The sequence below is a fragment of the Telmatherina bonti genome, assembly GCF_933228915.1.
Source record: "Telmatherina bonti genome assembly, chromosome: 1".
Lineage (NCBI taxonomy): Eukaryota > Metazoa > Chordata > Actinopteri > Atheriniformes > Telmatherinidae > Telmatherina > Telmatherina bonti.
This window is the reverse complement of record NC_136619.1, coordinates 24,698,667-24,823,666: the sequence shown is the minus strand read 5'-3', so window position 1 is coordinate 24,823,666 and position 125,000 is coordinate 24,698,667. Positions and strand designations below refer to the sequence as shown.

Sequence of the window (125,000 nt, the reverse complement as noted above, 5' to 3'; positions counted from 1 at the left end):
GATGGACACCACATGGGCACCGCGGCTGAAGTGGTAATATACTTCTTCTAAGGGATCAAATTGTCCCCAACACCCCTCCTCTGTTTATTACCCAGACTACTCCACTGGTGGCGATGAGTGGTTTCATTGCGCAGCTGATAGTCCATCTCTCATTAGCTGCCTTATGTGTTGAGCAGAATGGAACCAAGACAGGATTTTTATGGCTAATCTGATATATGATGCTGAAAACAAAGCAGTGTGACCCCAGACCGGGATACAAACAGGTCACTCGGGTCCAGGTCAAAGAAATGACACACTCATGCACACATATGAATGCTCACAGCACAAGCAGTGATTGAATAAAGTGATATTCTGTATAACAGAACAAATCATGATTTGCCTAATATTGACAAAAAATGTAATGTTTTTAAATATCTACGACATTGATATAATCTATATTTATAATTTAAACTTAACTTTAAAAATTGTGTTCACCATCTGATAAAATATGACTAGAGGCTATAAAAAGGTGCAGAGGTCTCCTAATGAACCATAGAGGTGTGATGCTTTTATTTGCACCTCCACACATGAAATCTCCAATTATTCCTCTGAAACTGTACACACTTATATACCTTCACAAATTACAAGGACAGTTCATAGTGGCGACTGACACTCAGCACAGAGGCTCATTATCACCTTCTACTAGCTGTGAATGGTTTGGTGTCCTGGGCACCATGTAGGACCTTGGCTGTGGGCTACTGCAGCTATAGTCTCAGAGCAAAGGGGAAGTGTTAGGCACCTCCTCTGGTTTATCTGGCTGTTGGCTCTGGGCCTCAGCACTAGCCACCACTACACTATTGCATCATTGCATGAAGACATGATCCGAGGCAAGGGCAAGTCTACCAGTCAAAGCTGGCAGGTATAATTGCACTGAAAATCACTCCAAATATGCTCCTAAAGGATTCCAGGGCATGGGAGATGTCAGCTCCAGTCCCATGCAGTGAAATATGTTAAGGCTGTAGTCAAGCTCTCTTTTGGTCTGCCACAAATACATACTACTCAAACTCTCCCACATCCGATTACACACTCACTCACACATTCACAGAGAGTGTACATTGTGCTTAGATAGATTTTTACACAGACACACACATATGCACGCGCGCACGCACACACATTTATGAGAGAGAGGACAGATGAAGCTGTAGGGCTGATTCTGCAGGTTTTCCTCCTGGCATCAAGTCCACTCAACTGCAAAGACATGTCCTCATTAGCCAACCTCAGCTTTAGACAGCTGTGGGGCTCAGAGAATGTTCATAACTGGATATACGGAGGTGTGCACAGCGCATTTGTGTGTGTGAGACCGCAAGGATCAGAGCATAGTGTAAATGTTAGTGAGTGTGAAAAGAATGAAAGCTATGAAAGACAGACAAGGCTCATTGTTTCACGAAAAGTTGAAAACAAAAATAATTTAATCGCAGTATAACAGATTTGTGGCAGGAGCACTTTAGAGTTGGTGAGAACTTTGTCAGCTTGGCCTACATTTATGACACATCATCTATGTGTGTCCTAAACTTCTCAGGACAGGTTAGACCACACTCCTGAGCCGGTCAGAGTCCAGGCCAGGACCAGAGCTCCAAGTGAGGTGCTACATGTTTTAGCCCTACCCTGGACCACCACAAAGCCAGAAAGATGAGGGGATGTGCGAGAGATAAATCACTGAATGCCTCACCTTGGGTCACCGATCACACCAAAGGCCACTTGCAATCTCTATTTGAAGCACAGTATTTGCTGCTTCAGGGTTTTACTCTTTGGCCTCGCTATAAATCAGCGTGCACCATCTAACCCCATCTCTCCCTTTTTACTGTTATTCCCACACCCCCCACGTCTGACCCCCTTCAAATATTCAATGAGTAAAATCACATTAAGACTGAAAAGTTCAGGAAACCAAAATGTTATTTGAAATTTACAAAATCCCAGAATCTTATATCTGAAAACTTAATATATTGCAATTATGGCTAAGATTTTCATTGTCATATAATAAAATAAGACCAAAACAGGAAGATCTAGGTTTAGTATTCTCTCAGTGTTTATACTGTAACATATATTTGAATTATATCACTGAAGCTTGTAGTAAAATACAGTAGAATAACAAGATACAGTAGGATTTTTTTTCTTTCTGTTTGTTTGATTGATTTTTCAAAAACAAAGTCTGCTTCACATTTAGCCAGCTCTACTTGGATGAGGTCAACAGGAATCTAGCAATCAGTGCACTCGTGAACTCGGAGCTTCACAGAATTTAACATGCAGACAAATAAAACACATCCTGAGTAACTGAACTGTCAAGATAATGGAACAAACACAACAACTCATTGTGACACAACATGCATAATGTTTTTGCTAACATCTTTATGCCTTGTTGCTACAAAGCTGGAACCTCAAAACTGCAGAGAAGCGGGTTTCGTTTGGTAGTTGTTTCTGCCTCCTTTCTTTGAGTCTCTGTGTGTGTTTCTGTGTGTGCTTGACAAAAACTATTGTAGCATGCTAATGAATTACAGGTACTTTTTTCTTGCATAACCAATTACATTATTTTCATTCTACATGTAAGTGATAAATGTTTAACAGGAATTTAATCATCATTAACCACAGTAGGATACAGGAGTGAATTCACAGTTAATTTTCAACAATTTAAGGGGTGACTTTCTGTTAAGATTGAAAAAAGTTTTTATTTTGTGGTGATACTCCTGTTACATGTGATGAAAGCCAAACGTGTTGAAGCTGACACTTGAATTATATTGTCACTTCATCACTCCTGACACACTGAGAGTGAAGATTACAAAAAATCTTCACTATAATAACTTGTCTCAGAGAAGATTAAAAGGAAAAAAGTTGCAGTTGAAAACACATGCACAGAAACAGTTTGCTATAAGCTGTTTGTGGCTATATAGAAGAGTAAAAGACATGCACACTCGAATCGGTTGAAAACCAACCGTTTTTGGTGAAAGTGTGTGTAAAGAATTGCTTCCCTTTTTTGTCTCCATTTCACTTTTGACAAGATACGGATTTAGGGGAAAAAAACATGATGCCAGGAACGCTGTAAAGGGTCCCTTTTGCCTTTCTTTCCACTCTAGCCTATAATTTTCTTCTTAATACAAGAGACTCACTTTGAAAAGTCATTTAGAGACACAAGCTTGTCTCAAGGCTGGACACAGTGAATTTTGGTATTTCTAAATACTTGTCAGATTTTCGTCATGCTGACCTTGACCAACTTCCCTGCAAATTTACAAAACATTGAGAATGAACGAATAAATAAATAAATAAATAAATATTTTTTTTACAATCTCATGTCAGCCTATTGATTGTTGCAATTTGCTGTCAAAATTTCAGTAAATTCAAAGGTCTGTTTTTTTACAATGTTGACAGATGATAAGTCATTTTAAAATATATGATGTCCTTTTACATTTGCTTAAGAAATAAACCTTCAACAAATGCTAGTTGCTCAGCATTGCTCAACATTATACCCATAATAACATGTGCTTGTAATTCACTCATCTTCGTGCCTTTCCTTCAGCGTTGCATGATAAAATAAACCAGCAAACTCTAGATCGCAGATAGGGAACAAACATTTCAAATCTGAAACTGAGACTGAAACTAAAATGAGGGAAATCCTTCTTAGAGAGCAGGCTGCCATGAAAATCTCTTTGTCCTCAGCCTGTCCGAAAGATGGTCTGTCAGATTGTACTGCCCTAAGTGTGACTGTTCTCCTTCTTTTCCGTTCTCTCCCTCTCTCCTCAGGTGTCATAATGGCAGCAGACCAGGCCTTGATGGAGGTGAGATGGGAGTAATAAAGAGACTTCTGGGAGCAATGCGGGGGTGTCACGTGTATGCCATTGCTGTATCACTATAGAACAGCAGGCCACGGTGCTGCAGGAAAATGCTTTTACAATGAGGGAATGCTGCAGGTGATACATACAATTACATGACATCTGGAAGCCTGACAGGCTGACACCCACAGACTGTGGCCATGTTGTAATGCATCCATATGAGTGTTTGGCCATGTGTGTATATAAGTGAGGGTTAGTAAAAAATAAAAAAAAAACAATGGTATATTTAAAAACAGAAATACAAAGTCTTGATTATATCTCACTCTCAAAGAGAGTTGCGTCAGTATAAACTCTAACAATAATCAGAACACTTAAGATAAAATAATAATTATGATAATAATTATAATAATAATATTAATGATGATGATGATGATGACGATGATAATAATAATAAAAATAAATAAATACTGGAGCAGTTTGGTGTCAAATATGTTCATAGTCAAGGAAAAAATAGTACGGCGGAGAAAGTGTCAAAAAGAGCAAGAAGGAAGCAAGAAAGAGTAATTTTACTTCTTTTATTAACCAGATGTGATTACAGCAGCCTGATGGGCTGCCTTATTTCATGGAATATTAAATTCAAATATGGCTCAAAGGAAGGACAGTGCAGAAAAGGGGGAAGGGAAACAATATTGTCTCAGCAAAGCCTTCACAAGCTTTTACTGACCAGCATCCGTGCACTGCAGGAGCATACAAACAAACATTCCTCAGTTGCATCTGTTTTGTATATGGATGCACAGTTAAAGCATTGTTTAATTCAATGAATGTACACTACATAAATTATATTTAAAAAATTTACTGCAAGGAGGTTGACAACTGATTGTCAAATTATATTTCCATATCGAGAGTCCAAATGAAAAAAAAGTGATATTTATATTTGCAGTGTTTGGCTTTTGCTTATTTTTTAGTTTTCCTCTTGCATAGCTTTTGACCATATATTTTTTTTTATTTTTGTTCATGTTAAAAGAAAAGTAATCGGAGTTTAAACATATCAAAGCTGAATAAAAGCTATATATATGGATATTTGTTATTTTACGTCATTAAATCAATCAATCAGTTTATTTATAAAGTGCTTGTCCTGCCAGTGGCAGCACAGTGTTTTACAGGATTTTAAAAAACAAGCAATTTATACTAAAAACAGGTCTCCAGACAACAAAGTAAACAACAGGAAAAAGAAAACTAATTTATCACTCATCATCAATGTCCCTCACATGCAGTCACTGTATCCATATACATATATCATGAATTGCCAGAGATGTTGGATTACTAACTATCATAGCCCCACCAAAGTATCTTTAGCTATTTGCAAAGTGAAGCATCAATTTCAAGTCACATTCTATAAAAAAAAAAAAAAAAACAGCCTCTATTCTAAATATTCCAGTGCTTTTATTCAAGCATTAATATGATAATTAAACAAGAAAGATTTGATGTTAACATAGCATCAAGACACAGGTGGACACCACAGACAAGTCCATGTCTAATAAACTCAACAGCTCACTCAAAAGAGTTCATTGTGGAAAAGCTGGACTTGTAATGTTTCATTTCACCAATGTACCTCCAACAACTTCTCAGACTTTATCACTGAGAAAAACACTCTGCAAAACTGGGAGGAAATGGAATTACAAGGCGAAATCGTCATTAGTTTTTAGATGAAATCAGATAAGAGCAAGTGTTCAAGCATCGCTCTCCAGACTGGGTTTTTATGAGCAAATACTGTGCGTTCATATGGGATGCATAATAAGCACCTCTACCCTCTGGGAGCGTACAGCCATCATTGTAGCCGTGCTCTGTTGTGATAAACCTCCTCTATCAGCATGTATCTACATTAGCTATCAGCTCCCTAGGTGTAATAACAGAAAAGGACACCACTTCACCACCGTCAAAGGAAAACCCTCAAGAGCAATATTTAAAAAAAAATATAGTAGTGTTTCAGCCTGGCAATTACCTGCATTCTATATTACGGCAATCTTTTTAAGAGATGTCAGCACAATCACTTTCAATGCGGTGGTAAATAAATGTGGAGCATTACACCTTACCACAGACACATGAAGACAAACCAAAGACATCAGAAAAAGTGCATATTACCAACTCGCAAAAACCCTTCATGTGGTGGAGGAAGGAACATTTAGTTAAAAGGCCACCCAGTATCTCAGCTGCAAGGATTCAATATCATTAAGTACCTGAAGGTACATAAGGTACTTCTGATGGTCACTAAATGATTACCAGTGTTGTTCTTGAACTGATCGCAGTCGGATTCCCACAACCCCACAAAATAATTTAGTTGGCTAGCAAAGTATTCAAGCAAACGCCTGTTTGATGGCCCAAGACCACTATTGACACAAGGAAATAAAGACTCACTCAGGTCCTCCGGTAAAATAAGAGCTGATGATGAAGGTGTGCCTTTATAATCAGATTTACTAGAAAACCAGCTCTCAGTTTGAACACAGATCTAGTTAGATTATTTAGGTCAAAACACAGTGAGAATGCACACATATTCTGCATTTTCCATTAAAACTAATATTGTCAACTGTTGTATCCTCGACACTGATCTGAACTCCAACTTCAGCTCTCCGGTGACTGGCTCCAGAGCCTCAGAGAGGAAGGTGCATAGACTTAGTGAGTATAAAGGAGTGGAGGTGAGAAGAAAACTGACTGACCTGAACCCAAACAGCTTTCACCTTTTGTGGCCATTTTCTCTCATACTGTGGCTTGAAAATTGCTACTTAATTTCTTTTGTTTTTTCCAAATTTCATTCAGGATTGATAAAGTTTTTAGCTATCTTTCGCAAGGACAACATCAAAGAGGAAGTAAACCGAGTAGAGGTTGCAGAGTAACGCCACATATGAGGTGTTTACAGATTTCTCCAGGCTCACCACAACATGTAACTTAATTGTAATGTTTAACAGACCAATTAAGAGTTTTATGGAACATGGAGCTTTTGCTGCAGGAACGGTGGTACAACCTTACTCTAATCTCACATTGTTTGTGGATTTGGCAGCGAGATTCTGCAAAGGTGTAGAATAATTTTGGTATTAGGGAGAAGACATTCAACTGAAGACAGACATAGAGGACGAGGTCATGGAAGTGTAAATGCAATCTTTATATTAAGTGACTGACAGACTTCTGAGGGATTTTTTGTGGTGCTATAAAAGTGAGAATAAAAGCTAGAAGTACTTAGAAACTGCAAGAGATTTCCTTGTGAGGCATGGGTAGTTAAGGCTGATGCTTCAGAAGGGGGAAACGCCCACCCACAACAGTCCCCAGCAGAGAGGATCACTCCTGTGTTAAGAACACAGGCCTCCACTCTGCTTCTCTCCACTGGCAGGCCTAATCCCCTTGGTAGAGGCCTGGAACATGCCGGTTGTTACCACACAGAACCACAGGAGGAGCAGAGCTGGCTCAGCCTGTGGTTCCAGCAGGAAACATGGAGGATGCCTCTGTAGACTTGACGTCACGCTGTCAGCACAAAGGAGGCAGACACAGTCTGTTCAAGCCATTCTAATTCCACTATCTGGTCTAAATAGAATGAAATCATAAATGAGAATTATAATGAAGCTACAAAAATCATTTGAAAGTTTTGACATATGTATTAATGTCGACTTGATGGATGGTGCTTCCAAACATTTAAATGGTACAGTGCATGGTTACACAACATGAAGGCTGGTTACCTTTTTGTGTATTTTTATGTGCTTTTAATAAGAGCAGATAAAATATTGTAAAAGAAAAAAAATCTGTGTTTGTCAACAAAAAATACTTAAAAAAAATACTTAAAGATATATTATGTAACTTTCCAATATAAAAACTCTGTGTTCCAAACTGGTTTGGTTGCACAGTGACATCTATGATGTGCATTTTTGGAGCCACCACTGCCCAGCTGGCTGAGGCAGAGAAACAGCACTAAACAACTACTTCATCTGGGACACCAAGTGATCTTGCGGTCAATGAGATTGGGTTGAAAAAGCAATACCTGAAATACAGTTTTATATACATAATGTGAAATTACATTCAATGGAAATCAAGACTTCAAATCTAATTCTTTTTTTTTTTTTTTTTTTTTTAATTGCCAGCCTGTTGGCTAGTAGATTCCCAAATGTATGAACCATTTAGAAATTCCCACAGTCTTTGTTTTTTTGTTAATCCCCTCAACAGGACCCCTTTTCCAACAAGGAACAAACCAACTCTTTATTTTAGTATTTATATAAGTGTGCAGACCCTTGGATATTGTGCCACAAACTGATTTAGGATCCAGTCATACCATAAACATTTGGATGTATAAAGTTTTACTGGAGATCCTACACTTAACACAGAAGTATTGCTTTGACTTTGAGAGTTAAGTATTAGAGTGGGTGCACATTACTACTTTTCTAGCATGCACTGACTAAGCACAGTTTGCAGATCATTCAAGCAGGGCATCAGTGGTCCCTACTTTTGGATATAAATGCAACCTACATGGAAGACACAGCATGTCTGACAACCAACACTAACACAGTTTACAATGTAACATGAGTTCTAAATTTTGAAAACCATTTTTATAAAAAGGATGGAGCAAAAGTCTGTAGAACATTACATAATTGTAGCATGACACATCTGACCCTTCATCTGGTGACACGACAGGGTTTACAAAGCTGGTACAAGTCACAACAAAACAAGAAAAAGACATGGACATTAAAAAGGTTTTCCAAAGAGTTTCACTTCAACCTCAGCTCAGTGAGATTGAAGCACATATTTCCTGATTTATAGTTTAAGATTTACAAACACTTACATTTACTGTTTTGTTGACATGATACTGAACATGCATTAAAGCTGTTGTAACAGATAGCAACTGTGTTTTAAATGGAGAAATGTCAGCCTTGTTTAGCAAAGTGAACAATGAAGTGAAGCAAAGACTTTGAAATGTAATTTTTTTTTGTGCAACAAATTCTGTTCTTTAATTTAAAATCTCTAGTTCAATAACTTGTACTTTTATCACAGCAGAACACAACTTTTTGTGTATTTTTTACTCCTCTCTAATGTATTTGTTGAATCTAACCTAATTATTCATTATAAAATGGTGTCATTTATTCTTCATATCATTCCCATGTTTCTAGATGCACATCAGATCATTTTATAATGAAGCAATGCATTCTCCAAATAGTGCCTATTAAGCCAAAGGTACCCACTTTACTTGTTTAAAACTATTTGTTGAAGACTCATGATCATTCAATTCAAGGCTTTGTAAATAATGTAGGTTTTGACCACTTTATAACAATATTGAAAATTATCTTTGAGGTGAGGCGGACTGGGACGTTCATAATGGAAAAGTGAAAAGTGACCAGTTAATATTTTCCACAAAGCTGTATAAGTTTGTGATGTTGTAGTTTTTCTCTTCTATGGTAAGAACTGGTCTATACTTTTGTATTCTACATTTTTTGAAGTTCTGTATATTTGCAAAATGATTTGCACCTGCAAAGAGAAAACAAGTGTTTTCACATCATAATCCAAATGAACCAAAAGATTTATGATGTAAAACAAATATCAATAAATACATACAAGGGAGAGATTTGTCATCTAATGTATTTAAAGTGTAAGGGAAAATAAAAAGAAACCAGATTAATGCTAAATTAATTATACAAAAAGAAATAGAGCAGATGGAAGTCTGAGACACAGCTTTGACCCTAATCCTAAAACATCCAAGAAAAAGGCCAAACAAATGTAATTTTACTGCAATGCTGGTACCCCGCCATGCTGTATAAATACCACCATAGGTGTGATAAAGAAAGATTTATGATTTAAAGATGCTGCGCTGAGGAGTATTCTTTCTGACATTAATAAAAGACAGCATTTATATGGTCTAAGCCCAAACATGAGGCTTTGAAGACTATAAATGAATGCATCTATGCTTTGTGTAGTTTTTCCCCATAGTTTGTGTAGTTTTTCCCCATAATGATAAAGCAGTAGGGCAGAATGTTTGCACAGGGGGCAGATGCAGGTGAGGCTGTTTAGTGGACCCAGTTTCTTTCTCTGTGTCTGCACTTACAAAGAGAAATGAGTGGTTACGTTCCCTCTGCACTTTGGTCTGTGATCAAGAGATCATGTAAGGGGATACATCTGTGTGAGTCTGTGTGTCTGCTGTTTTTGGTTTAGCCCATCTGGATCTGTACAAAGTAAATCACAGATTTTCCTCTTTCAGACTCTGAACCCTCATTCCAAAGTCCATTGTCAAAAGCATATATTCATAGATTAAACATCTTCTAAAACATGACAGAAAAAGTTGCTGATGTGGCAAAGATTTGCATTTGTTGACAAAAGATGGTGGACATGGAGACGATCTGGAGGCAAAGGGCTGTTTTCCTTCTCTGATCAGTGTTTTATTCCCACTTAAATTTCATGCTGTGTGTTTGATTGTGTACATGTGATGACTGTATCTAGTGTTTCAAAGCATACACCTGAATATCATATGTTTCCATGGCGTTCTGTTCCCTGGATCTTATACTGTCTTGACTAACAACTGTCTATCTGTCTGTATTTTGTAATTAAAAAAATGGTTCTCCAAATCTCAGTAGTACAGGACAACACAAAATGAGTGCTGCTGACTGAGGTTACTGGCTGGTGAGTCTTTATACTGTTCATACAGAGAGCTGGTTTAGTTCTTTGTTGAAGGACCACAGAGCTACTCAGCTATCATTCAACTGGTTTTATTCTCTGTTTAAATGGGCTATTTTAACTATGTTGTGTGTGCCCTAGAGTGCCAGCAATATTATTGTGACTTTCATTTCAATCTGTCTCATCTTGCACTTAGTGGGATTAGTTTTTAGGTTTTAAATTGTTGCAAACCAAAACTGGTAAGCAGAAAAAAAATGTATGACACTCAAAAAAGTATGAAGAAAGTACAGCTATTATGGCATAAGGACAGATGACTTCGTCATAGCGTGCTAATCAGCAAGTATACACTGTATAAAGCTGTGTAGAAATATCCCCCATGACATAGCCCTTTTGGTTTGTAAACTATAATTTTAAAACTTTGAGTTTGATATTTGTTCTTTGTCATGTTGGTCTTTCCAAAGCCAGGGGTAAAAAATATTTCAGTAGAGTGCAAAGAGGGAAAAGGTGGCAAAAGATCCTTGAAAGCTAATTTCAAATTAGTGTGTATTTGTTTGAGGGGGAGGTAAATAAATTATCAAATCATTTTGAGGAGGATGACCAGTACACTAATTATAAGGAAAATCGATCTAATGTCAATTATGCTAACTAAGCCACGATGACTCACTGAAAGATTTACCAACAATTTCCCGCAACCAACCTTTTTTTTTAAAATCTTTTGATGAGCACCTATGAGTTTTAGTGGTATTGCACTGTAAAGTATTTATGCATTGGCTTCATAACTTTAGAAAAAACACAACTTCATCCATCAGTTATGTGATCTATACCAGCTGGCAACAGTCTAATTTGTTTGGGTAACATTACTTGGTTAATTAAGACTAGATAGTGTGTAAATACAGGTTCATGTATGAGAGAAGGAAGTATTAGTACTTCCAATGGATCCGTTTTGTCTTTTACAAAGTCTATGATTCCATACTCCTGTCAAATATGTTTATGGAGAAGTTGTTGTTAAGTGGAAAGTAAATATAATTATGGCTAAAGCTTAGCAACAATTAAAAATCAAGCTGGCCACAAGACAACTAGTCCTTTTCACAGTCATCCTTTCCTAACACAAACGTAACTTTCCAACTCTCCATTTCAACTTACACGTTACTTAATTAAGATCAGAGGTTAATCAGAGGTTTTGGTCCATGCAGCAAGGAAGAATCATTTAGCTCACCCAGCAAACCATCTAGTAGCATGGCTGTGTTCCTCTGCGTTAATTCAAGCAAGATTTGAACCCGACTTAAACCATTATTCCAGGAATATTTAAGAGCAAAGGCTTCTTTTCAATTGTGTCCTAAACCATTTTGAGCCATTTCCATCTTAAATAGAAAAGACCATTATAATCTAACTAGCAATAAACTCATACCTCATGCTTTGTCAAGATTGTTAGTCCATGTAAAAGTAATAATAACAATATAATAATATTCAGACAGACAGATAGATGCTTTAAACCAAACCTAGCTGCATGTGTACTGTACTAGGACTGCAGGTCTGCGGGGATGTGACCACCAATAACAAAGACACTCACTAGATGATGCATTCACCTATTTCTAAACATGGACAGCAGTTTTACCAAATATTTAGCATTTTCTTACCAAGTACATCCATTTAATCCAACCTTAACCTGTTTCCAAGATTCAATAAAGCCTAGGCATGGATGTGCAGCAGAGCCTCTTGCTCTACTGGATATGACAATAGTCTGGCCTGCCAGGATGCAATACACAACAACCTCTGCTACCAAATTAGACCTACCACTGAGCCAACTGATAAAAGGATGCTGAGATGCAATTACCATAAAAGCTGCCCTTCTCCACCCCCCCCCCCCCCCCCCCCCCCCCCTCCAACCCCTCACAACTACCACCTCTCCATGTACACCCCATAGCACCCCTGACCTCTGTCTGTCTCTTAAAAAAAACAAAAAAAAACAATTCGGCTCGACAATTTCCCTCAAATAGTTCCATTGTGCACCGCACACTTGTGTCTCCATTGGAAGCTGGGAACGCTGAAGTTAAATTCATTTGATGAGTGAGTGAGGCTCCACAGCATGTCCATCATTGCTTTCACCTTGCGGAGGCCACTGTGAGACATTGTCCCAGCAAAGTTAAGACACCCAAGTCCCTTCAAGTCACATTTTGCTGGGCTGTGCCCTCTGTGATTTAGCACTTCCTTCTCCCACAGCAGCTGCTGTCTATTTCCTTTCTCTCATTATTGTTTTTGTTCTAGTCTGATTCTGTCATCCCTTGATCTGCTGAACGCTGCAGTTACACTCAAGGTTGTGATGAAAATGGGGACGATAATAGGAAGCAAAAAGAAAATGTTGCTGGGAGCATAAAGGTGTTGACGTAACGGAGAAAGAAAACACCACTCAAAGGTAACCTTTAAGCAACATGGTCATTAACACCTCCATTATAAACTCTGCAGAATGAGCAGCTCTATTAGTCATTCACAGCCCACACTTTTCTCCATGTCGGCCATACATTTTTTCGAACAAGACAGCAGTATAGTAGAAAAGACCTCTTTGTTTTCTTTAAAACAAGAATCAGTCATCATCATCAATACTACCAGCTATTTGTGCATTTCTGAAATAAGCTGATCTGCCAGCATATATTTAGAGTGTACACTGTAAACTGATATGGCAGGTCTGAGCTTAACAGGTAAACCAAGAACTAAAGGAACAAAATGCTTAGCATTTTATGGTGTAGTATAGAAAGAGAGAAAAAGCACAAAAAATCTTGTTGCTGAAGCGTTGCAATTAAGGAAATATGTTCAAAAGTATTTCAGTTTCACTATTTCTAAATTGCTATCAGCTTATTTACTGACCAGCTGACCTCCTAAACTCCATTTTTCTTTTAATTACAGCTTTAGCTAAATGTTTTAGTGTATCCCTTTGTATCAAGCTTTTACTTTTAGTTTTACATAGTCTTTGTATTAAAAACTACAGTATTTAAATTGAGACGCATGTTCCCTCTATTCATTCCTACTTTAAATTCACCTCTCAGCTGTACTTCAATTGATACTGCCGTTTCATAATTCAAAGTGAGAAATCAAAAAGACAAGGAGTCATTAATACCTTTACCAGATGTAATGGAAAAAGTGATTCGTTAGAGATCTGAAAATAGGTCTTCTTTCCCTGCTAATAATTATAGCTTTGAAACATATTATCTTACAGGTAGTGTCTCCACCGCTGCGCTAACAAGGCCTCCTGAAACTCCAAAAGAGCCGTCAGAAGCCTTAATTACATAGGCACATATATTACTACCCATCAACTTCAGCTGCTCCAATATTAATTATACTGTACAACATTCATTTTCTTCCACTCATTTTCTTCAGGCTTTGCCTTTTATTAAGTTAACTTTCTTCCACTTTTATTCTGAGCCATATATAGCATATTTCTAATTCATCCAATTATAGCTAATGCCAGGCGATTCAGGGAAGAAATAATTCAGGATACAAAAGTTTCTGCAAAAAAGATTCTACAAATGTGTTTGACATATGGTTACCATTTGTTAATGGATAACTCATGTATGATAATGCTAGCATTTTTTTAAAATGGTTATGTTGGGGACTTTAATGAGAGTTGGTAAAAGATACTCCCAAACATGGGATCAATAAATGTTATCAGAATATTTGCCTTATTCAGCAAGTGATGAAACCTGTGTTTAATGTTGTATTAAATGAGTTAAACACAGTGACATCAACATGCACAACATTTTTATCACATTCACCAATTTTTAAATAACAACATTAAGTCAAGTTTTTGTGGTTAAATCATAATGCACATTATTTCTGTTTCACATATTTCATCTTAGTGTAATAAATCCCAAACATTTCTATAATGCATAATAAAACACATATCTTTGACACAAACAAGCACTACGCAAATCTGTGTATTATACCTAAACATCTCGTGCAAATTTGAGCAAAGTCAATTTAAGATGGGGTTGTGCATGGTGATGCGTTCTCTGATATTGTAGTGGTCATGGTCTGTTTGTATGTGGCATGGATGTGAGCAGATCCAGCCAGGGGAGTTAAAACAGGGGTGGAGCTGGGATGGGGGGGCTCTTGGATGGGCCGAGGGTTTCTTTGAAGTCTGGATTCCAATTAAACCCCTGACTGAGTTCTAAGCGCAAAAGAAAAATGACTGAGGTACATGACATGGCCAGGTCCCCTAGTCCAGCCAAGCCTTTCCATTTTAGCCTCTTTGTCTCCCTGCAGCTCCTAATATTTATGATCACTCCTCCTGACAAAACCCCCACATATGGTCTACCAGCCCCCACCATACAATCAGAAAAAAAATGGAAAGGACTTAAAAACAAGGCTGACAGAGAGAAGAACCAATGTCAGATACAGAGGGTTACTTGAGAAACATGCTCACTGGAAAAAGAAATAAAAATAGGAAAGTCAACAAGGAAGACCAATTACTGAACGTAAAATAGAAAGACAAAAAGAAGGAAAAAAACATTTTAGAATTCAATGATTGTGGGGAAAAAATACAAAACTAAAAGAAAAAAACTTATATTCTGAGTTACTTTTGTTCAAATGAAACTAAAAAACAAATATTGCATTTTTGTCTTTGTTTCTGTCATTTAAAACAACCCTATGTGTCACTTAAAAAAATAAAGAAAAGGGAAAAGTCAAGCAGAATTTAAAATATTCAAACACAGCTAAGTAGTAGCAAGTCGATTTTAAGGTATATTCATATTAATAAAAAATACATTTTCTATCAAAACAGTGTCCACTATGTTTAATCCCATCTAGAAAGGCAAATTGTGCAAATGAAGCTCATTTTAAGTAGTACATTAAATCAAATTGACTCAGAAGTAGTCCACATAAATTCCTGGGACCATCATTTAGTTCCTCATAGTCGAAGGAAAATGTATGGAATTGGATCCTAGCACAATAGCAATTTACCTCAGAAAGCACAGCGATACATCTTTACAAAACCCCGAATCAGGCTGCTGCTACTCACAGTTTTGTTTTCTCTTGAAAAAGTGATGGTAAAACAGTGAAGGTGCACCCTAGCTGGGGGACATGTTTTTGTTGAAAGTGAATGGAAAGAAATGTTGGATTTCAGAGGTATCACTCCTGCAAGGCAACCGCAGGCAATTCATACAGTACCAGCTACTGTGTCTACAACACACTGCAGATCTTCTGTTTTTATTGTTACGGCTTTCGCACATGAATTCTATTCACTCAAACACTCTGAACAACTCACAGTAGGTAACGATACATACTCCATAATTCATTCAGCATTGAATTTCATTTCCTTTGCTCTTTCAAAAAAAAAAAAAAAAAAAAAAACACTGCACACGCCCTCACCTCACACCACACAGACAAGATGCAAAAAGTACCAAAATGTATTGTTTCTCTTCTAACTGAGTAGTCAAACATGGAACGATTCAAATGAACTAAGTATACAAACATGCTCTGGAATAACATATTGAAAAGAGGCACAGACACCTGGTCAAATGTTCATGTAATTCCCGAAGGAAACACTCTGAATAAACTATATCCTGTGGGAGAGTTGGGGGGGGGGGGGGGGGGGGGGGGGGGGGGGGGGGGGGATGGAGACAGCAGATTTGAGCAGAAAGGTTTATAAGATGTTGGTCCCAAGCAGAGATGGATCTAGATGAAGCAAGAAGGGGTTAAAGCTGGGAGCCGGCAACCTTTTATCACACAGCAGGGAGACAGGGAGCTGAGAGGCACAGAATGGTACATTTTTCAAGATGATGGGTGACATAAACAAAAGGTTTATTCTCATTCCTACTTTTTAAGTTGCAAATTTTGAAGCTGGTAATTCATAACACAAGTCCTTGCTGACACACTGATGCGACACTGAAGAATAGGCCCCAGCAACTTGCAAAATTGTAAGCATCCCCCTCACAAATGGATTAGTTTCTTTCAAAGTTCAAAAATAATAATCTCAATATCATTAATTTAACCTCAGTAAAATTTTAAATGATTGTCAAACTGCAAATTGACTTTTTGTATAAATACAAGAATAAAAAACAAACACACACTCAAGATAAGATCCAAACCTGAGGAAACAGAATCATGAATCTTCAGGGACTTAATTATTCAAATTTTCTTTAACATTTTTTTTTAATAGTTTGGGTTCTTCCTCTTGATGTTTAAACTTTTTAAAAAGTTTTTTTTTTTTTTTTTTCTTTTTAGTTTGTATAAATAAATCACTTTCACGTCTGCAAAGCAAGACCTCCTCCCTTCAAAGACACGGCACTTGGCCTCAGCTTCGTGTCAGGGAGCAGTCCGTCAGTACGCCTGTGAAAGCCAGATAACCCTTTGATGGAGAGTACCGGTGGTTACTGTTGTCTGTACCCTCCACCTTCCCTCCCAACACATATGAAGATTTATTGAAGGAGAGGGCTGAGCAGCGGGAGCCTGCACTAACATGGCAGGCCACGATGGCAACAGGAAAGGAGGCAGGAAGAACAGAGGCAGGAGGTGGACACACCAGGGGGTGATGGGAGCTCCTCTAACCTGCCTGTAGAGGACACATTGCTCAGGTAGAACAGCCATGATTATCTGACTGTTGTGAAGAACAAATAATCAAAGGACCACGCTGCCTCCTCTCAAACAAAGGACCAACAACAAAGCAAATATGTAAGTGTCTTGAAAACAGTATAAAAAGTTGCAGAAAACATTGGTAAAGATGGTATGTATTGTAGACAATTATATACATATTATATATACAAACTAATAAATGTATATATATATATATATATATATATATATATATATATATATATATATATATATATATATATATATATATATATAAAATACATGTAATACATATACATATATATATATATATAATACATATAATACATATATACTGGACTGTCGAGCTGCCTTTTGCCCTAAGATAGCTGGGATAGCTTCCCCGCGACCCTGAATTGGATTAAGCGGTTTGGAAAATGACTCAATGAACTGAATGAATGAATGTATATATGTAAAGGGTGAAAATGAAAATTTTCACCCTCTTAATTCATATGACCTCATACATCATCTCCCATTGCTGACATCAGTTTATGTTGTTTGTGACTTTTATGTATATTACAAATTCTCCCAAAGTTAGAGGAAACCAAAGCAAAGAGTGACTTTATATGAAAGAAGCAGAAAGAACAAGAGAGACAGAGACAGAACACACAGCAGCAACTCATAGTGCCCTCTTCTGTTTGCTGGCTGTGTCTTGCAGGTTTCGTTCATTTTGAACATCAAAAAAGGCCAAATGCAAAGCACCTGGTTTTGTGCAAAACTTCTTCTTCTTCTTTTACAGTCCCAATGATGATTTTTAACCTTATTGCCTTGTTTGTTTGTTTGTTTTTTTTTAGGAATAATATACAAAATAGGAGTTTCCCATTGCGTTTGGCACAAATCTTAAAACATCCCTATCAAAAGCCAGAGCAAAAAAGGTATTTTATAAGCTATGGGCCTGCAACCATTTGATCAAAAATGGTTGCTCTGACATAGGACTGATGAATGCTTGACACACAGGTCATCAACAAAGCAGTCGGCCTGACAGCTGGCTTATCTTTCAGTCAGAAGATCACGACATTTGCACTGCAAAACAGATATAAAGGATCTATAGTATGCCTCTGTAAAGGAAAAAAAAAAAAGAAAAGAAAAGAAAAGAAAGCAAATAAATAAATACATTAATGTGAAGTACAAAAAAAAAAGAAAATGCAAAGTGATTTAATTGTTGCACTAAACAAAATGTACTGTTTGGTGAATCTTTATTACATGTGCATACAAAGGACATATTGGTACATTTGCAGAGACTCTTGACAGTATGCTGCTGTACGAGCGTAAATGTGTTCTACTCTTCAAAATGCTGAATGTCTAAATAAAAAAACTGAGACCGCCCAGATTTCTTTGGGACTGTGAAATGATGACCCAATTTTAAACCTATTTGATTACCTGGTTTTATTAAAATTGGATCCAAAGAGAACAGTCCCCCATTTGAATTTAATGAAGGCTGTGTGGCTGACAGGAGGCTTTTGATTTATACACTGTTATTAAATCCGACAAGAGAGCCAACCAGGTAAGGAAGCAGGACAATGTAGGAAAAGGGAGAGAGAGAGCAGGACCCAGTCGTGGCCCTGCACCAGGCACAGCCAGACTCTGAATCCAACAACACTTCTCTTTTTTCAGCCCCCACCTGCTCCTGTCTGAGGGAGTGCAGAAGTGGAGAAGAGCCAAGGACACATGCTGTGTGGCACCCCTCTCTCACATCCCTCTTCCTCCTCTGATACCTATTCCATTATTCATATTAAAATACAGACTGATGTAAAGATGAATAATAAATGCAGTCAACACAAAACAAAAGCTGGCAGACAAGCTCTGTCAAGGTGGTCACTTGATAGAAAGGAAAATTTATTGTGTCCATTCATCTTAATGATAAAGGATTTTTTTTTAGGGATAAGACAAATTAAGTTATTGAAGTGTTTTTTTTTTTTTAACTCTTCCTATAGCTTCTTTCTCGTTCAGTTTAATCAATAATAAACAATAAATTACAAATAAAGAAAAAAGCAGTTAACCTTACCCATCAACATTTTTTGTTGAGGGAATTTGATCCCTCTTTGAAACTTCAAAGCCTCAATATCTTTGTAAAGAACATCAACACACTTACTGTAGGAGATCCTACAGTTTCTAGCAGCTACGACTGATCTTTCACCTTAGCTGTGTCATTGGCCAAACCTTATGACAAAGACAGCTCTTTTCTGTATATTACTAGGATGGTTGTTAGATGCTCATGTGGAAGCATGCAGAAAACTGTTCTGCTTCCAGTTTCTGGACAGAAGCAGCAGGGTCTTTGCCCTCAACATTTCCCTGAAGGTTAGCAAACCAGTATGAGCAATAGACAACAGTCAAAAACTATAGATGGGTATTTTCTCACCATAGAAGATGATACAGTGTCTTTCCTCCTAAAAAAAATAAAAATAAAAATGAAAAAATAAAATCAAAATCAAAATCATATCCATGCAATCAGATTTGAGCTCAGTATGCCTCTTATGAAATTATTGGATAAGTGTCTTTGTCTTTAAGTGTGTTTTACATAAATATTGTAATTTATTTGTAGCACTTAAAACAGCACGACTCAAATGTCCTTGATATTTGCTTAGTGATCAATATTGTGAAAATGTTTCAAACGGTATTTTACAACTAATGACCTCAACACGCCGAGTGTCTGCCTGAATATCTAATATAAAAGCAAAATGGGTGAGGATTGCATTTTGTTTTCAATGTTTTGCTCAAGCAGAGCAGTGCTGTCATGCCGGCTTTTTTCAGGATGTCAGACAAAAAGATAGGAGAGATGGAGAGGGAGGGATTCTGGAGGATGGGGGGAGGCAAGGAGGAGAGATGGAGGAGCCGCTGACATGCACTTGTCTCCAATCTCTTCGAATCTATTGCACAATTCATCTGCTTTGTCTCTACTGCCACGGCTGAGGACAATCAGACCAGACGCCCATTAGACTCCTCATACTGCCCCCCTATGTATCCCCACCCTCCCCACTCAACCACCCCCAGCACCTTTTTTTTTGTTTTGTTTTGTTTTTTTCTATGTGACATGCTGACTGAAGGAGAAGCAAGCCAATTCATGAGTCTTCCCAAACAGGGAAATGTCAGGAAGAGAAACCACATCAAAACCATGTTGTCATGGTAATACAGTACAGTCCAGAAATGAAAGACGAAATCATACACTCATGATTCAGTACGCACATGCAAGCTTTTATGAACATTCTAATAAATATGTTTCCCTTGTAGATTTTTTTGTAGGACAAACAATTAAAAAACAGGAGGAGAAAAAATGCTTGTGCTTTATGAGACTACATACTATTTCCCCACCACAGTTAAATATATACTGAAGTAAATAAATTGTAATAAATCATCAAATTGACCAAGGAACATCATAAAAATGTACATTTTTATTTTTATATTTTAATTTAGAAACAAATAATTCTTTTAACTGCTCTACAATAATATATACTGTATATTCAAATTGATTATAATCTGAATAAGAACGTTTAGACCTTCACTACTGTAATTCTTCAGTTTTAAGATTTCTTTTTAACATAACTGAGTGTAAAGCATCTTTTCTTTTACAAGCAATGAGAAACAAATGTCCCAATTTGAAAATATAGCACTCAATAGAAATAACATAAGATAGCCAGCCAGCCAGACAGACAGACAGACAGACAGGCGGATAGATAGATAGATAGATAGATAGATAGATAGATAGATAGATAGATAGATAGATAGATAGACAAGTGAGATTCAGTAAGAGGCATCTTATCTGTATAGTTATCGACAGTGAAATATTTGGTTCTTGCGTGGATTTGTAAACGCTTTCACTTCAAGGATGTACAACAACATGATCATGTGACTGCCCGTACACAGAAGCCATTCCTCAGTCAACAGTGTTATCAGACAGAGTTCCTGGAACACTTGGCATTTCAATGATCTCTCACTACACACAAAAAAAGAGTGATGGGGGAAAAAAAGATTTTAAAAAATGTGCTCCTTCACCCCACTTGTTTAGGAGGCTGCCAGCACTTAGCTTCAGCTTTTGAGCAAAACCAAACCAGATCTGCCCTTGTGCAAAAGGATTCTCCATCCCTACACCCATATTCATACACCACCAGGCTTCACTGGGGTCACTTTATTGAGGTTACACAGCTCTGCACTACATAAAAAGAGGAGATTGAGGGATATTAATGGTAAATGTGGCATAGTTACTGCTGTAAAACACCTTCTTTGCCCTCCCTTTTTTCTTTGTTTGGCCTGAGGAGCTGAAGGCTTAGGGATAAAGGTACAGCTCAAATCATGAGAAAGGGATAAAGCCAGGAAGAGATAGTGAGCTCTGACCCAACGACAGAGGAGTGGATAATTAAAACACCCAGAGCCCCCAAACTACTCTCATCCATCTGTCCTCTCATTTTTTCTCCTTTTTCTTCCATTGCTAAACACACTAAGTGTCTTCCTCCTCTCAACAAAATTCATACACATCCCTGGATATAAGGCAGTGCAAAAGCATATTGAGATGATTTGGAATTTTAACCAGTGAGCTCCACCAATGGCTGTCCCTGTAAAAAATTATAGAAAGGGAAGTATGCATCACTCCCACTGGCTCTGTGCAATCTATTTATTTTTCATTTGTGCATTTTTAAGGATCATGAAGGATTTCTGTTTTTATCTGATTACTCCCAGACAGTCTGCCTCCACTGCCTTATAAAAACATAAAGGATAGGAACAAAAATGGCACTGAACCATGTAATCTGTGTAATTTAACAAATGACCCTCCTCTTTGGCTTCTATTATTCTAAAGGATACGTTTATTCATAAGATGTAGTAAATAAATGGATTGGCTTTTCAGCTGCATGGTGGCATTCTATATTTCATGTATGGAATAAAACTGATTTGAGATTAACTGAGGGGAAACTAACTATAACCTTTAAGAAAGGCTTGCAAACCGCAGAAGATCAGAGTTTTTCCACAGCATCATAAGAAAAACACAAAGAAATAGCCATGACCACATATCATCTATGTACATAACAACCAAGCAAAAGATAGAGCATGTGTAAGTGTGCCTGTCTGCTATGTCAGGTGATCACAGTGTTCTAATCTTAATTTGCAACTGCAAGCCATGCTCTGAGGCAGGCCACACTGCCCTCTCTTGGTGGTGCCACAATAATGCTGCTGAGACAGTGAGCAATCAGATCGCCAATTTCATTCCTCTTTTCTTTCTTTTTGAACCCTTTATGCGATTCAAGACTCAAAGTTGATGTCATCGACACCAGTTCCTGCTACTTCCGGATAATTTACTCTAACAAATATTCCCTTTGTTTTTATATTTGATGAAGTGCGACTGACCAAATGGGCTGGTTACCAGAGAGCTGACTCCATATGTTATTTGTGTGGTCGCTGACCTAGCACGGCAGAGCTGCACAGTGCCCTGTGAATGAGGATGTGTGAAAGCAGTGCTGTAGCTGGGGAATAGCAGCTCAAAAGGACCCCCACACACTTCCCAGACTGAAGTCATTACCAGCAAGCCTTTGATTTCCACATGCAAAAGCTCAGGTTGAAGACCAGAGTGTTGCTCCCCTGGAGCACAGTTTCTACTGAGCACACTCGTGTGGTTTGACTGTCTGACCACGCAAAGCCATTTCAGAAAGACAGAGGGCAAAGTACTAGCACTGATGAATTTTGAATGTGTTGAAGAAGATTTATTAGAGCACTTAAAAGGTCTGTAGGATGTCCTTCACACCCAGCTCACCCTCTAATAGACCACAGTGTGAAATGACACTGTTCTCACTTACTATGCTACATTTGGCAAAGTCAGGTTTGGCTTTCACATATATATTTTATATCACAAAATATATGATAAACAGTATGTCTACATTGCATTTGTTTACAATATGGGTGCATTTACGATACCAGGTGACTGTTTTCTGCATGTCTGTGATTTTTGCTTGGCTGCAGTTAAAGAGGTCAAGAAAGGAGTCAAGGGGCGTGAGAAAAAAATCACCTGCTGTTCACTGGCCTGCTTGGTCAGCTGCAAGGTTTGTCTGGCTCCCTCCTTGTGTGGCAGGATGTCTTTGAGTGGTTAACGTTTTGGAAGGAAGTTTAGCACATGTATTTTGTGTAACGTAATGAAAAGATGCACATTTCACCAAGTTTCTTTACTTCCTCGGTTTTAAAACTAGTTAACACATCCACATTTTTTTGCATTTCAATCTAGTTAAGACAGCTGTGCTTTTGAGATTTATCCGAATAATGTTCAGTCAGTAAACAGTGTGTCTGGTTTATCTGTGTCAGGTAAGTTTTTCTTTCGATATAAAAAGCAAGCAAATGTGTTTCATACCTAAGACATTAAGCTATTAAGCTGGTTTAAATATTAATAGATATATATGTGAGTGTGTGTGCATGTGTGTGAGAAAGCGAGAGAGACAGAGAGAGAGAGATGTGCACACATCCATGCTATGTGTATTTTTTTTCTAAAATTTATGATCCTCAGCGACACCAGTGAAATACAGGTACATCTGAAGTGGAACAGCTACTTGTTGGAATCTACCACCCATGCAATAGCTCTCAGTTGCACAGTTTCCTGCACACCTGACTCCAGCAGAGGGTTAAAGTCAGTGACAACGGATCTAGCAGCTTTAGTCTCCAGAACAGCCAGCTTACACAGATAAGTGGGCCAGGCTGGATAAGCCTCAATGAAGTATTCTATTACAGCGCCAATTACTCTTCTGTAAATAATATGGGGATGTAAAGAAAGCTACTGGCAGGAAGTGGAAAATGTGAAGTCTAAAAAAAAATTGTATTTATTTATTTAGCCGAGGTATTTTAAGCAGTAGACATTTTCATGCAAAAACACAGGAAAGAAAGAGGAAAGTCCTGTTTACTACATATTCAGTTCAATATAGCTCTGGACATCAAGCAGTTGATCACAGCCGGCAAGGGGTCAGGCCCAAACCAGGCTGTGGACAGCTGCTCTATAGTGCGACCTGAGCAGCGTCTCACCGCAGACGCCCAGAAACTGGGTTCTCTAATAGGGACAAATTGGCAATGTCTATGCGGGCTGGTGCTGTGCGCTAGGAGCTGTGAATTGATAGTGATGCCTAATGATCCCCCTGGGTAGATCAATACCAATAATCCTCTTTCCCGCCTATCGTCCTCGTTGACTATAGAAAACCTGGAAAAGCAGGAGAAAATTCCAGCCCCAGAAAGATGGGACAAGGAGTTCAAGCCTAGAGCTCCTACTCTTACACGTGCATTGCAATCAAACTTTCACTTTACACACACTCATACAAAAGTCTTTTCAAAAGCCATAACTGAGTGTTTAATCTCCTTTCCTGGACCCTAAGATAATATTTAAAAACCATAGAGCCGATGCTTCCAGCTACACATATCCAGACAAACACAAGCGCTCAGATGGTCAAATAAATACACACGCACCGATGCTCGCACGAAACAACCCACAAACTGTGAGAATTAAATCAAAGAAATGGTATTCTCATGTACTGAATGATCAATATTTATTTTCCCTTTATGCATTTATTAGTGTGCACAATTTTACTGGCCAGGGGAGCCTAGTTTATATCAATTATTTGTAGAGCACTGTAGCCACAGGATCCAAAAACTTCAATTGAGTTGTTGTTGGGAACACAGCAAATCTGTTTAGTAATGCAATTACACAGCGCTTCAAAAAGAAATTTGACATTAACTATTATTCATTTTCTTCTGCAATATTGAAATAATATTTGCATAAAAAAACTTAAATATTTAATATTTTCCTGGTGTGTTGTTTAACAAATATTTTAAAATGAAGCTTCATTCATTTGCATCTCAATTCAATGCCGATTAAAATAGTGATAATTCACTCGTTATATTAGTTTTGCTATTAATTTAGCTATTTGTGATTTTTAAAATTTAAAAAAAAAAAAAAAAAAAGGTAAATAGGGCAATGGAAATGTTGAAAGTATTTTTTCCTGAAGGCAGAAAAGGAGAAGCTAGCTGGGAAGCCCTGGAAATGTTCAGCTGTACAAGAGTGAGGTGAAGCATACAATCCCAATGAACCTTTGTATGTATGTGTGTGTGTGTGTGTGTGTGTGTGTGTGTGTGTGTGTGTGTGTGTGTGTGTGTGTGTGCAAGCTCTGCAGTCATAAAGCTTCACATCATCCTCTTGCACCCCATGGTCGGTAGCTGATTACTCCTACCAAACACATCCATACACTTTATCCCAGCTGTCACAGTGCATACTCATTACCCCCTGCACCAGCCAGCTGACTCCACACAGCCACACCAGCCTGGACATCGCTCCGAGGCCACACGGGGGTCAGCGATAATACAAAAACCAGAAAAATACAAATGTCTTTATTGTTCAATGATCAGCTCTGTTACAATGTTTACGGTCATGTTTCATGTTTTAAGAGAAATTATTAAAGCCATTGTCTAAAAGAATTTTTAAAAACTGTTTTGTTACCAAATGTTATTTTTATACATGCTATTTTATTTTTTTTCTGCAGCTGTATCTATAAATTCATTGAATATTCCACACATCCGGATGTCTTCTTTATTAGATATTGATTATAATCTTAACTGAATCAGTTCTTTCCCTGGTGGAAGAGCAAAAACACGCAAAAATAGAAAAGTCGAGCAAAACTGAATCTGTGTAGCACATCTCAAATCAATAAAAGTGTAAGAAGTAAGGTAGTGTAAATAATAAAAAAAAGTTTAGAGGGATGAGGGACATATCTTTCTCTTCTACAAGCCCCCATACTGCCCTCATCCTCAATGAGGCAAATATTCTGACTGTTACAGGTGACTGAGGTGTGTGTATGCAGGGCTCTATCATTTCTGTTGCAGGAGATGACAACAGTGGCACACTTCAGTTTCTGTCACACAGTAGGTGTTTCTCCTTAGAGACACAGGTGTTGTGTTTCAGATCTTTTTGGCTTCATAAAAACAGATTCAGCCAGTGCATCAATCGATGAAATACTCCATATGCCTACACTGTTGCTTCACACAATCATTTTAATGCTATGCATTGACAGTTTTGACAGTTTTTGCAAGAAGAGATAGAAAAATATACATATCACACTTTGTTAAACTTTCAAGCAGAAGCCTAAAAAACAAGTGAAGAAGATCTTAAAATAAGGAGAAGAAAGAAATATTAGAGGAAACAAGCATGCCGCTCTCAGCCTTGAGAGGCTTTAACCACTCTCAGGCAAAAAATGTGTTTCTTTTTTCTCCACACAGCTTGATCCTCAGAGACCTTCAAAATTACAGGGATGCAGCTGACAAAGGACAGCTAAGATGTTTTTAAAAATGTCCATTTTCAATTAATAAGAAAATTTAAATTCTTTTTTTGAAAATCCTTAAATTACAAAAATTAAGTTGAACATTTTCATAAATTTGCTAAAACAGAAACCCAAAACCGGTCATAGTTAGAGTCACAATTGCTTCATGTTTGTGGGAAAAATATAAAAAAATCCTAACTTTTGGTGTTAACTGGAAGCTTTGGGTTCTGGAAAGTACCCTGTTTCTCTGCTATATTTCTTTGCCTCCCACTACGGCAAAGTGCAGGGCTTAAACAGGAGCATTTAATTCATTACATCATTATGTCATCTCATACTAATCTGCGCAGTGGCCTCCACTCGTTTGACATGCAAATGGATTAGAAAAACGTCTGGGGAGGTAAAGGGGGAGGAGGGATGGGGCAAAACAGCAATCATCACATCTTGTCAATGGGGTGAGAATATGCCCTGAAGCTGCCCCCCAACCCCACCCGCCCTCCTCACCCACCCCATTTTTCTCACTGTATTTTTCTGTCTGGTTTTTTCCTCCTTTTCACCCTTCCACAGCTTTCCTCTTTCTTTCTATATCTTTGTCAGTGAATGCCCTAAACAAAGCTACCGCAAGCATCACACCAAACACTAGCAATCTGTTGAGGATCAGGCTCCCTATGGAGAACACATAAACAGTAAAGCGTGTGGCACACGCTCATGTCGAGCCTCCTCCCATTTGCACATGCCCCTCATCTGCATATTCACCAAAAAGGCCCCTCTGGCTTTCCCTTTATCAGCAAACCCCTCCCCACGGCCTCATCAGCACACGCCGGTTTGACTAAGGAAAAGCAAGCAGGCTGGCAACGCGTGCTGGCTGGGACCACACATGCACATTGATACACACAAGATACACAAATACACACAAAATGCACAAAATCAATTTTTGCACATGCCGTATACAAATGTGCAACGGCAGAGTAAACAGGAATCAGAAAGAGAGTTAGTGAGATTTGGTGATGTGAGCGCTGGCCATGCTCATCTAATTTCCACCCCTCCTTCCCTCCCTCCCTCCCTTCCTCCCCCCCTCCCCTCCTCCTCTCCTCTCGTCTCTCTCTCCTCTCATCATCAGGTACCTGGTGACGAGCGGCCCGTGATAATCCACAGCCTCAACCAATCAATCAGCAGCATCATAATCAGCAGCGTAGAGAGGGAGAGAAAGAAAGAAACCCATAACTTACCCTGGGTCGCCTCCAGTCTGCTCAGCACAAGTAGAAGTCTGGTCAGAGCTTTGGCTGCAGCTATGTAGACTAGTTCAGCAGGAATGGAGGAAATATTCTGATTCTACCCTTTTGGCTCACTTAAAAAGAAAATCAAAATTGTTACATTTTTCTGCATCATAAACATGAAACCAACATATAAAGCTCTCCCCCTCCCTTTTCCTATTTCAGTCTGATTCTGTCTACCTCTCTTCCTCCCTCACTCTCTTCCTGTCACTCTCTCTCCCTATTTCCCTCTCTCCTCCCTCAGTGTCTGCCTGTTGCAAAAGTGTGGACATATATACACACACTATACAGTGAAAATATATATCACAAAGCATGCATCTCTGTGCAGAAGACAGAAAAGGCTCACTGGTGTGGTATCCTGCAGATCTGCTGGACCCCTTGTGTCTGTGTACGTATGAGTTGGGGGGGGGGGGGGGGGGGGTTGATGGTGGGAGGGAGTAGAGAAGGAGGGTCAAAGATAAATGTTCTACAAAGAACAGGGGGACAGAATTCCCCCTTTTTTTTTTACCTTCAATCAAACACACATTCTTTCCCTTCTCTTTCTCTTTTATTCACCCAACCCAAACCCATCTTACCCCCACCCCATGCCAGATTTCCGCTCATAGGCATCCCCTCTCTAGACATCAGCATCCTTTGAGGGGGTTAGCTGTCTCCAGGAAAAGGAAGAGTTAACGCCGCCTAGCAGCGTTGTACATTTTGCCTTGAGGGTGAGATAGCTGAAAAGCCATGTGCTATCATCATTTTTTAGGTGTGCAGGAAAAGTAAAGACAAGAAAAACATACTGGTTTTACACAGCTTCCCAAAAGATCTGATGCCGAATTTAGCATAGGATTACACAAAACCTCTCCTCTGAACCTCTGAGCAGAACCCCCATTTCTACCCACTTGTAATTCCTCTCCTCCCCCACACCCAAAGAACAAGGTGTTGAAACTCCATACAACCTGCAGCTATTGCATGGTGGCTAAGTTTAGTTCTACAATACAGCTCAACAAAACAGGCTCAGACAGAATGCTGCAACGCTGTAGCAGTTCCTGCATTCTCTGCGGAGATATTCCCGGAAGAGCCCACATGAGCCCAAATATTTCTGAATCCTTGTTTGTGCAAAGAGTTGTGTCTGACTGTCCTGTTGAATATGGGTGTCAGGAGAAAAAAATGCACGGGGCCAGTGGTCAGGAGGAAACTTGTACACATGGACAGCACTATTGGCCTCAAGCACACAGGAGCAGGGTACAGGCTAAGTACTGTAGTCCTGCGCTCAGAAGGAAAACAAAGCCCAGAAGAAATATAATGATGCCCCCCATCCCACTCCCAAGGACTCATGGGGATCCATGTCTTGGTTATATTACGGTAGCAGTGGAAGAGTGAGGAGAAGGTTAAAGTAAAGAGGGAGGGGAGAGAGTGTCTGTTGGTACCCTCAGAGGCCATTTCTGTGTTCAGTGTTGTTTTATTAATCTGTGCATTTCTGCAGCTGCAGCCCACAAACCCCTTAACTGTGAGTCTCCTCTGCCCTCCTGACCCACAGGCCACACCCCTCCACCATGTCTCTTCTCCGGATGCCAATAAATAAACAAAAAAATGAAAATAAAAAAACAGCTGCACCAACATCCCTACAGTCTTTGTCCAAGAGGGGTTCTTGTTGTTTTTTTTTTTTCCCTTAAAGCAAATAAAAGTGGACACAGGTGACTTCAATGCAACGCTGCACTGCCACTCAGCCCAGATAAGGAAATTTCGCACACGGTGAAGACAAAAGAAAACACCACAGTATCATCAAAATAGATGGCTGGCCTACACCGAGTGAATGTTCTCATGAAACTCCAGAGATGAAACAATAGAGGAGTAGAGAAGCTAAAGTGCACCGGTGTACCTTGCTAGATGAGAAGCCTCCATGTTTTCAATGAGAAGAGACAGAGAATTTACGCAACATGGCAACACTGTGTTGTAATGCATCAACCCTACTGAGAGCAGCACTGTCACTACCACTCTTCATCATCAGCAGGAGCAAAACACCAGCCATGCATTGTCTTTGGGGCAAAAAATGTGTGTGTTTGTGAGCGTGCAAGCTTGCAGGAGTAAAATATTGGCTGTGTGTTTGCGTGCACATATGTATAGCGTGTGCGTGCATGTGAATGCGTGTATATGTGTCCGCCTTCACGGCATCCATATTAAACAGTCTTGGAGGTGACTGTGCTTCCCTGGATGTCATGAATATAAGAGAAAGCATCCATCTTCGTGGAATACAATTTCACAGGTAGTGATGGTAAAACTGAGTCTACCCTCTGAGTGCCAACACAAAGACAGAAAGAAGCATCGGGTGGAGAAAGGGAAGATACTCAAACTCGCATACAGACAGACAAGACATCTCATGGTTTTCAGCACACTGCTAGATTTTCCAGCTGCATCCCATTTTGAACTTAGGCTGGTATGTTCTCGACGGTAAAATTCCACTAAAGGCTAACCATGCTGATTGATTCAGCTTTATTCAACGCATGCTGACTCTATTCTAGACAAAGTTTCTGTAAAACCAGCCTGATATCTATTCCAAACCCATCAGAGAAACAGATATTAGGTCACTTTTCAAACTCGGTCCCACACTTATCAAGTAATTACAATTTATAAGATATAATGTCAGAGCAAAGACATCTGAAAATGTAGGAAGAAAATTTATTAAAGAAAAAATTTTGCTTCATATAAAATCTTTAAGCAAAGAAACATTACGACTAACTGACCCCTCTGTGAAAGAACATTTCTAAAAGAAGTTTTCTACATGACACATGGCACATTTTTCTAATTAAATCATTACTGAGACTATAAAGAACATAAATTATCTACATTTCACATTTCAACTGTGTGAGAGGCATCATCTGTAATTAATTACTTGATGAAAACACATGCACGTCTTCATTTACATTGATTTTTCATTAATGATGTGAAAGTGGAATTGCAGGTGGGAATTTGCACAAATTATACCTGGTGTATCACCAAGTATAATTAATCTCATTAACTAATCAAAGGGAATTGTTCCTGTCTTGCAGGAAAAAAGTCACAGTATTTAACACTCAGCTAATTATCTTGATCATGTATGAGGTAATTAAGTAATTAGGCAAATTAAATCACAATTAACACCTAAGAAATAGTGATAATGGCATTCAAGGAGACATTTATGAGACAAGAAGGAAGGACATAAAATATGGTTTATATTGCCGATGAGGGGGAAAAAAAGGCCAAAGAAAAACATTCTCCAAAAAGCAAAAAAAAAAAAAAAAAAAAAAAAAAAAAAAAAGACAAGAAATAGAATTAGCTGAGGAGAACAATGTATGACTAATGGTAAATGACAGCTGTCTTAGAGGCCATCACTCTTTTTTTGAGGACGGAGGGTGATACCCTTTTTGTCACAGCCAATCACTCCAGTCTTGAACATCAGCAGGGAAAACAATGTCAAGTTCAGGTTGAAAGAACAAAGAATTGAGAAAAAAAAAAAATTTGCACCAAAAGAAACATGGCTCACATATGAAAACAACCACTGCTGAACTGACAAGCAGCAGAGCCCAGATGCAGAGAGGAAAACCCGTGATATGGCTCCTGCCATCTGAGAATCGAACCAGAAGGAAACATTACAGTACACACTCCACTCTCTTGTTTTCTGCTCCCTTTACCAGCATTTACAAGAAAACACGGCTTTCCAGCTACCAAACTCTTGCATATCCTACAAAATATTGTGCAGGGAAAAAAAAAACTAAAGTCCGTGCAAAGACGTGTTTTTGTCATGTGTGCACAGTGTTCTAGTTTCTGTCTGCTCATTCAAATCACCTCAAATAGATGTACATTTTATTCACAAACATGTTGACATGTTACTGCTGCGTTTTGTTTCAGACCTCTGTTTCTGTTATTGCTTATGTGTCTTATGCATGTCTGAATCTTGATATTGCTCATGTGAATGTTTGTGTTATTCTCGAGCTGGCTTCGTGACTGTTTTTTCTGACCATTGCATTCGCTTCAGCAGCCATCACGAGGAGTCACCACACGCTCCATGGACATAAGTTGATGAAAAACATGGGTGACAAGATTCATGGCTATCAAAGCAGCTGATGGAAATGGTAAGGCGGGAGAAGGATTAAAAAAAAAAAAAACAGAAAAGAACCCCCCTCTCTTATTTTTTATTTCTATCCAAGGATGAGAAATACAGATATGTCAGGAGACGGAGAGAGCATAAAAGATAAATAAACACACCACCTCCTCCTCCTCCTGTCCCTAAAACCTAAATAACCCAGCCATGTCAGGGTGTGTGTTGAAATTTGAATTTATCTTTGACACACACACACACACACACACACACACACACACACACACACACACACACACACACACAAAATATATAGAGAGATATAAATTTGAATTGTATAACATTGTGATCAAACATTTTTTCATAAAAAATATTCAATTATCATTTTATTTAATTATACTCTATTTCCCAATTTCTTTCGTTTTGTGAATTTTAATAAAAACAATAAAGTGAATAAAATGTAATAAAACAATGCTGCAAAAATTGTTTGATTTTTGTCATAAATGCCATTCAATACACTGAAAATGTTGGTAAAAACCTAAAAGAATTAGGAACTATTTGCATAATGTTTAAGATTATTCAAATTTCACTAAAAGAGTGAATACCACAATTATTTACTCTCTTTTTTGTATTATATCTGAGGTGTCTTTCACCATTTACTGCATCACAGCAATGATTCCATTATGCCGGATTTTGCAGACACAACACGGATTTAGTCTCTTCGGGCTGTGACTTCTGCAGTTCGGCCAGTGCTAAAGCATAACAGCCTCTTTCACTTTCAGCTCCCTCAGCAGGGTCAACTGATACCTTCCAGATGTATCTGTACATAAAACACACTGCACTCAGCTCGGGAGAAGAGCTCCAGTTATGTTTGAATTAACAGAAAAAGCATGAATAAAGGATATAAAACAGACCAAAAATCTTACAATTTCATGCAAATTTTTATTTATTTACATAGCAGCTACATATTTCAGTTGAAAGATTTTTTTGTCTAAGAAAATTTGTTTTATAAATCTCACTATATAAAAGCCGTGTTTTAGTATTTTATATTTTAGTCATAATTAAAAATAAATAAAGAAATAATTTTCACCAAATATGTAAATTTACTGTTCACATTTTATTATGAAAAATTAATCAGCCCAGAAAAATCATTAAAAAAAAATATTAATAATAAAATTAAAGGTTTTACTTGGACAATATACATACAGAGGAGCCATGAGATAACATGCGGTTTGACCACAGTGTAAAGGAAGGTAAAAATGGCAGACATCACAACACCTGTGCCGCAGCTGGACGAATTGGTTCTTTAGCACAGGGCCAGGGGCTCCTGGGACAGAGCGAGGAAATGGCTGCTGTGTTTGTTTGAGCGGAGGTTAGCGGAGGGGCAGGCTGGTTTCTGCTGTGGCCCAGATTTTCTCCAGTCCCTTTTGTACTATCACTCCATGTTTGAGTGGCTTCATAGAGAAATTGCTTTTATTGTGTCCACTCAGGAAAACCAAAAGCAAAAACACCTCCAGCATCCAGTCTGGAGACAATGCTCACAAAAGCACCAAGGAAATGACTTACCAATGGGAATTAGAGTCAACCCTGTGTTGGATTTTTACTTTGGTGTTCTGATAAATATCTTGCTGTTAATGACAGAATATGGCACCACATGTTGCTCCTTTTTAAGGAAACTTTTTTAAAAACATAATGGAGATGTATCAAGCTGACCATTATGGTGCTGAAATAAAGAAAGCAGAAGTAAATCCAGCAGCTTTGAGATTAAGGAAAAATAAACATATGTTTCTATAGAACACATAGATAGCAGTGTTGCTTTGTGTTCTCATGTGAGGGGAAATGTATGCAGAGCAGAGCAAAGGCTGAAGTTACTGCAGTCACAGTGAGAGAACTCATCATCTACTGTGGGCAGGGGTCATAGGCAAAGTCAGGAGGATTTCAGTAATATTCCTAAAACCAGAAATATTAGGAATACCAGTCTAAATAACAAGCCATTTTTATCTGTAAATAAGTAAATAAACTTTTTTTTTATGCAGCTTTGAGATATTTTAATTTTTGAGAATAAGTGTGTTATTATAAAATGTGACTTACAAGTAGAGATACACAAGCATCTTCTATTACTTTTAGATAATTAGGAGTCTCTCGGATTGGAATTTAGCACGAGAATATCCTGCAGCATTAAAAAAAAAAAAAATCCTGAGTATAGCTGGTAAAAGCACATTCAATGTGTGATTCTTTGCACTCTCAGAAAACATGAAACACCAACAATGAGGACATTAAAGAGGGGAAACATTTTGTGATATTATTTCTGTATTCAGGTTTTTAAATAGTGAAATCACAGGGAAATCTATACTCAGAGAACAGGCTGCTCACATACAGGCAAAACAGGGGCATAAAACTGAGGCATTACTATTCACATTATGATACACAATGTTTCCTATTCCCTTCTCTTGGATGAGCAATTTCAATGGTTCCTCTTCCAAGCCAAGAGCATTTGTGAACATAAATGATAACAGAGGCTTTTACAATTTCTGTGCACTTCCTTGTCTTCTGGCTTCAACAAAACCATAAAGCCCTGCATCTGTATGTGTTAAATGAAGTGTGCAGCTACCACATGAGGGTATGCGCACATGCACCTACATGCATATGTGCGTGCATGTGTATGGTCACTCACACATGTTTAAATATGTGCTGAGGAAGTGACAGACTAAAGCTGCAGAATGGGGGAGGACACAATATGGTATTTGTTTTTCATGATGCTGTATTTTCTCTTTTTTTCCCCCATCCTCCTCCTTTTTTGGTGGAGTGAGCTGACGCCATTTTATCATGGACATCACAAACCCCGAGAAGACAGCCCAAGAGAGATGCAAGATGCAGAGGAATAGCAACTGCACCTCAAAATGAAACGAGAAATCAGGGAGGTGTAGAGAGAAAGAAGAGTGAAAACAAGAGAAGAGAGGATCAAACTTGACAGAAAGACAGAAAATGATATAGGAGTGCTCTCCCATTAATGCCAATCCACCAGTCAATGAATCTCAGAAAACTCTGTGGTGTTGTAGTGCCTAAACCAACCACCTGTCCTGTGTCATTTTCAGAAAGGACACAAACACACAAGAAAAGATTAAATGCACACTTTAACTGCAATAAAACAGACTGTGCATCCTGTTAATGTGCAGACTCAAGTATTAAACGTTAGATCAAAAAGGATTCAACTCTGGTTGGTCAGTACAACAATAATATTCTGTCTATGTTTTCTTGTGCTTTTTTAAAAATTTCTGAGAGATGTCAGCGTAAAGATCTTGACTGAATACAGGGTTATCCTTGGGCTTATCATGTCAAGCAATACAAATTCATTTCATATTCATCAGAGTGGTTATTCTCTGCAGGGGGTTCATGGCGCTACCTATCCCACTCCCCCTTTTCTCTTTGATTTGGCTCATTTGAGCAGTGCGGTCCCTGGCAGCTTGTTAGAACTGCCACCTCGGTGACTCTGCCCCCTGGATGGAGAGGGAGGGGGAGATAGGGGTGATGGCAGAGATGGAAGGGGTGCTCAGATGGGTGTTGCAGAAGGGGTAGAGGGGGTTGCAGAATGATAGGTTAGGGAGGCCTACCCCAAAGCACTTTCACAAGTCACGGGTGAGCAAGCAAGGTTCAGTGAGTGGAAACCAGGAAAACCTGAACGAGGCACACCATCTACTGGCTACTGTCTGTACTTCTGCCCAGCTGCTGCAAAGGAAGAGGCTATGAAGAGAAAACTCTCATCATTCAGACTGCTCTAAAAAAAAAAAAAAAAAAGATGGAAATCATCCTTTTTCCTATGGCTCTTTCCAAATTTGCTAGAAATCAAAAAATCTTTTTTTTTTTGCACTCACATAGCAGTTTGCTACGAACAGACACAGAAATGTGGAGGCAAATTTATTGAAAGGCATGTATGTCTTGTAATTAGAATGGACAAGGTGCAAAAATAATCATTTTAAGAGACTCAGCATATGATGGCCCATATATGTAGACCATATCTTAGTTTTACTTTACATGTAGTTGGAAATATAAAACACTCTCACAACACTCTTGAGAACTGCTTGAATGAATGTGCAACACACACCGAGAAAACATAAAGGCCTGAATGCTCACCCCATATGTTGAGGAGAACCAGTGACTGTGCTATGCATGTTGCCTTTAGAGAGGAAAGTCATTGTAAATCAATAAAAACTTTTTTCTAAGCATGCTAACATTTTTTTAATTTATTTCTGAAGTGGAAAAAATCTATCCTAAGAGTGGTGTCTCACAGAAAGATAAAGGCCTCATTTACAGGACGAGTTGTGACCGTTAAACTTTGTTTCATTCATCAGCGACCTTTAACACCCACCTGGATTTGACCCAAATGAACAACTATTAAACATTTCTTTTGTTCATGATTTCACTATCTAAAGATCACTAAGCTAAGTTTCACATGATAAGCTCATTTTTTTTATTTGAGTTTAACCCCTTTGTTTTGTTTTTTTTTTAAATAACTACCTACTGTAACAAGTTATTACTTGATAAGGTGCTTCGATTTTTTTTTTCAATAACAATTGTCGCAGTTGGTCAGAATCAATAATAGTGGGTTAGGGTTTGCTTGAGTTATTCTGTCCTCTACTTGGCAATGGCTTCGCTAAACCCCACCAAAAATTCATTCATTCATCCATTCATTCTCCGAACCACTTAGTACAATTAAGGGTCGCGGGGGAAGCGGAGCCTATCCCAGCAAACTTTGATTCGGTGAGATGCAGGGTAAACCTCAGACAGGTCGCCAGTCCATCACAGCAATTGATTCTAAATCAATTTCTGTTTTTAGATTATGAAATATTTCCATTATTGAGAAAATAATTCTTGTTTTCCTAAAATGGCAAGAAAAAAAGAAAAGAATGAAGAAAATAAAGAAAAGTTTTCCAAGAAATACTCTTTTTAGCTTCTGTACAGACACAAGAGGACTTAGAATTTATCTTAGGGGGCATGCTTTTGACTTAATGTGTTTTTTTTTGTATATGTAAATTCACCAAATACAAACCTTTTTTATCCATAGACATCAGACACCCACTACTTCTGTACCTGCTGAACACGTGCTACACAGGAGCAAATGAATTCATAAAAAGTGGGAGCCTTGTTCTTCAGCCTCTTTATTTTCCAAGGTCATGTTCATTTATCACAATGGGACGTTCAGCAGAAACTGGACAAAGACTTGAATATGTAATGGCTGGTCTAAAATAAACAGTATAGGGTTTGAGCATGAGGGGACAACATATTCAGCATCAAGACTTGGCCTGATTAGATGTCCAGACATGATCTAACCTTGGGATCTGCAGCAAAAAAGAAAAAAAAAAGCACAGGGATGGTTTACGTGCAAAAAGAGAGGAGTAGACACAAGTATAGAAATGCAGATATAGAAACAAAATTTTTTCAAGAAAAATTTTATTTTCTTTCACATTTACTTGTAGGAAATATGCTGAGGTGTCATTATTGCCCTCCATCCCTGCCATCCATTCTACCTCTTCATCCGACAGAGGAAACAAATTTTTACAGTCCTGCCACAAATCTCTCCGCCCCACCACACCTGCACGCGTACACACACACAAAAAACACAGTGAACCCACCCACATTAAGTCCTTTACAGCCCCTCCTATTTCACATATTTAGTGATATTTAGATTTTTCTCTAAGCGCGGCACCATTTTGCCATAAGTTTTAATCACTGTTCAAGTAATTTGCATTTAATCCTGAGAAAATGGTGGAAGTGTCTTTGAGAAGCAGAATAGAATTGATGTGCAACCCCCAGTGCAACTGCTTCATTTGTGTGTGTATGCATGTGTATGCATGCGATTGCTATGTTATCTGTTTGGCTGTGTGAAAGCTTGTTTTATTTTAATATGTATGAATTGACTTTATCATGTAAAGCACTTTGAGTTGCCTTTGGCATGAAACAAGCTTAATAAATAAAGTTTGATTTGATTTGATTTAATTTAATTTAATTTGATTTTATTTGAAGAGGGAAATAAACACCCATTAGATCTAATTGTATCAGAACTATTGCCAATAAGGATTGGTACAACAAAGAAATTAATTAACCAAACACAAATTCCCTTCATTAGAAACCCTATTCTAAGTATCTTCCAAGTGTTTCATCCTATTCCCAAAAGAGTGCACTGACACCATTTGAAAGATGTTCTTGACTGCTTGAGTCTGCAATCCAATTCTACTCAAAGCTCACACCCAAATAGGAAGGCTGAAACAGAGATCAACTTATAAATCTTTATCTTTGCCTTTTTTGTCAGCTCTCTTTTTACAATGGCAGATAGTCACAATTTTCCACATCACTGCGGATGCTTTGCCAATATGTAGGTCAATCTTTTGCAAAACTTTGGTACATTCAACCCCTTAATATACTGAAACTCCTCCAGGTGGGACAGCAAGTTATTCCCAAACTGTAGAGGAAAATCCACCCATTTCTAAGTGAGGACAATGATCTCAGGACTTGGTGGTGCTAATATTCATCCTGGCTGTTTAACACGGAGCTGCAACCCATCCCACTGTCCAATGAAGCTCTTCATCCAATGAAGTCAAGAGATGCACAATATTTTCCAGAATTCAAAAATGGCATGCCTGTCTTACCTAACTGGAAACCCTCCCTTTTACAGAATGAGATAAATGGTAGCTCTAGTGGAGTTCACTGCCTTCTACTAAAAAAACTTAACTTACTGTAAAGCACTGTGAACTCCCCCAAAATTGCATCACACAAGTCCACAAAACATGTAGACAGGGAGGCAAACTCCAAGGGACCCTCCAATAATGTTGCAAAAGTAAAACAATAATCATATTTACAGAATATTTTTACACTGCCTTAGCAAAAAGTGAATAATACTCTCTAATGTTACAATGAGATTACATTATTCAGTATTCTACCACAGATGCACTCTGTGGTAGATAAGGAATGAATTATATCCAATCTGGATAAAGGGGGGGAAAGTGGCCATTGTGAATGGATGCAAATGTGTGGTTTTTGACAAGTGACTGGCCAGGAATCTGGATCTCCATTGGAAATTATTGGTTGGGCCATTACCTATGTGTGCTTTGTTGATGTGCAATCACCTATCCACAATTAGCTGAATCATCCACTGTTCACCTGCATCTCATGGACATCTCCCCCTTATTCAAGAACACTTCTCATAGACAATCAGAGCAGCTGTAGTTGTCGGGAATTACCTGCCATTTGTGACTATTGGGTTTGATTGTGTGTTTTCTGAGGCATTTTGGTGAAGGCTGTGAAAGATTTATACCGGCATTTTTTGAATGGCTAATGCTGGTAAAATGTGCTCTCACACTCTACTTAGGGTTATAGTGTTGATTGTAGTTTCTTTTTTGCAGATTACTACACAAATTCAGTGAGAAGCTACAGAAATCCAGATATGTGTGAAAAAACCAAGTTGCAAGCAATGCTGCCCCCTTGACAACTTTGTCACTATATTTAGCAAGTTTTCAAACCCCTTTAGCAACTTTTGGAAACAGACATGAAAGCAGGTGTCTATTACTTCTTCTCAATGGGCCGCAGTATGCCCCTGCCTCATCCAAATCCCAGAAGAGGCTTGGTCCTCATGCAGTTGCAGTGCCAGCTCCCAGCTGTACTCAGACCAGGAGATGGGCACCTCTGCTCCATGACCTCACTGAAAATGAAACATGCAAAACTGCCACTGAGCTTAAAGTAATTATTAGTAGTGTCTATTAAAGAAGACTGTGAACAAAAACATTAAAACATTTTTCTAAAAGTTAGATGTGCTGTAACATGTTGTAGATTCCTAATTTAAAAACAAACAAATCAAAAATCAAACTACAGTAACAAAGAAAAGTAGAAGATGGGTTTTTTTTGTTCCAAATTTATTTAGGGTATCATTTCATCAACTTTGCCTCTCCACGGCATCATCCATTACAACTAGATGTACCATGTTGATCATGCAAATTAGAAGAATGCACCATTTAGAGACTCCTCGTGATTTTGAGAAAAGCCAGTTACTACCTTTCTTACTGAGGAGAAGCAATACTGGCTGCAAATTAGGCTGCATTTCTGGAAGAAGTAAGCATGCATCTAACTACATGGAACACACAGTGCTTACGCCATAATCGATTGTATAAAACCAGCTATGGTGGCCAGTGAGCTTTAAGCATTGTCATTTGGTTTTATGAATGACCTCTGGCCTCAAGTGTGATCGCTGCACCAGCACTAGCTATTAGTAACTACCAGTAGATTGTTTCGCTGTCTTAAATACGACACTGAAGTATAACCAAACAGAATATGCTATGCAGAATATACTTAAAGTAACATCCACTAAAGTTTTAGATGCCAGATACAATCAAGAAAAGCAAGACTGAACTTGGAGTTGATGGCAAGAATGATACAGCAAACCACTTCACAAAGCTTATCCAACTGTGCTTACCCCACTCCAGGAGACCGGACATGTGAACAGGAAGTAGACTGGAGGGCAGCACTTCCGAAGGGTCGATTTTAGCCCTGACCTAAGTGTTAACGGCCAGCTTTTGGGAGAGTGTTAATGGGTGGTTCAAATAACATTAAGGGATGTAGAGATAGCCAAGTTAATTACATCGCGGCAGACTCCCCCTCCCTTGAATCTGAACAAGTTTTTCATTAATGGTGTCACTGAGATCAGCAGTTATCAGTACCTCCGGAGGAATAGCGGGGGGGAAAAAAACAATCACTGATTCTTTCACACAATTTCACCATCTAATTTCCGACCATGCATTTTGGAACAAAATTAATTTCCTTGGCTATCTAATAAATCAGAAACAAGTGATTGCTGTTGGTGCCAATCCCAGCAGGCACAATGAGATCTCTCTGTACCCTTCTGACTGAATGAATTACATGTCCCTATTGAAGCTAAGATGCCTCATGCAGACTGGGTTTCAAGTCTGTGAGGGGATCTCCCTCTTCAACCATTTCCTCATCATATTATTCTGGCTCTCATTCACACAAAAACTTCTACTCCTGTCTTCATTGTTGGCTAAGGTGGCATATTCTGAATGATACTTGGCTTCATGTTCCATCATCCCATTGTTTCCCTATTAACCCACATCCTCTCGGACACTTGTCAGTCACACTGCCTCAGAGTAAGATCACCAGTTCTGTGTACTCAAAGGTGCAATGAATTAGGGTTACATTATTCAGTGGTTTACATGATCTGCACTGTTCTACATTATACATGCGGCATCTTGTAAAATTCAACGCGTGTTTTCCACATGGCTTCCTTCTGAAACAACTAGGGGGTTGAAGATTGCCTGAGGCATTTTAGCATATAGTCCATCTTTACAAGGTTATGGTGTATTAAGGGTTTGAATGCTCACCCAGGGAAGAGAGGAGGTAAACCATGCTTGCATAATTGTATACAATAAACTACTACCACCATCATCCCAGTCTGGACCTTAGCTGTACAGACAGTCAATGGGAGCGCCTCCACAGAAGTTGAGGGCTGAGAATAGTGTGCAAGAAGGGTTAAACGATGGTGTTGTAAAACATTTATCTGCTTTAGATAGAGCATTAGATAGGTTGAACCTCATCCCTTACCATTACAGAATTACCCAAACAGCTGCCTCAGTGTAGCTGAGTAAGACACCATACCCAATCCCTCTCCGCCATCCCATTGATTTTCACACCCAGAGACAGTGAACTCCCAAAGGGAAGTAAATTATAGGGAGTTTTACAGGGAATTACACTTGCATCGGAAACTTTACAGGGATACAGGTGTCATAGCCCACTCTTCAACAGAATACTGTGAGAAAGTGGCCATGGAGGGTTCTGTACTGTTATTACAGTCACACACATTAAAGCATGTTCTCACACAGCCACAGAGATAAATGTTCTCCCTGTACATATCTGCTGCAATGACATTCAAAGGAAAGAGGGCCTATGAGAAACATTTTTCTAAGCTCACTTCTTTGCCATTTCACCTTTATAGCAAGCTGTGAAGCAACTAAAAACACTAACTGTAATAGAGAGAGAAGAATGACATAATTCCATAATTCCATCTGAAACACTGACATTTTAGTAACACTGCTCCAGACTGTTTGGCCTCCAAAACTGTTTCAGTTTTTTTCTTTTTAACTTCTGCAGACTTGATGCAACATATGGGCTCTTTTATGTTTTCAAATCTGAACAAGCCTCAGCATTTCTAAGATACATCCTTTAAAGTTAAAAACAGTAAAGTCAACCATGTCTGTCTATTTTATGGTTCTAGTTCTTTTCAGGCTGGAAAAAAATGATGTACAATTCAAAGTTTCCACAAATTGTTCAGGTTCATAGAGGTTTTTCAAAAAGAAAGATTTAGATGTGACTGAGTTCAACTTAAGGTTGATTTAACAAAAAAATAAATATACTTACTAACTGGGCCAGAAATTATGCATTGTGTTGGCAGGATCAGATTAAACATAAAAAAAAGGCTTTTTTTTGTGCATTATTGTCTGACTTCATTCAAACCCTTATCAAATAAAACAAATATATTATTAATATTATTATTATTAGTAGTAGTAGTAGTAGTAGTAGTAGTAGTAGTAATATTATTATTATTATCAAAACACAATAGTTAGATGCTTAGATGTCAGCTGCATCAGATTTCTTTGGAACTGTTGGTTCTGCTTTCCAAAAATGAAAGATTTTGTATACATGTACACTGCTCTGTATTGTACTTGTGTTTTGTTGTTTTTGTTGTTGTTAGTTTGTTTTGCCTTAAAAGTTCATTTGAAGCACAAAACATAACTTATCTCCATCTCTGATGTTAAAATCAACAGCCTAGCTGAAACCTTGGTGTATAGTGGACTTTGCAGTTGGTGAACTACTCAACAAATAGCATGCATTCTAAAATGAAAACCTCAAACAAGAATGAAATGGTAGCTTGAAAAGTATTATGGCTTTTATTTATGTACCATGCTATCGATAATTCAAAATGCACCATGCAGACTTTCATTAATCTTCTCATACAAAAGACTATGCACTAGATGGGTGCGCTAAAGGGGTATCTCTATAGGGGTTGAAAAAAAGAATCAGGGAAAGAATTGGAACTAATAAAAGTTCCTTAACTCCACAACACCTGGATATATATGGTTTCTTCTCCAGCTTCACTCACTCATTGTAAAACAAGCTCTCAACACCAGCACTCAGTGACCTCAGGATAGCCCTGCAAACATGAAAGACCCTTTATCTGTTCCAGGTGTGGGTTGACTCATGCTGAGAGCGTGTGTAACTGAGAGAAAGCCAGTGAGAGAGTTGCAGATGTTTATGTACATGAACAGATTCAAGATCCACAGCAATTTACCAAACTAAAACAGGAGAACGCAAACTTTTCATTAAGTTCCAAGCATGTGAAAGCAATAAGAAGCCCATGCACATGCCCAGTTTAGACCTGATACTATGCATCCAGATAGAACAAATTTACACACAGTCAAGTTCACACGTGGCATCAAAGAGCTTCTTGAAAATATCTCAGTCAGCCAGCGTGATTAGACTTAGCTGCCTAAATACCTTTTAGATTTCATGTAAACAAAAACACATCATAGAGCTAAAGAGAAGGAGCAACCATATTTAAAGACTTAATCAGAATAAATTAGGATTGGTAACTAATACAAAGATACATGGAACAGCAAGGTATTGTGCAGATGGACCGCTCTACATTAGAAAAAAATACCTAGACAACAATACATAAGAACATTGTGTATAACAGATAAAACTGAAAAATAAAAACATGTAGAGTGGTGCAGCTGAGCAATAAACTGCACAGGAGTGACCTCAGTCCTTCAATGCTCCCACTCACTATGTCTGGTTTCAGGTTAAACTTGACCCCTCACACTTGACCTCCAGGGTATGGCTCAGTGCTGGCTGAACGGAAAGAGGCAAGGGCACAGCTGTGAGGGAGGGTCCGTAGCAGGACAGACTCCCCTCTGACAAAGGGAGAAATTCAATTGAAGCATATTAGTGTCCAAGTAGTTGAATATCACTCATTCCAGCTAACTGGAAACATCTTTTCTCCTGTGCTCAAGGCAGCTTCCATTAACCTCTAAACCAGTGGGAGGGCTGGGGTTTGGTGGGTCACAAAGAAAAGCTCCCTACTTCAACTTTGCAAGCACTTTTCTGCAGCATGCTATTTTTAACCTCTGATACATATTGCTCTGGTCATTATTTTCAATGTTTTTGTCCTGCGCTGTCAAACGCCTTGCAGGTTTGATGTATGAATGGCGGTCCATCACTTACATCATTCCCCTGGACAACCAGCGAGTGTGTGGTTCCCTGCAGTGGGTCAGACAAGACAGATAGATGGGCCAGGCTCAGGCCTTTGGTACCAAGGGACACCTCTCAGGACAGCTTACAAATAGGACTGAGAGGGAAGGGATGAAGCTGTATAAAAGCTGATACTCCGCAGAGCTGCTCAACCCATAACTGTCACCTCTTCAGATTGAATAGCCATTCTAAATGAAGACAAACTATCGATCCACTGAGTAATATCTAATGTTTGGTAAGTCAACAATGAAAAAAAGAGTTGCAAGTGAAAATTCTCTGGGTGTTTGAATACCAGTGTCAATAATAACACAGACTTTTATAAATATCGGAGGAAATGCATTTTGGAACTCTATACAACTTCACTACTTCATAACAAATTAAAAATGAGGGGGAAAAAATCATACTGAAACTGGGTCTCATCTAACTGCAACAACCGTCCACCCCATGTCTTTCCCCCCTGCCATCCCCAATGTCTCTTTTCTCCACAATCAGTGTCAGAAGAAACAGTGAGGAACGGTTTGTGAGAAACACTTATCTAGCACAGCGGCAGAGCCCTGTTCCTACACCCTTTATCTCACCAGGAGATGGAATTCAATATACAAAAACCCCATCATGCAGCAGCACCACGCCTGTGCTGGGGATAAGGGCAGGGTTGCCAGGTAATTGGTTGGTGGTGGACGAACACAAGGTTTGAGACTACCCGTGGAGGAGTGGAGATTACAGGAAGGGGTGGAGGGACTGGGTAGCAGGGAGTCAGTAGGGGGGAGCATTTCTTGACAATCTTTCCCCATATCCCCCTTCTTTCTCATCTGCCCATCCCTACCCCGCCTGCTCATGTAATCTACAGCCCCACAAATGTACATATGTGTTTGTTGCTTGGTGTGTGCTTTGTGGGTGTGCAGCACAACAAAGCATCCAACTTTATTTGTGTATCCACCTTGTCACAATGCAAGCCCCAAACCCCCTTTCAAAAAGGAGAAAAAGGACAATGCATTGTTTGTATTATGCAAGTTTGTATTTGCATCTACTGTGCACACATTAATTAAGAAAACCTCTCACATCCATGACATTTAATTTAAAATTAAAGCAGATAATGTCATGGCAAGAACTGAATATCATTATGGGAAAAAAAATAATTTCATTCCTGTGAGATAATGTAAAAGGGGGATTGGAGGTTGATGATCCTGCACATGCAGTAAGAGCAGTGAAAGAGGGAAGGGACACAGGAAACACACCAAGACACCATTTCTAGTTTTCCAGCATCTCTTCATGATAACAGTCATTGTAGAGTGAGAGATAAAGGAACATGTGAGAGAAAGAGAGAGAAAAAGTCATTTCTCTGATTTATTTATGATGCAATGAAGGTATGCTGAACGCATCAGAACATGCAGCAGTGGTCATGCTGTCAGGGAAGATGAAGTGTCTTCATAGTCGACTGAGCGAAGAGCAAGGAAAAGAAAGAGGGGGAAAATTAGAGGGAGAGAAAGGAAGGTGGCTATACTGCAGAAGGGTGTTAACCATCTCATCTCTACCGCACCACCGCACTCGCCACAAAATGGCTACTTCGTTCTTTCTGACGGCCGGCACCAGGAGGGGGGCCATCTGAAGCACCGCTATCTCATCTCCCACCTTCATAGCCTATTCTTCAACCTCAACTATTTCTCATATTTATGGACTGTTTCCACAAAACAGTCTGCTGAGCGGCTTTTCACCTGTACCGTTTCATACCAAATGGAATTTGTTAAATCCCTCTTACTTTTTAAATCTCAGTTTAATGTTCTGGTAAATTGCAAAACTACTTTCAGTTTCAGTGCATAATTTGCCTTTGTAGCTTTTTTACATATTGTATAAAGAACAATACATAAGGGAGCACAGAGAGAATTGGGGGAATCACTGAATGTAAGAATGTTGTTGCAAATGTGACCTCAAAGAAAGAGCACTTTATGTTGAAATCAGAATTAAATTAACAAGAAATGCAGGTTTTTATGATATAATAAAATAACCGCATACAAAAGCATTTTGCGGATATGCAAGAAAAACAGTGCAGTTAGTACTGCTGTCTAAAATGCAGAACATCAGCTGATATCCAGGACAATATCACCCTCTGCAGGCAAGAGGAACACAATCACTCTCAACAAAAGGCTGTTTTGTAAACCAAGAAGGATTATTTAAGACAATTCTTCTTTACTTTCCATCACTTTTATGCTATTCTGTTCCTACTTAAAAACCATTGGTCACCTTTAAGACAAAAACCAAATTAAACACCACCTCCCAAAAATGAGAAGTTATTATACACCATTGCAAGTGATACAAGAAATATTGCAAGAAATACACAAATTTCTAAAAGTCAGCCCATTCATTGTTCAGTGGTTCAGTTTTTTTTCATTCCATCTTTTATGTAAACATGGAAAAGTAAAGCAATTACCAGTACTTGATTAAAAATGCAACAAGTACCCATCTTCTACTCCAACGTTAGCATGTCTGCAACTTTAACTAAAGTCATTTAGAGTAAGCAACATGCAGCATCTGATGGGTACAAAATAGATGAAAGCTGAAGAGGAGTGGAGAGGGATGTCAGTATGACCATAACAAGTCTTACAGAACTGCATTCAGAAGCCGTCTTCAGAGAACTGGTGCTTCTGCTCAGTTCTATATCGTAATCATTCAGAAAATTATTTCCCAAGAGAGGTTTTACAGTGAAATGTAAATGCTTTTGGTCAGTCTTAGAATCCTTGAGTCCATCCAAGTCCGCTAAGCTTCATTTACAAAGAACAGTTTTTTCCTAAACATTTGTTCCTACTTGCATCTAAAGTTTAAGACCATGATAAACTCCTAAACCTCCATCCACATTAATAGTACTTGCTGTCGTACATGTAAGATTTCATTAAATTAGAGAAGAAATTTTTTTATTTATTTATTTTATCATTTTATTTTTATTTTATAGGGACAAGTATCCTCCATGAATGATGGAGCATACTGCAGCAAATATGTAAAATGATTTTTTTTTTAACTCCCATATAATTAAACTAAAATTCGTTCTCACACCTTCTTACATTATAATACATTAATATTTGCTCTTGACAGAAGTATCAGAATTCTTTATTACGATCAAAAGACATCTTAGTCACTGTATGGCATCAAGTAATTTTTAAAGGCAGCTCAATACCCCAGTCAGATTTTTTACCTTACCATATTGCACAGAAAATTAAAAAGATATAAGTCTCATTTAAAATTAAAAAAAAAGAAGAAGAAATCTTCTGTGCTTATGTAGTACCATTTTTGTTACAATTTATCCAGCGATTGGCCTGAAACTTTTCCCTCTGTGTTATGGATGACTTTGCAGCTGAGCCTTTGAATCAACTGATGCTTTAGCACAAGCCCTCAACGCCAAGGTTATTTCTTCAGGATTTCCTTCAAGTTCTTTTAAAGAAGAGCTGGTATTTGGAATACATATTATACATTAAAACTCAGTCAAATAAACTAACAAAAGTTAGGAGATCAGCAGCATCAAAGCATTCCTGGGCTGGCTCAAACCACATGATGAGCCTCATGTCTTTGTGAGCAGAAGCTCGTAGATGTTCAGCATATTTCTGAGCCTGGCTTTAGATTTTTTCACAAGATTATCGTTTGGTCTTTGAAGCCCAGAACCCACCTGCTTCAATTCCAGCAGCACAACCCCAGTGGTTTCCAAGCTGTGGTTCCATTGGTCAAAATAAACGGCACCTATGAGCCTTGCCCTCAGGGAAATTCCTATTTATTACTGACCAAAGTCTGAGCAGAAGCCCAGCAGAGCTCTTCAAAAGCATGAGCCAAATATGCCCCCTATGAAATATGAATTATTTGGCAGCATCGCTACAAGTCTAATATAATTTAGAGTTTCAACTAAACCAACAAGTATCCTTTACACACTGTTCTGGATTGAAACTTTAAATTAATCCAAGATCAAGAAATACAAACGACAAGTCAAACTGCGTTCATGCAGACACCATTTTTACAAGAAATGAAAAATCACATCTCTCCAAAAAGAAACCAAGTTTATGACTATATCAGCTGAATAAAGCATATGTTGTGACGATCTATTGTACATATTGCCATCATAATCATTGTTCACAGTAGTGTTAAATTGAGATGAATTTAAAAAATGTTTGCTTTACAAAGTTGTCTGAACTTGCAAAGAAAAAAACTATGATTTGATCTGGCAGTACTCAAACACATGTTTTAGGGAAAAGTCATATAAATGAAATATAAACATAACACAAAAATACAACTTTTGATTTACAAATTTTGTTACAGAGACAAATATTTATAGTATATTTTGATTATGTAAAAGGTGAATTATTACAAAACTAGTTAATGTATAAAAGAAAACCTAAAGATAACTAAACCATGATTGAGGGAAAAGTATTTGAGTAACACAAAACTCATGAGAACAGGAGTTAGCAGGCATAGGCTTGAGTAAAAAGGAGATTATTTTATAATGTACCTTTTAGGAAAAATTATTAACGGTAAAGACACAAAAAGAAGCTATCAGATTTCATTAGCTTGTTCTTGTAGTTCACCACCAATATCTCAATTCATAATTAACCCAAAGCTGTCACATAGCAAGCCAAACTAAAATCACAATATTTAGAGCGAGAGGTAACCTAAAATGCCAAGAAAAGAATAATCCCCTATTGAAATAAACTAAAATTCTTACCCAAAAAAAGAGAAAAAATGCCAAGAAAGTGGCGGTTATGCAATTACAGTTCCCTATACTGCAAAGAAAATGAAAAACAGTAATAGGACACAAATAAATGCAAACTATCAGACTCAACTTAATGTACTCAGACATAATTCCTTTGAACTTAAGTGCTTATGTGCTCAAGTTCAAACTCTGGAAGCAAATGAGATTCATTCCACTGTCAGCCTTCATGTGTAAATCCTTTTGTCGTCTTCTCTCTCATAAAGTGTTGCTGTCCTGATTACACTGCAGTGCGGTGGAGAAGTAAATGGGTGAGCAGCACTGGGAGGGAGCAGGGTTGAGGTATGCGAATTAGATGCTCACTGACCCTGCCACCATCACAAACCACCAGTCTGATCTAATATCCTGACTGGCTGAATGAGCGGGTGGCTCGATGCACATCAGACCAGTTTCACCCAGCTGCAGCCCTTGTTTAAATATCAACCACTCAAAATAAAACCTAATCATTGGGCATCACCATAAAATTGCAGTAACTACTATTGTAGTTGCTTTTGGGAGACATCTCTACTCAGACCACATCTGAAATCGCATTAAATGCAGTCAAGTATCACAAAGAACAACTGAGAAATGACCGTTACTTCAGCATACAGACTCCTCATGTTATTAGTTTTTACTCTACATGTGGCACAGAGTCTGCAAAAGTATTCTTATCAATATTATACACTTATTTATACACAGTGGATCTGGTTAGATAATGGTCATACCAGGGGTCCAATGATAATTCTGTCAAATCTGGCTGTTGAGAACAGCAGAGATTACAAAAGCACCGTAAATGGGTTTTAATTGATCGTATGTAACTATACTTCATGTCTGTAGTATAGTCACCTCAAACATCACAAAACTCCTTTCCACAGCAAAGCATGTCAGTCAGATCTGTGCAAGTGTCGTTGTCTAAACCGTTCTGAAGCTAGATGCTCAATTTCAATAAATCAACAATTGACATAAACTTTTCTATTTTTTTTTTTTTTTTTTTTTTTTTTTTTTTATTCATTGCACTTCTAGAAAGTTTGTTTAATCCCCTCCCCTACATCTCAACTCTACATGTCAAAACTTACTTGTGTGTACTGAGAAGTGGATTTGTTCTGCCAAGTTGCAACGATTCCAACTCCATGGCAAACAGACAGGCCCATGCACTGTCACTCAGATATCAGCAGAACGGACAGTAGCACCAGAGACCGACTGCATCACACGTCTGTTCAGATTAAATGAGAGTCTGACGATGTTAATTAGGCAGAGTAAATTTACATCAACAAATTATGTAAGTAGCTACAAGAGTAACTAAGCGTGTTACCAGTTAAGTCACAGTTTGGCAAGCACTGCTCTGCCACTTCATGCTGATGTGGCCATGGTCGATCAAGCAGAGAAGCCTCAAACACCAATTAGACATGAGTGGGTAATTGTGTCGGGGGGGCTGGTGGCACAAGGGAGTTTGTTACAATGTCCTAAGGCACTCTGTGTTTCAATCCTTTCCCGGCATAGTAAGTGACAGATCTGCATTCACTGGAAGGGAAGTGTCTCTAGCAAACATGTACACTCACATGCACATGCATACACGAACATACACAGACACACAGATGGGAACATGAAATACTGCATGGCTGTTAAGAGCAAGAAGAAGTCCAACAACCACTTTTCAAAAAATCTTTTTTTACTAGCATTAGGGCAATATTCTTTTAAAAACTAATGTCATAGAGGGACACTCTTGTTTTACAAACACACCCAGTGGACTGTATGTGTTGCTTTCTCAATGGATGATTTATAGGACTTCATGAAGACATCCAGCACATGCCCAGAAAAAAAAAAAAAAAAGCTCCAACCTTTATGGTTTTCCTGTGGAAATCTATTAAGAATTTTGGAATACACTGGCACCAACATTTCATAAGATAATATAAAAAATTACAGGAAAATAATAGATTACCACCAAATATGAACCCTGATAACATCAGCCTCCTTTGATATATGGGCAAAGACCCTATGTTCTTACCCACCTGTTTAAATATGTGTCCAAAGACAAGCATGTTAGGTAAAAGAGGTCCCTCTTGCAAATGAGATTGTGTGTCTCCATAGGATTACCTGCATAAATTAAGATTAGTGAATAAATAATATCACTCATAAATGTAGACCTCAAAATGATCTGTACAGCTTTCTCTAAATTTTTTTTTTTTTTTAAAGGTAGCCTTTCTATCATCCATCTTGACCAAAGGGGTTTCCCAAAAAGGGTAGACAATTTGTTATTAACACATAGATTAATTGCTATTATAGGCAACTGTTCCATTAAGAAATTGGAAACAATTATTTTTTTAGACATGGAAAAGCATTAGACAAAGGTTAATTAGAAAATTTTTATAAGCAACTTTACATTTATCTGACATATCTTTTTAACATGGACTGAGGGCCAAAGCATGAAGAGTAAAGTTTGTCCCACTGTGCCTTACTTTGCCTCAGGACCAATAGCAAGTACTTCAATTTTGTCCTGGTTTTGCTATGAAAAAAAAATCTGCCATTCATAACTTAATATCTCAAATACAATTTAAAAGGACTTTGACGGGTCACGCCCAATCGGGAATCAGGAATATAAAGCTGTGTCTCATCAGCATCACAATGAGAAGGTGTCTCCCTATGACATGACCCAGTGGCAGCATATGAAGAAGAATAGGGCCTAAAATCGAACCTTGAGAAACACCAAAGGTGAGATCATGGCTCCCAGATTAACATTCACTTATATTTACCAAAAACATTTTATTGTTGAGTTTTGTAAATTGATCCAAGTCATTTCACACTTCTGCTTGCAATGAATACTTGCATGAACAGACACGCAGAGAACTCCTATCAGTTTCCAATACATTACAGGTTACTGACCACACACACACACTACTTCTGCAAACCAGTCTTTTAGCAGCACAAACAGCGTGGCCAAAGTTCCATATCTACAACTGAACACAATTCAGCCAGGAACGTCCTCAGTACAAGATTTATTCTTACACAGCAATCTTAACCATTGGTTTTCTTTTTTGAATGGTTCTCACATTTTTTTATCACATGAATTTACAAGTATGTTGCCATGGATTTAAATTCCACTAATTCCTTTTCATTACAAAAAGTTCTGTACTCACTCATTAGAAGCTCATTTTACAGGCCTTACACTCAGCAAAGTCAATTATGATGCTCCTCAGGTCCAAGATGCCACTTCATTGGTGGAGAGAGCATCCGACAGCTAGCCAGAGGGATGCTAGCTTCAGCCTGGTTGTCTGGCTTTCTATAAAAAAAAAAAGAAAAAAGAAAGAAAACTAATTTGATCATTTTAGCTTTACTTTCATTCTGATCTGGTCTGCACGCCATGAGGTCGGCTGTGTGTCTGGCCTGGGTGTGGGGCTTTGGTGGGTCAGTGATTGGTGCTGCCTTGCAGCAGGTGGAGGGTCGGTTAGCACTGGTTCTGATCCAGGCAGACTCCTCCAGGGTGATCTGGTTGAAGTGGAGAGTGGGAATGGAGGGGAAGGGTTGGGATGGGAAAAATGGTGGGGATTGGGTTTGGTGGTGAAATGAGTGGTACTGGGGTGTATAAGATGTGATCTTTTAATGCATGAGGGAGATACCTTTGTTAGGGATGGACTGAGTTGGAGTGGAAGCCAGCGGGCCTTTTGGGGTATGGAGTAGTAAGAGTCTCATATAATAATTAATATATAATAAAAAATATTCTAAAATGTGTCATTGATTATTTTATATTGTGGTGTTGAGGTGCATCATGAATAGATTATGTCTGTCAGTCAAGCCCATCAAAGTCAGTGGGCAGGACAAATCCTAATCTAGTCCAGTCCATCACTTTGGTAGCCTCAGATAACAAGCTAATAATCATCACTGGTGTTAAAAATACAATTATTGAGTCCTGGTTATCTTTCCAAACTCTGGCCTTTCACAGTGCAGCTATCATTGCCACATGCCTGCAGCACGACCCTAAGCTAAGAGGGACAAAAACTATTTTTATTCATTTTGAGTAATACAATAGTTAGACTCATTGGTTTGATGCTGAAACAAATTAGATATGTACCTCTGTAAAATTTCAGCAAATGAGTGGTGAAATGTTTACAACAACAAGAGGGACTGAAGATGAGGTCACGTGGCCAGCTTCTAGCATGGCTGGAGCAAATAGGGGTTTTCCAGGATGCAGATGGGTGGGTGAAGGTAGTAACTGGGATTTGGGGATGGGATAGTAAAGAGGGAACACATTATCTTTAAAACAGTAAAACTATACTTCATTTAAGCCTAAAAGCCTGTTTTCTTCACAGAGTCAATGATTATCAAGCCTTGCTGAATTAAGTTTAAGAAAGGAGCATTTGGAGATCAAACTGTTTTTTTCTTGCAGCATGATGTTGACTCGTGCTGATTTAGATTTCAAAAGACTGCCTGAGAACAAACCAGATATTATGGTTCATCTGTACATTCGTGTCCCTCCAGATAATCATCTATTCTATACAAGGCTGCATGAACTAGTGTACGGACTAGTGTTCAGTGTAGATAATAAAAAGTTGTCAGTCATCTTTCTCTTACCTTGATGTTTCTTGATGCATTTTTTGCTTATAACACTTTTTCTCACCTTGTCTTGGGTTTATTGCTCCCTGTTTAGATTAATTATTTGCATTCAACTGTTTTTATCCATTGTTACATTTTCTATACTAGCTTTATGCCCTCCATCACTGTAGTTGGCTGAAACTATATGCAGTTTCACAATGTCTTGCTGAGGTCTTCCCTGAAAAAGATGTCTGAATGGGAGCATGTTGCTATAAAACCTGTATCTCTCTTTTGGTTGTTGATGTGGTTTAAGAGTTGCTATACTTACATATACACTAATGCACCCCCATACCATCAGAGATGTTGACTTTTTAAATCAGATCAAATAAGTCAGGTCACCCCTTTCTTCTTTAGTCCAGACACAGTGGAGATGATTTAAAAAAGAATTAAAACTATTTTCTGCACAAAAAACAGGGTTTTTTTTGTCTCATCCTATTGTAAAGTCTGCATTCTGGATCATGTTCACATGTGGTTGCTTTACATGACAGTTCAACCTTCACTTGGTTGGTAAAAAGAACTATGTTCACACACATTGATTTCTGGAAGTGTTACGTTGCTTGTGCAATAACATTCCTTGGCAGAAATACCTATTTTTAATGCAGTGGCACTGATGGGCTGAAGGTCATGAACATATAACACTTCAGCAGTGTCCTTTGTGCATAGAGATGGCACCAGACTTAAGCTTGTTACATACTCCACAATAAGCAAGAACTGAGTTCTTGTTCTCGAGGCTGCAAGAAAAAAAAATAAAAAATAACAAACTTCTTTTCCGTCAGGTCCATACAGTAGAAAACAATGCAATCCAACAAATGACTTTAAACAATCTGCTACAACTGCACAGAAACACAACAAAGGACATCCCACACCCCTGTAGGAATACAAAGTCAACCACTTTCAGAAGCACATGAGATGATTAATCTAATAGGAAACTATATATTTCAACTGAAACCAGAATCACACAGAAAGAAATTAACTGAAAATGGATGTTATTGAATAAATCTCCAGGACAACACTGTCTGTCAGAATGCAGAATAAGTGACAAGTTTTCATGGAAAAACTTTTTACTTGTCAGCCGCCTACACAAAAAGTCGGAGGCAGGTCAGTGGGACCTATTGGGGGCAGAAGACTAGTAAGATTGTGCTCAAAGCTTTTACCATCAACTGATACAAAATGTCTCAGACATTGCATGCATCATCAGACCTCTGATGAAGATGGAAGACCTTCATCCAAACATGTCAGGCAGGCTAAAATTACGTGTTTAATAAGAACTAAATTAATCATAAAATTGAATCAGCTAATATTTTTCATGAAACTTTAAAATAATTTAGGTGATTTTTATGTCTTATTGTCCATTAAATATGAGATTTTAAAATCATTGCTTCATTTTTAAGTAGATTTTACCCATACTATAAACCAGATGAGTTAAGCTAAGGCATTTCTGCAGATGAATCCTCTGAAGATCTGTAAATTACATGTAATCAGACTAAATGGTTAAGTTTAAAAAGCAAATTAAGAACAGAAGTGATTGCATTTACAATTTTTGTTTATCTTTCTTGACACTGTGTTGATAATGCCATATCTGTTTTTGATAAACATTTATTATTGAGTCAGACAACATCTCACACTTCAAACTGCCAGATTGTTGTACACCCATTGTCAAATTCATACTTTCAAAGAAATATCACTGATAATGAGAAAAACATTCCTGACATCTAAGCCTGTTGTTAGAATGGCTGTGTACAGTGACGGTGCTGGTTAAATGTGGTTCATTAGGTTCAAGCATGACTGGTTTCCATCAAACCCAGAAGTCTTGTGCTTCCCTCTCACCCTTATAGCAGGTCTCAATAACCCAGGATGCCCACCCACATCTCTTATGTATTTTTCCCTTGATTCTAATTTTTTCAGACCAGTCTTATGCCTTTGTAATCCCTGTATGTTAAAACTCCCATGGTAACATTTTTTCACCTAATGGCGGCACAGTGAGAAGCATTTTCAACCACATTATCACTTATTGAGTTATGGCGTCCCATTGTTCCAAGTAAGATAAATTGAATCAATCCTGTCTATAAAAATCTCTGTTCCACTGTGAAAGCCACATTTCCTGGGTTTATCTATTTATTTATTCAGTGTGCTTTACCACTTTGGAGACTAAAGGCCTGCATGGGGCACGAGGAAATTAGTTTTATTCCACTCCTTACAAAAAAGGAAAGATGGCAGAGAGGAAATTCAGAGGTCTCAAAATTAGATCAGTGGTCTCAACAATCAATCAAAGGTAGGTTTCCTCAGGTATCAGCATTGGGCACAAGTAAAAAAAAAAAAAAAAAAAAAAACAACCATTAAAACAGCAAGTGCAGAGTTTACTCCGAAATGATAGATATGGGAGTGGGAGTTGAGCTGTGTAAAATACTACATAAAATGTAACAGTTAAGAGAAAAACTGACATGTATATTAAATTTAAATGTTTCCATGCCGTTTCATTCATATACCATCATTAAACAATAAGATATTTTTAATACATTAAAAAGGTGGGAAAATGCACTTGAACCTCATGGTCAGAGAACAAAAGATTGTTTCCATTTTTACTAGATATACCTGGTAAAACCAACAGACTGCAACCATCAACCAAGGTTGCTTTAAAGTGCAAATTTAAAAAAAGAAACTTTTTCATGCAGTAGAACAGAAAAGTATGTTTGTGACCTGACTTTCAACCATCACACTCATAATCCTTTTACCAACCACTGAGGATTTTGAGCTCAGTGTGATACTTAAGTGATTAACCAATATAAATATTATATCCTGTGTAAAAGCTAGGGATTGGGTAGAGCTGAACATTAAAACACTGGCCTTAAACTCAGCTGTTGAGAAGAAAATTTTATAATAAGGAGTGAAACGGTGGGCGAATACTGAGGTAATCCTACCAACAGAGTGCTTGCGCCGTGAAGGATTTAACTATTCCCAGCAACTAGATAAATCCAATATTATATTGCAGAGCAGAATGTGTTGGTGTTTAAAGTTGGCAGAGCAGATAAGGTTGGAGGGGTAGAACTTCTGCTGTGTTAAAAAATGTTGTCATTCACACAGAGAGGTCTGTGTGTTGCTAGTTACATACCTCTCCATGTCGTGCCTTTTGCTGAAGGGAGCAGAATTAGCTTTGCATTCATTCAGTTCTATTTCAGACGATATAATTCCTATTTCAATCCTTCCCTCAGCCTTTGAAAAATCGTTATATCTGTTTCATTTAACATGTGATTACTGTTTTAATGAGCAATGAGCATTACAGATGTGGTTAATGTCAGATATCTTTTGTTAAATGCTGGTAACAAGGTTAAACACAGCATATAATCCTCAAGGCCTGTGACAGAGAAGGAACCACAAGAAAAGCAATCTGCTTTCTCTTCAAGGCATTATTACGTAATCCCATCATATGGTTCAGGAAATGTAACAATTAATTGCCTATTACACACTTTGATTTATCAAAGGCTCAAATCAACCCTCCTCCCCCCCAACCAATGGATTTCATTTACTGTTGAATGAATCCATAAATTATCACAAAATTCTTTTTAAGCCACTTATTCAAAACAACCGGTTGAAACAGGCAGTGTTGGACTGGCATCTCAGTTTGTGAACACATCTGTATCTCTGTTTTTTTTTTTTACCTATTTAAATCAGAATGCTAGTAGGGAAAGTCTGTGCTAAAAAAAAATATTCATTTAAGTAACTCCAAATCCTTCAGACAATTTTGAAAAAGATAGAAAAGCTTTGAAAGGGAACATATGGTGACCTTGTCACCATATTTTCACAGGTCTTTCAGCCTCTCTGGTTCTGAAATTCACTTTTTTTTCACCAAATTTCCATGTCTTATTCTCTCTTGTTACTCTCCAATACATGTGCTTGAAGCGTTTTAATGAATTGAGAAGTAATCCGCCCAGTCAATTGCTGATCTTATCCCGTAAACTTAAGTGGTTTCATATGTAATGTCTGGAATGGGAGGAGGAATGTTGAAAGGAAACCATTATAAATGCATGTCATTGTACACAAGTTAGGAAAAGAATGTTAAGTACAGTAAAGTAAAATATCCTTGAAATCTACATTCAAATGCTTTTGCAAAATGAATACTAATGAACTTTAGAGAGGGGCCTGCTGAAAGAAATTGTGAATTGGGCAATTAAAGAATGCCTGAAGCAACTTAACAGAGGACAAAGCATCCAGTCTTTATAATTAAATGCTGCAGAAGAACCATGGCCTTTCACCTCCTCCTCCATTTCACTGTGTTCCCAAGTGGCAGTCCAGAAGAGGGGTATCTCACAAGCTTCATGCTCCTGTTTTTCATTTGGGCTGAAAGAAAAGCCCAACATATTCATGGACAAATGCTCCCCGCAGATCAAATCAGTGTGGTGGTCTGGGGTCATGAAGAAGATAGACATCACAGTTGCTATTTACCACACTTCCCTGGCTCCCACAGGATTATCCCAGTACAATATATTTGACTTAAAACTCAGCAGCTATTGTGACACTTCGAACAATGCATGGCCTGTTTTGAACTTCAGGAGGACCTTACAGATGCTACAGGAATTTCTTACAGCTGATCAAAAATACACAAAGGATTAAGTTATTTTAATTGGACTGTGTCAGTCTGGATGGAGGTTTGTGTAAGAGCCCTCACATCTTATAACTCTGATATACACCTCACACTTTTGGCACAAGACTAGATAGGGTTGATTCAACTTCCCTGCTGATTAAAGAGAACAAGACAAGGGAGGGTTTAAAATCCTGCTCCCGCAGGGATCTCTTACAAGAAACGCAAGACAGAGAGGACGAACAACTGTCAAAGGGAAGCTGTCTGGTAATGGTACGGAAGTTAATAAAATGAAGCCAGGTAATAGAAATTGCTTTTAAACTACTGGCCACATTCCTCCTGAGATAGAGATTGCCTCGACTAATCAAGTCTGACATCCTATTCCTCACTAACTCCACACTTACAGGACATTCACCTCTACCACTGTCTCCATCCAGCATCAGAACAAGCCGAGGTAAAGAGAATAAAGTTACAACATCACACCTTATCACTACTCCCTGTTATCCAGTTATCTAACATCCAATCAAACTTGAAAGTGTGAAAATGCAGAATGGTGCCTTGTTATACCCCCTTTCTGCACAATTAACTGACTTTAGTTCAACGCATTGGACACTGAGTGGTTCATGGATTAAGTATAGGAATACAAGGTAGGTAACAGTGGTTGAGCTAACTGTAGCCATCCACAGTAACCTGTGGTTGCCACTTAAGAATATCTATACAAAAAAGAGGCTAATGTTCAAAAGTGACTGTATAGTTAGAGAAAGAACTAACTACAATGTTCTTGGCCAAATAAGTTGGCAATTCTGATTCTTTTTTTTTTTTTTTTTTTTTTTTTTTGATAATTTACTTTCTTGTATTTAATTGACAATAAACTTTCACATTAAAAAATACTAACCAACATCAAGTGTTTTCACACTCAAAGCAAATCTGAAAATGAACTTACTGGTGGAAACACATTTGCATTATTTTATGTAGCATGAAAGACAGTGGCATAATGTCCTCTATATCGCCTTAAGTTTAGCAACAACACAGGTTTGCATTCGAGGGTGGGGGGTAAAAAATGGTCCACAGTTTTCCATGAAAACAAGTGTTTTCATTGTACTTTTGATGGATATGTATTTGCTGTGTCATAACTTAGGGGTCAGGACATCTGAACAAGCAAAAGTTTATAATGCAAAATATACTGCAGTAACTGACAAAAATGTTTTTTTTTTTAGTTTTTTGGCTAAACTAAATACAAGATTATTTTACTTGAATTGAAAATATCTGTTGGTATATTTTTTCACATTATTATTTTCCAGGAAATAAATTAGTTTGTAGTGCATAAACAGCAATCTTATCAACAGAAATACTTTAGACAGTATAAGAATTTAATTAGCTTAATGAAATTTTGAAGGAAAATATGCCTGTTGACAGACAGAATTGCAAACACATGTCATCATCCATAGTTAAAATTTAATTGAGGGTGTATTTTTACTAGCACACTAAAAGACTCTGTACAATGGGAGACTTGGTACATTGGTACATTTGGGGTCTGCAACATTCTTCTGGATCAGGTTTGCATTCATGATGCACAATTCTAACAAATCGGACCTTTAAAAAAAATGTATCCCACATCCCATGTAATTAAAAACAAAATAGACCAAGAATTACTGAAGAAAAAGCCAAGACTCACAACAAAGAAGACATCTCTGTCTCAAGGTGGTGAGGACCCAAATGCAGATAGGAGGCAGGCAGGATGCACGTAACAGCGATTTTTTGAAAATGTTGGAACACTAGACTCAGGACTGCTAAAGAAGTAGGAACTCTGCAACTGGGAAAACCAACTCAAGGGAGACTAACACAGGAAAGACAACTGCAATGAACCGACAAAATGGAAGAGAAATAAAGTTGTAGATGTACATAGGAAACACATTAAGACACAGGTGGAAAGGATAACCTAAGTTAAACCAGGTGAACTAACGAAGAGGAAACAAAGTCAGACAGAAAATGTAAGGAAAACCACAAAAACCAGAACCAAGGACTAAACAAAAACTCCAAACCATTACAGTTTCCATTCAAACAGACAAAGTTTCAAATGAAAAGGGCTGGTTTCTATGTGTGACCCAGATTTTTAAAAAAAACAGGGTTAAACATGCAGCAGTACTTGAGCCAATCTCTGTGTGCTTGTTGCTGAAGCTGTGCCTATCTGTTACAAAGCTAGTTTTGATCATTTAATTTATAATCGTGAGAGGCTAATTTTCTTTAATTTATTTTCATTAGAAAAAATCTTGTTACATATAATAGTTAAATCAAACCTTCAAACGAGCAATCGAACACAGAACCACACCAAGTAAATCAAGACTATAAGGGCTAAAGTTTGAACATTCTGTAATTTTGAATTTGCTAATTTCCCCATTTTTTTCTGACACACTTGTAAGTTGATAATGGTTTATGGCTCTCTTTGTGTGCTTGTTTGCACCACTACGCTTTCATTTTTAAGAGGTCTGTCTCTCTTAACAGTGGTATGATCTTAGTCTTTCCTCATATTTAATTGATCACATGATGTGCCCATTAAAATAAAGTCCCAGCCCTTCTAAAGACTTGGCTCTCTTGGAGAGCATTGGCCATATTATGTTTCTGTTGTTTGCAGCAAGTGTAAACTACATTCCAGGGCACTAACAAATTAAGACACTCATAGTGGAATGTTGCCGTGCACGCTTGCGTACACTGTAATATGCTAGCTTATATAGCCAAGCTCTGCTTCTTTGCCTTTGCAAGTGCTCCAAGCATCTGAGAGTGCATGATTCATGCAAGAAGAGGGGCATGAGCAGTGGGGACGAGGGAGGGAGGGAAAAATGGCAGATGAGTTTGATTGATATATCACTATCCAATGATTCAGAATTGACCTGCAAAATTGATGGAATGTTGTTTTTTTCAGTCCTGTCTGTTCCACAGATGACAATGTTTTTTGTTTTTGTGTTAGAGTATTTATTTAAATGGCCACAATCTGGATGTAAAGGGGATTTTCAAGTAATATAGTTTGTGCAACACTTTGCGAAATGTTGTTTGTTGTAAGCATACTATAGAAATAAACTTTACTTTAAACTGTGCATATTGTGGTCCTACTTGTGTTGAATGTGATTTGTTGATTATGAAGATTGTCAGGGCTTGAAGGATTTTGAGCTGACATGTTTCAAGACTGTCGCAGCCCTTTCGTTGGAGACAGACTTTACAGCTTTTTGATTATAGGAGATTAAGACAAAAGTGCACTCAAATTAAAGAAAGAGTTTTTATATTTCACTGGTTCCAAACAGAAACTGAGGAAAAGACTGAGTGTATGTTACAAATGATCCAAGATCCAAGAATTCTGCTTTGGTAAAAGATCCAGACTGTTTGTTAATGTTCCGCCATATCGCACTGTACACTTTAATCCAAATGACGGACACTTTTCTTTAAAAATATGGCATTGTTTTTTTTATTAATTCGTGCATCAGAGAGTTAATGCCAATCTACAGTATTTGTGTAGTGTTAAACAAACAATCACACACCCTTGAATGATCCCTGTTAAAAATTGTTTTTTAAGTAATGATTAGATTGTTACAGAGCAACTTTAAGGTCTCTACTTCCTTCACACACCCAAACAGAATTTAAAACATAAAATGAAAGGGAATGGTGCTAATACGTATTAAATCATACTTTAAATATAGACATTAATACCTGTCAGTCAAGTTCAGCTAAAAAATATCTTAAACAGTTTTGCAAATACCACTGAAACACTCATATTGGCTCTGGATCATCAAATCATTAGTGATAGGTTCAGACCTTAGGTGATCTATTTACAATGGATGTAACTATTTTTAGACAATTAATACTTGAGGCATACCTAATTTTTTAATGAACATTCTCAGGGTTAATTGCATTGGTGCTGTAGCGTGATAGAATAAGGGCAACTATCATGAGGAAGAGGAGAAGTCCTAAAGTGAATCGGAAGTTGTACCATACTTTTCTGCAGTGTAGTAGTGGAATGAGATGCCAGTACTATAAGATAAATCTTGGTCGTCCATGCTTGTTTTGTGCTTTACTGTCCTGCATAGAACAATGATGTGCATGCTCAAGAAAGGCGATTCAGTTGAAGAGAAAAATCCATGCAATCCATTGATCACTTTAGACAATTACTTTCTAAAAATAATATCTATATAGATATAATTATCATAAATTGGATCAATGTAGATAATAAAATGAATTTTGTTTGGATTGCAGTTAACTGGGTTGAATTGTAATTGAATTTGACTTTGTCTTTACAAGGTCATGAGATGGCTTTGTGGTTGTGGTGCTATACAAGTAAAGTAAAATTGATCTGAAAATTACACACACACATATATACATATATATATATATATATATATATATATATATATATACATACATATATGAAGAGAGAAAGAGAGAGAGATTCATTTGATAGATAGATAGATAGATAGATAGATAGATAGATAGATAGATAGATAGATAGATAGATAGATAGATAGATAGATAGATAGATAGATAGATAGATAGATAGATAGATAGATAGAAAAACTTACAGGTAAAATAAGATAAAATAAAACAATCTCTGGCTAAAACAGGAGGAAGGAACAGAAATGGAAAATTCCTGAGTTTTAAAATGTAATGAAGGTCAAATTTATGAGATTCAGTATGTACTGACATCCACTTAATATATACAAATTTACCAGGAATTAGAGGAAGAATAAATTATTTCCAAGTAACTGCATAAACATAACAGTGGTTCACTCTTTGTTAGCATCACATAGCATTAATATTATAAGCTAAATATTTTATATTAATATTCATTCAAAACAAGGTGACAACTATTTAAACCTTCTTTAGATTTATCCCCAAAAGAATCCTAATTGTGGACTTCTAGGCTTTTTAAATGATTTCCTTTGACCTGCACTACAACATGAAGTCTGCAGCACAAGATAATTTGGGATGTCAACTGCACTGTAAATCCTCCAGATTATATGAAAAATCTGATTTATTTATTTTATGTAGGTCATTAACTTAATTTAAATGTATGTTTTGCCACATTTGCACCAGCCTAAATTCCTAATCACACTGGTTTTCATTCATTGCAGAACAAACCAATTCCTGAATCTGAATTTTGCACGTCGTCCGGGTCACATGAGTAAAACCGAGTCATACAAAATGAATATGAAAATTTCACCACAGCCTTTATTATGTTTAATAATATTTCTGTCTGATATTCCTGAATGGGGCTGCACGGTGGCACAGTGGTTAGCACTGTGGCCTCACAGCAAGAAGGTTGCTGGTTCAATCCTTGGCTGGTTTGGTTAGTGGCCTTTCTGTGTGGAGTTTGCATGTTCTCCCCGTGTATGCGTGGGTTCTCTCCGGGTACTCCGGCTTCCTCCCACCATCCAGAGACATGCATGATAGGTTAATTGGTCACTCCAAATTGCCCCTAGGAGTGAGTGTGAGCATGAGTGTGGTTGTTCATCTCTCTGTGTGGCCCTGTGATGGACTGGCAAGCTGTCCAGGGTGTACCCTGCCTGTCACCCAAAGCCGGCTGGGATAGGCTCCAGCTTCCCCGGTTCGGAAAATGAATGAATGAATGAATGAATGAATATTCCTGAATGTTTCTGTCTATGTACAGGACATAAAAAAGCCCTGTCTGGGAAAGCCTTTAGTTCGAACCTGAGCAGGAATTTATCAAGAATGACACTCAGCACTCCAACTGGGAGTGTGGTGGTACGGGGCCAGGGACACAGTGACAGAGAGATGGGAAACTGAGGGTTTTTTGGGGGTTTTTTTTTGGTTTTTTTTAAATTAGCAAGTCTAAGGTGTTATAATGTTTTAAAAGAAAGCTACTACAATACTTTTCCCTCATGAAAAAAGTATTTCTGATATTCTTTGCTAAGATTTTGGCTTTCATTTATTCAGTTTGTAAGCCTATGTTCTGTTGTTCAATTAAGTTTATTGAAAATATTAAATGATAACCATTTTGTTTTCAACAAAAGATGAAAACAAGGGATTTATGGAAATGCTAAATAAAAAAAAAAAAAAGTTACTTCTCATCGTGTAAATAACATTTAAGTGAAGAGCTGTTTAGGAGTCATAAGGGCCAGCCTGTCTGGAGAAGCTGAAGCAAAACAGCTGAATCTTGGAAAAGAACCAGACTTCTTATCACTACTATACTGTGTGTAAACCCATGCCACACATAAAAAACAAATCTCTGTCTGGAAAAACATATTACCCATCACACTATTATTTTTTTATAAGACATTAATCAGATCTCAAAATACAAAGTATACAGTTTGAAATTACTTTGATGAAAACGCATCTGTTTTGTTATTGTTGCAAGTGTCCCTGTCACAAAATAAGTATCAATTAAAGAGCCTCTGCATGTCCATTCAGTTGTTCGGTTTCAGTTTTCTGCATAGACCTGCTACATACAATAGTAAATAGGGGGGCTGAATATTTTGGAGATGAGCATCATCAGTTGTTTGCAGACAGGTTCTTTGGAGGGACGTGATCGAAGCTCTTTTATGATTGCAATGAAAAAGGTCCATACATCCTTCTGAAAACAAAGGGACAATATTTGAAATGAAAACATACACAAATCTCCTGTTACTCTAAACTTTAGAGATGGGCAGATTTATAACCAAGTTTAAACTCCCATGAACACTTTCAAATAAGAATTTATTGAGTCTATAGGACAATCCCCGTGATACTACATGGCAGGATGAGCACGATGCTGAACGAGAAGGGAATCAATCCAAGGGAAAGTTTTATTCTCAGCAGTGTTTGATAGTTATATTTAATGAATTAGAAGCAGGAGCAGTTTTGCAGGGTCTTGCTACCCCAGGTTGCCCGCTCACAACCAGAGCAAGCCTTCAGAGAAAGGTGCTCAGTCTAATCTGGCTTCATTTTATGCCTCTTTAACCATGACCAATGTATTTAAATGGCTGTTTCTTCAACACATGCTCAGTTCAAATCATTCCTAACTGGAAATTTGTAGTTGCGATATTAAATATCCTTCAGGCCATGGTGCCTAAAGAGTACACTGGAACATCAAAAGGCCAAACACATCAAAAACTTCAACTAATGATCTTAGCCCACCTGTGGGGAAAAGGAGGGCTTCAACGTTGTCCAATATCCTGCTGGCAACAAAAAAAATATCACTTATTTAAATGAAGATTTGACCGTTCGCTCATCCCTACTACCATTGCTTTTTAAGTGATTTAACATCAAAAACATAATGTATATCTCCCAATCTCTACCAGCACTTGGGTTATAATGTGAATCATGTTATCTGGCACAGCTCAACAAGTCTGTGAAAATAAAATACACAATATAAATCAACAGTAGGCAAGACAAGGCTTTATTTGTAAAGACAACCCAAATAGCTAATATAAAACCTTAAAAGCACTGGTAACAAACACAAAAAAAAAATAGCAAAAAATGTTATAAAATATTTATTTTACTATTTACATCTTTACTTGGTACTTTTTGACTGTGTGTTCAGAGATTTTCTCCAAAAACCTTAAGTCCCATAAGAGGGAAAAGTGAACACAGATCACAAGAGTGTAAAATACAAAAAAGAACAGAAACAGTGACAAGAGGAAATTGTCTTTGGTCCTGAGGTAAGTGACTTACTGCAACTTACTGCAAGTGAACCAAATGTAGGAAGTGGACTGGCAAAGGTTTTCTGGGTAATTCTCAATGTGGTACCACTTCAGGAGGACATTATTCAGAAGGTTCAGTTCATCTGGGTAAGTGCAGTGTGAAAGCAAACCCAGACCACCAGAACGTTGCAATCCCCAACTAAAAAAAGTCCCAGTTGTACCAATAAGTGTGTTGAAACAGCCATAAACTACTCCTGTAGTGGGTGGTGTGACAGTACACACCCAGTTGAAAACGGCAGAAGACTAAGGCGTATGAGCTGTGATGCACTGATATTTATTCTATTTAATAGGAACAGAAATCTTTTAAGTTAAAGCAGGAACTAATCATAACTTTTATGGAATTTTTCATTTGAAGTTGTAATGTGGGTTTTTATTCAATGTATAACTTCAAATCAAACATGAAATTCTTCTTAATTTAAGAAATAAATAAAGCCAAACAAATAAAAAAAAATACCCAGCTCTAATGACAAAAGATGTTTGACTCTTTGATGCATTCCAAGAATAAAAAGATTAAAAGAAAAACATGAAAGACCTCCATAGAAAATAATTGCTTTGAAATGATAACATTGAGATGAAAAGAAAATGTATGTTTTTTCTCTAATCAATCCTTCTTTTTTTATGACAACCTACATTTTCTTTCTACAGACCAAAAAGTAAAGAAGAAAAGAAAATGTTTTATTTAGAAGCGCCAACCACTTATAGAGTTACAATGAATACCAGCATACATTCGCTCAAATATCTTAAAATTATTTGAAACACTACAGACATTTTTCAACTGCAACAGACAAGAAGCAAATAATGATTTCGAGCAGCCATTCATGAGAAGAAAGACATCTTACTGAAAGCTGGAGAAGCTGGAGACACATCCTGACCAATCACTGTGCTAACATTTAGGCAAGGCATCTCTTGCAGAGAAAAGCTTAAAGGGGTGCTATTATGGTAGTTCGAGTTTTCTGAGCTTTCTACAGTGTTACAGTGTTGAATCCTCATCAGACATGTGAATGACACTGTTTTTTTATCACCTAAACGCATGTTTGAGTTTGAGTTTGAGTTCCAGCACTCTCTCTGTTCAGTTTCCATGGCGACGAAAAAACGGGTCGTTTTAGAGAGTTTTTTCTACTTGGAAATCCTTGTGACGTCCCGGGGGATAAGGTTCAGTGATTGGTTACCTTCTACTGGTTAACAAGGGCATGTACAAATACATCAGGCGGGTGGAAAATGTCGGATAAAGTTATTTCCAACGATGGCTGGTGAGTTTACCAAAGAGAGACATCCTGCTGCATTCGTTGCTGTGGGTTGCTGTTTTCCACTTTGTTTTCAGGGTCTGATTCAGGTTCCAACATGTAGGGCTGTATGCTGTGTGTTGACATTGTATTTTGTTATTTTATTGAGTTCATATTAGCCTAATCCTTCTGTTTATGAGATGTTACAATGACGGCGAAACCAGATGCGGTGTGCGCTCCCGATGTAGAGCAGTGGCAGCTGACCAATCAGTGGCAACTTATATCTGGTGGGAGGCGGGGCTTAATGCGGAAAAGTCTCAATCCACTCGTTTTGCCCACAAGCTGATCTGATAGCCTACGGAGAGGGTCGATCTGCAGTAAATAAAGCAATTTGTGGCAATAACTCGATCAACCCCAGCCCTTCTGGGCTCAGAAATAAAAATAAATTAGCCTGAAATGCACATAATAGTTCCACTTTAATTAAAAAAAAAAAAAAAAACATACCATGGGATAACACAACATCCAGTATTTTAATGTAAGACTATTTCAGCTAGAAAAATGAAATAAAAAAAAAGAGGTGGCAAATATCTCTATGTTTGACTGTAATATACTTGATACATTTACTTGATTCTGTTTTCTGTGATATTTATTTCTCGTATAATGTTTTGGTACTTTGTTCTTTTAAGTTAACATGAGATATCTCATAACCTTATGAGGAGTTTTTATTTTACCTGCACAATCTGTTTTCTTGCTGTTGTTTTTCCATCTTCTTACATCAATTGTTTTCATATTCACTCATTCATTTTCCAGACCACTTAATCCAATGAAGGGTCGCAGGGGTGCAAATAAAATTAAATTAAATTAAAATTAAAAATGAATAAAAAGGTTTATTATTGGAAAGAAATCTCCACAAGTCTATAAGAAATTCACACAAGTGGTCACTTGAACTGATGAATTGAGTAATATCCTAATGGTAAAGCTCTTGGGCACTTTCTTTACTTCACAGGACATAAACCCAGCGGGCAAATACAAAGCCATTACCAGGTCTTCCCAGATATTTCAAATCGATTCCTTAATTTTTGGATTTTTAGGACCTAAAAATGATAAGACTGCAACTAACAAACACACACAAAATAAATCAATTTCCGGGCTTTTTCTTGTTAACCATGTTCTCAGTAGTTTCAGTTTGGGAGTCAAGTGCAGTTTCATTCCCTACTGGTTTGTAACCTTTCCAGAGGAGCTGGAGAAATTATTATAACTGTATTCTTTTCATGATTAAAAACCTAAAGCTCAGTAATTTTGCAACACTCCTAAGCAGAGCAGGACAACACGAGGAGAAGCTGATTAGTTATTGCTTACAACAGAAGCAGCAGAAGAAGAGCTACATTTGTACCCATCAGTCATACCATTTTTTTTTCTTTTGTTTATGAACCTTTTTGTACAACGGTAAACATGTGTAATCTAGCTGTGGTGAACTGCAGTATCTCAGTACCTGGGAATACATAACAAAAAGTAGATCTATCTCAGTAAATGTCAGAAGCAAATAGTTTAAGGTTCTTCCGACTTCTGTAGTATTGCTTCGAGCATTTCACTGCTTTCAGTGTTTTCAGTGTGTCTAGTTTCATCCAAACATTTTAAGTTTTTGTTGGTTTTTTTCATGTCTTGTCCAGCAATAAAACAAGCAGGATGATGGTCTGGTTGCTGTGTTTGGCTGAGCAAATTTGCTTTTTTGGAATTTCATACATATAAAATCCCTCTAATAGTCTGAATTTATATGATATCTGTTTCTTCATTTTGAATAAATGCCAACCATTTAAAGTAAATAATTTAACAGGTAATCGTTCTATTCAGACCTGATTAAACAAACAACTGTAGCAGACACTGATACGTAAAATTAAAGTCAGTTTCCTTTTGATATTTGTATTTCTTTATTTTAGCTGAATGTAAAACTGCAAGTATTAACTAAGAACAGCTGCCTTTAGCTCTCAATAACTCTAGACTCCATCACCAGAAGAATAAACCCTTGTCCTGTCAGCCATATGGCACATGCATTTCATTTTCAACATCTGCTGGATTCCTGCTTCTACACTTTCCAGTCCAACTGCAACATACTTCAGTAGCTTCCTTCTTCTGCATTTGTAAATGTTGTTGCTTGTGGAAACCATCCATGTTTACTCTGGATCCCAGGCCAGCTCTAATTACCTGCAGCTGGTCGCTCCTGCTTTCTTCCGTACTCCTCAAACACAGAACACGGTTAGTCTTTTAATTATATATAATGAATGGATTTTAAACGTTTGGAAAGCATGCACAAGATGAATCACTCAAAAGTATTTTTCACATTACTTTGGAACAATCTTCACTAATGGCGCATACCCAAAAATCACAAAGTATTTGTTAAATAAATGTTTATGTCACTTGTTTCTGTAACTAACTGAACAAACTTCACTGACCTCTTGGTCAGAAATCAGTGTGACCGCTGAGTGAAATAACAAGCTGTCACTTGCAATAAACAGCACATTCTCATGTACGCTTTCATTGGTAGTCATTAAAAAATGGTTACCTTGGAGACAACATTTTAAAAATATTTGTGTTTACTTAGATTATTGGATCTTGAATAACATGTTCGCTTATCCTCTCAAGCCTCTAATGTCTGATGGTAAAGAGGAAATAGAGGATAGAAAATGGGAATGATAGAGAAACTAATGCGGCAGTCAGTGCTTGCCTGAGGACTTTTACCGCTCTCACCTGTGCTTTTTGGACTGCAGTCTAACAACAAATTTGACACCGTCAAGAACACAAATTGGCATTTTGGACTCTGGTTACTCTTGTAGCATAATCTAATTACAAGACATTGCCAGTGGGTTGAAAATCAGAGGGAAGAAAAAAAAAGTTTGACAAACAGACATAAAAGTGTAGAAATTTCACAACATACTGCACAAATGTAAAACTTCACAGACTTGGCTGGAAGACGTTTGGGCTAACTAAATTAGTCCAACTACACGCTCTGTGGTGACTTTAAACACAACATTAGGTGCTGAAATAAGATTTACCATATTTTTAGCTTTGAAGTTGCTCCAGAGATTTTGGGAGTGACCTTGCATGTCATGCCAGATGGATGAATGAATATAAGCATAAAAGTTCCCAGTCATTCTTGTTTAAACAGTTTTGAGTAGAGCATAGAAAGAGGATTGCATTTGATTATTTAAATCAAAGGAAGCAACTTAGAAGTTGTCTTTTTTAAATCTACAACTGATCCAAAAATCCATTAGGACCAGGAATTCCTGATCCGATCCTAAGTATTAGATAGCAATTCTGATACAACTTTTTTTTTTTTTTAAACTCTTCTGCATCAAGGGATTTTTGAGTCAAGAAAGTCTCTTATTTGTTGTGTTAATTGTTTCTATGCAAGGCATCCTGCCAAGTTATACCAAGATCAGAAAGTATTGTCTGTATAACAGCTGTTATTTTTGTTTTTTTGAAAACAAATCTTAAATTCGTGCTGCATTTTGTAAATTGAGTGGAGCTTTCAGTAACTATATTTAATTTAAACGAGTATACTGCAGGGACTGCAGATGGAAACTAGCTGAGGCTATCAGGTGTAAGACATTTTTTACCTTTTTTTTGTTGTTGTTTTTACACATTGGCCCTGGCAAATAAACTAATGAATAAAAAAATTAAACATGGCTATTTCCACTTATGATGTGTAATTTGCAACTGCATGCTTTATATTTACAGCTGGATCTGTAAAATATATGATAATTGCCAGTGGAGATTCTAAGTCTTCAGCAGCTCACCAATAAAAATGATGTTAAACTATCGAAGTATTCTACTGAATATATCTACTGCCCTTTGAGAGGCAGCGATACTGAAGGACAGGAGGACAGTTCTCTGATTGGACAGTTTGGATTTGCAATCATTCAGTCATACTGAGATTTGAAGACAAAATTTTCAGCCACCACTTCAGAGTCCCGCAGGAAAGAAAAAAACTTTGACTTTTTATGCTTTTCACAAATGCAAATCTCTTTCACAACCATGCAGATCCTTTTTCTGCAAATTTTTGGGCTCTTTTTTTTTTTTTTGCAGAGACAAAACTTGATTTACAAATATAAACTCTGAAATTATTTGCAAACATTCTTTTATTGCTGGATCCTTTATGTTGAGCTCGTAGATCTATTTTCTTTAGCAGAGCGGCAACAATAAGCCCATTCAGCTCTCGCACACAGTACCAGAATGCAAGTCTTCAGAAAAAGATGAATGAAATTGAACCCCCGTTTACCATCCGTAAAAACATCTTACAGACATTGTAGTCCTTTCTTCTTTCTGTAATTTTACATTGAAAATTTCCTGAAACTCTAATGAGAAAGAATGAAAGAAAAGCGAAGCATGAAATAGCTCATGGGCTTTGTCTCCTTCCCATTCTCTCCAGTCTAAGCTAGAAGAGAGGGATTTTTTCATATTAATAATTTTATTTAATTATCTGGCAAAGCTATTTTTTACACTCTGCCTGTGTCCTACTCCCACTGTGTGAGTTTATAATTTAATAAAGCTTCATTTAAAAGAGAAGTTGATTAAAAAATTAAGCTCCAGTGATCACCACAGCCTCAGCCCTCCCCATTTCATGAAAAGATCCGATATTTCATATTATGAAAATGTCGGGCAGAAATTATCACCGCAGGACAAGTTAATGTCTTTCATACAATCATATGAGAATGACAGTACAGCCCACTACAAAAGGTATCCCAACAAAACACAGAAAATTAAAGGAGATGAAACAATTTCACTCCTTTACTGAGGTCAAGCAATTTTTTCCTCTTTTTAGCTTGTCCCTGCTGCCTGCCTATCACCTAAAAGTTAATTTTTTCATTCATAATTCATATCTTCCAACCCCATATTACAGCAGGTGGCTGCCAAAACCTGTGTTACATTGCTGTGCAGGAGATTTCTTGTATGTCTGCCTCCTTAAAGTGAATGATGACACTTTATGGCAATGACGGATTAAAGGAGAAGAAAAGCAGTCCGGTATAAAATCCCCTGCTTGGTTTTATTGTAAAAAAAAAAAAAAAAAGAAAAAAAAAAACTGCACCAACAACCTAATTATTTACACTCACACAGACTCTTTGAAATATAATCTTCCTAAGTTATCCCATCTGTGCAGCAAACTGTACACATGCACACAAAATGTGCAAGCTGTCAATTCTTATTTCAAGAAGAGAAAAAAAAATCAAAATGATAAATGCAGTATCTACACTGCAGCTTAAAGCTAAATACCTTTTCACTGCTGGAGAAACCTAATCCAAGCAATTAATGCTTGAAAATTATAGCCTGGATCTAGTGGCAGTTTTGAACCATAAGTTATTGATTTGGAAATGAAAACCTGTACTCTTCAAGGTTAAATCCAGTCCACCCTCATTACTGCTCTGTCCTTGAGAGGCCCGCACCAGGGCTGCTGCAAGGAATAGAGAGGACTGGTTTAATGAAGGTGAATTTAATGGGATTTAATGTTGCTGGGGGCAATGGAGCAGCAGAGATATGGTTTTAACAAAGAGCAAGGGACCAAAGGTAAAGGCAGGAGAGCAGCCATTTTCCTTTCTTTTTATTTATTTCACATTTGGCGGAGGAAAGTAAAAGGACACTGGATTTTTATTTGACTTGACCCCAAGAGTTACATTTCTGTAGTCAAGAGGCCTCTTGCTTCATCTAGCATCATAATTCACACACAGTATAAAGCATTATTTCAATGCTCCTGATTAGAATAATATGCTGGGATCAATAGCTGAGAGCGATCTCATCAGAATTCAACTGTTTTTGGAATTTATGTATTTGACTTTCATATATTGAAAAAAAAAAGATTATATATTTGATTATCTGTACTGAAGTTCCCTTGGTTGACTGTTTAATTCCTCAGGATAAAAAAGGAGGAATAATAGGTACTAATGTTAGTATTATTTTTAATATTATGTGGGGATGAAGGCTGTAAATATATTTTATAGGCAAACAAGGGAGCTAAGTATTAAAAAGACATACATTTTGATAGTTTACAAACACAACTTGGTTTTTTTTTTTCTTGTTCTGCACAGGATAGTTTCCATTACATTCCTTAAAATTAAACTTCAGGACAAGTCATAGTCCTCTTTTTCTTTTAAATAACTTTTTTTGTTAATTTTGTGGAGCTCTCACAAATGCTGAATCCAATTTTCCTCATACATGTTGACCTTTCAGCTGCGAGGTCAAGATCACATGGCTGTGCCTTCAGCTTTTGTATGCTTGATGCGAACAATATGTTCCGTATATAAGATTAAAAGCCCTGGTCCTGCAGTATTACCCCATAAATATGCCACAATTTTGAAATGCAGGGAAAATTACTTTCATACTCAGTTTAGAAACTAATGTACATTCATTCCTTTTCCTTCCTTCCTTCTTCCATCTCTGAAAATCTGCAGGAGAGCTGACAGCTTGCTTATTCACATACAAAAATGACAACTCAGAGAGGTGATTGATGTGCGGTGCCATCACTGTGATATAGTGTTTAGTTGTTATCTGTTACACTTCTTAATAATAATTACAATGGGCCCACAGTCACACTCATTGCTCAGCGCCGCTTTCCCTCCCTTTTACACAGGACATTACCAAGTCTTTCATCCGTCACTACTTTTGCAGCTACTAATCAATCCCTTTGTAAGAACAATGATTTTATCATCTGCTTTACTTCAATAATACACTTTACTGCATTTTAAAAACTGAATCACACTCCTGATATAACACTGTAGGAGGGTAGGTTTAAAAAATAATTGAAACATTTCTAAAAGTTAAAACACAAAGGGAAGATTTCAAGACCTAAGACATATACACCACCTAATGAAAGCAAGCTTTTCAAAAACACTGACTTTCTATCAGGTCCACCAAGTGTGCATATGATATTTGAGGAGGGCTTCTCTAGGATCTTAGGAGGGGGCAGCGGCTGTCCAGTCTACCTTTTGTTCTGTCCAGAAACATTTGAGAACATATAAAGAGGAAGATCTGTGATATCTGAATGACAGCAGTGCTAACCCTGCATCAGGGATTCTGAAAAAATTATAATTCATACAGACATGCTAAAGGATGGCCCTGCGATGTACTGGCAAGCTGTCCACGGTGTACCCTGCCTCTTGCCCAAAAGCTGCTGGGATAGGCTCCAGCTTCCCTCGTAACCCTCACTCAGATCAAGTGGGTTTGGAAAATGAACGAGTGAATGAATGAATGCTAAAGGATGTTAAACTATAGCAGGGACATAATTCTTACTATTTGTTTTCCATATAAAAGTATTTAACCCCCAGATGAGGAAATCAAAGTATTGCTTGGCAACAAAAAAAACAGTACAACGAAACAATGAGAAAATAAATAGATCTGTGTAGCAGTAGATGGATATTAAGTGCACAGTGTCCGACAATAAGTGTTAAGTAGGATGTGTAAACAGTTAATAGTAGTGAAGCATGATGCCATGATGGCTGCTTACTGTGGAACTTTATGTGCACTGATTTAAACATAAAGAAAATCACAGCAGCATAGTAATTAAGTCAAAAACTGATAAAAGAAAAAAATAGTTCATCTCAGAGCAAAACATTTCTTCTAAAAAACTGTAATAATGTGATCAAAATGAAAACTGACCGTTTTTTATTTACTTATATATTTTCACAATTACACACGATCAAACTGAAAATAGCTGCAACCATATTTTAATCTTAAAAAAGGAACATCCTTAGAAGCTACAAGCCTGTAAAACAGGGGTCCTAACACACCACCACCCAATACATAGTGTAGCATCGTCTTAATTCAGCTCAGTCAACACTATCTATTACTATGACCAACCCAAAGTGGGAGCTACATATAATGGGTGTCCAGAAGTCAGGACTCACTAAACCCATCTCCATTTGGCTCCTACATAGAGCAGTCACATTACTGTGAACAGACAAAACAAATGAGACATACAAATTTTTGTATGGTCCAAAAATGTACATACCCATATGGTAATACAAATGTAATAAAATAAATACCATATGACACATTACACAATCCAGTATTTAACCTAAAAACAACATTATACGTTGTGCATGCAGTTTGATAGAGATTACATTCAGGAAGCTTTAGGAGACCATGTCTATGAAAGAGAGCATTAGTTAGAGAATCCTTAGAGGACCAAGAGATTTCTCTTATGGTTTTGTTTTGTTTTGTTTTGTTTTGTTTTGTTTTGTTTTGTTTTTTTTGTAAAATGAGTAATCATACTCTGCACACCTGTATTTACCAGTTCATTTACCTTGAAGAACTCCCATGCAATCCATGCAAAGAAAATAACCTTCCAGATTTTCCATTTTTAGAAGAACATCCTCTTCATTCGTCAGTGGCTGTTAGAAACCTTGTCAGTGCCAGTTAATCTCTCAAAATTACTGAAAAGAAAAAAATGTGATGGCTATAAAACAAGCCACACCATTCACAGATCTGTATTTTCCATTTGATCTTTGACTTTCATTGGTGCTATCTGTAATCCCTCAAATGTGACTAATGGGAAACATTAAGTACAGGTTTGGGAACAAGTGGTTTTAATTATAAACTGGTTCACAGAAGACCATGGAAAAGGAGAGTTCTTGCTTTTTTAATCATTCTTCACAGTACTCTGTGTTTTCCTTTTCTTGGCAGTTGTGCACATGTTCAGATATTACAACGAGCTGGAAAATAATGATCTAATATCAGACATTTAGCTATCAAACAGTTTTTCACTGGCAGCTAAAAGGCAGCAAATATGTTAAGGTAATGCTTTAAACTGAAACTCAATGCCCCGACTTTTTTCTGACATTGTAGGATGTAGAGTTTCCCTTTTTGAAGAACAAGAACTGTTCTCAAAACAGATGTGTGGCATGAAACCAGTCACACAGACTTGCTTTATTCCTTCTGACAAGGAAAGAGGCAAAAGGGAGTTTTAGACTAAAGTCATTCTTGAACTTGTTTTAGCAGCACTGCATTCAACCCACATCTTAACTTACTTAATCAACAGCACTTAAGGACATTCAAAGTCTCTAGGCAATAGTAACACCATGACCCTGAGACTTTAAAGGATGTCATGTAAGGGCATAATCACCATGACAGCCCTGACTCTAAGAGCCTCATTGAACTGAAATGGCAGGCTTTGATGTCACCCATTTTTTTCATTCCTGTTAACTAGTGCCAAAAAGAAACTTGAGCAAGTAATATTCTCTGTGTGGTCACAACATAGAAGTCTATAAGACAAGAAACAAACTGAGGAGCTGACTTGAAAGGTGAGGCGGTGAGGAACTATTGCCATAATCCCTTCTCACCTATAAGGAGGGAAAAACTGTCACCAATTTAATGCTCCACATTGGCTGCAGATGAATTCTGGATCAGTAGGCAATATTTTATGAACCTTTACCAACTGGTAAAGTAAATTAGGAGAAAGGTCAGTTTGTGCCCAACTTGTCCACTTATAACAAGCTTGGTACTGAAGCAATTTCAACCAGAAAACAGTAGAAACTTACAATGATGCCACCAACTGGTGAACCTAAATGTATACTCACATAATTACATGGAAATATCATGATGTTTGACAAAGTCATTTTTCCTTGTAAGCTGCACAATTCAAATATTTTAATACACTTTAGAAGCTTAATAAACAGTTGGTTCCTTCACTGTGTCCAGCCTAATCGAACACACAAAAACATCACACACCTTTTCCACCTAAAAACTTAACAGCTGCCCAACACTACATGGTCAGTCATATACTCCATGCTAATACCCCTTATTTTGGATTTATATGGTTCAAATAACAGTCACATCTGCGTACACTTTTTGTGACAGACAGCATGTTTGATTTATGAATGAAAGTTTTTTTATCCAGTGATCACAGTTGAGCAGTCTTTAGTTTAGGTATGAAAGCACTGAGGAGATATTAATAACACAATCAGAGTGATTACCTTCATATGCAGCTCCAAGTGTCAGGCTCTCAGACCCCATTCAGAAGAGGTCTGGGCTGAATATGACCCATCCTTCCGCCAGGTATATACAATGTGTCCTGGACTATAGAAACCCCACCTACACAACTGAATTCCTCTAAGCTGCCAGTTTACCACAGAGAGGAGACAGGAAATGCATTGCTGCTTTGTACCGATAAAGAACCACAGCGTGTGCATGCATGCAACAGCTTTTAAGATTTGGACACACCTGCACACTCATTGAATGGATAGAATTTTCATTACATAGTAAAGCAGTCGAGTGGTCACTTGAGACCCACACATTTACTGGAAAGTTGTCCTCTTGTGATCAAATCGCTCATACATAATTAATAGAGCTGAAGCAGCAGGTTAATCAAAAATTGTTGTTACTTCTTAGGAACATGTAATAACTTCATTAGTTGCAATTAACAACTATTGTAATTAATTCCATTTAATCACCACCCCAGCTACCCGAATCCTCAGTTGAATTAAGAACTAAATTAATTAATATAAAGATCCTGATGTTTTGAATGGATCTAGTTTTTTGTTTTGTTTTGTTTGATTATTTTTCACCGCTGGGGATGATCTGATCTGTTCAGGTCAATATCGTGTAATCAGGTGTTTAAAAGGTCACAAGGTAAGTAAACTTCACAGAGTAAGGGTTAGGGTTAAGGGGTGTTCAAAGCGTCTGCTATGTTGTCATCCAGATGCTGCAGTGTGATGCAGTTAAATAAAACAAAACACAGTTTTATCACAATTGATCCCCTTGCTCGTAAACACCAAGTTGTAAAGTGACAATTGTCACATGACAGCTCCAGGAACGTATATAATAAATGTCAGCTTACCATCAAAACAAGTCAGAAACACAGAGAGTTAGAAACTTGTGTAGTAATACTGTTTCTGAACTCTATTTCATCACTTCATGTTAAACGCTTGGCTTAAAACCCTTTGTGCCTGAGCAAGTCTGGTATTTATACCGGTCCCCTGATGGATACCTTGTCACCATAATAATTCTGGCACGCTGTAATAAACATAAATGCATTTTTTTTTTTTTTTTTTTTTTTCATTTATTTTGTTACATTTTCTTAATAGGCCAAATAATCCGTCATTTCTGTCCATTTCTTCTTGGATCTGGTGTTAAAAGGTAAAAACTTCAAAGTTTCATTTAATATTTTCTTCAGCAAATGGGCTGATCCATCTTAAAATATAATGGCTGCAAACATGTATGTTTTTGTCTAGTCAAGTTTTAGTATCACTTTTTTCAAAGTGCTAAACTTATGGTCACTGCTTCCTGTTAACCTGGTTTTTCTATTGGAAGCTAAAGAACAAAAAACAGAAAATGATCCTTTTAAACTCAGGAAGAAATTTTTTCTAAATGCAGTCTCAGGTAAAGTAATACAGCTCTGCAATATTTCTACAGTATTGCTCCATATTGTTTCCACAATAGAATTTTCTTCCACGTGATCAGACCACGCTACTCTCAGCCATCTCAAGTTCGATCCTCTACTTTTCAACTAACAAGATCTCTGCCTCAGTCGTTCTGTCAATTGAGTTGCCAATTCGCAGTCCCCAAGTTAAATGTCAGTCATCTAAGATCTGTATGTGTCCATCTGGAGAAGACGTTGGAACAAACAGGTTGCAGGGCCTCAAATGCCTCCAGACATGGTGTTGTCTGCAACAGTCTCTCTCCTGGTGAGCGAGCGTTGATGATGAATAGCCACCCTTCCACTGTTTATCGCCCTACTAAATCACTAGCATGTTTTTATGGCCATTTTTTTTGCATTGTTTTATATACCTACTGTTTTCTGAATCAAATCCAAAAGCCGGGGTTTCATGTTTTTTTACTGCATATCATATTAATCTTTGAATCTTTATCATTCTATTGTGTTCAGGTGGTTTTTTAGATCTAGCTATATCAATCATATTTAGAGTGACAAATAAGAACTTTTCCTGGACTAGAGAAATGTTTCCCTGAATAAGCTTTTATCTGAAAAGGAAATGCCAAACTTGATTCTGGTATTAATTCTGTATTTTCTATCCTGTAATGAAGCATTTCTGGGTTTTCTTCAAACTTGGCATAATTGCTGTTGATGGGATCCCCTGAGATTTACCGTGGATATCATTGTGAAGATGTGCCGGTCCCCAGTCTAATGCTCTTGCCTCTGTCTTTTGATATAGTGTTAAAGTTTTTGATTTACTTTTATATTTCAATTACTTGTATATTATCTTTATTCAGACTTGTCTGCACCATATGTTGCATGTGACCTATAGTAGGCAGGATTTTTTTCTCCAGTTGTCATTGTGATTCTACATTCATTTATCATGGACATGACCGCCATGGCAATATTTGGACCTCAATCTCAGGAATGTACTTTTTATAGATGTTATCTGAATGCTTGCTGAAACGTCCCTTGGTAAGTTACCAAAGCTTAATGTAAGTGTCCTTTTCTCATTCCACATGTGCCTGTGGTTAAAAACTATATTGTTTGAGATTGTGCTAAATTTTGGTGCATCTCTCCTTTCACATTTATAAATTCACATTTTCCAATCTACTCGCTGCATTGGCAGCTGCAGTCCCAAAACATGAAACTGCTTTCAAAGCTTTAAAGAACTGCTACAATGAATTTACTTATTCAAATATAACACACTTTTGGTTACTGAAAACAAATCATTTTAATTATTATCTCATCTCTCCATAGTCTTCCTCCTGTTTCCAGTTCTAGTCATTTTTAAATGTGTAGATTTCAGAGGACCTTGGTGAAAAGCACTAACACTAATAGCAATATGAAACCAGCTTGGCTGATCTCCCAGCAGTTCATGGCAGCACTCTGATATGATGATTCCTTTGTTCCTGAGGCAGTCAGGAAAAATCTTATCTCAGTGTGTAAATAACCCAATAACCCAGCAAGGGTTGTGTAAATCTGCATATTCTACTATCTGAATCATTTCCCTTTCCCATTTTACTTGGTCCAAAAACTAGGGGGTCTTTTCATTTTTTGGCACAAAGGAGCTTTCTGCTGCAGTTATTTGTTTGTTTGTTTTCTCATAAGTATAATTTTGAGCCTAAGTTCTAATAATGTATGATGAAAATATGAAAAGATGCCATTCTTAGCGCTTTTGTAAATCCAAACAAGGCATCATCTAATATTACCCATTTCAATGTTGAATGCTGAGATCAATTTTAAATAAGCATATGTTTGCATGCTGGTAGTTTTTGATAACTTTGATAACTTGTGAGTTAAAGTAATAAAACAAAACACAGATGCTATATTGGAACAAATATCAAATTATGCTATTATTTATAAGTTTTAGAGCTGCCTTTGTGATGCTGAGCTTTAGTAAGATTTGACTCTTGCACAGATAGCTTATGAATAAAACTGAAGCTGATTTGACTGCATGTAGTGTACTTTGTCTCCCCCTAGTGGGTAGAAAAAAACTGTCTCAACAGCTGTCTGACTGAGATTCATCCAAATGACTGACTTTATCTTACAGGAAATTGACAAATACAAGTGAACAGAATTAAATTAACCTCATGTTATCACAACTCATCAGTGTTTTATTCTGTGATGGAAAATTATAAATTAAGAAATTAAATTTTCAGCAACCTAAAGTATCTGTAGATAGAGCTATATACTGCAGAACATAATGGTCATGGCATAATATATTTCTTTACTCTGGTGTGTTTTGAAACTAGACATTCAATATTCATGGGTCATTTTTAACTCTTCTGTGATAGAGTTTCAAGAACCAGAGCAAACCATTCTGCAGTCCTGTTACGACTTGGTGATTTTATGATCCATCAATCACCTAAACAAAGCTCAAGTGCATGAGTCACTGCCAGGGGAGGTCTGACCTACGGCCTAGCACGACACTGAAGGAAGGAGTGCTACTCACCCAGGAAATCCCATTACACCAAAGTATGATGGATATCATCACCATGGAAGCTCATATGTACTCTGACATATAATTTGTTATAATTTGCAAAAGAGAAAAGAGTGTGCTTATGTTCAAATTTATCCCTGTGATTTACTTTGTTAGAGTTTTTTCCCAGTGTACACTCTGGTTTACAGTGTATTGTGAGCATCCCAAGTATGATGTCTTCTATGCTGTATTTGTGTTAGGAGAAAGGCAATCCAGTTGACAAAAATGTGCACATTTTGATTTTGTATCTATAAAATTGTATTTATTCACGTGTTGAAAAACTGACTGAATTACTTGCTTTTAACATTATTCATAAATGCTAGCTTATGCTCTAGCATTGCCATGAACAAAATGGACAGAATTATTATCAGGTTATCATGTCCTGACACGACATTTGCACATTGAGTTTGTTGAAAAACTATCTAGACAGTAAAGATATTTGTGAGATTCAGTAGAGATTAAACTTGCATACTCGTGTCGTTTTAATCAAGAGAGTCTAGATTATATGAAGAAGGACAGTAGTGCTGATCAATAACACCAAAGATATGTTTCCATCCTTGTGAACAAAGGTGAGCGCAAGCGAGTAGCCCGTCTTCATCAGGAAACTAAAATGCTTTTTATCAACAGAGGGAGACAAAAAAAAGCGATGTGCTGTAAACAAATGTCACATGTGCCCCCTACAATGAGGCATTTTATGGTATCACTTTCCTCAAACATAAAACAAAAGGTTAATCTGGCACCATGCACTCTTCTCGTCTGCCACTCTGTTTGTGCTACATCCCTCGTCTGTGTTATATTGATTGCCCAAAGAAAAGAGAATAGTACGAAGATTTTGAGCTAAAATTCAATTTTTAAAAAAAACAGGAAGAAAGAGCGTATAACCTTTGGACAATTCTTTGACTGTATTGACTTCTAAAAATGCCATTTATCTTCCTTTAAAGAAAAAAAAGGAAAGAAAAGACAAGAAAATGCCACAACATGTAACTAAAGGGTCCTTCTCACGTGTCTTATCTATTTGTTGGTCTTACAGTGACTCTTATTTATCTGTCTCTGAACTTTCCCCTCATTATGCTGTATGGACTGAGGGAAAAGCAAACTAACTATGGACCCAACTTCAGTTCTGAGAGGTCACTGAAAGCAGGTCTTCACAGAGTGAGCTTTGCAACACACCACGAGAACATTAGAAGTGACACTTTAAAGAGGATTAGGAGTGCACCAAGAAGACAGAAACAAACAAAGAAAACAGTCAGGAAGAGAGGGAATTTGACTCCCACCTGAGAGGTGTGACAAAGAGTGGCTGAGCTGAGTGCACGATCTGCCAGTTAATACTGATACATGAGGAGTTTTGCAGATCAAGTGGTCTGAAAACTGCAGAACCTCGCCGGACTCATGAGGCTTACTGGGACCATCCTTACTGCAAGAGACACAAAACCTTTCAACATCTCAATGCTGGTATCACTTCAAACAAATACAGCAGGTATGAAGATCACATTTTCTCTTACAGCACTTCCCTCCTGAGTGCTGACTTTTTTCCAGAAAAATAACTGCACTGCAAATATATTCTATTATGGTTCCACTTAATTATTATTTCAATTTAACTTTAGCTGATTATTGTTTGTTGCTTCCTAGCTGGTCGACTTTCTTTAACTTTTCAACATTGTCAAGTCACTCAGTCAAAAAAGATTAAAAAACAAGGTGGTTTTCATTCTGTCTTCAAGAAGATTTATTTCTTTGTATGAATTATGAAGATTGCTGGAAATCTCATTTTGTGTAATTCCACTAATCTTCTCAAGTCAATATCAGTTTGGATTTGAAATATTCTCCATGGTTCAATCCCTGGTCTTTATCCTAATTAGGCCTCTGTTGAGTTAAATCGGGCCAGTTTTAAATGAGAAAGCTGCGCTTCAAATTCAGATAACTGCAAGGCAAACTGATCTAATCTCTTAATTCAATCTAACTGATCTTTGACCACAGAAAGCATTTTCCTTGTTAAATTGTAATCCCCAGCTGCCTCATCTGCCTAAACGAAGTGTGCAATTTGCAGACATTATTGCCTGGGGTCTGTACAGTCTCTGCAGCAGCAATCAAACACTGGCAGGATGCAGTGTGGAGAAGGCGAAGGGAAGACTGAGTGCCCAGTGTAAAATTAGCCAGAAGAGAGTAGTGGACTTTGGTTCACCACTGGCCTCTAACTGTTTTAATTAAATGGGGAATTTCCTCCTCCATCTGAGTAATAACTGGCAGAGCTCCTCTGAGGCCTTTGGCATTCACATAAAGCAGTGATAAGTCTACCAACTGTATAACTCTGCTTTTCTTATCATCACACTGTACCTGGCAGGCCTGTGAAACGACACCCAGGTGAGTCTGTTGTTCCAAAGCTGTGCAAATGGACAAACCTACTTTGTTAGAGGTGGAATAACGTTCTTTACGAGCTCACACTGATGAAAGAGATCATGAGTTATAATCACCATCATGGAGCATGGCTGCCTTTTGAAAAGCTGATACTTCCAGGAATTTATTAAATGCGTCAGTTGATCTTGTGTAAATCAGCCTTTTCTCCCGGCATGTTTACTGACAACTGTGCTTCATCAGAGATCTGGGATTGTTTAAGGATGTTGTCTATGATCTTCCCCAGATGCACCAGTGTCAGCACCTACTTTATCAGTGTCGCAAGCTAATGGAGGTGGGGTGCAGTGTTTCATATGTGCAGACAGAGCCACGGGTAAACACTATGGTGCATCCAGCTGTGATGGCTGCAAAGGCTTCTTCAGAAGGACAATTCGCAACAACCACACATACAGCTGCAGGTGAGCTCCATTATACTTTTGCCTTAGCATTATTCTCAAAATAGTTTCAAACATCTGACATTTTATAATGAATTCTTAGAGGCAGACATTACACACAAGATGTGGCGGCAGTGGATTTTTTTCTTATGTCAAGGTCTTTTTTTAAAAAGAATCAGCCATTGTGCTGAGAGTGAAACAACATATTGTGTCAAGACTAATCCTGCATCTAGTGTCAGATCATAAAGCCCAGAATTTCCAATATGTGACATTTATTAATTTCATATGTTAAACGTTGTTTATAGGCTCTATGGAGCGCCGCTGCATATGTAATAAAAGTTGCAAAAAGCCTCTAGTGGCTCCAAGCGGAAACTAGTGAAGTCTGATAAATTGCAACTAATAATGTCACTTGAATAACTGTTGGCTGGGTCTTTCTTGAATATTAAAGTTCCAGTATAAAACATTCAAGCAATTTAGTGACAGATTTGCAATTTGAGAACGATATCTTTATTTTAATCAGTGTCAAGTTTTTATTAGTGTTAGAATTGTCCACTTTTGTCAAAAGGCAACACAAGTCTTATTTTGCTACTAGGTCACACACACTTACCCTGGGCCCTACACCTCTAGATAGGCTTCACAGAACATTCTAAAATGTTGGGATGTTGAATATAAAAAAGATAAAGATGAGCACTTACCAGACCTTTAGCTCACTTCTCTGCATAAAGTGTTACCATATTAATATTGCTATTATAACCAAAACCAGTACAACAAACCAAACACCTGATTCTAAGTCCTTCCATCACTTCATCCAAACTCTCTATTTGTAGATTAAAGGTTTCCCTTTAAATATCTTCTTATTTCCTTCAGTCTAATTAGTTTCATCATATTTTATCTTGTTCACTTATTTGTTTATTTATTCCTTTATTTAAGTTATTTATTTATTTATTTATTTATTTATTTATTTATTTATTTATTTGTTTGTTTGTTTTAACATTTTGCTATTTAAATGGTCCCCTGTTCATGGACTGGATGACCTCTCCAAATTCAATTTTAAAGGACAAAGGACATTTTACCTCTGTAAAATTGTGCTAGGTCTTAAGAATATTTTTATGCAAGGAACTGGAATTGGGCCTAAGTCTTTGCAGTGCTAGAGTTGTAATGTGTATTATGTAAGGTTTTAGAAGATGGATCAAAAATGTGTGTTATAGTTGTGTAATTTGTAAGGATAATACAAAACATCTACTTTTAGTCATTTATAAATAACTTTATAGAAACATAATATACAATTTATCGATTGTATTTCAGTTGTTTACAGAACAAGAGCTCTTTGTTCATGAAATCCAAATTTCTTTCAGGAAAATACATCATATTAATTTGTTCTGATTCATAAACATTTTTACAGATTCAACAGGCAATGTGTGGTGAACAAAGACAAAAGGAATCAGTGCCGGTACTGCAGACTACGCAAATGTTTCAAAGCAGGAATGAGAAAAGAAGGTCAGAACAAAAGGCTTCTGTTTTTATTTTATACAAGTTGTTTTCATTGTTGAGGTTACAGAACAGCCTGCATGTATACAGTATTGTGATGTCAAATGTTTCAAACACTGATCATGTAAAAGAAAAAAAAAACAAGGAATTGTCTTTAGCTTGAGAAACAAAGAGTATGTCAGTGTTTAACTTCATGACTGTTTGTGTTCATTGGCCTTATCTTCAACTGGCTGTTACAGATAAACAGGGAGATTTAATCATAAGAATTTGGCCTCCACAAATGAATTATTAACATGCCTGAGTATAAGCAAATATTAGTTTTGCATATTTCCCAGCAGGATGTAACCCCCAACTCACTGAATTAAAGTTCAGGGGTACAAATGTAGAGCTTTACCTGACAAATTTGTCTGATTTCCATGCTAGAACATTTCTGACCTGAACAACAGCTGTTGCAATAAAGTATTACACATTACCCGGATCCTGTCTTGTTATACTTGAACATGCTGCACCTGATTATTCCAAATCCAGACATAACTGCTGATTCAGAGGAGATTCATCAGGAGCAACAGTGTATCAGTGACATACAGAAGGGTCCAGCAGCTTTTCCTTCTGAACATCTAGTTAGATCAATGTGCTCACTTCAAGAAAGCTTCTGATGAATGAACACATTGACACTTGCTCATGTTGTTTTACTTTGTGTAGCAGTTTTTTAAATTAGTCTGTGGCCAGCATACATGACCATTAGCATGGCAGAATCTCAGGCAAGTAACCTCATATTCAACTCTATTTTTTTACTCATGAATCCAAGAGGCTATAATAAAATCTAAACAATCAAATTAAACTAAATCTCTTTAACTTGTTTTGCTGTGCAGCTTTCTGTCTTCTTTACACTTTCTACCAGTGTATGCTCGAGATGACAGAAAGTGATAAATGGCAAATACAAACATATTCCAATAGTATTTTCTTTTATCTTTATCACATATATCTAAATGAAAGTTAAAATAGAAATGTAGGTCCTTTTCATAAAACCTTCCAACAATTCCCCAATAAATTACCAAGAAAAGACTTTAAGTGAGACGTTTCTCTCAAAGTGTGTGTCTGAAGGGGGTGCAGGATCAAAGTAGACCTGAAAAAAGCAAAAAGCTTTCTCTAATGTCTCGTTTTTCACTTCAATCTCCAGCTGTTCAGAATGAGAGAGACAGCATCAGCAATAACAGAGCCAAGGGAGAAGCAGCGAGCACTCTGTCTATGAGTGCACTGCTACTGGCAGAGGCCAGTGTGCAACAGGTAATGAGCTGACATGCTAAGTTTTGTGACAAAAGCAGATCTTTTTTTCCTTAGATATGATTACCAGCGTATTCCTTCTCAGGTTCTGGAAACCACTTATATGAAGGACAGAGATGAAAAGTACTAAAGTTACATTTTAGACAGACTCCCAGTGGGTTGGATTCAGTTACTTCCAATTGAAGAAAAGGATAAAATTGCTGAAGTACCTCATCTAATCATGGCCCATTCATTGCTAAACTTCGTCTGGGTTTGAAATCTACTGTTATCAAGTGCTTTTTTTTTCCCCAAAAAAGTGCATTTTCAGTCCCTAATGTTAAACATCTGCAAATGAAAAAAAATTTAGAAAGTAAAAAAAAAAATTAACAATTTAATTAATAATGTTTTTGACTCCCTCTCTCACCTCCACATACATAACTGCAGCTAAATTTAGCAGAGTTGAATGTATGACACTGTTCATAATTATGTATGCAGCAAGATACAATAGTGACATCATGACAGGATGATGTTATACCAACATGCTAACATATGGAGATGTAAGCAAGGACTGTAGATAACAGAGTAAGGAAAATTGGGTCACTACACAGACTTACAGGCTTTTTCTTGTTCTGCACCATCTTAGGATACATTCACATATGAGACTGGGCTGTATAAAGTACAAATTATTATTTACCTACTCATTAAGAAAAATAGTAAGGTGTGCCTAAACAGTATAATTATCACTGGATACGTACAACACTTTCTCTGGACCAGAGCAAGCCTAAGCCTGTATAGAACCATAAGTAGATTTTTTTTTTTTTGAGTTCCCCCTGACCATCTCAGCACCGGGAGTGTAATTTCATTTCATTTCATATACCAGTTTATTTGCAGGGCTGCACGGTGGAATAGTGGTTAGCACTGTGGCCTCACAGCAAGAAGGTCACTGGTTTGATCCTTAGCAGGGAGCGTTGCTCGAACAGTGGCCTTTCTGTGTGGAGTTTGCATGTTCTCCCTGTGTATGCATGGGTTCTCTCCAGGTACTCCGGCTTCCTCCGACTGTCCAAAGACATGCATTTTAAATTGCCCATAGATGTGAGTGTAAGTGGTTGTTTGTCTCTGTGTGGCCCTGTGATGGACTGGCAACCTGTCCAGGGTGTACCCTGCTTCTCGCCCAAGGGCTGCTGGGATAGGCTTCAGCTCCCCTGCGACCCTTCATCGGATTAAGCAGTTTCAGAAAATGAATGAATGAATGAGTTTATTTGCATGTATAATTTGCTAAACTCGTTTTGTGTTGCAAGCTGGCACGCAACCATGATTTGAAAAAAGTATATATTGGAGTTTTTTTTTATAGTGTAGTTGTAATTTCAACCATTATTTTAACATTACTACTTTTTTAATCAAGATATGTTTACACATCAAGCAAACTTGTGTGCCCCCTAGTGGCATGGAGGCCCAAAATGGCTGCATCGTTTGCTTTTGCCTTGGGCCAGCTCTGCTCTAAATTTTTTGTCCATTCAGATCTACTTTAGAGACATACAGCAGGTCCTCGCCCTGAGACTAGAGGGGGAGGACCACATTGTTTAGGGATATAAATGTAAATGCACAACACACACGATCCTTAATTTGTTAGAAAAACATCCTCTTCCTTCATTCTGTTGCTCATCTCTGTCCATGTATACTAACTGTTGTTGTCATTCTCCCTGCGTGTACAGATCCCCTTAACTACAGCTACCTCTAAATGTTTGCTTGTCACTTGAGCTTATTTTGAGCTCATATTGTGTTTTTTCCTCATTAGTTCCCAGTCTTGCTCCCACCTCAGAGTCATGACATCAGTACTAAGAAGATAGCCTGTGTGGGAGATGTGTTCGAGTCCATGAAGCAGCAACTCCTCCTGCTGGTGGAATGGGCAAAGCACATCCCAGAGTTTTGTGGCCTCCCAATAGATGACAGGGTAAAAGGAGGACTAAATACCTCAAAGACCTTTCATGCAAGCACATGACTTTAAAGGATTAAGTATCATAAGTATCAATAGCTGATTTTTTTGTATGTTTGTTTGTCTTAGAAATCTGCTTGACTGAATACATTTCTGAGATGTGTTTGATGCCTTAATTCAGGGTGTCCAGCTCCGGTCCTAAAGGGCCACAATCCTGCAGGTTTTCCACGTATCCCTGCTTCAAAACACCTGACTCAAACTAATCAGTCGTTGTGCAGAACTTCATTGGCTGTTGGATCCATTTAATGAAAGCCAGGTGTGTTGGAAAAGGGATACACCAAAAACCCGCAAGACTGACTTTGGACACCCTGCCTTAGATGGTTCATTCCCAGGATGCATTTGATGTCTGTATGACTGCTTCCAGGTAAACCTGCTACGAACCCATTCTGCAGAACATCTTATTTTAGGGGCAGCAAGACGCTCACTTCCTTACAGCAATCACATTCTTCTTGGTAGGACACAAACTTCTGATGACTTTCTCTTTCATTTCTTTTAAGTGTTTTGGAAACTGTTTTAAGTACAGCCTGTATGTAATAATTTTGTCTCCTGCTGGATATGCTCTCGAACACTGAATAGGTAACGACTTTGTGATCCCACTGAGAGGAGCGGAGGTGGAAGTGTCCAGAGTGGCTTTTAGAATACAAGAAGAGCTGGTCAAACCTCTCAAGGAGCTGAACATCACAGACAAAGAGTTTGCTTGCCTCAGAGCCATTGTGTTTTTTGCCCCAGGTCAGTCCCATCTGGAACAGAAGGACTTTTACAACTTGCTTGTGTGTGTAGGAATGTAGCTCAAAAACATACAGCATTCTTTTTTTATCTATCATATTTTTTTTATCTAAAAAACAGTAATTTAGAGAGACAGTACTGGCTCTTTCTTTTATTTGCAATATATGTCACTAATTCCCTAATAAGAACATTTACTTAATACACTTTCATTTTCAGCCTTTACACACACATATAATCCTCTACCCTTTGCCTTAAAGACTGTCCAGGGCTTGAGAGCCCTCAGGTGATTCGACAGTTGCGTTTCCAGGCCCACCTTCTTCTAGAGGAAGCAACATGTGAGCAGCGAGGAAGGTTTGGGGAACTTCTGCTGACCCTTCCGGCCCTGCAGAGTGTTACCTGGCAGATGGTGGAGACTCTCCATTTGGCGCAGCTGCTTGGTGAAGCCAAAATAGACAGCCTGCTGCAGGAGATGCTGCTTGGAGAAGGTATCCAAACGGGACAAGGAATATGTGCAGGTAGGATTAAATATTGACCCATACAGGAGCAGATGTGGGATTGCGTGAATGAAACATTTTCAACATTCAGTTATGATAATAGAGCTGGTCGTCAGTGTCACTGTGCTGCTTTTCTGGCTAATAGAAATGGTGTTGTTACACAGACTTACAGACTTTATTGTACAGCACCATCTCAGGATACATTCACATGTGAGACTGGACTGTATAAAGTACAAATTAAGACATACCTACTCACTAAGAAAAATAGTAAGAGGTGCCTTACTATCAGGCTGTTTTTCCCCTTGCCTGATCTTATACTAAGGTTTCTCATTTCAGAACAAGACTTGACTCAACATCAGCAAAATGACCCGAGAGTGTCACCTACTCAGCCTGGCTCTGTTGTCTCTCCTGTGTCAACATGTAAGCAAGTATCATCTCACCAGTCAGATAAAATATAAAATGTACCATCTTTTTACTGACTAAATGTGAACAGGACTTTATTGATTTAAGAAGTTTAATTAAAACCGTTGTTGTAAAATAAGAATAAAATGCATTTCCATTAATATCTTTTATACATAAAAGTGATATAATTGTTAATCCATTTTGAATCCTCATATGAAAAATGCCATGGCTGAAGCTTGTTTATCTTGCACAGCTCTTGCAAACGGCATTCCTGCTGCCCACACAGACTCGCACTGAGGTGAACAGACACGGAAAACCTGCTGGTCTGGCCACGACATACCTCTGATGCGTGCTTTCAACAGACATTTCAAGAACCAATGACTCAACTGAAGATTAGAAATCTTTGAGATTAAGACAGAATATTGACCATATACTGTAAAGAGCATTTTATATAAATTTACATAAATACACATCCATCCATACCCTCAGCTGAGACAAAAGAGTAATAGTCTTCTATTAATCCAGTCATGCTTCTTTTATCCGACGTTGTTCACTGGTTTTAGAATATGACAATATGAACAAAATTCTGAATGTTAATTTATGCAGAAACTTAGTTATTAAATCACAAGTTAGAATGATGTAAATGGAAGGTGTAATTAAAAGAAGTATCTCATTTTGGAAATAGAAGAAAATTACTGACATGGAACAAGTTAAGATTGTTAAAATAAGCATAGTTCACCTACTGATTTTTAAAAAAAAAAAAAAAAAAGGAAAATCTTTGGTGTGTACCGAGGTCTGAACTGCACAACACAGTGTTTGACAGCAGAGGTTGCTAAAAGCTTGTTTCATTTAAAAGCCCACAGTGATTTGGTCCAGATTTGCCTCAGAGAAATAATTATAATAATAAATAATAATTCAATCAATAATTAGTTGCAGGGATGTTGAAGGTTAATGGACAGAGAAAGAGAGATTAAAATAAGATCATTTTGACATCTGTGAAGGTTTGTATAGAGAGAGTGTCAACCTTTTATGATTAGGTTTTTATTACATTTTTTTTTGTTGATGTTGATGTGGTGAGGAAGAGGAGGGTTAACTACACCATGCTGAGAGCTGCCACAATGACTTGGGATAATTTGATCACAAGTGTGTTCTGCCAAGTCAAGCCATATTTCTTCTTATTCTTTAGCCTTCATATTTTCATCACTTTATTAAAGAAAGAAGAGGGCCACATCTTTTTCTCCATTGAAGCAAGAGCAACCACACTAACACAACACTGGGTGCAGTTAGGCCTTTAGCTTGTAATTAAAAAGAGGAAGTGATGTTGTTTGCATAAACACTTATATAATCTCATAAAAGTATGTGATTCAGTGTTATAAGATATATAAAAAGCTTCTACTTCACATATACTGGGTCCTCTGAGAGTTTACGTTTCCCTGAAAGGATTTACTAAAATAAATGTACTTGGCTTGCTTCCTTAATACTGCAGCCAAACATAGTGCATTAGTTTATATACACCAGCTTGTAATCTTTCAGTGAAGACAAATAAGGAAAGACACACTGTTGTGGCAGTGAGATGCTGTGGAGGGCAACACACAGCAGATCTGATCACATCAAGAAACTATATTTTGATTGGTTATTTGAAAGTGAATATCCACTGAAGAAATAAGCATATTTCCTTAAAGACATACAAATCACAACACAAAATTATTATTTTGGCCTTCATGGTTTTCTTTGCGTGATTTCTTACCTATCCATACAGTTTAAAGGTGTGAAACTCTGCTGACATTTGGAAATAGCTGTTATCTTTTCTCTTTAACTTAAGTTTGTGTGAAGGAAAACTTTTGTTTTTTGAGCAGGTCTTCACTGGTACGTTTTAACTTACTCTGGAAGACTGAGTGGGTATAGCTAACTGCTGCCTTGTAATTGGCATTTAGGTCAGTGTCCTTTAATTTCAAATCTCTGCAAATTTGTTTAATAACAGCAAGTTTTCCGTGCTTATTTCAATATTAAAGTAAAATTTACAATAAAGAGCTGACATGTTGGAGATTTGTTGTAAATCCCATGACATATATAAAACCTGTAGTTTTTATGTTGGGACATTCCCACAATGACTGAAGTGAGGAGATGACAGTCTCCTTACTGGAACAGTTTGGCCTTTTTATTGTGATGCAATGGTGATTATTCTTTCCAGAGAAGAACATGTCATAATTTCCCACAAGGTGAGCCATGACGCAATAACATATGGGAATGGAAATTAAATTAAAAGTAGGCTATTAATTCTCTCATTTTAACATTGTCAAAAAGTTCTTTCTAAATCAACCCATTACATTTACATCCAGGATATATCCTGTACCAGCAAGAGTTCAGTTCAAACTGACAAAAAGTGTAAACAAGATCAGCTCCAACAACTGAGATAAATTGGATTGTACTCGATGGTGACTCATGTTTATTAAAACTGAATTTGTCTTAACTATGTAGATTAAATTATTACATGTTAAAGTTTTTTTCTTCTTCTACTGTTTTTACTGATGACCAGTAGGGGCAAAACATAAACTCTCCCACCCAGTACAGAGAAACTTGGAAACAAATGCATGACCGAATGTGTGTGCAGATGGCCATTCTTTCTTTAAATGTTCCGCTGGGCCTCCTCTTTCACTGCAAACATCACAGCATGATATGGCATCACAAGATTCAGGATCACTTTGAAGAATAATGCTGGTAAAACATCTCCACTTAATGCAGTCTAAACACAAAAACACAGGTCAAACTTTCAGTGACTCAGACTGAGGCTTTCGCTGTGTTTGAAGGAGGCAGAATATTGACTGATTTCCCCACTTTATATCCCTGAAGTGTTGATTAATCAGTGTATTGTTGTTTTTTTCTGACTTTTGATGTTGATAAACAGCTGCTATAAATTAGTGATCAAGTCATATGTTACCACTTTTTAGCTTCATAAGCATCAACAGTAAACAACAGCCATCCCAGCTGACACGCACTGATAGACAGATAATGCCACATTATCATTATGTTATACTGGTATGGTGCGACAATGGAGAAAGGGTTGGATCAAGGTTGTTACAATCAAAGCTTTAAATGCATTTTCATCAAAGCTAAAAACATTTTTTAGCCGTGGCAATGCACATCATATTAAGCTGGAGAATGCTATAGAGCAGGTTAGCCAAAAACAATTTTTTTTTTTTTTTTAAACAAATAAAAGACTAATGATAGAAATAAACTGAAGGGACGGCCAAAACTATCACTTTGCAAACTATTTTACAAACAGCATTTAAGAACAGAAAAACTGTTGCTACATTTAAACTTTCCTTTTACATATTAGGAAACTGATATAACTAGAACTGTATTTATATTTATATATATATATATATATATATATATATATATATATATATATATACACTACTCACAAAAAGTTAGGGATATTTGGCTTTCAGGTGAAATTTATGGAAAATGCAATATGTTCATGCTACAGTGATATAATATCATAAAAGTAAGACATTTAAGTAGAAGGATGCACTACTGATTTCCTCATCTCAAAAAATTCATTCAACACAAAAGGTAACAACAATGGTAGTTACACCACAACAAAAAATTTGAACGTCTCAATATCTCGTCATGAGCCCTTGAGTATCAATTACAGCTTGACAACGACGTCTCATGCTGTTCACAAGGCAACTTATTGCCTGCTGAGGCATGGCATCCCACTCTTCTTGAAGGGCAGCCCTCAGGTCATTGAGGTTCTGGGGTGCAGGGTCTCGAGCCTCTATACGACGGCTCAGCTGATCCCACAGGTTTTCAATGGGATTCAGGTCTGGAGAGAGTGCAGGCCATTCCATTTGAGGTACACCAGTCTCCAACAGCCGTTCCCTGATGATGCGGCCTCGATGAGCAGGAGCATTGTCGTCCATGAAGATGAAATTAGGCCTGTGCTTTTCATGTAGGGGCACAATCACTGGATTAATGATGTTATTCAGGTAGTATGGGCTTGTCACTGTACCATTCACAAAGTGTAGGACACTTCTGTACCAAGTGGACACCCCTGCCCACACTGTAACACCGCCACCACCAAAAGCTCGCCTGGTGACAACAGTGGCTGATGCATAGCGCTCTCCCTGACGTCTCCAACATCGTTGCCGGCCATCATTTCTGCTCAGTGTGAATCGACTTTCATCAGAGAACAGCACTGAGGCCCACTGGTTCCTCGTCCAGCGTAAATGCTCCCTGGCCCATGCAAGACGATGATGCCTGTGCCTGGTGGTGTGGTCAGGTACCCGTGCAGGTCGTCTAGCACGCAGACCACGCTGATGGAAACGGTTTCGAATGGTCTGACGTGACACTTGGGTGCCTCTCACCTCTCTTTAAACGTGCCTGGAGTTGAGTGGCATTCATCATCTGGTTTCTCAGGGCAGTGTTCACAGTGTAGCGGTCATCAGCACGGGATGTGGCCAAAGGACGTCCACTTCTAGGCCTTTCTGTGACTCTTCCAGTCTCTCCATATCTCTGTTGCAACCTGCTGATGACACTCTGTGACACTCCAAGCTCAGTGGCCACTTCTGTCTGAGAACGTCCTGTTTGAAGCATCGCAATGGCAAGGGACTGTTGTTCCATTGTTAGGTGTCGTCTTGGTCTCATGATGTCAAAATGTGAACAGCATGATGAGGACAACTGTTTAAACACCAGCTCTAATTGAACCAGGACATTTATTGGTCAATTCAAGGATCACACACCTGCCGTGATTTTTGCCGTTAAGCTCCTTGTTAGAGAACAGCAACTTGTGCAAAATTTATTGAAACATTTAACAGTTGGACATGTGCATTTAAAAGCTTAGAGAAGATCACATTAAGTTCACCTGTACAGGTTTGAATGCATTTTAGGCTTGTTGTGAAATTTCACCCAAAAGCTGAATATCCCTAACTTTTTGTGAATAGTGTGTATATATATATACATATATATATATATATATATATATATATATATATATATATATATATATATATATATATATATATATATATATATATATATATATATATATATATATATATATATATATATATTCCTCCAATGAGAAACACATCTGTTTGTCAATATGGTAAGAAAACGTGTGCCTGTTCATCCAGTCAAGCCAGCAAAGTCCATCATCCAGATGTTTTCACTTCTCTCTCAAGCGGCAGAGACAGACAGCAGTCTTCTTTGTGTTATGGATTTGTAACTAGAAACCACTCCTAAATATAGCTGCACAGAAAGCTGCTCTCAACATGGAATAAATTTCCACCAGGCAGCTTGTAAAGAGAAGTTGCACTTCATGATTTAACTTGATTGTTTGACCATGGGCAAAATAGTGAGTGCTGCGTGGCAGAAATATTGTGCAAGATAAGATCTGCTGTCAGCACAACATAAATCATCCTATTAAGGGGAATATATAATTATTTCTCTGCCCTTGGTTCTCCAAAGTAAATCCAAACAAAATAGGGTGCATTTAGATCTGGTTTATATTACTTCCAGGTTTTTAGACTTCACCAGGACAATAACAAAAGAACTGTGTACTGTACTATCCAATAAACATTGTACAATTTAACCTGATGAAGACAGAAAAGAGGATGTCCTCCCAAGTTTGCGGCTTACATAACACCACTCAGTGATCAGTCAGCAATAAAGTGAAACCATAAAGTGATTCTTTTTCAAACTATGTGGCAATTTACAAGTTTGCCTCAAAAGCTCTAATGTCTTGAAAAAAATATCTGCAAACCTCTAAGTCCCACTTTTTGAGAGATATCCATGTCACTGTGCAAGGTGATACAAAGCTTCAAAAGGTTCTTATTAGTGCAGAATTAGTCTGTTTACCTCTTAAAACAAACCTAATAAGGAAACAAACTGCTTTAAGGTCATGGAAAAACTCTAGTTTGAAGACAACTATGTGCTATAATTCATTTTTAAATTGCTGGAATGTTGGCTGCAACATGTTTTTGTAGCTGAAATCACGATCTATTGTGATAAACCAAGAAAACGTCACTTTGAAGAACCACTGAAAGCAAAGGTCCAGGTGTAATCTGGAGACCCTCAGGAAAAACTTAACTAGCTACACTGAATAAAGATCTCCTGACTTAGAAAACCAGCCCTGCATGTGTTAAGCAAGACTCTTTTAAAGTATATTACATTGTGATTAAAGTCAGAATTACTGGCAGTCTTTCTTTTCAAGCACATAACACAGAGTATTAGTCTTAAATGTTTATACACCAATAATATAGCTTGATTTTAATTTAACGTCAGTGATCATCAAAGCACAGAATGATAATAAAAAATGTATATCTGTTTTATAAATTGCTTATAATTGGTCTCTATCATGTAAAACTGTGTCCCTGATAGTATCAAATGTGTTTTACTGTTCATTTTAGTATCTAACTTCCTAATTATAACTTTGTGTTGTTTTTTTGCAACACCTGAGAGTTTATTGAAACATCCTTATCACACCTTTTTTGCCTTCATTTCTAAAGATATTTCACATTTTTTGCCCCTAGAATTCCCACATGGCAATAACAGTCATCAGTACAATTTAAGAAAGTATGAAGTGCATTTTTACTTCTGTCTTCCTCTCTTTTTAAATGCTATTTCTTTGAAGTAATTAAATTGTTGCCGTTTTTTCAGCTTGTTGGTCAAATGTCCACCCAGTCACCAGGAAAACTAAGCTAAAAAATAAGTTTTCAAGTTTAGGGAATGTAATGTCGATATTCTATCTTCAGGAAGTGGTGGGGGGTGGTTGGTCATTTTTTCTCATTATCTTTTCTGTGACTGTGAATGTTTGTCAAAGGTACGTGAAACTTAAACACCCGGTTATGTTTAGAAAACTCTCCACCTGATTAAGAATAGTGAATAGAAGAAGTGGTGTGATTTTGGGAAATAAACATATTTAGACAATAAATACAACACATAACCTTAGCTATTATCAAAATGTCAACATGCACCACAAGCTGGCATAGACATCAGGATCCTCCAACTGAGGAAAGTGTGTGTGATTTGTTGTTGTGTACGGTTGGGTCCTAGAAACTTAAAATGGCTGCTAAATTCCCAGCAGGCTGCAATGCTGACAGTGACCAGCTGTAAGAGTATCAAAACAATTGCAAACCTGTGCATCTTTTCATTTCAGTACCTGAATTTAGTCTGATGGGATGTCCATCTGTGTGTTTATTTATGTGTGTGCGTGTCCTTTAAACGCTTTGATTTACTCCTTATAGATGTTCCAGTGATGGTTGTTGAGGAACAAAGTTTTTTTGTCTGAAGGAACATACCCAAAATAAATGATGTAAGTGTTCGTAACCACAAGAGTTGTATCTATAATCTTGGTCTTGAGAGAAAGCTAAAACATGGAAGATAACCACAGAAGTGTCAGAATCAAGCGATGTTTTACTGTAACAGAGAAAATTCACAAAAGAAAATCTGTTAAGCTGAGTTTCTTCCAGTCATTTTGCAACATGTTACGATTGGTTCCTGATGTGTGCAAAGATCTCCGCGCTGTACGTACTCTGCTCCTTGCACAGGGAGCTCTGGTCATGAAGAGTTTAAAACATTAAAGTGGGGACATGGTGAAACCATTCACTGTGCCCTCTAAACACAATAAGGTGCACAAAACAGTCGAAAGCCTTGTGTTGGCAGAGAGAGGGTGGTATTGTATGACACAGATTTTCCTGATTACAAATGATGAAGTCCACCTTAAAATGATCAAGTACACTATTTAGAACAGGCTGTAGCCAGAGAAGATCTTTGAGTTTTAAACTAATGCTTGTACAGCAGAGTTTAGCATAAACTCGCCACTGTCAGGTTGACTTGCATCGTTTGTTTGACCAAGGGAATTCTGGGCAGAGGAGTACAGACAGAAGAGGGGTGACGCGGGGACGCTGGAACAGCTGTGTTTGCTAAGAGAGGGCTGAGCTGTGTGCTGAGTTTCTACTCTGTAACCTTCCAAGAGCTTCACAATGCCGAATTTTGGACAGAATCCACAGATTCCAAAGTAGGGCAATCCTCTCTCTCTCTCTCTCTCTCTCTCTCTCTGTCTCTCTCTCACACACTCTTTCTGTCTCTCTCCCTCTCTCTCTCACAAACACACATATGGACACAAGCACAAATAAGCACACACACATTTACTCAAGAATGTACACAAAAAGCTCCAGCAAATGAAATCCAGTTGAGAGGCAGCAGACTTTTAGGCTTGTTGGCCACCATTATACAGGGAAGCTCTGAGAGCACCTGCTTGCACAGAGACCAGGAACAAACATTAACACAACCACTCACAGTTTTCTTTCCAATGCAGAGAAGCCAGAGAGTAAAAACAAAGTTTTTATGCAACAAATGCAGCAATTAACTCAGGCGCAGATTAAGACATTGAAAAGATGTGTTTTATGGTGCAGAATGTCTTCCAAAATGAGCATTAGTTTCCCTAAATCAATGCATCATGTTGATTTATGTCTCAGTTTAAGGAAAGTTTCCAATCTGGTCATTGGCAGTGGAGTTCCTCAGTGACAGATATGACAGTGAGGATTAAAGTGTTTGTGCTCATCTGAGAATACAGATGGAGAACAGGCACAGAGTCAAACACGCTGTACACTTGTAAGTCTTTTCATCACTCACAGGTAGGAGACTGAGCCTGCAGAGACACAACACATGAATGGCTTCCTAAGTCATCTTTTCAAACCATTTCACATGTTCATACTTCAGAGAACCATGTCACCCATAACATCTGCAATCAGATTTTAATAATTAAACTGTTTTGAGGGAATTGAACACAGTCAAATAATCACTGCTGTCAAACTAAATTTCTATGAACTTTCCTCTGCCTCGTTCAAAAAACCAACAAACAGCAACTTTGGCTGGATTTTGACATCTATGTGCTTAAACAAACATACACAGCATACTACCTGTTTTGATTACCTACCTCCTTTCAGCACTTACTAATACCAACATCAAATTCCTAGAAGTGATTTCTAGAAGTTTAGCAATGAAACAGAAGAAAAGCAAAGTACTTCACCACTCTTCACCATGATCTAAGCGACTTTTTAAAAAAAAAAAAAAAAAAAAAAAAAAAAAAACTTGAAGACACCTGGTAAATATTGGTTTGGAAAATGTAATGATACCGTATCAGATCCCATATATTTGTGATGACTTAGAGCGGATTTAACTACTTCAGATCAGTTTGAGAGACTTGGCCAAGCTTTTGCTACAAATGGGGAAAAATAAAAACTTTCTGTATGTATCTTGTGCGTTGCTCAATTTGTCTTTTAGTCTCCAGTGTGGAAGAAAACTTTCCACTCAGCTGAATCTTTCTTAATCAGACATTTTTCCATGTGAGCCTTGAGACGAGGGACTGTCCAGAAGATGAAGCTGTCAGTGTGAATCATCTTTCATGTCACACTGAATAAACAGTTTTACATGTGGTGAAATCATTTTGCTTCTTAACTACTGTACTGATTGACTATGTTACTGCTTTTGTCATATGGAAGACTTTTTTTACTCACATCACTGACCACACTTCAAAATGAAGCATTTAACTGGTACTAAACGGCTTTGACGAGGTAGTAGCTGGTATTATAATGTGTGCAGGGTCAGGTTACTTAACTTCATCACAGATATAGGCTTGTGGATCACTTTTAACTATTAAAAAAGATATCACTCTTTGAAGAAGAAAAAAAGACTTGGTAAATGTAGAGGTAACTTTGCAAGTGCAAATTATATGCATAAACAATAAATTAGTAGATTTTTAAATTAACTTTTAATATCAAATACATCTTGTGTTAACAGATGTTCCAGTTACTTTAACTTGACTTAGATAGGAACTTTGATTCACAGATACTTAAAGCAACGCAGCATTGCTGTCTAAACTTAAAATTCTTCAAACTACTTCTGCCTGGGTTAGATGGCACAGTAATTCACCACCTTATACTTAAAAATGTTCTTAAGAAAAAAAGCAATTCTGACAAGGAAACTGCATTATTTTTTAAGTCTTACAACAATAACAGTATACTCAGCATTCTCATTTTTGTCACAATAATGATTATTTAGTAAGTAATACTGAGCACAAATATAAACAGATGTGCAGCATCATTGGTTTCAGAACTTGCCAATGATACCTGTGTGAGTCAGATGAGAACTTATCATCGCTGATCTGGTATTTTCAACTCTGCAATCTGCTATGAGCGTGTCTTTAAATCTGTCTGACACATGGGTGACCTCCCAAAAGATATCCTGTTAAATTTGTGAACATCTCATGGAGCTTTTATTCTTTTTCTAAAAGTAAAGCAACTTCGGTCCTTTTGGAGGACTTTAGGTTAAAATAATTTAAATGACAAAGTTTCTACAAACATAGTGTTTGAGTTGAGTAAAGTAAAATATCACAGAGGCTTGCAGTGTCACTTAAAACTTGGTGAAGAAATCAGAGATAATTTATGGAGAAGTGCAACAATGCATTGTTTGAAACTCAGCTCACTATACTTGTTGTTGTTTTATTATTGCATTGCATAATCACACGAAAGCTGAGGGATAGAAGAGGATAGACTGTACCACGATGCTGTTACAAGGTTGTAATTTAGGGAGAACCCAGACTCAGACAGTGGACTGGAGACAAGAAGATTAAGAACTAAGTATACTTAAATGCAACTTACAAACAAAAACACTGCAGAGCAGGAAATTCAAAAAGCCCAAATTTAGCACCAAACATAAATCTAAAATGAAGAGTGGATCATATTAAACATGCTGGAACAAATGGGCAGTAAAATAAACTGGTACCTAATGGTACCTCTGACAGTAAATACATAAAAAAGGTAAAGCATCCATTGAAGTTACAAACAAACAGCCATGCGTGGAGTAAATAAACTGAGACCATGTGGACAACCAAAAACCTGAAAACCATTTCAAACTGGGACTGCTGTTTGTTTTGTGTTTGCTTTAGAGTTTTATTCTATGAACCAGTCAATCACACAGGCGTGATAGGAGATCCGGTGTGGAATAAAATACACTGGACAGACTCTTCAATGGTGTTGTAAGCCCATGGAAACCTGTTTACCAGTCAGCGCAACTCATCGATTCCCAAAAAGCATCTTTGCTGAAGAAACATCTACCAGTCTACTTGAAGTTGACATGCGTCAGCAGGCTTGTTAAACTGTCTAACAGTTCTCAGCAGTTTTATTTCCTGTTACTACTTACCACCCACTCCAACGAGAAGGCGCCATGCTGAGTCCGTAAGCCAGTTGGCTCAGGCATCAGAGTCCAACCACCAGTCCCAAAATACAATTTATGGTTCATGGGAGGTTTTTTTCTTTTCTTTTTGTTTTTTTTTCTTTTCTCTTTTGCGATCCACTCTTAGACTGGTGTCTGAACTTGATTTGGAATATAGCTCTTACAAAAACAGCCATGCACACACTATCAGAATTAGTGCCTATTAATTATAGAATGGAAAATAAGAAACATTTCTTGTTTGTATTTTCTACCATGATAATATACTAGGAGGACTCGTTTAACAAGAAACAGTGCATGTCAATGGAAGTCCAGATACAGCTAAAAAAACATTCCTATAGAATGATAACAAAATCCGGCATAATTACACAGACATAAGCTAATTCTACAGGCATTCATCACAACTGTCTGAATTTCACGTCAGCCTAAATGTAGAGTAAATATGGGCACAAAATATTATAAACTGATTCCTAATGAATCTACTATGGTCTACAAACAAACTCCAGAGTCTTAATCTGGAAATTGTTGAAATCATAGTCATTTTACAGTAGATATCGTGTAGAACCTGCCAGTTTGCTGCTCAAAGTTTCAGAGAAAAGATAGTCCTATTTATCTTTCTGGGAACCAGACCTTTCCCAGAACCCTTCAGCATCACTGCGTGGAAGGCAGCTTGGAAATGATTTTCAGACTCTGATACAACAAACTCATTACGAGGTTGGAAGACATGACTTTCAGCCTGACATTTGTCTTGGCACAAATAGTCAGAGACAGCATGAGAGCAAATGTCATAAATAACATAGGGAAAAAGTGGCCTCATGAAATTAATAACTCATATTGACATAAAACTGGCAATTGACCTTATTTACAATGTTGCAGCTGTTGAGGATTTGAGTAAAATTACATCTCATTGCTCAAATCTTAATGGAATGATTCTGTAGATATGTCCTTTCATAAAGAAGGACAAAATAAACACGTTCCACTTATACTTTTAAATCAATAACCAATTAACTATTTTGTTGGGTGCCAGTTTGATCACTGTGAGGTGTTAATATTGCTAAATTTCACCCTTTGGCATGCCAGTGGGTTGCAGGCTGGACACCGAGTGTTGCGGCAAGATTGCAGAAATGCAAAGCTGTTAAAGAGGAGCAAAGCAGCAATTAGCAAAGTCTGATCTACAAGGAAACATCTAACCTTAACAATCTTTAAACACTGGGTCATTTTGGACAGTAGTGCTTATGACAATATTCAAAACCTGATAAATCTTTTTTTTTCCTCTCTCTCATTTTTTTTGTCTTGTCCAGCATTTAAGCAGGCAGAATGATTTTTTGGACGCTGTTTTATGCTGGGCAAATTTACTTTGCCGAGGGAAGCGTAATAGATATAATGCTCCCCTTGATATTCTGGATTCTTAATTTATTTTTCTATTTTTTTTATTTTTTATTTTATTTTTTATTTTATTTTTTATTTTTTGCATAACTTTTTGTATTGCAAAGTTTGTATGGCTGGACCGGACCGGAGAGGATAGAAGAGAGACAGAGAGAGAATCAAGAAGAAGAAAACAGAAAAACACCTCGTAGAAAGAAAAGAGAGAGAGAAAGACCTCGTTGATCTGATGCTGTTTAGTTCATAATATACCAAAAAATATACTATATACTGCAGGATCTTTCAAATGGGAGAGATGCATCACATCTGCCCTTCATAGTTTGTTGAATATCTTTTAATAAATGGTTGTTGCTTTGAGATGAGGTAAAGTTGGGGTCAGTTGCATGTTGGGAATTAATTTATCTCACAAAATTACAGAAATGAAAATATTCAGATCATTTGAGGGATAGTTTTACGTACCTGGTAGACATAAAGCTACAGTAGCTCACCACTATGTTTTTCTTCACCACTCTTAAGATGAGAGAAAAAAGAGTGCTGGCCAGGCGATTTATCACTTTCCAAGATCCAACACATGTTTTTAATGTGTGAGACTATTTAGATCAATAGTATTGCATTATATTCATGGAACTTTGACAAGGAAGTTCAATACCGGTTTTATCATATTTTGCGGAAAAATTATAAAATAGTGCTACAGCTAAATAACAACCTTATGTGAGTGAACTTCATTTACCTCAAATAACATGATAAATTAGTGAGTTTTGCAGTGTGCAGATTCTTTGTGTTTCTTATAATCCACAGACATCAGCACCCTTTTTGGTCTGAAAAACTTTCACAATAAAGAATAAGTTATATAGAAGATAGTTCTAAAGACACTAAATCCAAGCGGTTTGTTACATTTTGATTCTGAATCTCTGTTCATTCATTATTTTGTTCACTGCTTTTATTACTTTAGGCTGACTGAACAAACTAAGAGCCCATTGAGGGCTGCGGCCATTTTCACCCAAACTCACAGAGCCTCTCCCAGAAAGAAAACTTAAACAGACCAAATGTTTTCCAAAGCATCTTATGTCTTTTCTGTGGCACACTGAGTTCTTGTACAAACTGAGGACAGAGCTATTTAAACAGACAATACCACTGCTCTCAGGCTTTGTTTACTTCAGCTGAACTTTCCACTTGTTTCACTGTTCCAGTCAGAACAAAGTGCCGACAAAGAGTCTGCTACTCATTGGATTCATATGTTTTACACACAGGGCAATAACTAGCAGAGGAGGCACAAAAGGGGCAACCATCCATCACTTGCATGTGATGAGACGCTCCGCTGTGTGATCCTGTGAAACAAGACAAAGCTATGAGTGAGTCTTTTGTGTAACATTTACAATGAGGCTCTCAATATTTAGACTGTATTACTGACCACAGTTTTGCAGCAGCCTATGTCATGCAACCATCATCGGCTTTAAATTCCCCAAGCCTTAAAGGACTGTCATCAGTCTAGGCTAGGAAATATAAAAAGTTCACTTTGTAGTGTACTATGTAGACAAAATCTGGAGATTTACAAGTTTACAATGTCATGTTTATGTTTTTCTGTCTGAAACATAAATAGACATAAACTCCAGAAACAGTTTAATGCAAATTACTTTATTTTTTTTTATTATTTCTTTTTGTGAAGTTTGGTGCAAATTTATGCCCATAAACTGTAAAACTTGTACAATAAGAAAGTGGTGTTGTCTGGTGGTCAGATCGCCACATGATTACCAGGTTTACTGATATTCACTGCCTAAGCTCTCCAGAAGATGAATCTTAAAACATTGGGTTATTTTGAATTTTGCCACACTGTGATATGTCCCATATTTGTCCTTTTGCCAAAACATGTGTAACTTTTCAGTTATCCAAAAGACCAGGTAAAAAAATGGAAATCTTCAAGTCTTGGCTTCACATTTATTCCATGTCTGAATAAGGTTTGATGATTTTGTTTATATTTGGTGTTTTGTTGTTTTTGTTTTTGTGTCAGTATTGCCATCATTTATGTTTATTCTTATCTTCATATTTTTGCAGCACTACTTAATGTATTCTCACTGTGTAATTACAAACTTAAATTGGGTAAAACAGGGACAGAAAAGGATGGATGGATGGATGGATGGATGGATGGATGGATGGATGAATGGATGGATGGATGGATGGATATGGTGTAATTTCCCAACATTTTCTGCTGTGCCCGATTATTTCTTCTTTCTTAATGGAAATGACAAGAGAAGAAGTACCGCTCTAAAAATACAAGGATAATATTTTATACCACCAGACATGTCTGTTGATGAAGCATACATTTTGAGCATCCACTAATGTTGTTGGCTTTGGATCTTTTGAATCTTTTCTTCCCAGAATTAAAATGCGTCACAAAATAGGAAGAAAAAAAAAATGCAACCATCAACAGTGAGATCACTAAGTTCTCAGACTCCATCCTCATCTGTCTGACAAACAATCCTAGTTGTCTCATGTGGGTTGCCTTCTTCTGGGCAAGAAGTCAAACCAATTCCTGATGGAACCTGGCCAGGTTTTCACTGTGGTGGTACTTGTGTTGAAAAGAATAATTGAATAAATATAAGTAGAAATGGGGAGACATTACCATGTAGAACGTCATCATATGAATTTCACTGAGCAGTTTGGCAGCATCAGAGCAGGATGGTGTCTTTTGTGTTTTATGGTTTTAAAGTAAAACATTTCTGTCGCATCACAAAAAAAAAAAAAAAAAAAAAACTTTTTTGTACTTTTAGATTCACAAACACATGAACACTGTGACCCCACTTACATTTTTATTGTCCTTAACAACTTTATCTTTATGTCAGTGTGCCAATTTTTACTAATGAGCATTAAACGTACATCTGGTGGTATTGGGAAAATCAGATATTTTTTGAAAAAATTTCCATCACAAATTGACAAGAACATAACAGAGGTGCATTTCCCACATCTTTCAACCTTTTTTTTGTTTTTCTTCTTATTCTTAGTGTTGATCTTTACATTTCATAGAGTTTCACAATGATCTGCGTCATTCTTGGTTGCTCCTTTGAATTCCCCCATTGGAGATAAGCTTGCATCTTATTTAATCTTTTCCTGAAGGAAATTACAGGCCACAACATGAAAATAGTGAATATCTTAGAGTCTGTCCCCGTACAGGGGATAAACCACATTCAAACAAAAGAACAAATATCTTTGAAATGGTTGAAGATAAAAACTTAAATTTAAAAAAGTGGAAGATGAGCTGAATTTCCATCTAAACATCCCAGTCAATGTACTTGCAAAAGAACAAGACCCATCCCTTTTTAAGTGTTGTCTGTAGGGAGAAGATCCTATTGGTTTGTAGGAGATGGCCAGGAGCAGGCATATGCGGAGGGGTGCACGCTGGAGCCCCTGCTCCATTGCTTCCCGATGCCCAAGCAGCCTTTTGTTCACTTCTCTTTCATTTTTTTTCTTTAGACATGTGCCATGTGAAAGTCTGTTACTGTCGCTCAAAATAACAAATAAAACATAATGATAATCATTTAGATCCTCCTTCAGAAAGTAACATCAAGGCTCTGGCTCACATAACACACATAGACCCTCACTCACCCTGATGTGCAAGACCATAGATAGCAGAACATTACTGGTCTGAACAAACATGTTGGAGGAAATCCTACCATAACACCAGTCTCATCTCTGCCTCACTTCTCTGGCTCATGATGCAGTTAACTCATGACTCTGAGTCTAAGAGTTCCCCACCAAAACTGCTTTTCCTCTCATTGAAATCCATGTGTTGTGCAACTTTTAAATATATCATCACAAAGTGTCCATCACTTATCTTTGTGTTACCAAGATCCAGGTTGAAGAGGCTCTCATCTCGTTAAAAAAAAGTCACTACAATAAGTCTACTCTACAAAATCTTAATAATAAAATTCCCAATATTCAGCTCTGTAGTTAATACATTCAGGATGCCACACCTGTACATGGCTCTCCATGTAGCATCACATAAGCTGTGTTTCAGACGTCAACAGCATAAGTACAATGTGTTGCTCTGATTGCATTTATATCCAGTTTACACTCAACAAACTTGAATTTTTATTTAAATATTAAATTACTGTGGAAAGCTTTGTGATTTAGTGACTGTCATCTTTGTATGTCTGCCAATGACAGCATAATATACAAAGCTGAGTTATAGCTGCCTCAAAACCACACACGTCAACCTGCTGCTTTAACCGAAGTCAGGGTGTTATTAAAGACATTACAGTCCAATAGGAAACATGAATTACTGCTTGATATTTTGTGCGAATCTACCAAGCCGTTTTAAAAGGTAGGTCAAAGTCCCAAAATTAAAACTCAGCTTGAGAAATCGGATTTGTTACCCCTTATCATGTTGATGTTAAAACAAGACAAAGGAACATAATGATTATAAAACTTTATCATCCTGTTTCCCTCCAGAAATATGCAGTTATCTGTGTTAGTCTTCAAATTCATATAACTACCAAGACTATGAACATGTTTACTAAAAACATATTTCATACATCTAATAATACCACTAATAACTTAATAATGCTTTTCCTTTCATTTTGGAGAACTTTGTAATTGGAATCTGGAGTGAGATGCTGATGGTATGAATTCATAGAGCTGTCACTGTAAAGCCAGATATGGGACCTTATCACATTGTAATGTAATAGTTTATTGCAAAAAAGAGAAACGTATCAGGTTATAATGTTAGAAGTTTTACTATGAGAACATGAAATATGAGTACTGCATGCAGATGTTGCTGCGTCCTATTGGAGCAAAATACATGAAATGGAAATTATTCTTGTCAAACAGAAACATTTAATTTGTTTTTGCCAAGGAATAATTGTTCTACTCTGATTTATTGTTAAAAACACAGGAATGTGAGATGGTTATGAGAAACATACACATGGCATGTGTGTCTGGTTGTGTGTGTTGCTTTTGGTTAACATACCAGTGGTTCCACCTATGGCCTTGCTGTCTTCTGAAAACCTAAATCATAATTATATAGGTTAAATGCACCACTGGCAGTAAGAAAATTAAGTTGCTTCATGAGGACATATCCTGTCTGGTTTATCACACTGTCTTCCAAGGTAGTAATAGTAATAGTAATAGAAATAGTAATAGTTGTGGATTTAAAAATGTGTAAGTTCATGACTGCAAGTATGTGTTGTTAACCATTTGCTGGCATGGATTCATAATAGTTTTTATTGTATGTGTAAATACCAGACAGTTTTTGTGGCTTCCAAACATTCTAAAACTAACATTTAAAAGAAAGAGAAATGAATAGATGAGTTTCATCTTTGAATACAGTAGAAATATTTAAAAACTAAAACAAAATTGTAATGTTTGCTTAAAATAGATGTAAAAATACTGAATGTTTTTTTAAATATTTCTTAGAAAATTAACCAACTTTTCTGCTGTTTCTCTGAGTTCTTAAAGATGCAGCTGTGATCACAGTTGCTGGTTGCACAAGTCACATTTAAGGACTTTGCTTTTGTTGTTCCATTGGAAGCAGTTTGAAGATTTATTAGGATTTATCTCCATTAAAAATGGGATAGAATAAAAATGTTTCTCAGCTGTCCAACCAGGGCTTAACTGAAACTGAACATCTGCCTCCGACAAATCGCCAGAGTTTTGAGCAGTTATTACGTTTTGTTTTCTCAAGATTAAAGTAAGTGAAGCATATACTGTGTACAGTGACTGTCAGCTTATTCAGTTAACAGTAAATAAATACTTCAGGGTGTAAACTGGGAATTAACAATGTTGCAAGATTTTAGCTAAACACATGGATTTTGTGTCTTCCATCATCCATGAGCGAACGCTTGATTGGCAGAAAGTGTATTATATGTGGTTTTTTCAAAAATGTACATTTCTATTTGTTGTATTCACATTTCTTGGCCTGCTTGTGTCCACAAGGAATGGAGCCAGGTTATGAACATGGTCAGTGGTATTCCTCCAAGGACAGCGAAGAGATCTGGGTGGCCTGGGACTAAATTCCATTCACAAGTCAGATCACACAGATTTTAGCCAAGTGCTAAGGTCAAAATACATTTAATACTTAGCCGTCTATATGGGTTGGCTGAGGTCCAAGTGGTTGAGCAACTTGTCCATTAATTGCTTTTTCAGTGGTTCAGTCCGTATACTGAAGTCCTTGGGCAAGACACCAAACCCAAAGCTGTTCTTTGCATGGTAGCTTCAAATTTATTGATGTGTGTGTGTCTGTGTGTGAAACATACTGGGCTGTAAGGAGCCGAGCAAAAGTTAAAAGGTGTCATGTACGCATATAATTTGCGTGTTGTTTTTCTTTCTGTGTATTCATAAGTTTCAGAATGTAGTCAGCTTCATTAGTTTCAACTACATGAAGGACTGAGAGTCGCCTCACAATTAGTTTTTATCAGCACCATTCATAACAATGCTCTTACTATGCCAACTATGAATCACCACAATGTTTGCAAAGTTCACAAAAACACATACAACAGCAAAACTGCATTTTAAAAACATTTTCTTAAGATTTTAATTAAAAACAGAAACAATGCAACAATACATTTCTCTGTAATACTTTATTGTCTAATTGTGCAAAAAGTATAGAACAAATCCTACACTGGTAAAAAGGAAACATAGTAAGTTCACATATTTAACCATAATTCACTAGAAGATTTTTCAGAAAGAAAGAACATTACATTTACATTTCCCATGTTTTTATAAAATTTTAAACATTTCCAATTTTTAAAAAAAAAAACTGCCATAAAGGACAGACCTGCTTAGCATAGCGATAGGACTGAGGTAGAGTAAAGAAACAGAAAGTTGGAATATACTGTAAGGCACACTTTTGTAACCCTAAAACTAACAGGTGGAACCAACAGGATTTAATGCGGGTGCTGTCCATTATGACCTGAAGTCAAGAAGCAAATCCTGTGAGATAAAACCAAGTTTGCTATCTGGGGAAATGTTCATCAGAACTAACCCAAACACGACAGCCCCACAATCCAGCATAATGACATTCATTATAGGTGTGTGTGTGTGTGTGTGTGTGTGTGTGTGTGTGTGTGTGTGTGTGTGTGTGTGTGTGTGTGTGTGTGTGTGTGTGTGTGTGTGTGTGTGTGTGTGTGTGTGTGTGGTGCATACCATATTTTATTCCAAAGTGCACAAGTTGCAATTTGATCAAAACAAATGTTGAACATTTTCACACTCCTCAAAAAAAGTAAAACCTGCCTGTACCTGGAACATGCAACACATTCAAATGTCTCTGGTGGGAAAGGGCCGAAAATTAGTCTTTATAGGGAGCAGAAACAAAAGGAAAATATGAGAAATCAGAAAGGCAACTAGCAATAATAAATATAAAATGGGAAATATTAAAGAACACATCTAATGTTTGTTATATTCCCACCAAATCTCCTTCCATTGATGATCTCCACAAGCCTGGCACTAAAGTAAGACTTTCATTTACCACAATGTTGTTGTTTTTTTTTTAATTATTATTTCCTTTTATTCCCTCTGCTTGACAGTTCCTAGTCAGTCTAATCAGTAAAAGTCTCATCTCTCACACCAAATAACTCAACACCTGACTTTTGTAAATACTATTTAGACCTAGATGTGGCTTCACAGTCTAAACGTACAAACACAAACGTACAACTAACACAAATAGCACAAACAAAACTCACAAAAGCCAAATAAGGCAGAACCATTTTAAAATATTGTAATTCTTTCTTAAAACAAAACAAAATGTTCTATACTCTGTACAAAATGATTAAATACAGTGTGATCAGTAAACACTTTTGTGTATGAAAACCATCATATATTTGTAATGAGAGCATCAATGTAAACATTATGCATTTTGTCTGACTCAAACTTCCAGCACCAGCTGTTCAGTTCATCAAACATATATTTAAAAAAAGATAAATTGCATTCTGTATTCACAGATTATGTATGCCTATGGAAAGGATAAGCTAAATGGTGGACTGGATCATTGGATGAAAACAGGATTTTTATTTGTAACAAGAGTTTGAAACTTAAAGAGGGGCAAAGTGTCAATGTTCTGGGGGGGGGCACTGAAGGTATGCTTACAGACGAAGAGCCATGGTATCCAACCTGCAGGAACTTCTCCTCAATGCCAGCTGAGGCGACTCTGTTGGTGTACAGAATTCAGCGGTATCACATCTTCACAGCAAAGAGTCGAAAGGAATCTCCTTCTGTGTTGCTTTTGCTGCAAACAAATATCACATTGAAAAAGTTTGTCATTTTCATTGCTCCAAATTCAAGCACTGTCTACTAAATATGTTGTACACTCCAACAAACTCGCATGTCACTTTCATACGTTCAGCTTTTTCCTCATGGTCCAAATAAGCAGCAAAATTACTGACAAAAAGGTAACAATTATGGTGATTACAATAATTTTATATGGTTGTTTGCAGAATGACTCATTGCTGCAGTATTTCTGAGTCTGGTTTTTTTCCAGTCATCGCATGGTTTGAACTTTCTGACTGTAATTAGTTCATTAGCTGAGAAACCTTGAAGCTCCGCCATGATCAATAATCATGATAGGCCAGTGCGATCGGTGTCCGATCTCAGATAATTGTTCACATAGGAAAACACAGACTAAGAGGCTGACAGCATTTCCATTCAGGAGTAACTGGATAGGCTGTGATTACTTCCCCAGCAACAGAGTGCAATCCAAACTGCCCACCCTGCCATGATGTTGGCACATGGCATTGACTCTCTGTCAGCCATTTATTGACCTCCTGTCCCATTGCCCTGAGTGAGGTTTCATAGAATCAGACTTGGATTGTTTTTAGCCATTCAGCACTTCATACACTCAATTGACATGCCTGGGTAAAGTAAGCAAAGATCCCATGTGTGGCCCATCCACACACCAAACCACACCATTACTCTTTCAACCCCATATGCCAGCAGAACCAGCCACAAAGGCTTCCTTGCCTAAGCTTAGTCCACTGGAGCTGGCCACAGACATGAGAGTGGTTTGTGAAACATGGTGTGCATGCAGGGAACCCACTACATGCAGTATTACAGTGGACATAAATCAAGATGGGATACAGTAAATAAAAGGAACATTCCCTTACCTATTTCTGATCCCCTCATCAAATTTGCTAATCTGATATTACAACAAGCTTCATGCTTTTATTTTGATTATGTCTTTAAGTTTTTCTGTTCTGCACTTTCACTACGAAGACAGAAGATATATATTTTGTGGCTGAATACTAGACAGACAGACAGATAGATAGATAGATAGATAGATAGGTAGATAGATAGATAGATAGATAGATAGATAGATAGATAGATAGATAGATAGATAGATAGATAGATAGATAGATAGATAGATAGATAGATAGATAGATAGATAGATAGATAGATAGATAGATAGATAGATAGATAGATAGGACACTTTGGTCTTTTTACTGCAAATATCAGATGATACTGCAAATATCGATCACTGGCAGTTTTAGGGAAATATTTTGAAATGATGTCATTTTTATTGTCAGACTATTGCTGGTCAGGATAAAGTCACAGGTTTGACCTCAGGCAGCGTTTCCAGATGACTCATTTTCATTTGGATTTTTACTAGGAAAAGGCTTTGAGTAGAGTTGTTACTTTTGTTCCCGGTGCACACATTCCCTCACTTCTAGCTTAAATTACATCTAAGGGGGTTTGGTAGTTTTACAGCTGTCAAACACATGGTTGCCTGCAAGCTGTCGCACACCATGTTTAGACATGCATGTTTTCCTTTACAGAAACAGTTCCCTAAGATCAGCAGGACTGCAGAGGGTGAGATCTAAAACTGTAAATGTCTGGAATTCATGCTTTTCTCTAAAATGTGTAGCACTATCTACCATATCAGCTTTTCTTACTATCCGACAGTCCTCATATGAAAAATAAAACTAAGTTAAATCTGTTCACCACAAAAACAGAAGTGGTACCTTTCCGACTGTATGCCATTTTTTAGCACTCCGGTGTAGCTCTTTCTCCTTTCCAGTGGCAGAACATCGACTAAACCTCCCTCTGCTTTCATTACTCCTGCATGGATGGCTGCTTTGCAGATGCTTGAGTTCTGTGAAGACAAAGGTATCCAACATGAAACAGGCTATAAATAAGATAAGAAGGTGGGTTTTTTTAACAGTAATTGAACATAGTCGCAATTCTCTCCTCACCAAACACAATGTAGCCGACAAACACAAAGTTACACGTTATTCGCACACACCAGGAGTAAAGTCTGAGCCAAAAGTCTGGCTCCAGCACGACAAACCATAAGCTCTTATCAACAGAGCAGAATCATTCATTCCAGTCCAAACACAGATCACACTGTACATACACTCCACCAGCAGTCACAAACAGATGAATTATGTCTCATGTTGATTCAAAAATTAGCCTTTATACCACTATATAGACAAATTCTTCAGCCTGAGATTGCAAAGCATTCTGTGGCATTTTTGTGAGGAGCCAATGTGCCTGCCACACTGTCTTTGTGGCACTGTGATCTGTGCTCATCTGGATGTCATTATGTGGTAGTTTTATCCAAGATACAGTTCCATTAAACTCAATACAGTCTTGTGTGACTGTGCAGACTCTAAAACAACTTTAAAGTGAACTTCATGTCTTATGTCGATTATAAAAGACACTATAAGCTATACGGAGTGCCCTGACTTTGAAAGTGTTTCAAGGCCATACAGAAAAGCACATGGATTGTAAACATGCATCAGTTATTTATTTATGTTTGTGGTTTCAAAAAATGTGATCAAGCATCTAAAATGAATCCGTCTGTAGTCTGGAGAAACATTAGTAAACTCTATGAGCACTTTCTCAAAGTTAAATAATACTCACATCTGTGTAGATGTTGTTTCCAATCACAGGGGACCAATAAGAAGGTTGAGTTTTGCAATCAGCCGGACAGAGGACTCTGAGAAACACATTGCACATGAGCGACATATACACTTTGGAACATAATTGAATTTGTATTTTATTAATCACTTATCTGTTTAAGGAAAAACAAATGTACAAAAGCACCTTGGGCAGTGTGAGTAGGGCTTTTTGAAAGGACAGATTTCAGCCACTGTAGTGTAGCAATCAGCAGTAAATTCTGTCACACAGGAAGAGAGGGAAAAGAAGAAAAATTAACAAATGGTATGAAATGTGTTTCCTTTGTGTATAATTTTACATTTAAGTTACTCGGAACTCTTCTGAAAAAGCCAAAGCTAAACCTTACCTCCCACTTTGCTCACCATAAAAGAATTGCCAGGTTTGTATTTACTGCAACACATAAAGACATAGAAGTGTTGAGAATACAGAAAAAACAAAAAGGTTTTGTGGAAATTTAATCACAATCAAAGTAATAGTTTAGTTTGCTTTTGAGCTGAAACAGGAACACCTGTCACAACATAAATCATTCCCATGTAGCAGCTCAGTGGCTTTGCTGCTATTTGGGAAGATGGTAAGCTATGTTTACATGTTGACTGATTTTCTGTCTTTTCCACTCTTGTTTACAAACTGTGAATGTTGCTCATCTGTCACCCTGATCAATACTGGCCAATGGAGACGGGTCAGCTAAACATGTAAACATGCAAAAGTTTTGATTCTGCGAGCAAAGCTCTACATAACTGCAGGGAAACACATGCAAGTAAAAAATACTTATATATGTTTTCACTGTATATATTTCAAAGACGAAAAAGTTGTCCTATAAAGCAGAAGAATCCACCTCAGAGACTCGATGCCATTTTTTGAAGATCGGACAAAGAATGGCAACTCGTCCATCCTTGTGACATCAACTAGCCCTCCACTGTTGTCGATTACCCCAGCGTGGATAGCAGCTCGGCAGATGCTTGATTGCTATAACAATAAGAAATGAATATTTATTATGCATGGATGTTATGAACAGTTGCATCACAAAAATGCTCAAACTGAAGAGACTCACCACATCGTAGGTAACAGTTCCCCAAACTTTTGCCTTCTTATTCAGACAGTTAGCAGGACATTTATGTCTACAGAAGAAAAAATGAGAACTTCAAAGAGGAGGAAGTGTGTACTGAAGGAGAACATATTCAATATTTTGTCTGCGTCATGCCATCATTTCACGCTAAAACTCAGTGTGATAACCTAACCTGTTGCAGGTTGCTCCTTTGCACTTATCTCGCAGTTTAGTTTCACATTTGATGTTGTGAGCTTCAAAAATGAGACCAGATATTATTAATAAAAAAAAAATTAAAAAAAAAAGTATGATTGGTGTTATTTTTAGAGAGTTCTGTGTTTACCAAGATAGATGTTGGGGGTTTTTGAAGATGATGTCCTGGGTGTGGCGGTCTTCGGATTGGAAGGCTTGGACACTGGTTTCTTTGGAGGTTTGGGGGCTGGCCTGGAGGTGGTACGAGGTGGCAAAGGTAGCTGAGGCTTTTCCACCTCATTCATGTCCTCAGTCTCTGAGCGCTGAGAGTCTGCAGGTGAGCATGAAGTTTTGGTTGGTGTGTTTAATGTTACTGAGCATTTATGGTGAATTAAAGTTGCGTTATTTTTAGAAATGATACACCAGAATGGTTAACAAGATTTAGTGGTGCAGCGCTTTTTTTCTTTTTTTTTCTATAGTGTACGCTCCTCCATACATGAGCTTCTGTATCTCCTCCCTGAAGTCTCCCTGAACTTTAAGGCATCCACTGACAGGTCAAAAGCAGTGGCGTGCATGGCAGCTACTCATTCCTTGTTTGAGAAGTGCCAATCTGGCTACTTGGCAGATTTTATGCAAGTGTTTCATGTTGGTAGAGACAAGTGAGAAAAGAAAAGTCTGGATAACAAACAATGTTTATTTCAGACAGATCAGGAGAAGTTTCATCTGTCAGAGGAAAAAACTCCCATTGGTGTGGACTTTGGACATTGTAACTTGGAAGAACTTTTTAGAGCACAAAAGCTATACAACACACTGAGGGGCAGGAGAAACTCCAAAAAGGATAATGTGACCTCTTTTAAATGAATGAAAATCAAGTGGGTTGGCTCACCTTTGTAACACAGGTTATTTTTGCATCCTCCCCCAAAGCTGGGAGGACACTGGGAACAAGGGCGGCCATGCTGGTACGGAGACTCTCCGATCCAGTTTCCCCTGCAAAGTTAGGGAGTAATGGACAGTTTGACAAAGGAGGAAATCAATCATCAGGCAACCTTCTCAGGACTCGTAGCATTGTAATTACTGCAGCCCGCTTTGCCCTTCGTCAAAACTCCAAAATCAATTCAGCACCATAAACTAATATTAAAAAGATCACTTGTCCTTTTCTGCTTTATTTCATGTTTTTTCTTTTACTCTTATGTCTTGAGAAATTTTTACAACCCCAATATGTCACAAATATCTAAAACGAGTGCTTCATGCTTCCAGTACAACTATATTAGGAACACGATGTAGAGTCTGCCTGTCCTGGAAGGAGAAGGAATGTAAACAAGTCTAGAGAGCAGTGGTGTTGATGAAGAGTGGTACGTTGGGGAATATTGATCTTACTTTGGGGAATAGTTGCACACAAGGTAAACAGCGTTCTCCCATATTTCTCCCCAAACGTTCATCCGTGGACACACGTGCACAGCGCAGCCCACTCGGTTAGTGGTTGCCCAGACCAACTGTGACAGGGAAATTATAAATGAACGGTTAAAGTTAGCACTTAGAAAATCTGAATGAAAGCACACATAGCAAAGTAAACTACCACACTTGTGGCCTCGATTTTTCTTTTGGCAGAAAATTCTCACAGGCTGTAATTCCAGAGAAAGAATGGAAATTGGGATTTTACTCTGTTGTTTTGCCCCTGATGGATGTTCATGACTTGAAGCCTGTTTGTCCTCTTTTACACAACCTGACAGCTTTCATCATGCAGTCAGAAGAGAAAAGGGTAGCTCTTGATAAACTTTTAACCACAAAGAAACAAGAGTTTGCTCAGGCCACAAATAGCACAGGGAATAATAAAGCAAGTTATCAACAAGAAAGCTGCTTTTCTGCTAATACTACCAGTCGTATATGAAATGAAATATAATTCTGCATATATCCCAAAATGGCTACAAACTTTCTGAACAAATATGCACTCTTCCTCCACAGGAATGTTCATCTTCTTCCTGGTACGCTAATAGGCTGCTGGAAGTTGTGAGTCAGCACAAGGACTGATGTGGGCTGGTACTCAGGCACAACACAATCACAGACAGCAGTGGAGTGTGACAGCCCAAACTGCAGTTACATCAACTAGGTGATGATGCTCAGGTTTTGCACTGCCCCGTCACAGAGGCATCTTCAAAAGAATCCAGGTCAAGCAGTGCAGGATGTCTGGTGTGTCTGGAAATGACTACCAGATGGAAGCGATCAAGTTTCAGCACAAAGGCAAAAGGAGGATCCAAGATGTTTCTGTAAACTCATCCCAGCAGCTACAAAGCAAAGTCTCAAGGAAGAGGAAGTCAGCTCCCTTGTTTTTGGTTCCTTTGGACTATTTCATTCCCTCACCTGAACTTATAAACACAATGCAAAGGGACTTGTGTCGGCGCATTCTATCAATTAACTAACCAGTGAACTCAAAATATATACTTTCACAATATATGATGTTGATGGTGCAAATGGTCCAGAACCATCATCTTGGTTTTTTTTATGTATTCTTTCCTGATTCAACATATTACAGCTAGATCACTAACATAAAATTTAAAATAGTCTTACCTGCGTATAATGGGTGCACATGGGCCCAGAGCAGCGTTCAGGACACCAGGGATTACACTCATGAGGGTAGGGATAGGTGTAATCTTTCACCTCATCATACCAGGCCTGAACATGGAAGGCAGGTGAGCGGTGTCTGCCAGGAAAATGCATATTCACACACATGGTCACATCCAAACAGTAGGTTCAATAACAGGTCATCCAGCAACCAGAGGCAAAGGGAAAATATCTGAGGGAGCTTCCAGGTGCTTGGACAAGACTTAGGAAACACTGTATAAGCTCCTGTCCATCATTAACTTCTCAGACAATTAGTCTAGTTTTGACCTGGTGCAAAGAGCTGCAGTCTGTTCTGACCATTATGAAGAAAATCTATTCAAGTTGCAAAAAAAAAGGAATCAGAGCAAACCTAAACATGGCTCCACAGCCCAACAAATCACTTCAAGCTCACATTATAAACATCTCTTTTTACGGTATTGAAAAGTGCTGAGCTTATAAGTGGAGAGGAGAGGGAGAGTGGAAAAAAAATATTCAACATCAGGTTTTGCTGGCACAAGAAAAAAGAGGAGAGGAGGGAGGGAGAAGTGGAGTTGTGAGAATGAGGGCAGATTCCTGGAAGGGCACCTGCTGCGATAGCCATATGTTGCTATGGACAGGGGCCAACAGCGGCTGTCCACTCAAAGACACACTTCCTTGCCATCATTCTGGCTTTTAACTCATCATTACACTACATCGTTGACATAGGGTTAGAGTTAGCCTAGGGTTAACCCTTACCCTAATCCTCTTTTTGGAGGATTGTCAACAGTCAAAGGATAATTGCATCGGCTATTCTGATGAATCTGGATAATTCTGATTCAAGCCTGGTTTCCATGCATGCTTCCATGCTTGTATCTCAGCAAATATGTCAAGCAAGAATGTCAAATAAAATAACATCATAAAATAAAGGAGGATAATTTTTTTCCATGACATAGTGAAGTTAAATTCATCCAACTCAGCTTTCCTTTGTTTTTCTATCCTCTGCAATTAATATCCCTATAAATATGGATGCAAAGCTGCAGTGTCACAAAGACCAGACACATACATTAAAAAAAATTAATCCTGCGTTTAGGTAGAGTGGTCATTGAACTGCTAATGGTCCTCTTTTGCAGACCACGCGCTCTGATTTTTAAGTCAACTTGCTCCCGAATGTGGAACATCCCTGTTCTGTGATTTGCGATAGCTGCTCACAAATTTGCAAACTCTGTATAGATTTGCAGATGAAGAAGGAAGCATGCCAGAATTTTGTAGAGTTTTGCAGAAGTTACTGTTCCTTCCACGGGGGAGAATTCTTTCTGACCAGTCAGTGGTCAGCCATGGGGTCCTGATGCTGTTCAATATCAGGCAGCTGACCAGGAATCATGTTGTTTGTTTATTTGCTTTGGACAGTGCATGTTAATGAACAAACATGACAGAACACATGCATGTAAACATGCCGAATTGCAGCCAAGGGCTAGTTTCCATCCGTAGTCACGCGGGTTGAGATCATATGAGACAATACAAAAATGACATAGTAAAATTATGTACAGAAGTGCAAAAATAATAATAACATTTAATAATAACAAGTAATAGGTCTTACTAAAGGAGGCATTTCATAAGGTAGTGATGGAACAGTTGAACTGTGTCACACCATCTAATATGCAGGGTAAAACTAAATTGTGCAGGAAAACAGCAGTGGAAAAAAAAACTTCTTGTCAAATTGGAGGTTCAGCTATAAAAAGGATCTAAAATATACAGCCACAGTGGTTAAGAAAGGGTTAATACATTGGTGAGGCAACACCATAGGCAACAGCTGAATGCCACTGAAAATGAAGAATGTGTGATGAAGCAATACAAACCGTTTTAACATTATCATCTCAAACAAATATCTGCTCATTATTTTTCTGTTATCAGCCAATCAGGCATTTAGGGTTCTTTCTTTTCAATTAATACATCTTGTCTAAAGTTCAAACCAACAGGTAATGTGACCTGCAGTAGTTTAAGATTAACTGTGATCTATAGTAACAAGTTTATACTCCTCAGGTATCCAACAAAATGTTCCAACTGTGTTTAAATGTCTCGAGGTTCTGCTTGAGGAATGTATACCTTTTTCATTTGCAGTTTTGTTATTTTATCACCATTTAATCATTTTTATACTCATATCTCTGTAGTATTATACGTTACATAACAATTGAAATTGTGAGTTTTATTGAATCTCACCTGCCCCAGTGAACTGCCAGGTTTTGTCCAATAGACATAAGCAGGTTCCGAGGCCCGTGTTCCCACTGACATTCCTCTGCCCAGTGAGTGGCAGACCGCTCCAGCTCATCATCCCAAACCTGCACACAGAAACCAGCCCAGGTTCTTACATCTTGTTTCAGACACCAGCACAAAGACATTGCAACAGTTCACTGCAGTATTCAGTAGAATCCACTAGATGCTCTGGCTCACTAAACTATCACCCTGAACCTGTTAAAAACCCCCACCTTTGCACTTTCTCCTTTCCTTCCTAATAAGCTGAAACTGAGCTGCACACATTAGCCTTCACTGGTGACATTGGTGTGGACCTGCTGGCACCTGGCCTTGGTCCACTATAAATCTCCAGCAATCACAGCTGAATTATCCACATTTCCTGAATGGGATCCTAAACAACGATAGAGAGGAGGCTGGAAAACAGAGGGGAGGCCTGAATCCCACTATGGAGAGAAGCACTATGAATGCAGAGAAGTTGCATACACCGTGGCCCCTCAAAGCAGATCGCGTCAGTAAATTTCCAGCCTTTTGGTGGTCGCTAAAACATGCACACACGGACACCACTGTAACCCCAAACACCCATTTACTAATGCAAACACACTCTGCCTGTTCATAGGAATTTGAGAGAGCAGAGTGGACCTACAGATAGTTTCTTCCATACTGTTACCGCAACCCTGACACACACAGGGAGCTGCTGCTTGTCTTAATTTCATAGAACACACCTTTTTTAGTGATCGTCTGTGCAGCAACAATAATTTCTCTCCTACTTAGCACATAAATCTTCCACAGAGTCCCTTAGTTTTCCCTTTCTTGGTTTGTTTTTTCCTTTGCAGTCCTGTATTCTCCAGTGCTGAGCTGTTTGTCGGTAGGACAGAGTCAGCATTATTATCCTCCCTGTAAAAAGGTGGCACAGCAGGCTGGCAGTAGGTCAACTTTCATGACTGCATGTTTCCAGCAGGGAGAAAAGATCAGTTTTATTACAGCATCACCACTTTTTTTTTTAAGTCAAAATAAAGCTTTAAACCATAATTACCACTTTTGTTTGAGTGTTTATGACTGCTGATGCATCAAGTTGCTGAATTTGATATTTCATCTTTATTTAGTATAATTGTGATTGAAAAATAATGCAGAGTATTAGAACACGCCTCACCATGTACTCCATGTTTGAAGCAGAAGGGTAAACGCTGCCCCTCAGCTTGTTGTGCAGCTGGAGGATCTCCTCACGGTCTGCCCACAGGATGGCTCTTCGGTTCCTGCTCCCAGCTGTGTTGTCGGTGCCGTTCTGGCCTGTTTCCTGCTCATAACGGCTCAGCAACTCCCTCAGCTCCTTGGAGTCAGGCAGGAAGAGAGAAGACGAGTCCATGACGCAAAACAACAGGAGGGAGAGAATGGGGAGCCAAGTCATGGTGGCGCAGGTCATTGTGACACGTCAGCTCCGGACTACAGAAGAAAGAGTCCTTTTCTGTAAATGCTGCTCCTCAGAGTCAAAGATGCAACCTGCAAGGGAGTAAATTAGGATTCAGTTTCCCCAACATATGTGTCAAGAAAGCAAATATTTCAAAATCTGTATTATTGTATTACTAAACTTAACATCTACACAGAGGGGAAAAAAATGATTAAACTGATTATTCAGTCATTTTTGAGCTATGATTTAACAATTACTCAGTTTCTTATTAAATGAACTCAGAGACTTTTCACTTCCTGCTGGTGATGCTCTATAGTTTCTGATTCCATTAAATATTTGTATTTTTTTTTCAATGTTTTGTGTGTTTTCCTTTACAGGTATAGTGATTTATAAATGGCTGCCTTCCATTGTCTTGTGCTGACATCATGACATCCTCATCGCATCATAATACATTGCGCAATAGTTTATTCTGTTGACTAGTTTAAACATTTCAAGATGAACATGACCACAGCATATATCCCAATCAGTTACATGGTTAACTTGTTCTTGCAGTAGATGAATGGGTGCAAACAATCAGTTTTACTTCATGGAATATAGTTTTGATAATAAATTAGTCTCCATCAGGGAACAAAGCACTGGTTTTGCTTCAGAGTGTTTCCCAACAGTAAAATGAGAACTACTCAGGGCCTCTTTAATCCTCGTCTTCTGGTGCTCTCTGATTATTTTTAAACCAAACTGAGCAGCGGGGTCAGCCACAGAGGAAGCAGACCTGTGTTCAGGTTGACAAGTTTTAACCCCACTGAACTGTGTTCAGGCAAAACACTTCATTCCAGACACTTCCAGAAGCAATATTGTGCTACTCATTCTGTATCTTACTTCCAACATCATGGCTTATGCAAGAGGGAGGACATCCAAGATTCAAAATAAAGCAAACATCAGAAAGTCACCAAGTTTTACGGGGAAAGAGAAGCACTCAGTCAGCGTGTGATCGGAGAGGAACAAAAAAAATAAACCGAGCTCTAGCTTGCACTGCTTGCTCTCATCCTTGAACGTTTTCACCCCTTTCCCTTTAGCTGAACAGGCAGGTTGAGGTCTGGCACCGACTGCCAGCATGCTGTGCCAGCTCTGGCTGCTGCAAGCCAGCAGGCAGCCCAGTCACCACACCCTGCTGCTTTCCCTGTGCCCGTCTTCACACTGAACCTCCACCAGCATCTCTGCCAAGGCTCTTCTCATGGCTCTTGTGAATTTTATACTAGTGTGACAGACAGATCAGAGGACTTAGACCCATGTGAATGTCCACATCTTGTCTGTGGAAACTTGTTTTTTTATGCAGGTGCTGGGATTTAAAACCTGTCCATCTTACAACAAGGCTAGATTTGAACAAGTTTAAGCAATAAGAAAGCCTGTCAAATAAATATACACTTGCATTGGTAGTTGTTCTCTTCTTCAAGCAAAAAAGCCAGAAAAAATTAAACTGGGTCAGTTCTTTTTTTATGTTTTACCTCACAAACATTAACATATGGTCTCTGTATTAATGGCCTTTTAATCATATTTACATCACTAAAACCTACTTGTTTGATCTACAACAGCTTTAATTTTGCCCATATTCATACTGTATGTAATTTGGTGTTTCAATTATTACAGTGCTGTTGCTGACTTGTTAATATATCTAAAATACAGACAGTGACAGGCATGGTCTTACCAGCAGCCTCATTTACATCCACAACTGAAATAAATTCAGAGTAAATGCATAAACTCCTAAGTAAATTATGCAGCTCAAGAGCAATATCTTGTTTCCAGCTAAATGTGCAGAATGCCTCATCTTTCTCACCTCTGTCTTCCTCAGTAAGTATCCAGCTGCTTGAATGTTTTGGAGCTGCTTCCTCTGCGCGCTGGCGAGGTGTATTATTTCCTTATGCGAAGACCAGGCTGCTGTTGATATTTGGCGGTGCTCCTGAGGCACATAGAGACTCCTGTACAACCCAGAGTGCCTTATATAGCTACAGAAGGAGACCCCTCATGACCAGAGGAAAAAATGACTGTTTCTCTGCACTCCCCCACTCGGCACGGCAGCCTCCCTGTTCTTGGCACACGGCGCGTCGTGCGCAAACTGATGTCAGGAAGAAAACTACAACTACTGTAAATCTGCATGTTGTCAAACGACTGTGTTGTTTCACACATGAAGAACTGCGCATCAGACTTGGCAGGAACAGCAGTGGAACCCTAAGACATTCAACATGAACCCAAGACGAAATGTTATAACATAGTAGGCGCCATTTGTAAAAGCTGAAAGCCCAGATTTTCAGGCTTAATGGTTATATGAATCAGTATTTATGCATTTCTAGGCTCCGTCGCTTTGCTGCAAAGAGGAAAAATAAAACAATATGCAAACAATATGACAAAAATCACCAGTATAAATAAGTGTAAAATAGTTTCATTTTGGGGTGATATAATAGCCAAACACACAATCTCCATTAACATGGGACCGTTTTAAAATTTAAATTAACAAATAAATATGTCGCATCAGGATGGGGATTTGATCGAAGTCAAAACTCGATGCAATCAGTTTGTTTTCCTTCAACAAGCCATATTGAACTGGTTTGAACTGGTGTGTCTGCAAACTGCTCTGAGATGACAGTGTTGTTAAAGTGGCGCTTTACAAATAAAGTTTAATTGAACTTAGGACTGACGAGGTGGCTCAACACCTGTTGCTGACTAGTGATCTGATAAGTTAAACTTCAAAATGTTCATTCTGGCTTATCAGCAAATTAAAAATAAAAAGGGTCAGCAGTGACGGAATGCGGGCTAATTATCTGCTATCTATTTGTCAGGAGAGGAGTTCCTCGTTTCAGCAAGATGATCTCTAACAGCAGTATTGCTGTGTGGTTGGCTAAGAAACAAATCCAAACGGATCACAGAAAATGTTTGCTTTCCTCTAGTTTTCAGTTAAAGAAATATGTTTTTTTTTAAATGTTTATTTCCACTTTTTGGATAGCTTTTTCCCCCCTAAACTTATATTGGCTGTATTTCGTTAATTGCATGTGTGACAGATGTAGTTTCTTGTTCTCCATTAAAGGAACAAAAGTCATATTTCTACGGAATTGTCGATCAGGTGGAAACCACAAATTCATGACTCTTCACAACATTTCTTCCTCCAAAAAAAAAAAAAAAAAAAAAAAAAAGCCCATTGTGTGTCACCATGATGTCTGACCCCTGAAGAGGGCGAGGTGTGTTCTATAACTATATATATATATATATGTATGTATGTATGTATGTATGTATGTATGTATGTATGTATATATATATATATATATATATATATATATATATATATATATATAATTTTTCATTGTGCTTGATTTCTATTTTAAACATCTCAGACATTTGTAAGAGATCTCAGATCTTCTACCTTTAGGACTCTGCCAACACAGGCTCTTAACACTGAGTAAAGGTTGAACAGAAAGACTGGCTTGAGATGTTATTCATATATATATATATATATATATATATATATATATATATATATATATATATATATATATATATGATGCGGCCTCGATGAGCAGGAGCATTGTCGTCCATAAAGATGAAATTAGGCCTGTGCTTTTCATGTAGGGGCACAATCACTGGATTAATGATGTTATTCAGGTAGTATGGGCTTGTCACTGTACCATTCACAAAGTGTAGGACACTTCTGTACCAAGTGGACACCCCTGCCCACACTGTAACACCGCCACCACCAAAAGCTCGCCTGGTGACAACAGTGGCTGATGCATAGCGCTCTCCCTGACATCTCCAACATCGTTGCCGGCCATCATTTCTGCTCAGTGTGAATCGACTTTCATCAGAGAACAGCACTGAGGCCCACCGGTTCCTCATCCAGCGTAAATGCTCCCTGGCCCATGCAAGACGATGATGCCTGTGCCTGGTGGTGTGGTCAGGTACCCGTGCAGGTCGTCTAGCACGCAGACCACGCTGATGGAAACGGTTTCGAATGGTCTGACGTGACACTTGGGTGCCTTTCACCTCTCTTAAACGTGCCTGGAGTTGAGTGGCATTCATCATCCGGTTTCTCAGGGCAGTGTTCACAGTGTAGCGGTCATCAGCACGGGATGTGGCCAAAGGACGTCCACTTCTAGGCCTTTCTGTGACTCTTCCAGTCTCTCCATATCTCTGTTGCAACCTGCTGATGACACTCTGTGACACTCCAAGCTCATATATACACATATATATATATATATATATA

General features: G+C 37.8%; 2 protein-coding genes across 2 annotated transcripts; one reads left to right on the top strand and one right to left on the bottom strand.

Annotated features, from left to right (window-relative positions):
• Nucleotides 1-52,023: 52,023 nt before the first annotated feature.
• hnf4b (hepatic nuclear factor 4, beta) lies at nucleotides 52,024-108,409 on the top strand (the record flags this gene model as incomplete). The annotated part of the gene is made up of 9 exons (XM_079263160.1): nucleotides 52,024-52,201; nucleotides 83,270-83,441; nucleotides 84,820-84,914; nucleotides 86,086-86,192; nucleotides 87,964-88,119; nucleotides 88,526-88,613; nucleotides 88,738-88,890; nucleotides 89,145-89,402; nucleotides 108,333-108,409. 9 exons carry the CDS (start codon nucleotides 52,024-52,026, stop codon nucleotides 108,407-108,409), a joined length of 1,284 nt encoding a protein of 427 aa, XP_079119286.1.
• An 801-nt stretch (nucleotides 108,410-109,210) lies between these two features.
• crispld2 (cysteine-rich secretory protein LCCL domain containing 2) lies at nucleotides 109,211-122,701 on the bottom strand. The gene is made up of 15 exons (XM_079242217.1): nucleotides 122,586-122,701; nucleotides 120,500-120,846; nucleotides 119,317-119,435; nucleotides 117,088-117,220; nucleotides 115,900-116,015; nucleotides 115,409-115,509; nucleotides 114,674-114,853; nucleotides 114,524-114,584; nucleotides 114,337-114,403; nucleotides 114,121-114,251; nucleotides 113,632-113,675; nucleotides 113,433-113,505; nucleotides 113,250-113,325; nucleotides 112,349-112,479; nucleotides 109,211-110,619 (listed from the first exon to the last, which is right to left on the bottom strand). The coding sequence occupies exons 2-15, from the start codon at nucleotides 120,767-120,769 to the stop codon at nucleotides 110,568-110,570; spliced, it is 1,554 nt and encodes a 517-aa protein (XP_079098343.1). The 5' UTR covers nucleotides 120,770-120,846; nucleotides 122,586-122,701; the 3' UTR covers nucleotides 109,211-110,567.
• Between the last annotated feature and the right edge of the window lie 2,299 nt (nucleotides 122,702-125,000).

What these genes read in the sequence shown, in the direction of transcription:
- crispld2 (XM_079242217.1), bottom strand. Translation starts at nt 120,769, where the DNA reads ATGACCTGCGCCACCATGACTTGGCTCCCCATTCTCTCCCTCCTGTTG. An exon ending in AACCCCCAACATCTATCTTG is followed by an intron (nt 114,585 to 114,673) that starts GTAAACACAGAA and finishes TCATTTTTGAAG; the next exon opens with CTCACAACATCAAATGTGAA. An exon ending in AATGGCATACAGTCGGAAAG is followed by an intron (nt 110,620 to 112,348) that starts GTACCACTTCTG and finishes ATTTGTTTGCAG; the next exon opens with CAAAAGCAACACAGAAGGAG.